Genomic DNA, 144,179 nt, shown 5'->3' with positions numbered 1-144,179 from the left:
TCAACCCCCCCATGGGAAACACTGTGATTTATTACAGACAGAATATCATCTCCATGTTTGAGTTCAAATGTCCCACTTTGAGCTCCGTCTGTGGGAGAGGAATGTGTCGGCTGGTGTGAACATGGTCGGCCATTTTGGATCTACAGGCCCCACACAGTGCCAGCTGTTTCTTCAAGCCCAACTAAGCTCCTGGTATTGGAGCTAATTTGACCCATGGAGGGCCGATGGGAGCGAGCTGAGAGCCGGGCTCAGATCAGTGGGGCGGACCACGGGCCGATGAGAGAGGGGGCCAGAGGAAATTATCTCTCTAAGCCCTCAATCGCTTTTCTCTCTTTCTCTCTTTGCCTTTCATTCTTCTGCCTCCTCCTGTCCTTCATGCCTTCCCACCTTCCTTCCTTCATTTCTTTATTTCTCTCTTACGTCCTTTGTTCTTTTGTTTATATTTACTCCTTTCTTTGGATTTGTTTTTCTTGACATTTTTGGTGTTTAAGGTTTCTTATCAGCTCTCTGACTTTATTTGTGTGTCCTAAAACTTGTAGCTCTTTGCTGATTGGATCCCCACAGTCTGATGCTCATCCAGCACTCAGCTTATTGTATTTCAGATCGAACATTCCCTCTCCTGCCTCTCGTCATCAGTACATTTGGACAGTCTTGAAGCAGCAGATGTGTTTTTGGCTGGAGGCTGATGGAGGCTGATGGAGGCTCAGAGGCTGATGGAGGCTGATGGAGACTCAGAGGCTGATGGAGGCTGATGGAGGCTCAGAGGCTGATGGAGGCTGATGGAGGCTGATGGAGGTTCGGGGCCGGTTGCCCTGGTTGCTGGTGTCGGGGAGATGCAGGGTCATGCATACTGATGCTGTTTGAACTCCTCCTAAAGTGATTATCTATGCACAGCCAGAGCTGCTCGGTTGAGCCAGGATTAACTTCATGAAAATGCAAAAGGGCATGTAGGCAGCACGCACACACACACATGCACACACACACAGTGGCGTGCTCTCATGGCCCAGTGCCCGGCCCTCCCCTCCGTCCTCAGTGGTTTGAGGACAGAGCTCTAAACCCCTGCGGAGTCTTCACACTAACATCTCCATGGAGATGCTAAAGAGATTAGCACACTATGTGGCTGTGTGCACATGTGAGTGTGTGTTTGTGTGTTCATGTGAGTGTGTGTTTGTGTGTTTATGTATGTTTGTGTGTTGGCAACACTGCATGTTAGCTTAAACTTTAACCTGATTCTGAAGAGACAGAAATAATGATTCTGTCTTTAAACTGCTCCAACAGTGTGCCTGTTAATAACTAGAGCTCAGCATCAACACAACAGTCTGATTCCCACAGTGAGCCATTCTCTAAAAGCATATTAACACTTGGTATAGTTTAACAAAGCAAAGAACCAGGGCTGTCCCCTCAGAGTCAAACACTTAGTCATTAGTGTTGGTTCGGTTCGGTCAGTGTGATAGATGTAGTGTTTCCAGGTGTGTCACCGCACACAGAGCTGCAGGAGTAACATCATGAGTGAGGTTCAGAGCTGCCTTTGACCAGCCCCCCTCTGTCATTTATCCTAGCTGCTCTCAACACATGCCCATGCATGAGTCATAGATATCGATGTTGGCATTGTTTTAATTCAGAGAAGTTTCATGTTACGTTAGATGTAACCTGGTTAACTCCACCTCTACCTGTTTCAAAGCAATCTGTCATGTTGCTTCAGTTTCTGTTCATTAATAAAAGATGAAACTGGATGAACACTGCTGATCGTTTTAGCACATCTCTGTTTTTACAGCTCTGATACAAGAGCCTGCAGGGGGACACGCTACACCATCCTGCTGACCTCCTGACCTCCTCCTGACCTCCTGTCCTCCTGTCCTCCTGTCCTCCTCCTGCCCTCCTGCTGTCCTCCTGTCCTCCTCCTGACCTCCTCATGTCCTCCTCCTGCCCTCCTGCTGTCCTCCTCCTGTCCTCCTGACCTCTTCCTGTCCTCCTCCTGACCTCCTCCTGCCCTCCTGCTGTCCTCCTCCTGACCTCCTCCTGTCCTCCTGTCCTCCTGACCTCCTCCTGTCCTCCTCCTGTCCTCCTCCTGTCCTCCTCCGGTCCTCCTATTTTCCTCCTCCTGTCCTCCTCCTGTCATCCTGACCTCCTCCTGTCCTCCTCCTGACCTCTTCCTGTCCTCCTCCCGTCCTCCTGCTGTCCTCCTGACCTCCTCCCTTCCTCCTCCTGTCCTCCTGACCTCCTCCTGTCCTCCTCCTGTCCTCCTGTTCTCCTCCTGTCCTCCTCCTGTCCTCCTCCTGTCCTCCTGACCTCCTCTTGACCTCCTCCTGTCCTCATGTCCTCCTCCTGACCTCTTCCTGACCTCCTCCTGTCCTCCTCCTGCCCTCCTGACCTCCTCCTGACCTCCTCCTGTCCTCCTGCTGTCCTCCTGCTGTCCTCCTCCTGTCCTCCTGTCCTCCTCCTTTTCTCCTCCTGTCCTCCTCCTGTCCTCCTCCTGTCCCCCTGCTGTCCTCCTCCTGTCCTCCTGACCTCCTCCTGTCCCCCTGCTGTCCTCCTCCTGTCCTCCTGACCTCCTCCTGTCCTCCTCCTGTCCTCCTCCTGACCTCCTCCTGTCCTCCTGTCCTCCTCCTGTCCTACTCCTGTCCTCCTCCTGTCCTCCTGACCTCCTCCTGACCTCCTCCTGTCCTCCTCCTGTCCTCCTCCTGTCCTCCTGACCTCCTCCTGTCCTCCTCCTGTCCTCCTGCTGTCCTCCTGTCCTCCTCCTGTCCTCTCTCCTTGTCTCTCTCTCTGTTGGGTGTAAGGGCAACAATCCTGACCTGTTTGAATTATCACACTTTGTTTGGGGATGAAGAAGGAGCTGGCCTGCACGCACGTACACACACACACACACACACACGTGCGCTCAGCCTCTGGGTAAAACAGGCAGCAGAGCTCAGGAGTTAGAGGTGAGTAAAGTTGTTATGGTAACCCCAGAGAGGCTTCCTCCCCGTCCTCCCCCCTCCCACCCAGCTCAGGGGGCTTTGAAATGAGAGGGGGGGGGGGTGAGTGTAGATAAACAAGGGGGGGGGGGGGGTGAACAGCATGCGGCGTCCCATACTGATGAGGTCGCACTTCCCCTCAGAGAATGAAAACACAGAGATAAGGAGGAAGACGTCCTCTTCCTGTGAGCTGCAGAGAGAAGAGAAGATGATGACAGGATGCAAGGAAGCAAGAAATACAGAAGAGGCAGGAGAAAAGAGAAAGCAGAAGGAGACAACAGGAAGATCAGGGGTTGAGGGAAATTAAAAACACAGTAAAGAGAAGAAAGAGGAGGAAACGTGTTTAAAGGGTTTGAACTTTTATAAATCATCTTATACACATAAAGATGTGTTCAATTCAACACAACCTTCGAATGTCCGTCCTTCACGCTGCCGTCCCTTCTCGTGTTGATACCAGGCCATATACTCACAGGAGCGCTGACGGAGTTCCAGTAAAATCTCAGCTAGGTCACTTCTGCTATCAACCTGTTGCTGCTGTGTTTGTGTCAAGGGTCAACTGTGTTAGAAAAGGAAGTTGAAGTTTTAAGTGATACCACCAGCTGAACATGGCCGTGTGTCTTTGTGTCAAGCCTCCAGTGAGTAATATAAAGCACTTAGATCCATACATTTGCCTCTGTTGCTCTCAGGAGAGACAACTTAACGTTTAGTCCTCATTTTTAAAAGACGTTCATGAGCCGGGGTCTGAGACAGGGCACTGATTGTTGGAGAAGGGAGCAGTTACAGCGTGCTTCAAGTGGAACAATTTCAATACCTGACTTCTGCATGAGGATGTGAGCGACTTTGACGAGGGCCAAACTGTGATGGCTCGACGACTGGGTCAGAGCATCTCCAGACCTGCAGCTCTTGTGGGGTGTTCATGGTCTGCAGCGGTCAGGACCTACCAAAAGTGGTCCAAGGAAGGTAAACCGGTGACTTGGGGACAGGGTCATGGGCAGCCAAGGCTCATTGATTCACCTGGAGAGCTACTGTAGCTCAAACTGCCAAAGAGGTAATGCTGGTTCTGATAGAAAGGTGTCAGAACACACACAGCATCACAGGTTGTTGTGTACGGGGCTGTGTAGCTGCAGACCGGTCAGGGTGCCCATGCTGACCCCTGTCCACCACTGAAAGCTCCTACAATGGGCATGTGAGCATCAGAACTGGACCATGGAGCGATGGAAGAAGGAGGCCTGGTCTGATGAATCACGTTTTCTTTTACATCATGTGGATGGCCGGGCGCACCCCTTCATGGAAACAGTAATCCCTAATGGCAGTGGCCTCTCTCAGCAGGATGATGCGCCCTGCCACACTGCAGACATGGTTCAGGAATGGTTTGAGGAACGATGAGTTCAGGGTGTTGACTTGGCCTCCAGATCTCAATCCAATGGAGCGTCCGTGGGATGTGCTGGACAAACAAGTCCGATCCATGGAGGCCCCACCTCGCAGCTTACAGGACTTAGAGGATCTGCTGCTCACGTCTTGGTGCCAGATACCTCAGCACACCTTCAGAGGTCTGGTGGAGTCCATGCCTCGATGGGTCAGGGCTGTTTTGGCGGCAGAAGGGGACCGACACAATGTTATGGCTGATCGGTGTCTCTTTCACTGCCCAGATTGATTAATTTCCCCTCTGTGTTCATGAGTTCATATAAACAATAACTCATGAGAGATCAGGGTCCACAGTTTTTTTTACAACTAACATTAATGACATTAACTTTGAAGTTGAAATCGATCTACTTCACAACATGGAAGGACATGACACCAACTGGTTCATATGGTGAGTTTTTATATTATTTTTTATACATTATCTCATCACATGTTAAACTCTGCAAAGATGATGGAGTTAGCAAGTTACTTGCAGACATAGACGAGCATTTAGCAGGCCTCACATGTTTCTCAGCAGATGGTGGAGACAAAAACAGAGCTATAAGGAGAGAACAAAGGACTTACCCTCATCAGGGGGCCACAAAAAATGATGTCAAATGAATGTCTGCTTGTTGTGTAGTTAACACACTCTTTACTACGTTTGCCTCACCATAGCTCTAGTGTGAGAATAAGTCCATGTTGTGTTTACAGATGAAACAAAAGTCAGTGACTGCAGGTTTAATCTGATGAAGCTGCTTCCCTCCAGGCTCTCTGTGACCGCTTCCTTTATGTTTTTGATATTCAAAGGAGTTTAAATGAATTCCTGTTTTGTTTTCGTGGATAACTCCGGCCGGCCTCGGGGCAGCCGTGGATGCAGCTAGAAAACAGGTCAGAAGTTTATCAGAGCTTTAGTGGTTTGATCTGCTTCTGTCAAGATGTTGAAGAGCCCTTAAGCAAGAGACTGAACCCATAGCTGAACTCTGAATGGACTCTTCTATTGGAACACTTTAATGTGCATTACTGTTAACACGATCACAGTTACTCACAATACCACAAACAGATTGATGCAGCTGCAGCTCCTGTGTCCTGTGAGCTAAAATCACTGTTTTTATGAATGGAGTCTGGTGTGTTTGCAGAGAGCGATGCAACATCTGTTTGTGTTTATAAAAATCATCTTCCTCTGTAACAGAAAGGTCTATCTCTGTAGGGATCCTTTCTGTAATGTTGTCACACACTTAGAATACAACAAGAACTTTTAGTGGACGACCTTTGATCCATCAAGGATTATGTTGCAGCCATTACAGCCTGTTTCACTGCTGCAGGATGAACACATCTACATCTACCTGTGACTCATTTAGACACAGAAATATGTAGAAACAGGATCCATGTTTTAAAATACTTCTTCACCGTGTATCAAACACAGACGTCCCGCTGGGAGCCTGTCACAACATCCTGCTGCTTCACTTCTCACAGGGCTTTCCTTTCAGTCAGTGTGTGACTGTTTCAGACTTCCTCCTTCAGAGAGTCTGTGCGATGAAGCGGAGACGTCCCTGAGTCAGTGAGCGAGCAGAGCGGACAACAGGGAGGAGGCAGCTTGGTGATGTCTTCTGTGCGCTCATAAATAAGTCGTTCCTGCTCACGCTTTATGGAACCCAGAGCCTGTTTATCCCTTCCATGTGTTCCCTCTGAGCCAGGGCCCTGACCTCTGACCCCGGGTCTGCACTTGGTTATCTCAGGCCCAAGAGAGAGTCTGTGTGTGTGCATGTGTGTGTGTGTGTGTGTGTGTGTGTGTGTGTTGGCGGGTGGAGTTGATCAGGGGTTGATTATCTCATGACCTCTTTCTCCCCTCCCTGCATCACCTTACCCCCGTCTTCATTTCACAGGCTATAAAACACACACATACCCAGACACACACTCACACACACACGCACACACACACACACACACACACACGCACACACACGTGTCTTCATAGTTCTGTCTTTAACATGTCCACCAACAGTTCATCCAGGCTCAGACTGGCAATGAGGCAAAAGCCAGGCCACCAGAAATATGAGGGGGGAGGGGGGGGATTACGGGGTTCTGGAAGGGATGGGATCGCACCGGAACGCTCTCTTCAAAAGTAGCCCAACTCTGCTACCATCCCGTGGACCTGGTAACCCTGGCCTTCACATGGCATGATATGAAACTTGTCCAGGCTGTTCAGACCTGGTATCAACATGTGGTTTTGGTGATCACACCTGGACAGCCTTAACTACAGGTGTGAACACACCCAGGGCAGACTGAAGACGCATTCAGATCCGATCACTCAGGCCACAGGTGGTCTGGGACGCATTTATCCACATACGCCTGGCAGTGTGAACGCACATGTGTCCTGGGCCACATTAAGCCCCGCCCACTCTCCCCACTCGCCGAGATCACTCGCCTCTCTTTCCTGTCTGATTTTCATTCTCTGCTGTGTCTCCTAAAAATCTTATTTTCATTAATGTCTCATGCCACTCCTGCTGTGTAAACGTAGTTCATGCATGAGAGCGGAGTGTGCACGGTTACACAGACAGATCGTGTCTGTGTTTATTCACTGAGAGAGAGAATTCATTTTTTAATACAGGACGATCCCGATGTGACGGCTCCAAGACTGAACCAACAAAGCAGGAGCATCAGCGTCGCTACACACACACAGCTACAGCATACCTGTGTGTGTGTGTGTGTGTGTGTGTGTGTGTGTGTGTGTGTGTGTGCGTGTGTGTGTGTGTGACTGTGTACACAGTCTGTGTTAAACCAGCAGGGAGGCCGAGGCTGCTCTGTGTCAACAGGACAGAATCACTCCACACACACACACACACACGCACACACACACAGGCGTCTGGCTCTTTGGTGCCTCCTCCCAGGTTGCTGTGATCAGAGGGGAAAGGGGCTAAAGCTCAAAGCTCAAAGGTCATCATTACAGGGGCCGCCCCCCCCACTTTCCCCCACAGCTCCTAATTAGACTTAATCGAGCTAATTAAGCTCCAGTAACAGCCGGGGGGGGGGGGGGGGTCTAAACTGGGCCGGCAGAGGGAATAAAGATGTGTTTTTGTGAGCAGATCAATCAGTTACATAACAGAGAGAGAGAGAGAGAGAAAGAGAGAGAGAGGGAGAGAGGGACAGACAGAGAGAGAGAGAGACGTGCAGAGAGAGAGACGTGCAGACAGAGAGAGGGACAGAAAGAGAGAGGGACGTGCAGACAGAGAGAGAGAGAGAAAGAGAGAGGGACGTGCAGACAGAGAGAGGGACAGAAAGAGAGAGGGAGAGAAAGACCGATGGACGTACAGAGAGAGAGACAGAGAGAGAGGGACAGAGAGAGGGGGGGGGGTGCTCTCATACATGTTTAACCCTGAAGCCTGTTTTCAACATGATCCTGTTTAAATGACAATAAAATCACCTGTGTCACAGGCAGAGACATCCCTCGTCCGGCAGCTGAGAGCTCAGCCTTCTGTCTTTGTCACAATCATTTCTTTGTGTGACTTGTTGTAAAAACAGACACGACAAAGCAGACAAAAGTTTCATCTACGATCCAAACCACAGGAGTTAGAGCCGACCTTAGAAAGCTTCCATCAGCTCTGGGTTGGACAGAAGTTCAGGATATGAAACATCACATCACAGAACAAACAGCACACACACATGTTGATCACTGTTTACATCTGCATTCAGCATATACATGAACTCAGGTCACTTTTCCATCACTCACAAAGTTTCTTATCTTTATATGTCGATACTAAACTGAAGCACGACAGCAACATGTGTGTGTGTGTGTGTGTGTGTGTGTGTGTGTGTGTGTGCGCACTGTCCGTCTGTGTGTGTCCCTCTGTACTCTGACGTCCTCTCTGGGTCGGGGTCTCTGCAGACCTGCTGTCCACAGAAAGATGTCTTTGTGTGGCTTTTGGACGGAGCGGACTCTTCTGACCTCCACATCCCACAACCAGACCGGGTCCTGCTTCTCTGCATCGTCCCAGACAAAGAGCCTCTCACTGGGCCGACTCTCCTCCCTATCCCCGCCCTCATCCATCTCTGGATTACAACAGACCGTGATATGGACATCAATACGTCCCATTGATCCAGTTCTCCCTCTAATGTCTGATTTCCTCTTCAGTTAGGTGATTCAGCCTGGATTCTGGACTACCTCACCAACTGTCCGCAGTACGTGAGGGCTCGGAAGTGTCAGTCGGACACTATTGTCTGCAGCACGGGGCCCCCCAGGGAACGGTTCTGGCTCTGTTCCTGTTCACCCTCTACACTGCAGACTTCACCCTCAATACAGCAAACTGCCACCTGTAAAAGTTCTCTGACGACTCTGCCATTGTCGGCCTCATCACCCAAGGGGACGACAGGGAGCACAGAGAACTGACCCAGGATTTGGCAGTCTGGGGCCAGAGAAACCTCCAGTTCAACACAGGGAAGACCAAGGAGCTGGTGGTGAATTTCCTAAAATGCAAACCCCCCCACACCAGTGAACATCCAGGGAACGGACATTAAGATTGTGAAAGCACCTGGGTGTCCACCCGAACAATAAACTGGACTGGTCAGACAATTGCAACGCTCTCTACAAGAATGGACAAAGTAGACTCTATCGGCTCAGGAGACTCAGGTCTTTCAGAGTGGAGGGGGCACTTCTGAAGTCCTTTGACTCTGTGGTGGCATCGGCCATATTTTTTGGAGAAATCTGCTGGAGCAGCAGCATCTCCACTGCTGACAGGCAGAGGCTAAACAAACTGGTGAAGAAGGCCAGCTCTGTCCTGGGCTGCATTCTCGACCCTGTGGAGGTGGTGGCTGACAGGTGAACGATGGCCAAGCTATCGTCTCTGATGGACCACCTGTCCCACCCCTTGCAGGAGACACTAACACCACTGGGAAGCTCGTTCAGTGACGGGCTCCTTCACCCGTGGTGTCTCAAGGAGAGATACCGCTGGTCTGTTTTTCAGTACAGTCATGCAGTTTAATCGAGCCTTCCAGCACTCATTTTCTGATTCTTTAAGATTCATTGCAGAATTTATTTTGATTGAATGTAGCTTAATGCAAAGCACCACCTTTGTTTCTAACAAGCTCACATATCTGTGCTGAACTGAACACACTGATTGCAGCGCTGCAGGAACACGTTAACTCGTCGCAGGGTGGATTTCCCCTGAGTTCATGTCGAACCCCCCTCCTCCGTCAGCCTGCTGGTGAAGATTTAACCATCGTAAACGTGACCACAAATTGTTGCTCTACAATTATCCAAATTCCACCAGTGATTAATGCGTCACTGATACCTGAAGCTCACAGCTCAGGTGAGGCTTCAGCAGGTTCCTTTAACATCATCTCTCACTTCATCAGGTTTCAGCTCCCCCTGCGGTTTGTAGCCTTCAATTTACTGCACACACACACACACACACACACACACACACGCACACACACACACACACACACACACAGAGAAGGCCTCATGATAACCTGAGCTCCCTGCTGTAGTTCCTTTAAGCAGGAGGGTGAACCTCTTCAGCTCCAGGTGCATGCTGGGAAGTCCTTCAGCGCCTGCTTCCTGTCAGAGGAGCTGCACAGTGACTGACAGAAACATTAAATCTGCTCACAGCTGGCAGGACACCGAGCTTCCTACCGCTGATCCTTAGGAATGTGAAGGAATTCAAGACGACACACACACACACACACACACCTAGACACACAGTGCAGCAAACACCAGAAGAGTTTTCCAGAAGCTCTTTGTGCCCTATCGTCCACAGAAACCGACACACACTCACACAGACTAGGAGGTAAATGAATTACCATACTCAAACATAACTACCTGTGGCACCGACAATCGTGCCCACAGATATTAAAACACTGTCTTGGGTCAATCACCCAGTTAGCAGGAGAGCTAACGTTAACTACAGCTGGATTAAGGTTAACTACAGCTAGCTAACATTAATCACTGCAGGCTAACGTTAACTACAGCTGGATTAAGGTTAACTACTATCTTACATTAATCACTGCAAGCTAACATTAACTACAGCTGGATTAAGGTTAACTACTATCTTACATTAATCACTGCAAGCTAACATTAACTACAGCTGGATTAAGGTTAACAACAGCTATCTTACATTAATCACTGCAAGCTAACATTAACTACAGCTGGATTAAGGTTAACTACAGCTTGCTTACATTAATCACTGCAAGCTAACATTAACTACAGCTGGATTAAGGTTAACAACAGCTATCTTACATTAATCACTGCAAGCTAACATTAACTACAGCTGGATTAAGGTTAACTACAGCTAGCTTACATTAATCACTGCAAGCTAACATTAACTACAGCTGGATTAAGGTTAACAACAGCTATCTTACATTAATCACTGCAAGCTAACATTAACTACAGCTGGAATAAGGTTAACTACAGCTTGCTTACATTAATCACTGCAAGCTAACATTAACTACAGCTGGATTAAGGTTAACAACAGCTATCTTACATTAATCACTGCAAGCTAACATTAACTACAGCTGGATTAAGGTTAACTACAGCTAGCTTACATTAATCACTGCAAGCTAACATTAACTACAGCTGGATTAAGGTTAACAACAGCTATCTTACATTAATCACTGCAAGCTAACATTAACTACAGCTGGATTAAGGTTAACAACAGCTATTTTACACGAATCACTGCAATCTAACATTAACTTCAGCTGGATTAAGGTTAACTACAGCTAGCTAACAGCAGTGAAGATGAAAGGCACTAAAACAACGTCTAAATGCTCTGAAACGTTTCCCTGACAGGAATTTTAAATACAAGTAAATTACATCATTCACAACACAAACGACACAAGTTCATTTTTCTTTGACGCAACACTGATTACTGGGCTCACCCCTAGTCTAATACTACTGTTCAGGATGTTACTCTGACTGGAGTGTTATACTGTCAACATGATGAAAGTGTTCATAAAGTCAGTGTGTCATCGCATGCTCAGTTATAGTTCACTAAAGTGTGTTTACCTGTTACTGTAGAAACGGAGGTTACATAACGAGACAAACAGACACGCTGATACTTAAACAAACAAAGGTACAGGTGATGACAGAGAGGATAGCTGAGTGACAGGACCATGGTGGAGGAAAGGAAGCAGATACTGAGAGGAATCGACATCCATTCTTAAAAAATGTCTTTTACAATCTGTAACAAAAGTCATGAATTAATGAACTTTTGGGAACATTTCCTCACTCTGAGCATGGAGCAAAATAGTGGGTGTGAAGACAGAGGGTGTCATAAACTGTACACACTGTAAATCCATCTGAGGTGAAGAGTGATGTTGGTGTGTACAAATAATATCTGACTTGACCTTCATCTTGGTCTGACAGAAAATATGACCCCCTTTAACCCCTGAGCATGACGAGGCCTTCCTCTATGCATGCAACACAGTTCATTGTGTGTGTGTGTGTGTGTGTGTGTGTGTGTGTGTGTGTGGGTGGAGGGGGTTTTCCCCTAACTGTATGGCAGCCGCCCAAATCGACCTGTACATCTGGTTTGATTGTGAACCTTTGTTAAAGTGAGCACCATCACACACAGCAGAGTCGTCTGTTATATCATGTGTAGACGCATTGGAGCTTCAAAACAGACACTCTCTTTCTCTCTCTCTCTCACACACACGGACACACACACACACTCCCTGCAGGCCTCGTGCACAGCGAGCATGAAGGCTCGGACAATCCGCCCTCACAATCATGATTCCACACCTTCAGTGTTGTTGTCAGGCCGTCAAACACGGAGGGTCAGGGGCCGCTGACGCTCCATTGTACGGAGGATGGGGCTGTAAGCTGCACCCGCACATCCATTCTCCATCCACCAAACAGGTCCTCTCATCCGTTACGCCCCCCCCTCAACAGGCCGCCTCTCCGTGAAAAAACAGCCTTTCAGCCCTTAGAGGGGGAGGTGGGGGAGATGAGGGGATGACAGAGGGGGGAGACCCATGCAGAGAGATTTAAGTTACACAAACCCAAAGAGACGACAGACAGGCCGAGCAGCGACAGAGCGGGGCCTTCACTGAGGAACCCTGGGCTAAAAATAGACCATGTGGTCGTCAATTATGACTTAATAACCACAGTTAGATTTTCACTCACGCACAGGCAGAAACTCAGAGACATGCAGGTCCATGTTTTCACCACAGTGTGTGTGTTTGGACTCTAATGTCTCTGCTGGAATCCAGATTGTTCTGAGATATACAACCATACGTTCATGCTCATAATGCACGCTATAAAAACATACTGTATGCACAACACGCCAGCTCCCCCCGCTCACGTACTCACACAGAGTGCAGGGCCCAGTTGGTTTCACTTATGAACCCAAATGAAGTGAGATTATATTACCAGGCTTGGAAGAACAGCAGGTTTAGTTTAGAGCTCGGCACACACTGACAGCACGGAGAGGTGTAAACAGACCCTGAGTCAGTCAGTGAGAGGAGCAGAGGGCAGAACAACTCATCCCCTCACCATCCACGACTACACAACAACAGACAGATAGAGTAAGAAGAGCTGAGCATGTTTTTATGAAGAGGAGGTTTACCTGTCTGACTTGTATTCCTGACAGTGATTGTAGTTTTACCTGTTGGCTGCAGGTGTTGACAGAGTCTGGACTGATTACCAATGTAATCGTGATTTACACTTCAATTCAGTTACAGAGTGGCACCGCAGGAAGGAGCTCTCACACAGGAATGAGCTGTCAGGAAATATTTACAGCAGGTGTTTTCGATATGAAGCTAACATTAGCTTGCTAGCACAGGACCTGTTTACATTGAAGGACACAAAACATGATGAAATGGTTGACACATTGTGACTTTTGAACAGGATGCTTTTGAACACAATAAAAAAAACACATTACACCTTAAACTGACAAACATTATCACAGTCCTCACGTCTCACTGGGTCCCAAACTGGTTGCACCTGGGCTGATATGTGGGGCCCTCTGGGATACTAAACAGGGGCCCTGCCAATTTAGTTTCCATGGAGGCCCCACATGAGTGAGCCTAGATGGGTTAATGATGGTCTCTTGAAGGGGCTTCATACAGGCCCATAATATATAAATATAACACATTTGGGAACATTTAGTTCCCATGTTAGCTGTCTGAATGGTACGTCTGATTGTAGCCCATGTACATTCTCTGGGTTGTCCATTTGGCTCCAACAACAGCCCACTTAAAAAGCCACTCTGACCCATGACCAGTGGAGGCCGTACACAGTATAAATAATGATGTAGCCACTGTGACGACATCCACTGGTTTTCCCACTACCATCTTGAAGCCTTGAGTTCCGCATTTCTGCCTTAGGGAGGGGTTAGCAGACGCTAACTTATCAAAGCTAAACAGTCTCTGCCCGTGGCTAATTCATTAGCTGGTTAAAGAGCTAGTTAACACAGTGCTTATGTTACACCTAGCAGACAGCTAGCAGCTCCCACCTGTCATTCAAAGAGGCCACGACCCTAACTTATAAAACTTAAACATAAATTTAAACAGGTGAGTTATTTAAAAATATCCAAACAGTTTTTTGTACCAGGCTGAAAACATGTTTATTTCTGCTGTGAAGTTTAACATGGGGCTCTATGGGGACTGACTCACTGCTGGAGACAGCCTCGAGTGGACACCAGAGGAACTGCAGGTATTGGCACTTATGTGTTACTGTACCAGAGGTCACTGCTCGGTTAAAGCCCAGCTACACTTGGACATGTTAGCTTGGATGAAAGTTGTTCTGTTTGTTGTTTTTATGTACAAAAGTTTGTCTCTGCAGCAGTAGTTGTACATTTTGGGATCAATGTTTATGTGATATGATTTAGTGTGTGTCAGTGGGATGATAAGGGAGATGCAGGACAGAGACAGGCAACGAGGCAAAGAGCAACAACAACAGATGTTAACACCAAAAACTTCTGCACATCACCTGTTGTTGTTCAGATGTTTTTATGTTGTCACCAGATTTGATGAAGGACTGATGTCACATGGAGTCCTGAGAAACTGTGCCACCTGATCCAGGTGTTTCTCCAACTGTCGGCTCTCTTCATGGTGGAAGTGAGACTCACTAACACGACCATGTGAAGCTCTTTAACAGCTTTTCAATGACACGAATCAGTCAATACTGGTGGTGGTAGTGTGTGTGTGTGTGTGTGTGTGTGTGTGTGTGTGTGTTTGCGTGTGTGTGTGTGTGTGTGTGTGGGTGTGTTAGAGGTGGGTGTGGCGGCCCCCTCTCCTCGGGGTCACCTGCTCTATGGGGCAACGTTCCCTCATATTCCCTCGTTTGGAGGCCATTAGAGAGGAAATGGGGCCGCCAGCTATCTGACCTTCCTCCCCCTCTTCTCCCCCATCACCCCCACCTTAAACTCCCCCTCGGCTCTCTGGACCCCGTCATCACCCCGTATTCACCCGAGCCCCCCCTCTCTGTGTGTTTTCACAGTGTTAACAATCAGGTTGTGGCCCTGAGTGTTCCGGGGCCTAATTGGGCCGAGAGCTGGCGTTGATTGTGATGGATGGAGGAGGAGTGGGGTGGTGGTGGTTGGGGGGGCTGTGGACATGTCTTTCATCTGCTCCGGCCAGCTGCACAGTGAGGAGAGGGGGAGATGGAGTCCTGAGTCGTGGGCTGCAGACTGTGTATGTCTCTCTCTTCTTCTGGCAGCAGTGTTCAGCTTTGTGTCTTAGCGTGTAACTCTGTTGTGATCATTGTCTTCTGTCTCTGAGTCCCTGTGAATGCAGCATAAGAGCTGTACAGATTTGAAGCGTCATCATAGATCTATAAATGTTCGGTGTAATCTGTAACACTGTCTTCCTGTGACAGATGTGTTTCATCATCAGGGCAGGGAGGTGTTAACATGCCCACATCGCTCATCTGTTGACACATTACCTCCGGTGTGTAGTTCCTTGAGTGGCCACTGGAGGCTCCAGAAAACAAGAAATAACATTACAGCAGGTGGGAAGATTTTTTTTACAGCAGAAATAAACATGTTTACAGCCTGGTACAAAAAACAGTTTTGTTATAAATAGCTAATTTATTGTACAGGATAACTGTACGGGGGTTGAATTTTTTTTATAACACACCCGTTTTAATTCTATTAAGCCTTAAATTATAGGGGCCGGCTCACTTAATTGACAGGTGGATGCTGCTGGCTGTCTGCTAGACGTCAACACAGACACACAGACACTGAGCTTAACTTCACCTGTTTGTGTTGTTGGAGACTTTAAAGACAAATAATCTCTCTGTGGGATTTATGGAACTTTATGGCCATGCAAGAAGTCTGAGCTCCAGCTTTTCGGTGAGTTAAGTGCTACTGTATTGAAATATTTTTAGCACTAAGTAGCAGGTATACTGTGCTCCCTTTAGCTGCTTGTTAGCCTGTGCAGTGTTTATCAAACATTTATTTAATCATCGGCCAGTTAACAGGAGTCAGGAGACATTACAGCGGACTGCAGTGATGAGCAGAGCGGTTATTTTAAGTTTCCTGTTATGTGTCGGCTACGTCCGCTACTTCTTTAGTCTGATAACTTAACACCTGCAGTCAGTCACCGACAGAATCTCCTCCTGGCAAAGTCAAACTAGCTCATTCATTATTTATACAGTCTATGGCTAATGACCGCTAGCTACGCTGAGGAGCATACAGCCTAGCTTCATAGCCGTAGCTGGCTGATGATATGGTGACCCCCAGCAGCGGCGCAATTCGGGCTTCAAAACGCTGCGTCAGAAACCAATGGGTGACGTCACTGAGACTATGTCCATTATTTATACAGTCTATGGTGCTGTCAGTGAGTCAGAGTCTGCTACATGCAGCTCTGGTCCTCTGCATGCACGTCTGGTGCGTGCGCGTGTGACATTAGAGTCTCATTTGTTAGTCAAAGTGGTGTGTGAACTTTCTGTGATGTTTGCAGGATGTGGATGCTGTGCAGTTTTTACACATGTAAACAAAGAGGTCAGAGGTCAGAGGTCTCTGAACACACTCATCTGATGATCTTTAGACACACACACGCTGTAACACCTGCAGCTCCTCAACCTGAGAGCTTGGGGGGAGGGGAGGACTGTTTGTCACATGATGTATGATTGGATGTTAATGTTCAGACAGCAGAGTAACGGCCTCGGGCTGTAAATGAAGTGATGTCAGGTTCGTATGAGCAGCTCTGTTCTCTTTATAGAAGCTGCATGTTGAATGTGAAGTCTCCGTCACTGTGGGGATTCTCAGCTGTGTTGTTACTAAAGGTCAGAGGTTATAAATCCTACACAGGCACCAGCAGCAGATAGAAACAACAGTGATAATGCTTTATAGATCCCTCAGTGGTTAGGTTGTACAGATAATCTACATGACGACTGAGAGTCTCACAGTGAGGGATCATGACGTCCTGATGAATATTCAATGTTCAGCATGTTAAAGGTCCATTCATCAACATTTGAAGTGATAACTGCAACAAATTAAAGATAAACTGTCTGTGACACTCAAATCAAATGGCACATGGCTACAACACAGGCTCCTGGATGCTTCATACCTGCAGACTGCTACAATGATGGAGAAGCTGAAGGTGCGTTCGGACCCAAAGTAAAGTCAATTGTTTTCACATGATTTGATTTTCTTAAAACAAAGTGCACAGACATAAACTACATAAACAGGTCACATGACTGTGACTCAAATGTCCTCAGATCTTCTTGTGTGTACAAGTGCTGAGAGTGGAACCACAGAGGTTGTAGTCTTTGATTCAGGGGGTCCATGATGTCCATCCAACATGTTCACATGGGGCAAAGAACAAGCACACATCCTAAGCAGCTGATCCAAGGTGCTGAGGGAGGGGCGCTATCACTGGGACATGACAAAGTCCTCAAGGTCCACTGCTGAGGAGAGATGGGTCCATCCAAGACATTCATCTTCATCAAGGGGAAGAGCAGCTTTAGAACATTCTCAGATCTTCATCAGCTTGCTTTCAACAGCATGAGACTGGGCGATAAAAATGGACCTTCAGAGGCAGCTGATATTTTCACCTCATATCAGCAAGTCCTCACTGAGGTGGCAGAGAAGGCGTCTTAATGGCTCTGTATGAAAAGGGATGAGGAGTGGGGTCAGTAGATACTTACTGTTTCAGACTAAGGATCAAACAGATAATGAGAACATACTGATTAAACCTCAAATTAAGCAGAGCTGCTCTCCTCTCCCACGTTCTGTGTCAGTCGATTAAACTCTCATCTCTCAGGTCGTATATGAAAATAAGCATCCAGCAGGGAAGCAGCAGCGCTGACGTCAAGGAAGGAGACGCTCAGATCAAAAACACAGCGACTCGATCGGAGGACGACCGTGACGTGATGAGAGGGGATTTTATTAGAGGAAGCTCACAGATCAGATCTGGAGAGTCACACAGAGAGATTAGATGTGTAGAGCGGTGAGGTTCCATAGAGCAAGACACTAACGCCTGCAGCACTACCTGCTGCACTGTGGTGTGTGTGTGTTTGTGTGTGTGTGTGTGTGTGTGTGTGTTTAAATGTAAATACTGCTGACGTCAGGGAGGAGACCAGGATCTGATCAGAAATAGACAGAGCAGCTCAGGAGGACAAAAATCTGGAGCAAGGTCTCAGATCAGGATGTGATATCTCGGCCCTGTGGTGTGTGTGCGTGTGTGTGTTTCTGTGTGTATTTCCGTGTGTGTGTGTGTGTGTGTGTGTGTGTGTGTGTGTGTGTGCGTGCACGTGTGTATTTCCGTGTGTGTGTGTGTGTGTGTGTGTGTGTGTGTGTGCGTGCACGTGTGTATTTCCGTGTGTGTGTGTGTGTGTGTGTGTGTGTGCACGTGTGTATTTCCGTGTGTGTGTGTGTGTGTGTGTGCGTGCGTGTGCGTGTGTGCGAGGGTATCCTACATGCATGACGTTACATGTGCAAAGTGAACAGGGTTCTCTATGTGTGACATGTTATATTATGATGTATATCGGGTGTGTCAGGTGTTCACATATGAGACTATAATGGACTTCTGCCAGCCAGTCAGACCATGGGATCATATAATAATGATCAATAAGAACAAGTCATGTAACCTATGTGTCCCTGTGTCCCATGTTTCAAGTTCAATCTGACATTAGGTGTTTGAGCCAACGTAGCAAATATAATGCTTACGGTATGAACAATGTAAAAATGCAGAATTTGCAATATTTACATGTGCTCAAAAACCTGAGCTTTAATATGATGTAGCACATAAAAATATGTTTCCAAAATATGCAAACCTTAAGGAGAAGTTTGACATTTAAATGATTGTAATGTAAATATGAATCTAAAGAGAGACAGTTAGCTTAGCTTAGCAAAAAGACATAAGTGGTCTGCAAAACTAGGAAAAACTGCAACATGTGACTTCAGAAGTTCAGACCCAAAGTGAAGCAAATATTCATCCTTCTATAAACACCCCAAAAAAAATGATCATCAGTCAAAAGATCATCAGAATGCACACGACTTCCAGCTACCTGAGGCTGACCAGATCAGTTTGATGACCTGTTCTGATCAGGCTCTGTTGGCAAGTAGCAAGTCACACACGTGGTGATTTAATGACATTAACCAGGCTGAAAGGATGCTGAAATAACTACATCATGATGCAGGTTTGTAAAGAGTCTGAATTCATGCTTTGTCAGGTCTGTCTGCAAGACGACAAGAACGCCACTTTAAAACGACAGTTTTTTGAATGGGGTTTGGTCTGAACAGCCTGACTTTGCTTCTTCTTGCTTCTGTGCACTAACTTTGTATGTAATCATGAAAAAGAGTTGTCTTTGGTCTGAACACACCTTTAGTTTTTAAACAGAATAAGAAGAATAAAACATGGCTGGCTTATGCTAAGCTAAGCTAACTAGTTCCTAGTTGAAGCCTTTACTTAAGCACACAGACATGTGACATGGGTCCCATTCACCTCTCACATTCCAACATTTTAAGTGATGACTTTAATATGTGCAACAAAGCCTGGTTGTGTTTGTGCATATATCATATATTCTGCTATTATAATCGCAGACCCACTGCACCCCCCTGTGGTCTGAATGTGAACTTTTAACTCCAGGCCGCAGGTACTGACACCCAGGGTGCGGACTAAAAGAGGCATCACATGCTTTGTCCCACACAGCACTCAGCTCCTGAACAAGCTCTGATAACACACTTCCACTTGGCACTTGCATATCCCTTACAGATCACCGCGCGCTGCTAAATGATTTAAGGTTCTTCAATTGTCATCCATGTTTATGTCTTTTGTGCTCTTGGTGCAAGACAAATTCCCCCAGGGGCAATAAAGGTTTTCATTCATTTCATATCAGGAACAGGTAGTTATGTGTGTATATTACAGTAATATTACAGTGTGTGTGCGTGTGCGTGTGCGTGTGCGTGTGCATGCGTGTGCGTGTGCATGCGTGTGCACATGTGTTTGCGTGCGTGTATGGAGTTCTATCCATGTCAATATTAGCAGACACATGTGTGTGCACGCGTGATTAACATAGTAAATTTTGGTGCACGTGCGTTGTTACGTGCGCACACTACACCACGTGTAACAAGAACATGCATGCTGCACTTACAGCAGGTGCACGCACGTCTGTCACTGATGGAGAAATTTTGTTAAGCGTCCACACACACTCGCGTTCGCATTTTTGATACTACGCAGCCGGAAGTTGATCTGCATCGCGCACACCAGTCCGCGTACATGAACGCCTCACGTAGTTTCCTCTATTTCATTCTATCTCTATGTTCCATTTTCATCCAGTAGATGGTGCCGAGCCAATAATACACTCTATACAGACATATATAATTATATATATGTATTTTTAAGTATTATTATTAGATGTAATTAGAAAAACACAGACACAAAGTTAGTACGCGTGATGTAGTCTGCGCACGTCATAGTTCGCGTGCGTGTGAGCGCGTGACAAAAATATTCTATTATCCTCATGCGTGCGTTCGCAATAAACGCATAAACGTTACGCGTAGTCACTCCGCGTCGTGTGATTACGCGCGTGCAACAATCATCACGCGTAAACGTGCACGTGAACGTTTGACCGTTATAAGTCAATGGGGAAACTACATGACACGTCAGGCGTGCTTTGCTGCACAGGAGTCAAAGCACGCGCGTGTGACACGTTCAGTTGATAGCTGTGCACGTTTATTGTAACGTATGGAACTGTGCGTGCGTGTGTGAGTGAGTGAGTGTGTGTATTCTGGCTCATAACCCAACATGTGTTCCGGCTCTGTAACGCTCAGTTGAACCGTGGGAGCGTCCGAGTCTCTGCTTCACCTGTCCCCAAGGATCAGCTCCGGAGCTGGGGGGGGGGGCAGTCTGGGGGTAACGTGGTGTGAGAAAAGGGGTTTGAGGGGTTATGCCCCCCCAGAGACCGGTACTCTACATGTCGGGGCGTCATGTGGATCAAAGAGGCCCTGACACCCACGGTTCCCCTGGCCGTGTAGACCAAATGCCCCCGCCTCGCCACCATTGCCCCCACGCTCCCAGGCATCAAAGCAGCTATTGCTGGTGACGGAGAAACAGGTGGGGAGCTGTGTGTGTGTGTGTGTGTGTGTGTGTGTGTGTGTGTTTGTCTGTCTGTCTGTCTGTCTGTCAGCACTGCAGCTGGGCAGATAACTCCTGCTATTGCCACACTAAGAACAAGGAGGCTAAAGACACAGGACGCTAACAGACTCAGGAAGCTCATCAAGGCTGGCTCTGTCCTGGGAGTGGAACTAGAGTCTCTGGTGGAAGTGTCTGAGTGGAGGATGCTGAGGAAACTCAGTATCACACTGCATGTGTGAACGCAAGCGGCCGATGTTTTGACCCCGACATTACCCAGACATTCTCCTGCCAGCGACCTAGTATCATGTCAGGAGGAAGTCTGGGTCGGCCAATGTGTGAACGCAGCCACACACGTGTTAGTGTGTGTTCACTAAACTACTGTCATCTGCTCACCTCGCTTCTCTTCAGTTATTTCTCCCCACACGCCTTCACTTGCTGTACCTGCACACGCCTTCACCTGCTGTACCTGCACACGCCTTCACCTGCTGTACCTGCACACGCCTTCACCTGCTGTACCTGCACACAGCGGCTCTTTCTGTATCTCTCTCCCTATCTGTCTGCTCTGTTTACATCCATCATGAGCTGCACGTTTTTCAAACTCGCCCAAAAAATACAACTCGTGTTTTGTATTTTTTGGTGAGCTGCACGTGAAGGAGGCTCGTTGTTACCTGTCGAAACGATCAAACCGACTAACGAAACCAACACTACATAGCTGCAATTGCAATCTTTTAAAACAGAATAAGAAGCTCAGTATTTAATAGAAAACGTTGCACCTCAATCAGTGCATTTACAGGAGGGACCAGCGTCTGCGTGTGTGTTTTCTGATGAGCATGTGTGAGACACTGCTGCAGGTGTGGGAGAGACAGAACGCGAGGGGAGAGTGTCCAGCAAGTTAATCGATCTTTCTGACACATAAAAAAAACACACGACAGAATTAATCGACAAATGAACTTGCCCTCGTCCCCCCTCCACGTCCGACAGGGATAAATCTCCCACTGTGAGGGACATGTGTGAAAGTGCAACTCTGGGTAATGTCGGGGTCAGACGTCCTGAAATTGTTGGCTATGGACAACAACCTGCACGCCACACTGGAGTCCTGCCAGAGCACCTTCAGCAGCAGACTGAGACCACCGAGGAGCAGCACAGAGCGCCTCCAGTAGAGGCACAGATCTTACAACAGCCAGCCAATCACAGCCCTCCGTGCTGCTTGTTGCTGTGCAGGTGGTCATGTCATGTCATGTTTCTCGCTGCTGCTGTGTTGTCATGTGCTGTTTGTAGCTGCTGCAAGCGTTTGAGCTGAATCGATTAATCTGCTGTAATTATCATCACTGCGGTTATTCAGCCGCTGTGTACTTAAACAAACACTAGTTTTCATCAAGCACTCTCGCTGTTGCATTGGCGACATATCTGCTAAACCCTTAACTTTATACTCGCTTAGCCGTTTGCTTAGCAGCTAGCTTAATCCATTGAAATGGCTTCTCCTTCTCCCTCCTGCTCTCCTGATCTGCCCTGTTCGGTGTGTCAGATGTTTAGCTCTACCTCGACCTCCTTTACAGATAAGGGTACTTGTATTAAATGTAGTATTTTTGGAGCTATGGAGGCGAGGATCACGGAATTAGAGACGCGGCTCCGCACCTTGGAAAACCAAGCATCGCTAGCTGCTGTAGTCAGCAGCAAGCCCCCAGGCCCAGTAACCGGTGCCGGTCAACCTAGCGTAGCTTCTCCCCCAGCAGCTCCTGAGCAGCCGGGATACAGTGGCTGGGTTACTGTCAAAAGGAGGCATAGCCGCATGACGAAGCACACAGTTCACCACCAACCACTTCACGTTTCAAACAGGTTTTCCCCACTCAGCGACACACCCGCTGAGAAACCAACTCTGGTTATTGGCAGCTCCATAGTCAGAAACGTGAAGTTAGCAAAGCCAGTGGCCATAGTGAAATGTATTCCTGGGGCCAGAGCGGGCGACATCGAGTCCAATTTAAAACTGCTGACAAAGGATAATCGTAAATTTGATAAGATTGTAATTCATGTCGGCGTTAATGACTCCCGGTTACGCCAATCGGAAGTCACTAAAATGAATGTTGAGTCGGTGTGTGCATTTGCAAAGACGATGTCGGACTCCGTAGTTTTCTCTGGACCCCTGCCCAATCTGACGAGTGATGACATGTATAGCCGCATGTCATCATTCAACCGCTGGCTGTCGAGGTGGTGCCCAGCAAACGATGTGGGCTTCATAGATAACTGGCAGACATTCTGGGGAAAGCCTGGTGTGATCGGGGGAGACGGCATTCATCCCACTTTGGATGGTGAATGTGCTCACAACCACGCTGCCTGCCAGGGGTTCGTTGTGACAGGGAAAGCCTTTCCTCTAATTTAACCAGGCATGTTCTTATTAATGTGTGTGTGTGTGTGTGTGTGTGTGTGTGTGTGTGTGTGCACTCACATACCTATCCAACAGTGGATGACTGCGGTGACGTTACACACTCACCAAGAGGCGTCCCCACTGCATGATCTACTTTTTCTACAGGCTTCTCTTGGCAGCAGTATAGTGTAACCATAATGGCAATGGAGAAACTGCTCGAACCAGTGATCATCTTTTGTGTTGTCGGTTCGCTACCCAAGGTTCCGCAAAGGTGCTGGGTAGTCCGCCCCATCAAGGAAAAGCCATCATACGGTTAGCTGTCTGCTTGTCACAAAATATTACTTGTGTGAGCCAGTTCAGTTCACATATATAGCAGCACTTCACAGGATCTTAACAGGCTTTCCTTCCCCCAGAATATTTTCTCTCATGGAGTCTCTGACAGAGGGCTACGCCAGGTCACCACAAGCACTACGGGAGATCAGTTCTAGCTTGTCCTCCACAGCACCTGCCCCTCACGTCATGTGAAACGATCACCAAGGGCGTCAAGGATGTCTCTATGTGTTGGCCCTGTGTTTGGGTGTACAAACACCCCGCCCTTCGCCCAATGACAGCTGGGATAGGCTCCAGCCCCCCACAACCCTGAACAGGATAAGCGGTATAGGTTGGTGTACTGCTGGCTAAGCCAATAGTGAATATGTGTTTGATATATAGCTGTTATAAGCTAACACTGATTGTGATTTATTGATTTATTGATTGTCCCCCAAATTGGGACTCTCAGACCATGAGAAACAAAATTCTCTGGTCTGATGAGACAAAGATTGAACTCTTTGGCGTGAATGCCAGTTGTCATGTTTGGAGGAAACCAGGCACCGCTCATCACCAGGCCAATACAGCATCATGCTGTGGGGATGTTTTTCAGCAGCAGGAACTGGGATACTAGTCAGGATAGAGGGAAAGATGGATGCAGCAATGTACAGAGACATGGATGCAAACCTGTTCCAGAGTGCTCTTGACCTCAGACTGGGGCGACGGTTCATCTTTCAGCAGGACAACGACCCTAAGCACACAGCCAAGATATCAAAGGAGTGGCTTCAGGACAACTCTGTGAATGTCCTTCAGTGGACCAGCCAGAGCCCAGACTTCAAACCAATTGAACATCTCTGGAGAGACCTGAAAATGGCTGTGCACCGATGCTTCCCATCCAACCTGATGGAGCTTGAGAGGTGCTGCAAAGAGGAATGGGCGAAACTGCCCAAAGAGAGGTGTGCCAAGCTTGTGGCATCATATTCAAAAAGACTTGGGGCTGTAATTGCTGCCAAAGGTGCATCAACAAAGTATTGAGCAAAGCTTGTGAATTTCAAAACAACTTTTCTCGCGTTGTCATAATGGGGTGTTTTGTGTAGAATTGTGAGGAAAAAAAAGAATTTAATAAATTTTGGAATAAGGCTGTAACATAACAAAATGTGGAGAAAGTGAAGCGCTGTGAATACTTTCCGGATGCATTGTATAATTCCTCCTTCATCTGGAAACTGTCTTCTGATGGCAGACACAATCTGAATTTAGTCAGCTGATTGAGGTGTGCCCTTCGAACTTTAAATCACTTACCCCCTCTAGGGTCAGTGGTCGTGGAGGCGGTCTGGCTGCAGTCTTCAAAGATACATTTAAAAGCAGCCCTAGTGCCCTGAGCGATTTGTCTAGTTTTGAGGCTCTAATGTTATATGTAATAAATTGTGCCTACTCATCTATCGTCCACCAAAAATGAATCATGTGTTTTTAACAGAATTTTCAGAACTTCTATCTTCCATTATTCTGGATTATGATCAAGTCATTATTGTTGGCCACTTTAATCTCCATATTGATGACACTTCAAATCACATCTCTAAAGCATTTTTAAATATCACTGAATCTTACAACCTAAGATAAGTACAGTCCATTTACCATTTACTCTGATCATCTGCTCCGATCACAACACGCTGAAGGTGAAATAAAGTTTGTGTTTGTGGCGGATCTTCCATCTCTTTAAAAGAGCGCGTCTGCCTGGGACAAACCCAACAATAAAGTGAGATTATTGTTCTGTAACGTGACCTTTGACCTTGGAGAGCTTAATGTATCCCATAAAGCAGCAGATCAGCCTCTCAGACTCTAACTGCACAGAGTCCACCTCCCACCATCCTCAGGCTGACCTCTACTGCATCAGCTCGCATTGTCTCTGCAGCACGGCTGCATTAAGAGTACTCAGTGCAGCAGTGGTGCATGCTGGGAGATGATCCAGCTCTCATAGATGTACAGGTCTGCTCTGTGCTCGGCCTTTGATCTAAGTCTGTAATAAACTCTGATTCAAACTCAATTTCCTGTTTAAGTGCAGGAGCTTTGTGATTGGAGGATGAGCTCAGAGTTAAATGATGTACAGCTCACACACACACACACACACACACACACTGTAATACAAAGTGATTACTGGCCTGCAGGGTGGAGGTACATAAAGCTGTGACACGCCGGCTTCATACACAGACTGAACACTGACCTCAGGTCAGATTATAACAAGAGGAGCTTCACTAATCTCAGCAGGTTGAGTCCGTCCTGCTGTCAGAGCCGACAGGGGAATAAACAACATCAAACTTCTTTCATTGAGTCCACACAGGTTAACCTGTTTGACTGATCCAACATGAAAGCAAATGAAACACAGGACAACCACGTGGCTCTGATGTTTCAGAAAACTGTTGCTCTCAGCATCGAACTCACCAACAGACAGAAAAAGTCCACCTATCAGCGCTCTCAGGATCCACACACACACACACACACACACACACACACACACGTCAGGTAACCTTCAGGTAAGTTTCAACAGATTCATCCTCATCAATATTAACATTCAAGTGATAAATATGATCATATGACTTTAATGTAGCTCCAACATCCTGACACCAAAAAACATGACCAACAGAAGCGCAGAGTCGGAGGACACGTGTAGGAAGACGCCACAAAGATCCAGTCCGTCATCATACATGTGTCATCACATCTTCACGACCACCACATGGAGAAACCACAGATCATGTTTGCCTAGAGGTGTGATGACTTTCAGTTCACAGGTAGGAAACAAAAGTCAAATGAGGAACAGAGGTCCAGGTGTGCATGTCTTTGTGAAAGTGTAGGTAAGCATGTGTGCAGGTAAATAAACCTACCACTCTGCCACTGAGCCACGGCCGCCTGGAGGATGCAGGAGGATGTTTGTCTTTAAATTGTTTAATTGTCGGGGGCTCAGGAGACAAGCATGTCAAACCTGTAAGAGTTCAATCCTCAGCTTCCAGGAGCTGCCTCGGGGCATCATGGTTAATTTTTCAGCCACTCACAGTCTTGTCCTTTTTTACCCCTGATCAACTGGAGAGATGAGGTCCTGTGGCACGTGAGGCCAGTGTCCCACTCAGTTTCCTCTCTTTACAAGAAGGGAAAGGAGCCGTATTAAAGAGCCGGAACAATCCAGGAACGGTTCTATATGCATGTCATGAGACACGTGGACCGCAGGACGGTCCCTGGACCTGACATGCCTCCATGCTTTTCTTTAGACAGGTACGGATCAATGCAATCCTGTTTGAACTGTCAGTGTGGAACCGTTTAGTCTGGCTGTGAATATATATCAGTACTGATGTTCCATCTGTTCACAAAGTCCTCCAGCTTTACATGTACTTTCTTTTTGAACATCCCGTACCCTCTCACAGCTGAGGAAAGGTGACTTGTTTTCGTGGAGTTACCGAGCACGAAGGTGACGTGGTCAGTTGTGAGCCTGAGGAAGCTTACAGTCCCATAACCTGACTCCCTCACGCCACAGATATGAAACAGCTTTGAACTGTGAGTCCAAAGCTTTCAGCCTTTATGAATCTGTTGATGTTAAATCTGTTCAGCTGATTTCGCTCTGCGATCCATCTTTGCCAAGGCTTTGACAGTTCCTCCAGGAAAATTTCATCCCACACACAGCTTGTCGATGGGCCTGAGCAGAACGTTAGTCCTAGTTTTAAGTAGAACAGGCAGGGTCTTAACCACCTGTCACTGACATTCATATTTCATCTTGTATTGGCCTGATGAATTTGCTGCATGAGTGAAAGATCTTCTTTTGTCCATGTTCACCTGAACAGGTTTGCAAGGTCTTGCACCCGTTTCCTTCTCCTCCTGGTGTAGAGGTGGTCCTTACACAGAGTCCAGGTGGCAGGAGGGGTGAAGTCTCCAGCTCGCTCTGGCAGCAGTGCATCCTGAATCTTTCTTACTATGATCTGCTCTGATGGTCAGTACTGGTCGCCTCCTCACCTCCGTATGGGGTCGATATAGAAGTCTGTATCTACAGTTATGGCCACTTTCAAGCAAACTGCTCGATTCACCTTCGCCTAATTCGCCTAACAACAGCACAAGCAAGTACGCGGCTAAAGCTGATTAACATCAAGATGCCTCCCTCCACGTACGACAACCACAAACTTCTAGAAAAAAAATTGCAGTGCTGGAGACCAAAATTTGCCGCCTGAAAGTGAATGTGGAACGGCCCGTGTGGGAATGACACCACTTTACCAAAACAGTGGACAAGAGCAAGCTAACACACGGCTAAGGAAAAACAGACAAAACTACCAAGAAACAGGGGGGCTCTGTACTGTGGAATAAATCTTTAAGTGGTAAAACTTCTTGAAACTATCAAGTCCCTGGGAAATGGGAGGACGAATAACAGGCAGAGCACAGCGCGCTGAGATATGTGATGAGACCGGTTGGCCTTCACTACCTCCCAGGCAGAGCGCCTCCTCAACCCTGATAGTTGGTAAGACACAGCGGTGGACAGCTGCGAAAGGGAGGGTTAGCAATTATTATGTCTCTAACGTTTTTGCAGCAATTTAAGTTTGACACCATTTGTAACAGAGATTCTGTTCTAAATTTAACCCTTAACCACCCGAGAACCAAAGCTTTTAGCATTTGGAGATTTCTTTAAGAATTGCATTGATTAGCAATGTGATGGATAGCACTTCCTTATTGAGACATACTCAGGAAAACACCTTCTGAATGCGCTGGCTGTCTAGTTTGTGATTGGAAAGATTCATGATTATCTACAGAAATATTGTCGAAACAGTCTCATGACGATAAAATGGCTACAGTCGGGCTGAGGGCATCACACATGAATACAAGTCTCAGCTCAGCCTCCTAAACTAACCTAACCTTGACGCAGCGTCAGCCGGTTTGTGTCCGCAAAGGCTGAAAAACAACCACCAGGAGTGAACAAACTGCCCATCCCTCCACTGCCAACGAGGCTTACACTACAAAGAGCGTTAAACTGAAGAAGAGAAATGAGGAGAAGCAAGCTGAAGAGAAAGAGATGAACCGAGACAGAAATGAAACAAGAGTAAACATCAGAGCAGCGCTTCTGAGGTGGAGAGAGCTACGGGAGCTGAGAGGATTAAAAAGTGATGCTGAGTTAGACAGTTCTGCTCCACAGGTAATTATCCCCCAGCTTCATTTCTGCTGTCTTTGTTTCACATTGCTAAGATGTCTGCGGTTACTGTGACGCGGTGTTGCAGTCGGGCTAACATTAGCTTGTTCTCAATGGTGCTGCTGTTCCGCGTTGTTTCATGGCGGTGTGGCTGAACATATCTCTGTTAAGTGCCCAGGCAGTGTGACCGTGTTCTTAACATCAGTGAGTTACTGCTTAGCTGGCTCTGTTTTTTTCCACAGTCTCTGTTAGCAAACTAAGTGCTGCTGGTTTTGTCAACTCTCTTCTCTGTCTTACCTACTGCAGCTTTAAGGTCTTTTTTCATGCTGCAGTAACAGCTAGCTAACTTTAGCAAGTTCACAGCCACTGCTGAAGGCTAGCTAACCTTGCTACTTGCTGCTCAGCAGACCACATTAAATAAAATCATAGCCATAGTGCCTGCTAACTGTTGCACAATTTTCTGAAGTGACATTAAACAAAGGTGTAACTTACCTTCTTTGTCCAGGTCCTGTGGTATTTTTTTCCTCCATTCCTCCGGGCTGCTTCGTGCTCTCTGTGTAGCTTTACTTCGTTGGCAGCCCAGCTTGTAAATTTAATTAACCCTAATTAATCACAGTGCAGTGTGTATAATGGACAGCACTATTGTCCAGTTACATTTTAGATTGTGTCCAAATGTGTCCACATGATCCAAAGACTTCACAGTTCACTTCTGTCAGTCTTTTCCTCTTAGAGGCTGTTTTACACAACAGGAAGAACAAAGGCTAAATGTTATTGAAGTGCAAGTCGTCAGCAAAACACTGTTGGCCTGTTGATGCTCAGATATCACATTACAAACATTGTTATATTTGCTTCTGTCCTATTATGGAACCCAGTTTTCACCATGCAAACTGTAACCCAGTGACAACAAAGGGTTAAATATGAAACGTACAGTACACTGATGTATTAATTATTATTTTCTCATCTGAACAAGCAGAGAGACAATAAGCCAATCAGAATACTTCATTTGGTTTAAGTCCCACCTCTAGCTGGACACGATCGGCACATCAGGAGGTGTCGCCTGCGTGATCGCCCGGTGTGTGTCCAAGAGAGAGAGGAGATATGCACGTAGAGGAACAAAGGAAGTTGAGAAACAGAATTGCAAACATTCAAACTGCTAACCAGCTAACACATCACAGAGAAGGTGACGAAGGTTGAAGCCACGGGGTAACTGGAAAGTTCCTTTCCATTGTCTCGCTCAGGTCCCATGGTCCTACAGTCCGCCAGTCGCCAGGACTGCTACACACATTCAAACAGGGACAGACAGTGAGACAAATACTGAAAGTGATCACAGAACACACTGACTTATACGACTGACGAAAACAGAACACTCATTTTATTTAAAGGGCCCAGTTTGTTATTTTCTATTTTTCATTCATTTGGTATACAAATGGTTGTTACGTTACTAACCACTGTATGTTGCAACTGACCTTGTTGTCTCAGACCTCGATGAGATCTCTTCTGCCAATGATTTGGTGCATCTTTGTGTGCTGGAGAAACGAATGAGGAACAGGAAGCCATGAAGAGCTAAATCAGTGTCACACACACACACACACACACACACACACACACAGAGGCAGCACAGTGAACAGACAGCCTGTAGTGTGTCCTCAGTCAGACGACGCTGCAGTGAAGTAATCAGAGCATTTAAACTGTGTGAATAACGATGTTCTGACTCTCATCAGGTCAGAGCGTTCACGGCATCTGGATGTTTTTTATCCTCAGAAGGCTCCAGAGACTCAGGCTGACCTTTGACCTGGGAGCTGCTGTGCTGTGGCAAAGAGTTGTTGGTGATAAAGTGAGGAGTGAGAGGACAGAGAGCGGCGTGCTATCGTGTTGGTGCAGCAGTTTCCTCGTCTGCAGTGACGGCAGGTTGACGCTGCTCACAGATCAGAGGAAGTCTGCCTCTCTCACACGACTCTCTTTACATTTTTTAATATTTATTTTTGTAGTTTTATTAATAATCATATTTTACTCGTCATGTTTAGCGCTGAGATTTTTTAGAACGCAGCGATCAGACTCAGAATAATATCCACTCTGTATCCAACACTGTTGATCTTCCATATACACAGCACAATGATGTGATCACAGTGTAGCAGACATTTTTACACTGCACATGTACTACAAATGCCCAAACAGATAACACTGCTTCAGCCTGTCCCCTCCTGCACAGGTGGGCAGCAGTTACATTATGAAACACAGGATGTGATGAGGTCAGTAGTCGGTCGTTATTATTGATGAGAGTGATGTCGCTCACTTTCGGTCAAGCTATAAGAAAAGACGCCTACAGAGACTCATCACGATGCTCGAAGAAGAACACTTGAATCACCTGGAAGGTGATGTGGAGGTAAAGTGTTTGTTGCTGCATGAGCGAAGACGTCACCCTCTCCAACAGAGACCTGATGTTTCCATGAACCTGCTGCCTGACGTTCACTCAGAGCACATGTTGGCCAGGTGGAAACGGCCTGTGTCATTGTGTCTCTGTTGCTGCTGTGATCCTGACTGTGTACACACTCTGTGGATTACACTGTGTGTGTGTGTGGGGGGGGGGGGGGGGGGGGGGTTATAAGAGAAAAACCAGAAGAGGACTACTGTCAGTGCAAAACAATGTGTGTGTGTGTGTCCTTGAAGGCCCCTGAGGTAGGTCCATTCATCACTGATGATGGTGTGTGTGCACAGGGCTTACTGTAGATCCTCTCTCACACACACACACACACACACACACACACACACACACAGTGCACAGGATGGGGCCACCCAAACTCTTTTTACTCTCACATTCTTGTTCTTCTTTCTTCTTCGCTGGTTTTACAGACGATCTCTCTTCAACGGATCGAATGACTGAGAGAGTGGAAAATTTAAATGCTCCTGCACGCACACGCACATACACACGCACACGCACACGCACACACACACTATGAAGCTCCATACATTTCAATAAACGTGCGCAGCTATCAACTGAATGTGTCACAAGCGCAAACGTGCGCGTGCACGCATGACCGTTTTAAATCAATGGGGAAACTACATGACACGTCAGGCGTTGCTTTGCTGCACAGGAGTCAAAGCACACGCGTGTGACATGTTCAGTTGATAGCTGCGCACGTTTATTGAAACGTATGGAACTTCATACACACACAGACACACAGACACACAGACACACACACACACAAACAGACACACACGCACACACACAGACACACATGCACACACACACACGCACACACACACACAGACACACGCGCACACACACGCTGCAGCTGGAGCGAGGCCTCCATCGTTACATGTCACACACTGACAGACCTCCATTACTTTAATATGAAAATTACAACCACATGAAGTTTCTCCCATGGTTCAAACACAGCCTGTGCATCCTGTGTGTGTGTGTGTGTGTGTGTGTGCACCTCCTCGCCTGCCAACCATAACACAGTTGGCAGTGTGTCCTCCCTCCATCACTGCAGCACGCTAACGCAGCCTCCCGTCTTCCCTCTCTCGCTCCTCGTCCTCTGTTTGTTTTGTTTTGTCTTCTCGGTTCCGAATGGAAACTTTGAGGTCGATTGGTGCTGCTGTTCCGGGCCGACGGCTCCAGGCACAGAGGGCAGGGTGAGGGAGGGAGGGGTGAGGAGGGGGTGAGGAGAGACAGGGAGAAGTAGGGGGGAAAGTTTGATTTCAGGGAACAGCTCCCATGTGTTCTTTATTTCAGTTTTGGTTGAAGGCAAATGGAGCGAGGAGAGAGCTGGCCTACCTCTGCTCACACACACACACACACAAACACACACACACACACACACACATAATACACACTGTACCCACATCCCCTGCCTACAAACCGCTGCAGAGATGCAGAGAGGACTGTACTTTCCCAGCCTGGGCTGCCAGATCGACTGATTCAACAGGACTGTGAGGACTCACAGTCAGCGAGGACGGAGGACACGTCCTGCTCCACTCTGCTTCTCTGTCAGCAGACTCAGGCTGCAGAGCGGCCAGAGGACTGTCGGCCTCCTGGCTCCAGGTGAACCAGGTCACTGAGAATGTGAACAGACCTTTACTCGTTCAGTTCTTCCTCCTGCTGGTCCACAGGTTGAAACGGTCCTGACCCACATGAGGACAAACTTCGGTGAACAACTCCAGCGTGATGTCAGGTGACCTGCTGTCAGAATCCCACCTGGTGTTTGAACAGCCTACATTATTAGAGGAGACAGAGTCCACTGGTCACAATGACAAGAGACAGGCTGCAGCTCCTGAGGACAGCAGACAGGTGAGGAAAGCGGACAGGTGAGGACAGCAGACAGGTGAGGAAAGCGGACAGGTGAGGACAGCAGACAGGTGATGACAGCGGACAGGTGAGGACAGCAGACAGGTGAGGACAGCGGACAGGTGAGGACAGCAGACAGGTGATGGCAGCAGACAGGTGAGGACAGCAGACAGCAGACAGGTGATGGCAGCAGACAGGTGAGGACAGCAGACAGGTGAGGACAGCAGACAGGTGATGACAGCAGACAGGTGAGGACAGCAGACAGATGAGGACAGCAGACAGGTGATGACAGCAGACAGGTGTGTGAGCCTCATGCAGCTCTGAGCTCTGACGGCGTCTCAGACATTCAGGCGTTTAAACTTCTGCTCATCATGTTTGTACATATCGCCATGGAAACGTTGGACATAACAGTGATTATCAGAACGGCATGATCGGGGACTTTCCACTGAGGAGAGGATGTGTGTGTGTGTGTGTGTGTGTGTGTGTGTGTGTGTGTGATGATCTCTGTCCTCCATCGTCCTACTTCCTGTCTCTGAGTTTATCTGAGAGGAAATATCTGTGTTGGTGTCCACCAGGTTCCCGTGTCGGTGCTTTCATGTCTTTCTCCTGGAGGTTCAGTTGTTCCTGAAATGAAAAGGCTCTTCCTGTCCGTCAGCAGCTTTCTGGACCACATTTATTAAAGTCCAAACTCTGACCTGTTCCTGAGCCTGAACAGGAACAGCGGACAGGTGATGACAGCAGAACGGAAGTGTGAACGGAAGTGCTCCGGCTTGCGTGTGATTTTTTTTCCCTCAGCTGGTGTGTCCCCGGCGCGAGGAGTCGACTGTTCATTTTTTGAGTTGGTGCATTTTGTTTGTTTCTGTGTTTGGCTCCCAAAAATTAGCATCCCATTACAGATTCAAGCGGCTAACCAAGCTAGCGCTAGCACTAACGCATAACTTAGCATTTGCTAACCACTCGCTCCTCTCCAGCTCCACCCTCTTGTCCAAATATGGTCACTTCTGGCTCAAGAAAAAAGGAGGACAATGGAGCCTTCATGAGATGACAGCCGCACATGTTGGGACCAGCTTCCACTGACACTCAGCTGATCAACATCATGTGGAATCAATGACTCGGGCGTTCGCTCTCTGGGGTCAGGTTAGATGAATGTGTTTCAGCTAACTGATGCTTAGCTAATGACGATAAATACAGGCTGGGTCCATTTATCACTGAGGTCACCTCGTTATGTAAGAGTTCTGATCCGGTTCACCTCACAGTTTACTGAACTTGATTTGTCTAAAGGTCTAAAGGGTCTGATTGGGTTACATAAGGTCCTCAGAGGGGGGGGATATTGGAAGAGTAGAGAGGGGAGGATCAGAGAGAGACAGAAAGAGAGAGAGAGGATAATGAGGCGGTGCTCATGTTCACCAACATCATATAAATACAGAAACCACAGCTGTGTTCTTCCTGATACTGTACATTTTTAAAAAGCTGTGTTGCAGTAATAAGAATGCTGATCAGGGTTTGATTAGTGCTGCCTGTTTACAAAGGTAACACACTGTCCACCTGCCAGCTGGATGTTTGTCTTTATTCTGTCAGAGTTGTAACTGTTTGCTGTCAGGATGTGAAGAGGGCTTCATTTAACAAGAAGTGTGTGTAAGTGAAAGCATCACGTCCTGCTCTGTGATCGTCTCTCTGTGAGTTAGTCAGGGCATTTTATTTATAGAGTACATTTAAGAACAACAGGAAGTGTGTCATAGTTAATGCAGACAGAGTATGTGTCAGCAAAGGTACACGATGGTATTTACGTGACATACTGTATGTGGAATTTTTGTGTCACTTTGTACAACACAAGACTTTTTACTGTAAAGTAAGAAAAATGATAATTTTCGGTGTCTACTCCAACATAGCTCCAGCCTCCTCTGTCAGGACACCAAGCTTCATAAGATCAGTTCAGTGGATCTAAATGCTGCCTTCCTTTTCCTCACACATTGTAATGAGGAACACATATCAGGCTAAAGGAGCATGTGAACCAATGATGTTGAACTCCATCAACACTGAGTCCTTCAAAATAAAACTCAGACTCTTAAGTGTCAGAACAGCACGTGCAGGAATGTCCTGATACTGAGAGCAGGATAATAACACACAGTCTGCTTCGATGGAAGTTATCTGTTTGAGTTTCACCTAAATCACATGAAATATCTCAAACAAGCTTTTCATGGCAAACACTGACAGGAAGAGAAGTCTTAGTGAAGGCCTTCCCATGACTCAGGTCACAGAGTGTTTCTGCAGATATCTGGCTCCTGTGCAGGCGACTCGTCCAAAACCAACCTGAGCTGAGAGACGAACCCAAGAGGGTGTGATGATTCATTCAGAGAGAAGTTCGACACAACAACTGCTCAGTAGACCCTGACGGCACCATCGTCACACAGAATCACAGACACACAGAGACAGGTGTGTGTGTGTGTGGGGGGGGGGGTCCAGTGAGGACAGTGGTGAGAGATCGCTAACACCACAGGCTTAACGTAAAGTTTTCTCCCACACGTCTCATCTGTTGAATCCCTCTCTCTCACAGTGATTGGTGAAGACCTGTTGGAGGTCATTCAGGCCAGTTAAGGACTGGGCTGCTCCCGCTGAGCTGCAGGAGGGCGATCATAACCCTGCTGCCTAAAAAGGGGGACTTACAGGAGTTGAAGAACTGGAGGCCTGTGTCTCTGCTCTGTGGGGACTATAAGATACTGTCCAAGGCTTTGGCGTCCAGGCTGAGAGAGGTGATGAGTGAGGTGGTCCACACAGACCAGACCTACTGTATGCCCGGCAGGCTTATCAGTGACAACGTCACTCTGATTCGGCATGTTGTGGAGGTCTCTGGCTCATTGGCTGAGGATACTGGTCTGATTTCTATAGACCAGAAAAAGGCTTATGACCAGGTTGAACACCAGTACCTGTGGCCCACGCTCGGTGCGTTTGGGTTCAGCCCAGGGTTCATAGCCAGGATACAGGTCCTGTACCGTGACATTGCGAGTATACTGAAAATCAATGGTGGTCTGGCTGCACCTTTAAATGTCCAGAGGGGGGTTAGGCAGGGCTGCTCGCTGTCGGGCATGCTGTATGCTCCCGCCATCGAGCCTCGGCTTCACAAGCTCAGGAGAGAGCTCTCAGGTGTGTCCTTCCCAGGCTGTCCCTCCACTTTTAAAGTCATGGCTTATGCAGATGACATCATGGTTTTAACCAACAAACAGGTTGATATCGATATTTTAAAACAGAATGTGGACTTTTTTAACAAGATGTCATCTGCAAAAGTCAACTGGAGTAAAAGTGAAGCCCCGATGGTGGGTAATAAACTGTCAGACCACTTAACTCTGCCGGGGGGGCTCACCTGGAAAACGGGAGGATTGAAGTACCTGGGGGTGTTTTTAGGTGACGAGTCGTTTTTAAAGAAAAACTGGGAGAACATTGTAGAGAAGGTGGAGGGGAGACTGAAAAAGTGGAGGTGGCTCCTGCCGGGCTTGTCCTACAGAGGGAGGATGCTGGTCATTAACAACCTGGTGTCCTCCTCTCTATGGCACAGGCTGGCCTGCGTAGACCCCCCCTTACTGGAGCGGATAAAAGCAAAATTTGAGTGGAATTGTGCAAATTATGATACAAGCATGAAATTTGGTGTATTTGTTCTCCAAAGGCTTCTGATCAAATCTGTCCGATTTGACATTTGAAAATCCAAGATGGCGGCCATTTTTTCAAGATGGCTGCCAAATTAGCCTCCAAAATCGCCTTTTTCATATTAATGTGTGTAGTTTTTCGATTTGTTTGATCTTGGTGTCCATTCCTATGTTTTCAAGTCTGTTGAGTTGGATTTTGTGACTATAAATAAGGTAGAGCCCAACAAATTAATTTTGTTAAACATTTAATGCGAGGATTTTTTGCTCAATCAATAAATTCATTCAACTCAAGATGTCCATCCAATGTTTAAATAAAATCTTAAATTAGGCTATATAGAAACAAGTTTAGCAAACAATTATTCAAATTTGTTATTTTTTGACGCATTTCATAAAGCAATTCTTGATAGTTGACAGTAGTTGATACTTGACTCGATAGTAGCTTATATAAAGAACACTGGCTATAGAACTTTCCAGCAGTTGAAACTATTGAAGAGACAACTCATTGATATGCTCCATGGGAATGGACTCAGCATATCATATGACATAGTCCTTGAAATATCAGCTCAGCTGGGAGAAGAGGTTGTAGCCCAGTACTTGAAAGATGGAGTCGTCTGTCCACCAGTCTTGAGAAGTGTTCACTACTGCCGCTGTGGACAACATTGACCATAATCCGTCTGCGACTACAGCTCAAACTTCCTTCCATGGTACAAGTTTGTCCATATTTCAACATCCAAGCCCTGAAAATGCTGGTGAAGAACGTGAAGTACTCAAACTGAATTCAGACATGTAGATGAAGACAGTTCCAGAGCTTCCAGAAGCATACACCAATGTCCGCCCAGCTTACATTACAAAGAATCCCAACCCTCCTCCGGTAGTATGACATTCCTTTCCAGCACCTCACTCAATTCAGTCACACTTGAAGGATGAATATTGCTGGTTGGAAGAGGTGTTCCTCACTGAGGTTGTGGCAGATGCAGTCTGCATCACATGGTCAGCCCACCATGCAACATAGAAGAGGAGCAAGCCATTTGAAGTGAGCATTTCTGCACTAATGCCCCCGATGCAAGACCAGGCTCACTCTGTTGCAACCATCAAGCATGTCCTGAAGAAGATTTGTGATACAGTGGCTTTCCTGAACCCAGGGCAGATCCCTGTTGTTGCTGCTGACCAACCTTTGTATGCTCTAGCAAAGCATATCCAGTGGATGTGGCCTGAATATGGAGAGGACAAGTGTTTGATCATGTTTGGTGGCCTTCATATAGAAATGGCTGCACTCAGATCACTAGGAACACTACTGCAGGACAGTGGTTGGACCAGTTCCATTGTGGAGGCAGGAGTGGCCTCAACTGGAACAGCAGAGTCTTTCCTGTCTGCATCAAGTGTCACCAGGACAATACAAGCCCATCAGATCACAGCATGCAGCCTGTACAAACTGATGAAGGAAGCATACCATGACTACTACTCTGCTGCATCTGGCCAGTCAGATCTTACCTTTGAAGACTGATGTCAACAACGGAAGCTAGAGAGTACACAGTTTCAGTTCTGGAGTCTGGTGCTGGACATGGAACTCACCATTTTCACCCTGATGCGCTCATTCAGAGAAGCACTCTCAGAACTGGCCCCTTCCTTCTTTGCGAACAACAATGTCAATTATGCACAATGAATCCCAGTTCACCTCAGAGACATGATGTGCCTTGAGCAACAACATCCAGAATTGGCAAGGGAGTTTCACAAGGGAAACTTTGTTGTTCACAAGTCGAGAAGAGAATTCTCAGGCCTGGCAATTGACCAAGCCCATGAGCAAAATAATTCAGTCATCAAAGGGGATGGAGGAGCCATTGGATTTACAGAAGACCCGGTAGCACTTCGTAGGTGGATGGTAGCTGGACCCGAAATGAGTCGTCTAGTAGCTGGATATGAGGCTATGTCAGGTATGAAATATGCAAACAATGACAGGAGACATCATGAGCAGACACTGAGTGCCCAGAGATCTTTCTTTGAGAAGGTGAAAGCACTCTCTGAAGTGTTGCAGGAGATGGGCAACCCATTGCAAGAAGAGTCAGCTGACTTATTAGTGCTAGACACCAAGAATGTTGCAGACCCAGCTCTTGGTGAAATGGTTGGTACACATCACCAGTGGGGCAAAGATCAGTTCCAGTCATTCATAAAGGGGCTAGAGAATAAAGATGAATGTTCATTCTATTCTCCAATCAAGAAGAATACAGTTTCTTTCTTTAAACAAGTCTTGCAACCTGCAAGCAACCTGGCGGCAGGGTTAGGGTTAGGTTCTCACGACTCTTCATCTCATGCCAGAACAGGCAGTGTGACTTGCAGGAATTCTTCAAGCATGAGAACCAGTCATCTCCTGCATCTCTCAGTGACAGTGGCAAGCTTCATACATGCAAATTCTTCAAGCACAAGTGAACATCCCAGCCAGTGAACCAAGGGGAGACACAGTCATCATAGATGGCTCAGCACTAATCAATGCCCTACCTCCACGAACCTCTAAGACATTTGATGACTACGTTAGAGAAGACATAATCCAGAAAGTGGAATCTTATTGTGCCAAGTACAAAAGGGTGGACATAGTGTTTGATGTGTACAACACGTCAAGTCTGAAATCTGAAACCAGGTCAAAAAAAGGGCAAGGAATGAGAAGAAGAGTGACCGGAAAAAGTAAGACCCCAAATAACTGGAGAAGCTTTCTTCGAGATGAAAGCAACAAGACTGAGCTGTTTCACTTCCTTGCAGACAAGATCTGTGAAGCACAGACAACAAGCACACTCATTGTCACAAAAGGAGAAGATGCCATTAGCAACACAAGGAAGCCCCTCAATGCTGTGTCTCCATGCTGTCATGAAGAAGCTGACACACGAATATTTGTACATTGCAGGGATGCAACAACAGATGGTAGCAAGTCCCTCATCATCAAGGCTAATGACACAGACATTCTCATCATAGCAGTGTCTGTACTGCCATCCTTACAGGAACTTGGTCTTGAGAACATGTGGATTGCCTTTGGCCAAGGAGTCAATATTCGATGGATTCCAGTTCATGAAGTAGTTTCTGCAATCGGGCCTGAGAAAGCTAGTGGAATACCATACTTTCATGCTTTCACTGGATGTGATGTTGTTTCTGCCTTCTGCGGTAAAGGGAAGAAGACAGCATGGCAGACTTGAAACATCTGTGATGAGGTTTCTGAAACCTTCACCAATCTCAGCCAACATCCAACATCAGTAAGTGATCTAGATCTGCAACATCTGGAGAGATTTGTTGTCCTAATGTATGATAGATCAAGTGCAGCCACTGGTGTGGATGAAGCAAGACTGGATCTCTTTGCCCACAAGCAGAGGCCATACAACTGAATTCCACCAACAAAGGCAGCACTCAGAGAGCATGCCAAGCGTGCTGCTTATCAGGCCGGGATCATCTGGGGCCAGGCTACCATCTCCAGGCCAGACACCAGCAGTCCTGCTGACTGGGGGTGGACACAGAGAGGAGAGACATGGCAGATTTGTTGGTCAACATTACCCCCCATTGCAGCCAGCTGTCAGCAACTGACAAAGTGTTCCTGTAAAAAAGGTTACAACCGGAGAAGCAAGTGCTTCAGATCAGGGCTCCCTTGAACAGCACTCTGCAGCTGCATATGTGACCAGTAGCAGCTAGAGAAAGTTTTGTGTTTGTGTGAAGTTACACGGTTATATTGGTGTTCTTTTTCATTACTTTTCCAATAAAGTTATATATTAATCTTTTTTCTCCTTTTCCATTTATAATGTCATGTATGTGTCTTTATACAAATACAACACAATGTATCTTATAGAAAAATGTACACTAATGTCATTCAAATTAGTCAACTACACACATTTCTATGAAAAGCAGGAACTTCGGGAGGCTAATTTGGCAGCCATCTTGAAAAATGGCCGCCATCTTTGATTTTCGAATCCAATCGGACAGATTTCATCAATAGGCCCTAGAGAACAACCAAACAAAATTTCATGATTGTGTCATAGTTACCATGATTTTTCTGTTATCTGCTCCACTACCTCTAACTTACTCTGTCGTGTCCAAGCTGTTCTCGTGGACTTTTTCTGGGACAAGCTGCACTGGCTTCCTCAGGCGGTCGTCTTTCTGCCTAAAGAGGAAGGAGGACAAGGACTTATTCATCTGGCCAGCAGAGCAGCTGCTTTCCGGCTGCAGTTTGTCCAGAGACTATTGTTCAGACACAGAGACTTGGTGTGGAGGCCGCTGGCTCACCTGGTCCTGCAGCAGTGCGGGGGTTTTAAACTGGATACGCCTCTCTTTTTAATGGATTTTAAAACTTTGAACTTTCGGGGTCTGCCACTGTTTTATCGTGGAGTTTTCACTGTGTGGAAAATGCTGATCAAGGAGCGACCGGTCCAAAGTGCCTCTCTTCACTGGTTGCTGCAGGAGCCGGTGGTGCACGGCGGATGCCTGGATGCCCCCTGCTGGGCAGGTTCAGCAGTGTCTCAGGTGTTCATCCTAGCTGACCTGCTCACCCTGGGATCTGTGATAAATCTTGCTGGGCCTGGTCTGGAGGATGCGGCTGCTCTGGCGGCTGGTCTGGGGGTCAGATCGGTGAGGACCATTGGCCGGCTCCTGGAGGCACCGCCTCACCGGACACGAGAGCCTCCTGCTGGAGGATCACAGTTGGGGTCTGGTGACTCATCACAGTGACGACCCCTTCCCAGAGATCGGTCTGTGTGTGGACTCAGAGCAGCACCCGGGGTTAAACCTGGAGGAAGCGAGGGGCAAACCTCTCTACAAACTGATGGTCTGGTGTCTCCACAAAGACAAACTGAACCAGTGTGTGGACACGCCGTGGAGACGCCACCTGAACCTGAGAGGTGATGAAAAACCTGCGTGGAGGAGTCTGTACAAAGCTCCTCTGACTAAGAAGGTGGCAGACCTTCAGTGGAGAGTGCTACACGGGATCTTAGCAGTGAACTCTTTCCTGTGTGTGATCAACCAGGCAGAGAGGGACACGTGTCCTTTCTGTCCAGGAACAGAGACGGTGTTTCACTGTTACAATGACTGTTCTCGACTGTCGCCTCTTTTCTCTTTGCTGGACTCACTGGTTTTAAAGTTTGGAGAGGTTTTTCACAAACAGGTTTTTATTCTGGGTTTTAAGTACAAAAAAACTACAAAGCACAAGGGCCAGCTTTTAAACTTTCTCATTGGACAGGCAAAGATGGCCACTTAAGTGAGCAGGAAGAAAAAAATTGACAAGTTAACAGATATTGATCTGTGTCTGCTTTTCTCCAGAATGGTTAAAGCCCGAATCTCCATCGATTTTAGATATGACAGAGAGATGCAGGATCTGGATCAGTTCATCCAGATCTGGGCTCATGGAAACATCTTGTGCTCTGTAGAACAGAACCACTTATTTTCTCACCAGAGTTGATGTGAATGACCAAGTGTGTTTTTACTGATCTATTGATGGGTTCATCAGGTTTTTAAAATGGTTGTATTTTTGTAAATGTTACAAAAGATTAATTAGAATAAATGTTACCTTTAAAAATAAAAAAAACATCTCTCTCTGTCTTTCCCTCACTCTCTCTCTCTTCCTCCCTCTCTCTGTGCAGCGTGGAGACCCGTCCAGATGCCGGGCGATTACCGCGGGGATCCTGCGGCCGGATTCTTGAGGGTTCGCTGTGACATTTCACGATTAGTCATGATAGCTGAGAGCATGAGCGCCTGTTAATTTCATTATCAATGCACGGCTCTGTCTGCTCCACTCGCCCACTCATATTTAAGGAATTCTCTCTTCCTCTAAACCCGATCTGTGTTTCAGTCAGACACAGCTAAAAATGTACCAAGTCACAGCGAATGTTATCAACCAGTTCCAACCTAACATTGCAGTTATTGAGAAGTTTTCCTATCATATCATGTGACACTATCAGACTGTAATATAAGCCTGGGAGAGGTGGAGAGGTTCATCATGAGGCTGTCATCAGGGAGACTGGGAGTTAAATTAATCATCATTTTTCTTAAATTAGATCAACTTGATGAAATTCAGTTTCCTCCATCTTCAGGAGTTAGTTTGCTCGTATTTAAAAACACATCATAACTCTGCTTTAAACTGATTCAGTGTCTGACGCAGTGTTTCTGTAGATGCAGCAGTGAATTCAGATCCACTCTGAATCTCTGTTACCCCTTTTCCACCAAGGCAGTTTCACATATACATATAGCTACACAAAACAAGGAATGTTATGGATGTAAATGCGAAGCAGTGGTCGGCCGAGGAGACAAGCTGCCTCCTTGCAGTTTGGCGCTCGGTGACAGACCGGCGCACCGACTCCCCGGGGCATTAAACTCGGTGACGGCCGTGGAGTCGATGGTGGTGGACTCGTTACACTTAAAGAGCTCTACTGATAAAGGTAAGTTATGTTTTTGTTTGCCTTGTTAACAGACATGCATTACTAGGCTGTGTTTGGCATGCTACTCATTTTCAAATCGATGTTACGTTAAACCCTGTTATATTTGGGTAATGTTAGCTCACCGACAGCTAGCTAGCTTGCTAGTGTTAGCATGCTACTAACGTGCTACATTTTGCCACTAGCTGTACCTAACGTCACTTAACGTTTGACTCCTAGGCAAGCATTGTGTGCAATTGAAAAGTTTTGTTATTTGTTCTCATTGTGTTTTTACCGAATTGTCTGCAGTCGATGACGCCAAGGCCGACGGGACGCTGCAGCCACCGCTGATGTAAGCTCGCCTGCACCATCGAGCAGCTCTGCCACAGTTAAAATCCATGTTGTATAAAGCTTGTACACATGTATAAACGTTATTTAAAAAATAAAAATGAAACAAGAGACCCGTCTGTGACTCAGTGCTTTTTTTTAATCAGTAGAGAAACAAATAATGACAATATTGATCGCTTTAACACAAAGAGAACAGGTTTGTTAGACTGTGTAGTTTTGAGTAAGAAAAATGACACTCGTCCCTTCTTATGTGAAGTTACTGCCATGTTCGCCACATATGTAGAAGTACACAGCAGGTTTCAGTCTTCCAGTATCTGAAAAAGGTTTCATGAGCCGATATTGCATTGGGTACGCCGGCAGGCCACCAATCAGGTAATGTCCAACATCAAAGCCGGAGATGGTCACTTTGTTTTGCCCCGGCAACTCCCCTTCACTGAGGGCATCTAGATGAGAGCGTTAAGAACTCTGGCGTCATGTACACTCCCTGGAAAACATAGTAAATAGATTACTGATTTGTTTAATAGATACCAGTTTAATCGATGCTAAATAACAAGCTTAATCGAGCTAGCGGGCTAGCAGAGAGGCTAACAACATCTTACGTTCAGTCTTATTAAGAATAAAAACGGGTCGATCATTACCTTTCTTCTCATAAGAAGTCACCGTCCATGGAAAGCATGACGAGTAGCACAAATGTGTTGGGTAAGTTGTCTTTGGGATCTAATGTGATTTCGGAAAGAGGAGCAACAACGGCAAACATACCATGTAGTCCGTCATTGTTATTGTGAGGGAAAGTTTCTGCTGGGAAAAGCGATCACGTATAGAGTAACATCATGATGTGGCTCCTCCACGAGCACTAGTAGGTATGAAAAACAAACTGGTTCCGAGTTGGTTCGCAAGTTGAACCAGCTCCGAACGAGCACCGGCCCTGAAATAGAACCAGGTTCGCGTTGGTGGAAAATGGGTATGTGATGGAGCAGGGAGGTGAAGGACAGACAGGACTATGTGGACCCTCTGACCCCCTCTGAGCACGCTGTTGGGTAAGAAGGTCTGCAGCGTGATTCCACTGTGGGGTAATGGCGAGACAACTTATTGAGTGTGAGGAAGAATTTTCAATCCATAAACAAGCCTCATCTCCTCAACATCTGCAGACACTCACAGTTTCCAGCTACATGAGACACAACACATGTTGGTGTGAGCATACACACAACGATCAGTTGGTGTGTGTGTGTGTGTGTGTGTGTGTGTGTGTGTGTGTGTGTGTGTGTGTGTGTGTGTGCTGCAGGCAGAGGGGGGAATGTTCTTGGCTGAGACACGATCAGGAATCAGACGTCTCTCTCTGCCAAGGACAAGTTAAACTCCATTCTGCTTATTTTTGGCAGCAGTGACTCGAGTGAATCACTGCCCAGCTCTGATCCGTTACTATGTCAACAAGACTTCATACTGCTCGAAGGTCAGAGGTCACAAGTATATACAACTCCAGACCAGTGGAGGGGCAGAAAAAGGAGAGAGCCAGTTAGTCAAACGTCTGGGAACAGGAGAAACAAAGAGCCAGCTGCTGTTTGTCTCAGTCACAGACTGAAGAGGAATGAAGAGGAACACTAGCCTGTTCAGGAAGATCCTCACTGATAGTTTGCAAATCTAACAAAACAGCAACAGTTTGTTTCTCACTGTCGACTCTGTTCTTATTCACTGTTCATACCCAACAACACCCTGTGGGCTCAACAGCCATATGATTGGTATGGCGGCCAGGTGTAATGGAGCCGGGCAGCAGCCAAACACGGGGGGCTTTGCATGCTGAGCTGAGTAACAAGTGTACCTGGTACCAGAGCACTGTAGACCAAAGATCAATGATTGACTTTGTTTTCATATAATATAACAAAGTCAAGCTTGTAATGAGCTTAAAAGTACATTTAAAGTCTAAAACTGAGGCTAAAGGGTACCTCATGACGGGCACTGCGAGGAACCCTAAAACAGGTGTTAAAGGGTACCTCATGACGGGCACTGTGGGGAACCTTATAACAGGTGTTAGAGGGTACCTCATGACAGGCACTTTGGGGAACCTTATAACAGGTGTTAGAGGGTACCTCATGACAGGCACTTTGGGGAACCTTAAAACAGGCGTTAAAGCGTACCTCATGACGGGCACTGTGAGGAACCTTAAAACAGGTGTTAAAGGGAACCTCATGACCGGCACAGTGGGGAACCTTAAAACAGGTGTTAAAGCGTACCTCATAACGGGCACTGTGAGGAACCTTAAAACAGGTGTTAAAAGGTACCTCATGATGGGCACCGTGAGGAACCTTAAAACAGGTGTTAAAGGGTACCTCATGACGGGCACTGTGAGGAACCTTATAAAAGGTGTTAAAGGGTACCTCGTGACGGGCACTGTGTGGAACCTTAAAACAGGTGTTAAAGCGTACCTCATTATTGGCACTGTGAGGAACCTTAAAACAGGTGTTAAAGGGTACCTCATGACGGGCACTGTGAGGAACCTTATAAAAGGTGTTAAAGGGTACCTCGTGACGGGCACTGTGGGGAACCTTAAAACAGGTGTTAAAGCGTACCTCATTATTGGCACTGTGAGGAACCTTAAAACAGGTGTTAAAAGGTACCTCATGATGGGCACCGTGAGGAACCTTAAAACAGGTGTCAAAGGGTACCTCATTATTGGCACTGTGAGGAACCTTAAAACAGGTGTCAAAGGGTACCTCATGACGGGCACTGTGGGGAACCTTAAAACTTTTCCCAAATGCTAAAGGCTACCTTAAAACAGATATGTGAGACGTTGATGGACTTTATAGTTAAACAAGCCTGTGATTGGCCAATCACATTTCAGGGGAGGGGCTTAGTTAATGGTTTATTCTAAGTCTAACAGAAGAAGTTTCAGAGTTGATAACTTTGTATTGATTGAGTGTTGCTTTGTTCTGTGCAGCAGCTCGTCACCAAACTGTGAACCCTGAATAAAGACTATTATAGGCCTTTGAATCAGATCCTGATGTCCTCAAACACAACAGTAACATCACACACACACACACACACACACACACACACACACACAGTGTGAAGAACCACTGATTGAGAGGAAGGATGAGTAACTGCTCTGTCTTTGACGTCACAGTGTCAGCCTTGAAAAGGCTCAAATAGGCCTCTATTCCTCACAATCATTAATCATAGACTCGTTGCTTAGTAACAACAACGAAAACACAACTGATGAGGAGGAACAAATGATTTGATGTTATTCAGAGAAAGTTTTCAGAGGACACGAAGAGTCAGGAGTGTCGTCACGCTGCTGTGAAGAGCTGCGACTCAATATGCATATAAGCAGGCTTGGGGAGCAACAGAACACAAGTAACAGTGTTACTTAATTAGATACAAAAAAGGCAACTGTGTTCTGTTAACTTACAGAAAAAAGAGGTAATTAGATGCCAGATACATTTATTAAAAATGCTGATTACTAGCAGGATTACAATTTTAAAATACATTTTAAAATGACGACGATATAACACCAGAGATGCTCTATCACATCTGGCGTCGCATGTCTAAACCAACCGTCTGACCGTCTCTGATAATACCATGCACCTTTTTGCACCTGTCAATTGTCATAATAAAAAATGAAAAATTGGAAAATTGAATTCAATTTTTCCAAAACTGCATTTTTCGTTCGTCAGATGTGTCATTAACATTTGTCCTCTTTCTAATTTTCTATTTGTGGCATGTTGGATACAAAAATGGGAAATTGAAAAATAGAACATCGGAAAGGTTTTACTTCTGTAGGTGTCTCGGGCTGCCTGAGGGGGCGGTGCTAAGCGCCCAACTCAACTCACGTCTGATTGGCTGGCTGGATTGTTTCGACTTTCATCACGCCTGCTGTGACGACCCCACCTTGCTTGTTGGCTCTATGCTGTTTGTGTTTCAGATGCCAGTGGGTATGGTCACGTCATCCCAATTGGTAACACCTGGGCCCGGTGTTCCCAATCCTATTTAAGCGTCCCTCACTCTGTCTTGGATGGGAGATGGAGAACTGTCTGCTCCCCACGAGGCCACGCTCTTTAATCTTGTGTTTTTTAATTTTTCCACACAACACCCCACACCACATAACCTCACTCATGCACACACACTAGCAACACTGACTTACTGACTCACCTCATAATGTCGGTTCATTTAATCATTTTTGTGTTTAGTTACAATAAATTAATTATTGTTTTGAAGTAACTCCTGGTTTCCTCCCGTTCTTTGTCATCGGTCCTGAGCCGGCCATGACGTCTGCATTCAAGGATTCAAGTATAAGCGCTACACGGACCCACATGCGCGCACACGTTACGACACTTCACGACACACAAGTCTCACAACACCGCTCCTCAAAGATGCCATCAACAGTCCGTGGTGAAAAAACTGCTCTCACTGGGTGGACATGGGAGCAACATTGCAGTACAGTGCAAGTTGTGCCTTCCAGCTGTGAAATGCTGTCATTATCCAAGGACTCGACATCTCACTTAAAGAAACATTTACAGGTAAGACCAACCGCTAACGTCAGCTGCACAGAACTCCAGTTAAAATGTTAGCTAACCTGTCGTCTTCTACTGCTTCTACTTAAAGTGTGCATAATTACCGCTATGAATTTACACGGGCATTCACACATTACACAAGTATTGAAATGTCATCTCTCTTGTCTTTATTTGCAGATTTATTATTGAAGATCCAAAAGGAACTGAAAGTCATCAGTTACTTTAAAGCTGTGATACTTGGATTATTGATTACAGTTTTTAACAGGTAGTTAGTAACTGTATCGGAATACATTTTTAAAGTAACTCTCCCAACATAGGTCACTGCTCTGTCCCTGCTCTGGATCCAACACCGCCATTAATCATCTCCATCCTTCACTTCCTCCACACAGCATCACAGCGGTGTTCAAACTGGGGCTCATGGATCCCTGAGGAGTCACACATGAGTTGAAACATGGATCTGCTCATTCAGGTTTACCCATGATGTTAATGTTTGGTGCTTTCAGACTCTAACATTCATCAGATTAAATATATAATAAGAATATTATAGTAATATATAATAAGACACAGATTATCAGTTCAGTGGGTTGTGCTCTTATTAAAATAAACCAACTTTGCTGTAAAATAAATCTGATTGTCTAGAAGTCTCGTCCCTCTGGTCCGGGTAAGGTCACGTCTGGCTCCAAAAAACAAGATGGTGGCAGCCAACATGCTGCTCTCACGGGTTCAAAACCGCAGTTCACAAAGCAGTGGGTGATGTCACAGTGGCTATGTCCACTTCTTATATACACCCTATGAGACCAAATATCAGCTACTTCACTTCAATAATGCGTGCACATGTCATCCCATAGAAGTCTTTGTGAGTATAAACTGATCCAACACACCGACACAGCTGTGACTGATGGACTGCAGTTTGTGTTGGTGGTGATGCTCTGACTATCATAGTAACAGAACCTCCTCAGTAAACATCTGCGCTATGTGAGGTCCCACAAGGCATCATCCTCGGCCCCATGCTCCATCTCTCTAACACCTTAAAATCACAACACTCAGCCGTTACCGCCCATTAAACCAATCAGTCAGATCGAGACTCTCTGAGAGGTTCAAAGACATCCAAAGCTGGATGACACAAAAGGCTCCAGAAGAGCTAATGCTCAGCTGGGGGTCATAACATGAGAAGAGCTCACAGTGTGACGATCCTGCATCACCCTGGAGCAGCCAGTGGTCAGAAGACACACAAGCATTAAAGGAGACGACCTTTAACCTAAAACAGTTCTTGCATAAGCCTAACATTAGCTAAAAGAACTTTGTGTTCTTTGTGTGATGATGTCATTACATCGTGTCACACACAGAGTAAATGTGGTGATGATACACAGGAGGCTGTAAACTGACCACAGGAGATAGCTGTCAGCATGATCCTAAGAACAGAACACACAAAACTAACATGACCTTTAATCTGAGCAGATGACATCACAATGAACAAAAATATCTGTGCTGTTTGTACAGGATGTGTTCACGGCACACGTTAGATGTTAGCGGTCTTAACGGAGCGGACATGCGGAGTGTTTACTTTAGCAGCTTTAGCTTTTAAAAAGGTTTGTAATTATGTAACAGATGGGGTCATTTACATGATAGTTTCCAGTATTTACAGTAAAAACAGTGTGAATAGATTTGTGCCAGATGACGGATGATATTTACATGATTTAAATGTGTGTCCATACCATGAGATGAACAGGTGACAGGTTTTTCCACACTGATTGTTCTGACCCCCGAGACTGTTCAGTGTTCATCACAGTGATGGCCTGGGGAACAAACTGTGTCTGGTTGTTTTGGCGTACGGCACTCTGTAAAGCCAGCCTGAGGGGAGGAGTTCAAACAGTTTGTGTCCGGGGTGTGAGGGGTCTGCAGTGATGTTACCTGCCCGCTTCCTGACCCTGGACCGGTATAAGTCCTGGATGGAGGGCAGGTCGGCCCCAATGATCTTTTCTGCAGCCCTGATTGTCTGCTGCAGTCTGTTCTTGTCCTGTTTGGTGGCAGATCCAAACCCAACCGTGATGGACGTGCTGAGAACAGACTGGATGATGGCGGTGTAAAACATCAGCAGCAGCTCCTGAGGCTGGCTGAACTTCCTGAGCTGTCTCAGGAAGTAGGGCACCAGTGCTGATTGTCCGGGTCCTGAATGTGATGTTTCCCAGCCTCACCTGCTGCCTCCTGTCAGTCAGGAAGTTGGTGATCCACTGACAGGTGGGGGCTGGCACAGAGAGCTGGGTGAGTTTGTGGTGGAGGATTTCAGGGATGATGTTGTTAAACGCCGAGCTGAAGTCCACAAATAGGATCCTCGCATAGGTCCCTGGGGAGTCGAGGTGATGCAGGATGCAGTGCAGTTCCATGTTGACCACATCATCCACCGACCTGTTTGCCCGGTAGGCAAACTGCAGGGGGTCCAGCAGGGGGCCTGTGATGTCCTTCAGGTGCCTCAACACCAGTCTTTAAAAGGATTTCATGACCACAGACGTCAGGTCGACGGGCCTGTAGTCATTCAGTCCTGTGATGGAGGGTTTGTTGGGGACCGGGATGATGGTGGAGCCTTTGAAGCAGAAGGGGACTTCACACAGCTCCAGAGATCTGTTGAAGATATGGGTGACGATGGGGGCCAGCTGGTCAGCACAGACTCTCAGGCCCTGGTCAGACCTGGTATTATCTACATCATCAAATGTGTCCTGGGTGATCCGATCACCAGTGGTCAGCTCTAAGCCTGCAGTTCACACCGAGCATTAATAAGAATGAGTCTTCAGTGACCTCTTGTGATCGGATCTCACTTTCCCGCTCTGTATGCAAATGAACTCGGAGCCTCATTTACCTTAATAAGACTGTAAAAACATCATACACTGAACAAAAATATAAACGCAACACTTTTGTTTTTGCTCCAATTTTTCATGAGCTGAGCTCAAAGATGGCCACAATAAAAGGCCACTCTAAAATGTGCAGTTTTACTGTATTGGGGGGGGGTCAGGGGGGTCCGGGGGATCAGAAAACCAGTCAGTATCTGGTGTGACCACCCTTTGCCTCACGCAGTGCGACACATCTCCTTCACATAGAGTTGATCAGGTTGTTGATTCTTTGGTTATGCAAACCGATTGTTGCAGCAGCTGTCTGGGTGGCTGGTCTCAGACGATCTTGGAGGTGAAGATGCTGGATGTGGAGGTCCTGGGCTGGTGTGGTTACACGTGGTCTGCGAATGTGAGGCCGGTTGGATGTACTGCCAAATTCTCTGAAACGTCTTTGGAGACGTCTTATGGTAGAGACATGAACATTCAATTCCCACTGGGTGCAGTCCCGATATATGAGTAACAGATTTGATTTGAAAGCTGTGCAAGTTAAGATAGATGTGCTTGTCAAAATAGAATAATAGGTCCAGGTCTGGATACAACGGCATCTAAATATATAGACATAGAATATTGGATATTATGCCTTTTAAATAAAGCTTTTTGTCTAGATAAGTTCATAAAACCTTACATGAAAGGACAATTGATTTAAAAAAAGGCAAATACAAATGTGCAAAAATAGACTGTAAAAACTGTACAACAAGGCAGAACAGGCTTTTTACAGTTATTATAACACTACAAATGCCTGTAAGCACTGAGCTCATCCGGCTTTCTTGGGGAGCTTGTGTAAGCTGGTGAAAGGAGTTCGCTTCATAGTCATACACGCCATGTGGAGTCGGTGGTGGTCTGTGGTGCAGGGGCCTGGGAGCCTGGAGAGCAGAAGCTCGAAGAGTGACCTCTGGTTCTCCCGATCTTTCCTACTCACCCTCTCCTGAGTCCATGCTGACCTTCTCCCAGAGGTTCCTCTTATGATCTATGTACTTCTGCAGGCGTGCGTCGTCGCGTTCCCCTGCAGCTCTGTCCATCTCCCTCAGCAGCTCCGCCATGGTGCTTGATATTGCTGCTGAAGCACGCTCCATCCTCGTCTTCCTCTGTCTCCTGGCCGGAACACTGTAGCCTAATTATAATCAAATCAAATAAATACATATATATATAATATTATTGAAATTATTATATCATATAATATATAATATAAATACATTATTAGGACGGCCGCTGTGTCACCAATTCATGTCTGCATGGACTGAGTGTGTGCATGCTTTTGTTTAAACCTCCCTTCACTGCTGCAGCTCACTCTCTTCTTTTAGACAAGAAGGTAAAATGTTTTGTAAAAATGAGTCATTCTAGTTTAGTTATGATGTTTTGTATTTTGGTGTTTAGATTATTATTTCCTGTTTTCCTTTGTCACTTTGTCTCTTCTTGTCTTGAGTTCTTGTTGTTTAGTTTTGTATTTAGTATATAGTGTTCCTGTGTTGGTTTAGTTTGGTTAAGTTGTTCATTTCTTGGAGAGAATTTCCTGTTTTACTTTGTAGCCCTGTTCGTCCTGCGTTTTGTTTCCTGTTTTATTTTGTAGTTCTTGCCCCTTGTATGTCATGTCTTGTTTTACTTCCCTCCTTTGTTATGTTTCCCTCCTTTTAGATTGTGTGCCCTGCCCTCATTGTGTTCACCTGTGTTAATTAGTCTCACCTGTCCCTGATTACCCTGTGTGTATGTAGTCTCTGTGTTCCTAGCCTTCTGTGCCAGTTCATTGTCGTCCTTTCTGTGGGGTTGAGTTTATGTCTTTGACCTTCCTTCTGTGATTTTGTTCCTCGTGTCTATTTTGGATTATCTTCGTGCCTCCCCTGATTTCCTCGTGGCTCCTTGTGTTCCCTTGGATTACCTGTTTCCTGGTTTTGTTTGTAAGTTTTTTGCTGTGTCTTTTGATTTTCCTTTTTTGTCTTTTGTTGGAGATTTTGTTTGTGCATTTTTTTGCCTTTTATTTAATCAAACCTTATATCTTAAGTCTGCTTCTGGGTCCTCAACTTTTGGTTAAATCTGAAACCGTGACAGCCACTTCTATACTACAACTAAAATGAGCTAACTAGCTCTGTCTTGCTACACACTAACTCATGGTTAACATAACAGGCAATTATACCGTCCTCGATAAAATGAGCTACACAAAGAACGAGCATGTTTGGCGCCCTTTTAAACAAAGAAAGCAGAAAAATAGTTTCACATACCACTTGTTTGTAAAGGCTGTGTCCTGGTGGTCTCCGGCCCACCTTCCTCAGTTGGTCCAGCTTCGGTCAGGCCCGCCTCACTTTCCTCTGCTTCCAGGCCTGGTGTAGACTCGGCCCTTGCTTCAGCACAGTGTTGGCGAGTGCGGTGCAATGGCCAATCCACACGGCCCATTCCACTTTTGTTCCTTTGGTTGTTGATGGCAAGATACTTTTTCTTTAGTCTTATCACTTGCTGCGGGATGCGGTCGATGCCTCTTTCCCTCAGCATATGCGATATCTTTTTATATAACGCAGTGTATCTAACTGTCAGGAACCTGTCATCGTATTTCATCTTACCCTCTGATCTCACCTCGCTGTCTTGCCAATACATTTGACACATTTGAAAACGTTGACGCTCTGTGCTGCCCTCAGGTCTTCAGGCTGTTCCACAGGCGGGGGCTATAATGATAAAAAGACCACTACCCAAAGACCTGAGGGTTCTCACAGGTTAAAAGCAGATGTGATAAATAGGTGGGAGCCAAACCGTGAAGAGCTTTCAAAACCAATAAAAGAATCTTAAAATGGATTCTAAGACACACGGGGAGCCACTGCAGACACTTTAAAATAGGCGTGTGCTCTCTTTCTGGTCTTTGCCAGCAGTCGAGCAGCTGTAGTTGTGAAATTTTCTTTTTAGGGAGACCAGACAGTAGAGCATGACAGTAATCGACCCCTCAGGTAATGTAAGGGTAAGGCTAACCCTTAACTCTCAGATGTCGCTTTGGACAAAAGCATCTGCTAAATGAGCTCTCTGAGCTCCACCACCAACGACAAAGGCCTGAGTTTTGTCTTGGTTGAGCTGTAAAAAGTTCTCTGCCATCCATGACTTAATATGTAAAATACAATTTCAAAGGGTATCAGTTGGCCCTGCGTCATCAGGAGACACAGCAATGTAGAGCTGTGTGTCATCAGTGTAGCTATGGAGACTGATGCCATGCCTCCTGATGACATTTCCAGGAGGTAGCATATAAATGTTAAAAAATGTAGGACCTAAAATAGAACCCTGGGGAACACCACAATTCATGGCCAAAGACTTTGTTTGTTTTTCTGTAAAATTTGGTCTCCACCACCTCAGAGGGAAGTACCTGGAGCAGGTGAATGCTCCTGTTCCTCCTTTAGCTCATCTCTCTCTCTCAGTGACGGTCAGGTGATCTTTGGTTCCTCTACTCAAACCTCTCACCTTGTTCATCAGATGGTTGTAAATATGTTCAGAGTCAGAGTAAGTGAAACACGTTTGGTTAGAATCACATGAACGTTACATTTAAAGACACAGGCGCCTGTGTGTCCTGTGTGGTGTCGAATGTTTCTACTGTTCTTCCTGGTTTGTGTGGTCTGTTTGATGATCTCTGCTCAGGTGTGTCTCTCCTGTATCTTCATGTCTGTGAGCTTTACTCTGAAAAACATTGTTCGGAGTTTCATGCCCTTCAAACCATGTCATGTCCACCTGTCAGTCAGTTAAAGGGACAGTTCAGGTATTTAAAGTGGGGTTCTTATCAGTTGTCAGTGTATAGCCTACAGTGAATGGAGGTCAGCACGGCTCCTGTTTGAAGAAACTGACCAGAGTACCAACACAGAAGCTAAGCCACGTAGCTCTGTAGACGGAGTGTGGAGAAAAGTCTGCTTACAGACACTAAAACATGAAGTAATAAAATGTGTTACAGATCAATGTTTGCACTATATCTGAATATCTGTTCTGCTTCACCTGGTGGTCCAACGGCCCTTTTCTTTGTTTTATTAACTGAACAACATCAGGATCATTAAATATGTCTCCTCCTGTAGGCTGCACCTAAACTCTGACCACGTTGCACCTCTGACAGACATAAACTGACTGTCACATCACGGATCATCCCGCTCTGTGAGAAGAGCTTCATGTCAGCTCCTGATCAACACACTCTCTGATGTTTCTGTACATGCAGAACTGATTCATCATCAAACTACACAAAGTCTGTTTCTGTCTTTACACGCTCTGCTGCTCCTCTCAGGGTGATCGCTGTGTTTGGATGTTCCCTGGTGGTGGTGGTGGGGGGGCATGATACATTACAGATGTGTGGGCCTGTGTGTGTGTGTGTGTGTGTGTCTGTCCCTGAATTTATGTAGAGCTCCTGAGTCGTTGCAGCAGGTTTCACCTCGACACACACACTCTGCAGGCTGAGGTGTGTGCGTGTGTGTGCGAGCATGTGATGTGTGTGCAGACCTGCATCCCCCTGCTTTCACTGGCAAACACGACCCAGCACGCCTGTGTTTATGAACCAAACCGATCCTTTGGAAATCCTGCATAATCCTCCATGAGTCCCTCAGAGCTCCTTTATAAACTCTCCAAAAGCTGAGCTCATGCTCTGCCTCATCAGCGATCTGTGAGTCCATCAGCAGACGGAAGACGAAGAATGTCCATGGCTCAGGAGCACACAGGCTGATGGAGGGCAGAGCCAGAGAGGAGGAGGAGGCAGCTCATGTGAGGGGAACGTTCTGTCTTCATCTATGTGATAGTGTGCTTACATGCTGAGAGGGAACAGCTAAAACACTGGAATAATACACTTTACTGTGTTAGCAGATATACAGACTGACAGTGCTAAACATAAATCTTGAAAATACCCCTAAAGGAAGAAGAAATCACAGACCCTGTAATCACACCAGGTCACCAGATGGTCAATCTCCCACCTGTAGGCAGACTTGTCCCCACCAGAGATGAGTCCAATCAGGGTGGTGTCGTCCGCAAGCTTCAGGAGCTTGACGGACTGATGGCTGCAGGTGCAGCTGTTGGTGTACAGGGAGAAGAGCAGAGGGGAAAGAATGCAGCCTTGACAGGAGCCGATGCTGATGGTCCTGGAGTCAGAGACGTGTTTCCCCAGCTCCACGTGCTGCCTCCTGTCGGACAGGAAGTCTGTGATCCACCTGTAGGTGGAGTCGGGCACGTTCAGCAGGGAGAGCTTGTCCTGAAGCAGAGCCGGGACGATCGTGTTGAAGGCAGAGCTGAAATCCACAAACAGGATCCTGGCATAGGTTCCTGCTGAGTCCAGATGCTGGAGGATGAAGTGTAGGGCCATGTTGACTGCGTCGTCTACGGACCTGTTGGCTCTGTAGGTGAACTGCAGGGGGTCCAGGAGGGGGTCTGTGATGTCCTTGAGGTGTGAGAGCACCAGGTGCTCAAAGGACGTCATTACCACAGAGGTCAGGGTGACGGGTCTATAGTCATTAAGTCCTGTGGTCCTTGGCTTTTTGGGGAAAGGAATGATGGTGGAGGCCTTGAAGCAGGCTGGCACGTGGCAGGTCTCTAGTGAGGTGTTGAAGATGTCTGTGAACAGCGGAGAAAGCTGATCGGCACACTGCTTCAGGGTTGAGGGGGAGACAGAGTCCGGTCCGGCTGCTTTGCAGGGGTTCTGTCTCTTAAAAATCCTGTTAACATCTCTCTCCATGATAGAGATGGTTGTTGCTGTGGTGTGAGGGAATGGGGCCGTTGAGGTGCTGGGGGAGGTGGAGGTGAAAAGCTGTGGTTGTTGTTGTTGAGTGGAGTCACGGGGAGTCAGGACTGTCCCATTTTCTTTCAAAGCGACAGTAAAACTTGTTCAGGTCGTTGGCAAGGCGCAGGTCATTAACAGAGTGGGGGGTTTTCGGCTTGTAGCTGGTGAGCTGTCTGTGACCCTTTCAGACTGAGCAAGCATCTCCCCCTGAAAACTGCTGCTGTAGTTTATGAGAGTACAGACGCTGAGCTTCTCTCACTGTCCGGCTGAAGGTGTATTTACCCTGTTTGTAGCCGTCTCTGTCCCCACTCCTAAAAGCCTCCTCCTTTAACTGCCTCAGCCGTCTGAGTTTGGCTGTGAACCAGGGCTTGTCATTGTTGTAACTCCCCATGGTGCGTGATGTTACACAGCTGTCCTCACAGAAGCTGATATACGACATCACAGCCTCTGTGTACTCATCCAGACTGTTGGTAGCAGTCCTGAAAGCGTCCCATTCGTACAGTCTGAGCACGCCTGAAGATCCTCCACAGCTTCACTGGTCCACTTTTTTGGTGTCCTTACTTCAGGTTTACAGAGCTTTAATTTCTGCCTGTATGCAGGAATCAGATGGATCATGATGTGGTCAGAGTGACCCAGTGCAGCCCGAGGGACGGCGTGATAAGCACTGCTCACGGTGGTGTTACAGTGATCCAAAACATTCTCCTCTCTGGTCGGGCATGTATTTTGGGAGTTCATGGCTGAGGTTACCTTTGTTAAAGTCCCCGAGGACAATAACTAAGGAGTCCGGGTTTGTCCCCTCCACACACAGGATCTGGTCGGCGAGTGCGCGCTGTGCCTCCTGCACGTTGGCCTGCGGTGGAAAGTAAACACCGACCAGAATGAATGAAGCGAACTCACGGGGGGGGTAGAAGGGTTTACAGTTGATATAAAAACAGATTCCTCCACCTTTTGTTTTGCCGGAGAGTTGTGTGTCGCGGTCCGCTCTGTGAAGTTGGAATCCTGCCATCTGCAGCGCAGAGTCCGGTATCGTCGGTAGGCGGAGCTTAAGCATAATTTCAGAGTTCTGTCAGCTCCGTTTGGATGTTTACAGGTACTCTTTCCACGTCAACTACAAACGGATTACTGAGCAGTTCAAATTTAAATTTCTAAACTCCAAAGTTGGCAAATCTCTGTGTGAACTCCGCCAGGTCAGTTTATCAGCAAAACGTGCCGTTGGGAACACAGCGCTGTAGACCTGGTTTGTCAGTGTTTAGCAACACTCGGTCCTGTCCCAGAAGCTCGAGGTTTAGCGCAGTGAGAAGCGTCGTTACTTCGCACAGAAATGTCAACTCACACAGGTGGTGCTTACAGGTCCTGGCGCGCCCGCTGTTGCATTCTGGGATGTGTGTATCAGTGGTGTACGTCCTTTATACCAGCGGGGCCAGTTTTGATAGACGTAGGATGTTATCTCGCGGGCCGGGTATAATTGTATCGTGGGCTGGATGTGGCCCGCGGGCCTTGATTTTAAGACCCTGTGTGTATGTTTGAATGATGAGGCTCACTCTGGTGAAACACATTTAATGTTTGTTGGAAATCTGTTGAAACATGAAGATACAGTTTAGTTCAGAAGTGCTCTCTGTCTGCATTCATGCTTGTCTCTCTCCTCACGTACTGGTGACTTCTTCTACTCTACTGGCGTGAGCTACTCTACCATATTCTTTTACATCGTAACCACATACGACTAATAATAATAACCATTTAAATGTAATTGACAACTCATTCAAGTTAACATAAACGCATCACTAGCAATACAACTAAACTGTCCTCACAGATTTTCTCTCCTGGATATACAAGGTCAGCACTCAATTACATTTCTTTAACAGGGATCACAGGTAAGTAACACATAAGTAATAGGCAAGTAATAGTTTAGCTTTATAATCACTCTTCTTTCAGGTTGAGACAGGTAAGCTAAGATATTTCACATGAAAACACCAGGTGAGTATTTCACATTGTTCTAGTATAATATAAGTAATGTTCTTGTATAAAGACCACCTTTAAACCTATATGAATTGAGCTTTGTTTTTTTACAGTAGTGTGACTTACACCATGGTCTCTGTTTTTATTTAAGGGTCATAAAGAAGTCCTTGTCCACTGGCTTCCATACCCTGCATGGGATGTAAAGGAAACATGAAAAAGATCTGAAGTCTTATAACATAAAAGAACATAAAATAAATCAAATCAAAGTATACAAAGGCTGAATAGTTAACATATACACTAAATTATTACAAAGGTGCATTGTATTACATTGTATATTGTTTTGCAGGTTTGTTTTAAGTCATTTTGATTTTTAAAATAACTACAAGTGCTACTTTTTCCCCTAAACTTCTAATTCAATGTACAGATGTAAAAAGAATGTGTTAGTTGACATAAATACTTTTGAATTTGTAGAGCCTTTTAACAACCACAGAATATACTGTTTGTAGTTACAGGTATATAAGATTATCTTCAGTTTTAAGACGCTTTTTGCCTTTAAACATGTCTTGTATTTCAGCTGAAATGTATGAATACAAACCTTTTCTTGTTTCTTCCAGCAAAAAGGTTTGGCCTCCGTCCTGGGAACCTCAACAGTACATCTCTTTGGGGTTAACTAATGAATCAATGTTTTGCTCCAAGGATAGGTTCTAGAAAATTGTTGTTTTCTTTTTTTTGGATTACATGAATTTTGGAAACTTGTGCTTTAATGTTTCTTCAAAATACTTGCTTGTCTTTATGCCGTTTGCCTCTTGTTTTGTAATGAATTGTTGTTCAAAATCAAATGTGTGTTGTCTGTTCATTGATAAATAAATGTTTGTTTTCTATGTCATCCAAGATATTCACTTGTTTCTACCACAGTAGAGATGTGCTGATGTTAATGAGAGTAGGTTTGGTTTGCACTGAACTGGTGGATTACTTCCCAATATGTGTTGACTCTCTAAGCAGAAAAATAGTAGGAAACTATGGCGCAGGGAAAAGGACTAAATGAAGACTATTGAGAGGCTGAAGGAGGCTATATCCTTGCCGAAGTCAGCTACTGATCTGGCCAATGATAAGCCAGCACAGGTAACTGAGAGGCCAGCGGTGGTAAATGACAAGTTGCCTATTCATTTGACCAGGGCGGCAAGTCATGCGTCTAACATAGCAACCCATTGGATTGGCAACTGGCTAGGCTGGTCATTAGCTTCCCATAAGGAAACATAAAGCTGTGTAAATTTGCTCTAAGGTAAAAATAGAACTTCCAAGTGTGCACCCTTAGTTGTGCTACAGAAACGGAGAGGATAATGGCGAGTTTTACAGGCAGATTAGAGACACTGATGGAGAGGGAAAAGTTTGGTCTGTGTGTGCGCTGCCCACAGTCAGTGACGGAGCAAGAACAAAAGTATTGTCAGGTTATGCATTATGTATTGCAAGATAATGCAATATGTATTGTGAGAGAACGCAAAAGTATCCTCAAAAGAATTCTCGCGGTGACCCCTCGTGGGCTCCGTAGATATCAGAACCATGACAAATTTCTGGGGGTTTCCAACCCTATCTAATATCTTGTCTCAATACTATCTTCTACGTTTCAGTACTGATTATAATAATACATCAGTAGACATGACTAGATCATGCTAAGTAGGTAAGCACACATAACACCACTCAATATATTTTATTGCCAAAATAAACAAACAAAAAGAGATTGAAAATTGACATATTTATGCGTCCAGGGGGTTTAAGTTGAAGTACCATTCATTTTCTCAGTCACTTTGCCTGACACTGTTCAACTCCAGAATGGGTATAAACCTGTCTTGTTTAATCAACAATACTAAAGATCAACAACTTATTTAGAAATGAACTGAATCTTAAATGGAAAAGGTCTGTGGGCAAAAAACTGAATGAGAGCAGTTAACAAGACCTGATATAAAAGGTTGCTGCATACAGCACCGACATCAAGCAAAAAATACAAAATATGAAATATAAAAGCGGTTAAAATTGGTGGGCACTTTCAGATTGTGGATCATTATGGATAATTTGGCAGTCATGATTCAGAATTTGGTTTTTGACATGTCTCTTATTGCTGCTTGTAAACCAACATTGAGTATAATTTCCCTCTCTCAGAGAAACACAATTTTAACATTCTAACATCAGTATGCAAATCAAGGCAATGTAGTTCAACAAGCAAAAGCATAACATGTGTTACATAAACAATGGAAGATATTAAAGCTACATTAAGTTGTACAGTTGAGAACTTCAATACTTCACTCCAAACAAACAAATCAAGGGAAATCGATAAACAAGCCAAGCGCTACTCTTCTAACAGAGGTGGGGGAGAGAGCTTAAGTTGGAAATTCTCAGTGTGTGGTTGGCCTAGGATCATGAGCCCTGTCTTCTCATTGCTGTGGCAGGTGGAGAGTTCTGAAAGGATGGACAACTGGGAAAAGAGAGGAACAAAAAACAGAACAATTAAAAAAAATGATACATTCTCTTTACTCGTCTCCCTCCCAAGTGTAAACACACAGTCACACAAATACACACTCACTCAAACGTCTTGTCATGAACAGCTTGAACAAACATCCCAAAACATAGTCTGTACAAATTTTACAAGCCAAATAGTTAACTAAAATAGATTCAAATGTAGTCATGTTCTTCACTGAAGGTCATAAGCTGATAAAGATTTTATAATTAGATTTTCTTTAACCAAAGACATAAAAAATAATTGTCAATGTCATAATAATTTCAATTGTCATAACAATTATTGTGATTGCTTTTACTTTGCTTTTACTGCAAAGAGAGCTGCTTAACTGTTTCTTGTTGTTTTACTGACAATGACAATGAAGTTTCTAATCTAATTCTAATCTAATGGAGGCTCTCGTGTTTAGCAGGATCCATAGCAGCTTCACCCTGACCTGAAGTGCTTCACACAGTTGTGTTTAACACTAGCCTGCCTCTGGTTAAACCTGACACCCTTGATAATTCTCGATCTTCTGCATAAGGCCTTAATGGTAATCTGAAAAATACAGAATAAGAAGAACAGTTCATACCCTGGATGGTCCTCGGTACAAACTGCGTAACCGATCCCAGGACTGTTCCTGCTGAAGGTTCAACGTGGCCTCAACAAACACCTGAGCCACAACACAACCAAAGCAAAAAGAATGTCAGAAGCATAAATATTGGACAGGAGACATTGGATTTTTTGTTTGGAAGTTTTGAGAGTGAAAGTCGGACAAAAACATATTTCAGTATAATAATCTCTAACAAAGCCAGAGAAGGCGTCACACCCGTGGTGTCATTTGGAGATGATATACTGTATGTACAGACACTCACTGGCCACTTCATTAGGTACACCTGAAAAATCTAATGCAGTTCAATACAACAGCACTGCCATGATTCTGCTTTTATGAAGTTTAGTTTTGGTTGACTTTTGTTTTGTTGAAAGTCAGAAGTGTGTAAATTCAATTATGTTTATTAATGAGGCCACAGCTAAAGGTGTTGTATTGAACTTAATTATATTGAGATGTGTCTATTTTTTTTGTCCTCCCTATTTAAATACATAAGGGGCCAGAGTATTAGAAACACCTCTGAATATAATGCAGTTCAGTACAGCCCCACCACCAATTACATAAATATATATATATATATAATTATATATGCGTGTATACATATATATATATATCTATATATATGCAGCTTTCGATGGATCCGATAAAACTTTACCTTTTTCCCGTGAGCCTCTGCTCCTGTATCACGATGTACTGATGAAACACAAGTCTGAGTCAGAGAGAGGAAGATAAAGAATGTTAGGTTCTGTAAGAAATTCTGTCAGCTAATAAGAGCAGTATAATATAATCAAAATCAAATCAAAATCCCTCTGGCATAGAAATTGGAATTTTATATCACACGTTATAACAGGCCTTTCACAATTGCTGGCTGATGTCCATTTACTTTACAACACTCCATGCCACCTTATGGGAAAGATGAGGGAACAAACGTAAACTCTGAGACTAAGGGCTCATCTTTACTGGCACAATGACAAGAAAAAAGAACTTAGTGTTGTGGTCTACAGCTGCTGCTTTTTTGGTTCTTGTAGATATACATGTTGTAATATGCCCAAAAAAGCTTGCAAAGGGTTTGATGAAGCATTATCCCCCCATCCTGCTACATCACTTTTATGATTTGTTTTATTGAAATCATGCAAACATTTGCATATTGCAGTTTTTATTTATTTTTATAGCTGCACATTCTGACAATCGGTATTTTTTTTTTGTAAAAAAAATATTTCTGAACCATCTACCTTGTGAATATAGCCAATCTGGTTACATAGCTGATATATATTAACCATCCTTTGCACTCTTTATCACTGCACTACTGTCTTTTTGCCTTAATGTGTATTTTTGTCAGTATAGAGATCCTTGTAAAGTGGAGTCAAAATCCTTGTATGTCTTCACTTCCTTGGCCAATAAAGCTGATTGAAGATTTTGATTCTGATAAAGCACAAACTCGCTCACCTGTGCAAGGGATGTGCTACGAAGTCTTTTTGGTTCGATGGAAGGCCCACTCCTTCCTCCTTGGCTGGAGGAACATTTGTAGCAGCTCCACTGCTGTTGCAGTTCTGAAGCAATGCCCCAACCACAGTCCTTCTGCAGCAGGCACTGGAAGTGGTACAGGTGGCCACAGCTAACAAAACACACATATGCGGGTTAGCGCCAGTATTCATTTATTGATTCAACCTTTATTTGATCTTGAGAAATCATTGAGGGCATGCCCTCAATTTCAATGACATCAAGAGTACAATTAAAAGAGAATAAACGAAAACACAAAAAATAAACAAAGAAGTAAATAATTATACGGAACAGGAAAGTAATCAAGTAGAGAAAGCAGAGTACAGTTAAAAACAGTGATGTGCATAGGCGGAGTAGTTTGTAATCATGTTTCTAAAAAGAACTACCTTTAATGAGTTTTAATGTGTATTGCAAAGTGTTCCAGGTGTGTGCAGCACGGAAGGTAAAGGATGTTTTCCCAATTCTTGTGTTTGCTCATGGAACCTCAACATTAGCCAATCACTCGAGCGAGTTTGAAAAAGGCAATTAACCAAGTTTAAAAAAGAGGTGGTGTGCCATGGTAAATTTTAAAACAGAGCTTTATAAATGAATAGTAGCCAATGCCTGTCACATCTAACTGTTAATGATGGCCAACCGACTTTATAATATAAGATGCCATGAGTGGAATAGTTGTCACCATTGATGAATCTCAGGACGTCCTCATTTCCCATCATGCCTGCCGCCTAGTACTGACTGAGTAGTTTAAGTTAAGTTTGCTATTTTATGTTCCAAAATGCAAAAAAATATTGTGTTGGTGTTTTTAATGTGTCTGTTCCGAACACATGTTCTGTATATGTTGGTTATTGTCATTTTTGTGCTGGTTTATAGTTGTAACCATGAGTGAGGAGGCTGTTACATTTCTTGACTTCAGCTGTATATTAAGAAAAAGACTGAAGGCTTGGCTCTTTTGCAGTCAAAGGTAAAACTGCACCCCCTATTTATAGGGGGCTCATTTATATTGGAGCATATACACCGATATCGATGTATCTGCAAGGTGACAATATTGGCTGATAAAATTGGTTGACTGAAAAATGGGTCGGGCTCTACTCAACACACGCGAACACATCTACTCTGGGTTCTGATTTAGCTCTGTTTCCTAATCAGTTCTAAACATTGAGATATTATCTTTCATTTCTTAGTTTTTCCATAATTATTTGTATGTGGGTGTGTGTGTGTGTGTGTGTGTGTGTGTGTGATTTTGTGCATTGGATTGTGTGTGTGTCTGCTTGTATATACATTTTTTCCATCTGTGTGTGTATGTGTACATGTATGCATTAGCAGTTATATATTAATGTGTCGACATGTATATATATATATATATATATGTTACTTTTTCTTATATATAGAAATGGTTGAATAACTTGCAGTAATTACATAATTACATTGATTGTATCAATCTGGGTTAACCCATTTAATCCCATTGGATATTATTTCTAAGTTTCCGTACAGAGCCTTGAATCTACTTCTGAAACAGGCTTTCTAAATAAAACTGCCATGCCGTCTCTTGCATCATCATAGTCAACTTTTTGGCAGAACAGTTTTACTGGTTTATTTTACAGGTGTTCCTAACGTAGTGGCCACATATGTGCATCCAAAGACAATTATATTTTGGCCAAAGCTTTAATTAACCAAAAAAATAAAATAAATTAAGATGTTTGTCCCATTTAAAGTCCTCCTGTTAATGTTACCTGAACACAATGATCTCATCAACTGAGTCCTGCCTCCTCTTGTACTGCTGGAGGCAAATGTAACAGTAGTCCTGTCGTGGATGGAGTCCTTTAGTGACTGCAGCATGCAGATGAGCCAGGGACCAATGGAGGTCGTGGTTCAACAGACTGGTGGTTGTTTCAAGTAAAGTCTAAAACAGAAAAAAAAACATTACTAAAGGCCAATCTGCATTTGTTAACTGTCAATTACCAATAAATTCACAGATGAAACATTTAATAATCCTGACCATCTGGTCATCTATAACCAACAACAACCATTTTTTTTTACAAAACAGGGATCCATTTTTCATTTATGAATACATGTTATAAATTATCACTATTCATTTTATATAACTATTTATTCATAATATGTATTGCCATTGAGCCTGACAACTTGAGGATATTTTTCTAAGGATTTTTTCATACTAGTAATTACAAAATTCAGCTTTACTCATAGCGACACCTGCTGCCGACAGGAAATGTCACGTTTTTCACTATTAGAAATTTCTCCAAAGCAGTACAACATAAGGACCATCAGTTTTCATCAGAGGTCGTGTCTGCTGCAGTGCGACAAATATAACGTTCACCATGAAGCCTCGCCATAAACATTTATGCTGTTATAACTCAGCTGTACTTCATATTTGCACCAAATTTCATGTGCAGCCTGAGTCTTGGTTTGAACATATCTATAATTATATTTTTTATAATAGTCACAGAGCCAGTTACTGCTTCTATATTATCACTTGCAATTCCTAGAAAGTGGCTATATCGCCCTCAAACTTGGTCAGCAACTTACAAAGACCTTTGCCATGCTTCATTATGAAACTCATAAGTCTACGTCTCACGCTTTTGCAATGACGTCATGTAAAGGAAATAGTGTTTGAGGGGCTTAAAATACTCAGTGCCCCCTAAAAATGTTCAAACGTTTTTAGCCCTTGTAGCACATTACACCTAGAATTATGACATTTGGTAGGCAATTGTATAAAGCCTCACCTTACGAAAAAGCCTCTGGACCCATACCTTAAAACCAACAGGAAGTCCGCCTTTATGAATTCACAGTCAAAATATAGTGTATTTTGTATCGTTTTAAGGGGTCATACTTTTACGACCTATCCACCTCAAATTGAGTGTGGGGTTAGAAGAGCGTTACCAAGTTACCAAACTTATATAAATAACTTAATGGGCGTGGCCGAGGCGGCTCGTAGAAATTCCATGTCTCACCATTTTCAATTAAATTCAAATAGTTTATTTCAAACCAATCAGACGAAACAAATACCAACCAACAACATAACAAAGACATTACAACAACAAACAAACAAAAACAAACAAATAAAAATAACACCAAACAATACAACCACCATGGTTTGAAATGGGGATGGAAGAAGCAGAGCATGAAACAGGAGGTTGCTGTAACTCATACTACTGTAACATACTAGATCCTAACTGCCTGGAATTTAACATGTTTGCTTAAAGTCCCCATCTGAAAAAATGCCAAAGGCAATATTCAGTATTTCTCATAGCGACACCTCCTGGTGGCAGACAATAAGCCTTGCGTGAGGATAACAGCTCCTGCGACCCAAGAATCCTTTTCACTATCATTAATTCCATTATAAACCCTCCCCTCAGATCTAACTTAGAACCCTCAACAATCAGCTGTGAAGACATCAAAAAATTATTCCTAGACAAATTTGATATTATCAGACAGAACATCACTCCCTCTGATCGGCTGTTGGTAAATCCACCCAGAAGTCCACCGACATACTTTTCTGCCCATCTCACTCCCACAGCTTGACAAAATCATTTCTGGCTCAAAGCCCACCACCTGCTGCCTTGATATTATTCCCACTAAGCTGCTGGAGGAGGTTCTTGGGGAAATTGGTCCGAGCATAGTAAATATTATTAACAGCTCTCTACTAACTGGAAATGTCCCACAATAGCTAAAACATGCCATAGTTCAACCCCTATTAAAAAAAACATGTCTGGATCAGATAATACTAAACAATTTCAGACCTATTTCAAAATGTCCTTTTCTGAGTAAAGTCCTGGAGAAAGTAGTCCTCCAACAGATAATACCTTTCCTCAACAGCAATAACATCTTCGAAAAATTTCAGTCAGGTTTAATGAGCTGCTGTGCCACCACAGCACGGAATCTGCCTTGTTGAGGGTCAATAATGACCTCCTAGTAGCAGCTGATGGTGGCCTTTTTGCAGTCTTGGTCCTGTAAGATCTCAGCACAGCCTTCGATATGGTAGACCACACAATACTAATTGACCGTCTGCGTCACTGGGTTGGGGTCTCTGGAACAGCCCATGCCTGGCGTCAATACTACTTAATAGACAGGACTTTCTCGGTTGCAGTTAACAACTCCTTCTCCACCCCTGATAGCATGTGGAGTCCCAAAGGCTCGGTCCTTGGGCCCCTCCTGTTTTCAATCTATATGCTCCCATTAGGTAAAATTGTTCAGAAACATAATATCACATTTCATTGTTATGCAGATGACACCCAGCTTTACCTCCCCATTCAACCCAGTGACAAAAATGGACCAACTGCTCTTGCCAAATGTCTGGAGGATATTAATTTAAGGGGTGGATGGCTAATAACTTTTTACAAGTCAATGAAAACAAAACAGAGGTCATAATGTTCAACCCACCAAACTTCATAAGCACCCCTGCCTAATACCTCAATCATCTATCCAATCACATGAAACACTTTGGAATAAGATTCAACAATAATCTGAAATGTGATAAACAAATTAGCACAGTCATCAAATCTAGCTTCTTTCAGCTCCGAATCATATCCAAGATCAGGACATTATTATCACAAAGATTCAGAAAAAGTCATCCATGCCTTCATTTCCTCCAGACTCGACTACTGCGACTCTCTATTATATTAATCTCTATATTTTGGTATCAACCAGGCCTCTATTCACCGTTTACAACTTGTTAAGAATGCTGCAGCCAGACTCATACTAGCATCTCTGCACTGGCTCCCCATTCAGTACAGAATCCTGTACAAGATTCTCCTATTTGTATTTAAAGCCCTTCATGGCCTCGCCTCAAGATACATTACAAAACTCCTATCCCCATACAGTACAGCTAGGCCCCTCAGATCATCTGATCAAGGGTTATTAACCATCCCACGATCACAAAGAAAACTTTTTGGGGACAGGGCCTTCTCTGCAGCAGCACCAAGACTCTGGAATAGCCTCCCATCACTTATAAGAACAGCAGAATCTCTCGGCAGCTTTAAAACATGCCTCAAGACTTACTTTTACTCCCTTGCCTTCCCTTACTGTTAACGATGACATGCGTTGCATTTTACCTTGTTTAACAAAAGCTTCAAGTTGTCTGTGTGTTTGGTGTAGTTGTGTGCATGTCTGTTGTACTTGTGTGCATGTCTGTTGTACTTGTCTGCATGTCTGTGGCATGCACATGTTTGGGTGTGCTCTCTATGTATTTGTTTATGTATTTCAAATATTCATGTCATGCGATAATCTTTTTATTGCTCTTTTCATCTGTTCTTAATTTTATTGTAAAGTTTATTTTTATGCTTGCTGTAACTTTGGTACAAACCCTGTTTGTTTTAAAGCGCTCTATAAATAAATCTCACCTTGACCTTGAAGCAATCCCACTTCTTCAAAAGGTCAGCATTAGGGCCTTTACATGAGCATTCAGCGCCTCCTTCTGGACTAATAAAATAGCCTTTTCAATATGTTCATGCTCTGCCTGCATGCAACGTTAATTACCAATTAAGTCTCAGCCAGTCAGGGAAGGGCACCTGTGGCTGCTGTGTCCAGTTTCCAGCTTTGTGCTCAATAGAAACATCTGTTGCTGATAGTTCATCACACTACGGTTGCCTGTTGGCTGGATACGTTATTCAATGATCAATCTGGGCATCCCTAATTCAAATTATGTGATTCAAATTCAGAATCTTGATTTAATTATTCAAGTTGCGAAATTCAAATATAAATACACACACGCACACACACACACACACACACACACACACACACACACACACACACACACACACACACTAACACTCTCACACAAGTTCTTTACCTGTTCGTAGTTAAAAGTGTCCAGCATACCCAGAATGAGGCTTTGGATCTCTGCCAGCTTCCCTGTCCCATAGACAGGGTCCTAACAGACACAAAAATGCAGACAGTATGTTATGCACATGTAATGCTTAAAGGAATTTGCCCAACAACTCCAGAGGTATAATTTTATTCTGTTGCCAATCTGTTTGTGTGATATGTTTCAAATGGAAATCTTTTTGCCATAGTATTTAAACTTCAAGGTTTTATCCCTCATTTTAAAAACATCAATGGATGGATGAATTTCAAATAAATATGTTTTGGATGTGAATGACACACACAATCCTTAAAGAAGGGAGCGTTAAGAAAGGCAGCACAAAAGCACAAATACTCACCTGAAGTATCCGTTGGATGATGGCCGGAAGAGAAATAAAGCTGCTCATACAATTAAGAACCTTCATTGTCAGCTCCCTCAGCACTGAAATATTAAGTGCACGATGAAACATTAAATAAAGGTACTCAGTGGCTACACAATCATGAAATATACACAGATTATCACATTATTTATGATTATTCTTAAAAGATTCATGGCCACTAGGGGCATAGAAAATACAATAAAAATGATCACTCCTCCACTAAGAAGTTAAAGTCTCAATAGTTTTCATGTCATATTTTACAGGTGGTATTTATTAAACCTTCAGTTCATACTTTTCAACAGTTAATCAAATGTGGAAGATTTAAACTGCCATAAAATAATAAGACCAAGAAATAATGTGCAAAATAATGTGAAAAAAATAGTTTTACACAAATCTGATTTCATGCTTGCATTTTCAGGGTCATTCTTAAAATGAAAAATATACAATTATTAAGATTGTTTGGTCTTTAATAACTGAGAATATTGCTTTTCATTGTCAGATAAAATCATTCCACATTAAAATTAAATCAAAACACAAAAATGAAATGTAAAGTTTCAGAGAGCTGCTTGATCACACTTGTAGTGATACAAACATGTTGCTTGTGTCTCTACCTTCAAATGTCTGCATGGAACCAAGCCCCTTCACTTCTTTTTGAGAAGCCATCATTGTCTCCAGAAGTGGAAACCACAGGGACTGCCACGAAAAAATAATGAATAAGCAGACAATAACACAACCACTTTCACCCACACAGATGTACACTGACAATACCTCTCTTTGTTGCTGATCGAGGTTCTCAGAGCTGCGATGACACAAGTCAATGATGCTATTCAGTGAATCCTTTACTCTTGTCACTGTGGATACACTGTCTCCCTCCTCTTCATCCAGACTTTCATCTCTTTCAACTCCACTGTCCGGCTCAGAAGTGAGGAGACTCAGTTTTTCTTTCAATGTCTTCAGAGAGATTATAAAAACAGATCATTGACATTAAGAGCTACAAAAACAGCAATGGTGGTGATGGTGAAAGTTTGTGGTAACGGTAATCTATAGAGCATTTCCATTTATACTTCTACTTCACAACTACACTTCACAAACTGCTTGATACCTCCAATAAGATAGCAAAAGCTCCTTGAAAATCTCCCCTTTTTTCCATCAGATAGGCTAAAGCCTCATTGTGGTGGTACTTCTCTGTGATCTAGGAAAAGACAAGGAAAGAAAGAGAGAAGAACATGCTTTCAGACCAAAGGGTGCAGGTAAGCTGGTCAAATCTGGTACTGTATCTCACTGGGTGAGCATATTGCGTCATTTCCTGTTTTCTTGCTGCTACTGTGTTGTCCTGTGTTGTTTTAGCTGTTGCTAGAGGTCGAGCTAAATCGATTAATCTGCTGTAATTGTCATCACTGCGGTTATTCAGCCGCTATGTACGTAAACAAACACTAGTTTTCATCAAGCACTCTCGCTGTTGCATTAGCGACATATCTGCTAAACCCTTAACTTAATACTCGCTTAGCCGTTAGCATAGCAGCTAGCTTAGCGGAGAGGATTTGTGTGGATCTTTAGGTGTTGTGTGAGTCACAGCAAAACAACAAACGGTGAGCTTTGGTTTTGGGATTATGTCTTCAGTTTTTGGACTCAGCACTGCGCTATGAAACAAAGTTTATGTATTACTAGTGTGGGGCTGTGCAAGGCTCAACCCAGGCACACAGGCACAGACACGGGCAGAGCTGTTACGCATGAAGGGGATTATTATATGCATGCGCTGCTATTGCGCGCTCGTTTAAAAAAGTGAAGTTGCGTTGCAGACAGTTAAACTAGTAAACACGTCAAGTCTGGACTTTATAATAAACTGTTCAAAGGGCTGCCCCCTCCTCTCCCTGCTCATCATCGATCTGTGCATGGAGTTGAGGTCCGTCAGTGTGCGCTCAACTAATGCCTTTGTGAATCGGACCTTGAGAAGGAGCAGATAGCGGGTGCAAATTATGCACAATTTATGGTGCTCTCAGTGGCCGCAATTCATTCTTAGTGAATTCACCCCTTAGTGGGCACTTATGGCCAACACAATTTTGAGATACCTTAGCAAGTGCCTGGAAGCAAAAGAGGTCATTAAGTATTTTTGTAGGTACAAATCCTTGTGCCAGGGACAATGTGTTGGCATAAACTTAGCTTTAATGTCCACAAAGGATGCACCTCAGGAACACTGTATCGCTGTATCCCTAGTGTATTAGCAGTAGGAGCATAATACAAAACACATGCATTTAAAGAATTTAAAAAATAGATTAACACCTTGAAACTACACTTCAGGTTGCAGTTAAAGGATAACTTCGGGATTTTTCAACCTAGACCCCATTTTCCCATGTGTTTGTGTGTAAGTGACTAGTGGAGACAAGTAGCAAAAACAAGCGCTTTTAGTGGCTGTATATTGTTGTATGCACGGTGCCCCGTTTAGTTACATTGTATCTCATTTCGCAGCTGCCGGCCGGTGCTCCCTCCCTGAATGCTGGATTGATTTCAATAATTGTTGTCTCCACTAGTCTGTATCACCTGTACAGGCAAGCTGTAGTGATGGCAGCCTGTAGTATATCTTTATCCTTATCATTCCACTTCACCTCTTAAGTATATGAACACAAATGTAAAAGTTAATGTTCATTATATCAAATATACTTTAGTGTTGTTTTCACTGGATCATTCATGGAAAACTACTGATGTTCCTGCAAAGTGGACTCTGAACGCAGTTCATGACACAACTGAGTACAGGAATTTGCCCCTGAAACACAAACATATTCAAAGTATAGTAGATAGTACTTGTATGGCTATCTCCAGTCTGTAGTGCTGGGAGGTCTGGAGGAAGCTTATGGTCTGCTGAGGGGAAAAGCGGCAGAATAAGTCGAGCAGACGCTCATGAAGATCATGTTCCATTGGCAGGACGGTCCCTGAATGATGACCTTCCCTGAGTAACAGAGCAGATGAGAGGTGAGAAAAAAGAAAAGGAAGAGATAAAAAAAAAAGTAGGTGAGGAAAATTTAGAATATATGCAGAAGAGAGTAAGCAGAGCTATTATTAGACACACCATACCTTGGCTCCAGGAGACAGCTAAGGAACTTCATAAGTAACTGATCATCCTAAAGAGACAGAGAGACAAAGAGACAATAATAATAGAGAGAATAAGTGAGCTATTTACTGAGAGTGTAGAAAGATATTCTGGCAGTAACATCAACTGGTCCCACCAGAGGATGGACTTTTTGCAGCTTAAAATAACAGGTGCGCAATTTGTGGTAACTTTCATCCATCCAATGATTTTCAACATGATCAGCACCACTCTGGGCATCGAAGCATCTGAACTGGGAGCCGTGCGGGCTTGCAAGAACAAGGTTCAACAGCAGTTGCAAATGCGGGTCAAATTGAGCTCAATGAGCGGACCAAATCTATCCCCATTGTGGCCAAATTATGCGATTTAAATTCAAAATTTTAATTCAATTATTCAAGTTGAGAAATTCAAATATAAATAATTCCAATTCAGTTTCTACTGAGAAATATTTCTGCCCATAGCACTACTTTATCATGTTATTGTTGCATACATTATTGCACGAGTTGCAACCTGTTGTTCCTACTTGCTCCTAAATAACAAACTGTATGTGTAAGCTGTCTGCTGTCAGCAGCATATGCATTAAGTTTTGCAAATACATATTGTTGCTAGTTGCAAAGCATTCCCTGTGGTTTTGTTGATGACGTCATCAGCAACTAGTCTGTGTCGACTCTACTTTAATCTCATGACTGTCGACTTTAAAATAATCTGAAGTCGTTTAACCCCTACTGCATATTTAGCTAAACATGGCAGGTGACATAAGTTTATATTTTAGTGAGCAATCATGTTATAATGTTATCAGTGCACACTGCAGACTTTTGTTGACTTTGCCATTACATTTTTCTTCTCTTTCCTTCTAAAGGTAACAAGTCACTTGGTTCACACATATACTCTGCTCTGACTGTAAATTTGTTCTCTGGTGTTGCTATTGTACCAGTGAACAACTAAGTGGTTATCGTTTTTCACAAATAATTTGTCTTATTTGAGTCTCATTGAGCAATCAACCTACTCTACTCTTGATCCATGATTGCTACAGTCACTTGTCAAAGTGTCCTTGAGCAAGACACTGAACAGCAAATTGCTCCCCCACGGGCATAGATCCTGATTAAAGATTGGCAATTAGGCCTTTGCCATCAGTGTGTGAATGTGAGTGTGAAAGTAGTGTAAAAAGCGCTTTAAGTGCTCGGAAGACTAGAAAAGCTCTATATACAGTAAGTATAGTCCATTTACTAAATTAAAAGGAGAGATGCTATAATGTCATCATTATTTTTATTTTGACCTTACCTGAAGCTCAGAGATGATTTGCTGCACCTCATCAGTAAAGTGCAACAAGACTAGGTCAGCTGAATTGCTGGCATCAAGGGTAACCAACTCCTGCAAAAAATGTCAGAGCGTTATGTTAATGAAGCTACAATTGAAGAAACAAATGAGTCAAGAAATGCCTTCTTTTACCTGTACCCCTGAATTTGTAAAACGTATGAACAATAAGCAACTACAAGACAAAAAAATCATGCACTGACAAAGTAAGTTTACTTTATAAATCAGGACTGAAAAATTAGATTGTTCGTTTAGCTTGTGACCACCCAGCCCTACATCTCTTTTCTTCAGTCAGCTCAAAACTACACAGACATGTGAAAAAAATGCTCATTATTAATAGTCATTAAATGCACACAGACAAAGACTAGAGCCAGATTTAAAACAAAGCAACAGCTCTTAAGTACCTTTAATTAATACAACAGGCGTAGGTATGTAAATCCCGCCATCTAGACCAGGGGTTCCCAACCTTTCTGACTACACTGAGCAGACAGTAGCAATAATATTTTTGACGGACGGGGAGGGGTTCGACACGTATGCACATAAATCACGGTCACACGCACAGAAATACAGACAGATTGTATCTGTATTCATCAATGACTGTATATATAGATGGACAACGCGTCTCCATCTGCTTCCATTGTAGCAGCTGCATAAGCTGTATAGTTCATATATTTCACTGATAAACACAGAGCTTTAGAGGCACATCAGGCTTCATGATCAAAGTTTCAAGGGATGCAAAGCCAGGGTTGCCGGGTCTGCGGTTTTTCCAGCTGAATTGGGTGACTTTTGAAGTGTCTTTAGAGGCAGGAGGCCCTGTGTGGTTGCACACTTCACACAACCCATTTGACGGTTCTGACTCCGTGAATGTTTGGAATGTCACAGACACCTATTGGGTTTCGCGGGCCCCATTCTGAACAACCTACGGCCGGACCACGGACCGGGGGTTGGAAACCCCTGATCTAGACAAGCCACACTCATGTCTCCCTGTATGCATGCATAAATACTTGTTTAAAAGCATGGGTTCACACAAATGATTCATAGAAAACACATCTTATATAGAAGTATCTAGGATCAGGCTTCTGTTATGGATGCCTCCTAAATTTTTATTCATTTCATTATAAACATTTGTTGTTGACCCCTCCAACAGTGTTCATGACATGAAAATAGTGGAAGCGTACATGAATTTGTCACTTACATACTCTACTAAATATTCCATCAAGCCCTGAAATTCTTAAGGATCCCCCAGCAATGTTGGAGGATATAACTGGGGAGCAGGAATACATTCCTAATATTCTTCCCACCTTTACTGGTCCAAAAATTAAGGGATCATTTTGTGGGTATGTCTGTCTGTGTAAGTACTGACCTGTATGTGTTGCAATACTTTTTCCATGACAGTTTGTTTCTCTTTATGGCTGTAGCCGGGCATGGACAGCAGATTGTGGATGTAGCTGAAGATCTCCCCCTGAGATTCACACAACCCACCAATAATTACAAGTGTCAACATTTATAACCTTTGCAATGTACAAAACTGGGGCCTGAGAAAAAAAGAGTTCATCTATCAATACAAAGATGAAAAGAGACACATGACACATGCAAAATCAAAACATAAAAAATGCACCCCCACTGCCACACCCTTGGGCCAAAAACAATTAAGGTCCTCCTACAGACTGATCGAGTTTGAAGGAATGAAGGCAAATTAAAATCCAAAACTGGGTGACATGGGTAGCTTTTGTGCAGAATTGGACATGCTATATGTACCTACCAAATCATCTACATGTAGGTGACAAGAACAGCTTGCTGTACTTGAGAGAAAATCTGTAGGGAGTGTATGGAGCCATTTCGCAAGAAAATAATAATATGCCTTAACCCTATCAAATGTAAATTTTCACCACTTCTGATGCTTGTGCATAGTTTCATGAGTTTTTGAGAACTTCTAGCCCAGGGGTTCTCAATTAAACTTGAAAGAGGTGCAGTTAGAGAATTTTTTCTCAAGCAAAGGTCCAGAACATCGTAATGTCTGACCTGCGTTATGATTCAGTACCATACATTTATACATTTTGAACGTCTGTCAAATGAAATCAAGAAAATACAATTAGGCTAAATATTTTTTTCAACAACGCTTATTATAACTTTTACACAGAACTCTAATAATTTAACAATAATAATAATGAATACTTCAATATTGGTAAGGAAATATAGTGTGTCTGTATGTTGGGGGGTCAAAACCTTTATTTCCTGGGTTTTGGTTTATTTTATGCCCAGTTTGTGATGGAAATGTCTTTATTTGTAAATGAAAACAAATTAATTCAAATAATAAATGTCTGGTACTTCACATTCTAGCAGGATTGCTTTACAAATAGGTTTTTCATGTGTCTCTGCCATATTACAACCCTAACCCTTTCAATGTACTTCTGTAACAAAGAGATCTGTGTTGAGGAGATTAAGTATTAGGTATTTTTAAAATGTTTTTATAACCTCGTGTGAATCTTTATGATTAACTAAGCTGAATCATGGCAACTTAGTTAATGCCATGATTGTCTGTCTGTGTAAGTACTGACAAAAAAAAAATTAAATTGTAACATTGTAACATGATTCACCTCAAAGAACCACTGATCACCATGCTCATTTATGTCCATCAACATTCATGCGGCGCACTGGATCCTACAAACTGTTACTAAATAATCATTTTATCAATTTAACGGATCAAAAAATTAAAAAACACAAAATCACACACAACATGTACAATTTGATAAAAATGGAAATGTATATTACCTTTCTGAGGGGGTCTCTTAGGTAGCAGTCAATAATCCTGTCATACAAATTGTTCTTCTCGTATAGAAATTCACAGATTTGATAGCTGAAGGGCAAGGGAGATAAAAGGACCATGAAATGTGATTATAATAATAAAGGCAACTTATGTAAGTTACTATGACTTTATTCTATTGCTCATTTAGTGTTTTTCCAGATAGTTAAACTAAGTTTAAAACATTCTTAAAGATATGAGAGATCAGGGTAAATAACACTGGATACTTTAGGTAAGACTGTCTAGGGCCCCGTGTCCATATAGCGCCTTTTACTGGCAGCATGCGCTGGCAGGGCGCTGGAGACAGCTGGGATGAAGCGCTTGTGCGGTGAGAGAAAAAACACTGCACGCAGGTTTTGTTTCTATGACAACAATACGTTTAACTTACTACACAGCTAACAGCAAGCTTACAACGCATATGGCGATAAATGCACAACACTGACTAGCAACATTTAGTGTCCGGCCAATCTGCTCCCACAAATGTGCTTTTCGGTCTCTATTGTAATAGCCTACTGTTTGTTTGTCATATGTACAGCTCCGGGTAGACAGAAACGGCCAAAACACCAGCACCTTTCTGAAAAGTTCTGAGATTTTCAACTCGAAGCGCTCAGAGCGGCCGCACAAAAAAGGCGGAGTGCGCTGAAAAAAGACGCTGGATGGCTGCATGCAGCCGCATAAGCTCTGTCCTAAAATCTAAATTTAGTTTAATTCAAGACAGCACTTTTATCAAATCTGTTTCCAACGGCAACAGGCAGCTGTTTTCAGCAAGAAACTCTGATGAACCTTCTGGCCCTCATATCCATTTATTTCTCAAAAAAAAGCACCTACAATAGTAAATCCATTACAGTTCTCTATAAAGTCAACGTTTTTACCAATACCTAATTCTCCCTGCACGAGGCAAAAACTTTCAATCCTTGCTGTCTAGTAACACCTGACACCTCACTGAGAGCTCCTTTCTATATCCTATATTGACAACAGGACAAAAATGAAAATGTCTGTATGTCTGTATGAATGTCTGTGTACAAGAACTAAATGAACAATAACAATTGAGCTCTGTTAAGGACAAGGGCCCTAAAACGTATATGAGCTACATTTTACTAACTAACAAAAGTACCCTAAAAAGTTACAAAATATTGAACTGAAAAAGGCATGTTAAATGATGCTGCAACTACTCTATATAATTATCAGTGCGTATGTTTTGGTTCTATTTCGTCAGCTACTCACAATTTGGCCTTTTCCGCTAAAGCCAGCAGTCTTCCCTCATTATACTGGATGACACCCCCAACCTGAAGCAACTCCAGCAGAACCTAAAAGGCCAGTGACATGACATGATAAAACCATCTAGCAAATCACAGACTGCAGGCATGAAAGTATACAGTATATATCATGTATCTATCCAACCTGCTGCCTCTCAGTATGGCGGGAGTCATCATCTGGGCAACAAAGGAAGTCCAGAACCTACAAAGACAGAAAGAGCAAAAATGTTAATGAGTGGTGCTGGTGTTTTTTGTCTCACAAATAGTGCACAGTGGAATGTGCTGATGCAACAAAACAATGGATGAAACAGAGGTAAAGGAGATCACACATTTTGTCTGCAGGAAACCTAACAGATGGTAACATTACTTTATAGCCAATTTAAGAGATAAGGTAAAGTACCATTTCATAATTATGTCCAAATTACACTTATTGCACACAACCAGCAGAGGAGTCATTTATATAAGACATCTGTCACTGCCTGTCACGGTAAACAAGGCCCCAGTCTTCAGTTAAGTACATACACTTCAGTAGTGTATGCAGTTTGTTTAAATATTATTAATAAAAATATTGATTAATATTGCTGCCTTAATGTCTTTGGTTACAGCGTGACATTTGAAATGGAAACACCTGAACATGAAAGCGCGTGGTATCAAAAGTTACACTGCAAAAAAGGAATTTTAATCAATTAAAAAAACCTTGTTTCTTGGAAATAAGTCTTATTTTTTGTCTTAAGAGACAAATTATCTTGTCAAGCATGTTTAGCATTAGAATATATATCCTACTTTGTCTTAATAAAATATTCCAGCTCACATTGAGCTAGATTTAACAAGCCCCAACAATTGTTTGCATAATATCCCATCAGAGGAACAAGATTGCTTTTCTTGTTTTAAAAATAAGACCACTTGCACAACTTCTCAATTGTAGAATCTTAGGAAATGACACCATCTATTTTGTACATTTTGTAAAGGATCTGATCATCTCCAAATTTGGTCGATGTATTGTCAAGACATTGAAGATTAAAAGTTATTAAAAGCTTGAGTTTACTTAAAAGTGGCCGGGGCAAGTTTGATGTTTTTTGGCATTTTGCCAAAAACATGAAAATTCACCCTATTGTCATATGCAGTGTTCAATCAGTTCAAACCCTCCTTGATATCATCAGACTCCCGGCCTGAACAAATCTACATGCCAATATTCAGCTACACTCATAGCGCCACCTGCTGGCCACAGAAAATGCCATGTTTTATGCTAGAAGCCACTGCTCTACGGTGGTAAAACATATCGATCTCAAATGTGGGCCGTAAAGCCTTAAGGCCTTGATTAACGTTGGTAGAAAAATCTGTGAATTTTCGTCATAGGTGGCTTGGCAAACTTCAGTGCCTGGCCATGAAACAGGAAGTTCTTGTAACTACTTTACACAAGTTAAATCTTCTCCAAATTCCATATGCTTGTGAGAGCCTGTATCAACCCACTTTTGGATTTACCACTCATACAGGGGTATAGCACAATATATATTTTGGTATATATTTTCACAGGGTCACATGCTATAAAAAAATGCGTTTTCTTTAACAATACTTAAATAAAAACACTTAAACAATCCAGTGTGAAGAACTGCATCAATTTTGTCCACTGTAGTTGAAGTATGAGTTCAGAATTGAAAAAAAAACATACATTTTCTATCAAAAATATTCAAGTAAAACAGATGCACTTTAAAACTCAATATGAATAGGTGGATCCTACTTGTCCAGTGCTGTTACATATTTAGAAATGATTTGGAGCCACCATCCCACTATCCCCAAGCATCATCCTACTGCCAACACTGGTGGATTTGTGATTGCAGAGTACTCTGTTTATGTCTCCATCAACAAGCCACAACAATGTCTCTTCCTGCTTGTGTTTACCATAAGACATAAGTCTAAAGAAGAGAAAACCCAAAGAGACACTTTTGTTACATTTTTAAATACACTTTCATGTGTATAATCATTTATTGGCTATTGTGCAGCAAATGTACACTTTGCCTTACGCTATCGGGATACTATGACCTCTAATGTAATACTTTGGGTATTAAAGTGATCTGATTTGTTACCTGATCAAAGAGTTTCCTGTTCACAAAAAGTGTGTTGTCTGGTTTGGCCAACTGGCGAGCCAAGAAGGTGAAGAGCCCTCCGACCTGGGAAAGACTAAAGTCTGAGTTGTCCACCATCACCTGCGTAAACAGAAAGGCATATTACTAATCAAAGAAAAAAATAGATACAGAAATATGAAAACTTTAATAGTAGTATGATAATATTGCACCTCTTTGCAGTCTAGCAGAGACAGAATGACACTGTATTGTTCTGACATGCTGCTCTTCAGGTGACCTAAATGTTGCCTCAGGTGACAAGGGGCTGCTGCTGCCAGCCCTTTCTCTTTATAGAGTTTGTCTCTGATTAGTAATCAAATTTTTCAACTTCTTATAATATAAATCGTATTTGTTTTTTATTTAGACCAAAATCTGAAATGAATACGGGCAGTTATGAGTCATTTTCTTTTTCGGTGACATATGCTACAGGTATAGATGTTGAAACTAAAGTGAAAATAGCAATATTGTTGGAATGATATCAATATGAATATCCACACACTCAAGGTAAAAATAGGAGAACCTCCTATTCTCTACATTTTGTCAAGCCTGAGCAGTGGCTATGTGGCTGCTCTAACCTGTCAACATGCACACGGGAATGAAAAGCTAGATATTCCGTGACCAGCATCTGTGTATTGTTGTCCTTAAAAAACAGTGAAATTAAAAAATTATCCTTCATGCTCAAACATCAAAGATAATTTTTTCACTGTAAATGGTGTCAATGCTAGTTACTTATCGGCTGTGGCTCGTCTTTCAATCGGAAGGTCGGAGGTTCGATCCCCAGCTCCCTCAGGCTACATGTGGAAGTGTCCTTGGGCAAAACACTGAACCCCAAATTGCTCCCAGTGGCATAGCCAACGGGTATGAATGTGATAACTGATTGACAGTTGGGCACTTTAGGTAGCAGCCTCTGCCATCACATCATGTGAATGCGTGTGTGAATGGGTGAATGGTCGCAAAGACTAGAAAAGCGCTATATCAGTACAGTCCATTTACCATTTATCCCATTTGCTGACAAAACCTAGAAAAGATTTATGCTGCAAGATCTTTTCAGAGAGACAGTTTAGTGAGCCCCTCTTTATGCTCCACGCTGTCTGCACAGCAACTAATTATGTGAAAAAACACAACAGCACATGGATTTTCATGATTTTACCTGAAGCAAGATGTCCACTATCCTCTGCTGGTATTCTAGGGCCTGCTTGTCATTCTTAAAGTCTTCAAATGTCTAGAATAAAGTCAAAACAAATTAATAAACGACAAAAAACAACTGAAAACAAATCTCTGCATTCAAATGTGACATCATATTTTTATTTAAGGAAAAAAAAAAAAAAACCCTGAAAGATTTATACTGCATCCCCAACTGTGTGCAATCCATTTTCATTTTGAACAATGCAAGATGTATAAAAACTTCAGATGAGCCATGGAAGAACCCAAACTTGTGGAGCTCATGCTTCTCGATCACCGAGCTCCTAACACTCATAGCAGAAATAAATTAACATTTATAACATGACATTTGTTATTTTCTTAATTGTTAATTATAATTTTAACTCTTGTTTTAATTATCAGTATATCCCCCTGGTGATCAATAAAGGATTATCTTATTATTTTATCTTATCTTATATACTGCCTTTTAGCACAGCCTTATGAGTACACCTACACTTCACTGTACATATTGTTTAAACTTGTGACAAATAAAATCTGTAAAAGTCAGTCACAATCAGGTAGATTTAATGTCCTGCTGAATGCTGAGAAATGGTGACTTATTATTAACTTGTGTACTAATGACAAACTTTGAAACCTGCAAAAACTGTCATTTAAAGGCAGTGGAAGCAATTTGTTAAAAAAAAGATCGACATCTTTACTTTTTAAGCAGTTCCATTTGTTCGCAAACAGTTGGCAATTTTCTCATCCAGCAGTTATGGAACAACAATAACAGTTATGTCAGTGCAATATTTCATCTTTACTTGGTCTGACAGACTGTAAGTACTCCACGTTGTTCACCAGCAGGTGGGTAACTGTGGGTTTTTGTAATTGGTGCAGTGTGGCTAGAGTGGTAAGAGTAAACTAATACTGTATCTTAGTGGGCTGGAGAGCGAGGTACAGATTCAGCAGATATCACTAACACCTCCATGCGTTAATAAGGTGGCCAAATAAAATAACAAACCCCTGTAATGGGCTAATTAAACTAGAAATATAGCATTAAATCTTGATTATCTGATAGAGAGGAAGAATAATATATTCCTCCATTGGCTCTTCCTCAGCAGTAGTGCTTCCAGCTCAGCTGGGCATTTTCTGAACAAAGTTGCAGTCTTTGCACAAGCAACTTCCACTGTTGGGTTGAAACAGCATGATGTGGAGGTGAGAGACCGTGTGGACCTCCACCTATGAATATGTATAGGTAAATGACTGGTATCTTACTATGGTAATGATTACTCAGGCCAACACAACCAGTTTCAAGTTTTGCTGTACACATTTTTTTTATGTAATCATCAACAGTTTGCATAAAAAAGTTAATTGCATGTAAACTGACCCGAGTAATAAAAGTGAAAGGAGTGTTAAAAAGGAGCTGATTAAGATTAATGGACCAAGATACAAACATCCCATCTTCCAGCATTCAAAACGCATATTCACTATCGCATTAAGAGTTACAGTGACATTAAGAAACCTCACCATGGCGAGGACATTGAGGAACTCTCGGGTATCAAAGTGGAGGAGTGAACGGATAAAAGGGAAAACCTCCTCCTCCTCTGACGAGTCAGCTGAATGGAGACGTATAAGGAACTCAAACACCTGTCACAAAAACACAAAAAGAAAACAATAAAATGAATCTCATTAATTAGTACTGGCTGCCTGTAGTAGTCATTGTACATGAGCTTCAATGCTTAATAACACAAATAAAAGATTCCACAATTATAATGCTTAACCTTTTTACAGAAGGTATATGAATAACTTGAATGAATTGCTGTTTCAATGGGTTAAAGATTATCCAGTCTGTGACCACATTCTGATAAATGAGGACATGTATCTATAGCTTAAAGCATACTAATAATTAGAGTAAATTAGGATAAACATGGATAACATATGATGCAGACAAAAAACTACATAAAAAAGCAAATGTACATACAAGTGAATCAATAAAAGATCGGAGGACAAACTTTAACATAGTTGGCAGTTGCTCATAAAGTAGGTGATAACGTTAACGTTAAATATGACAATTTATTATACTGGACATAAGCTAACAGCTAACAAGGACAGCGTTGTTGCCATGCGTTTCCTGGCCTGGCTGCCAGATAGTTAACTTTCTTAGCTATAACTAATGGCCACACACTAGAGCTTAGCTGCATTTGATAGAAATATGGGCTGACCAAAAAATTGTAACATTGTAACAATTTGGTGTTTGATTCGGACCAAAAATGCTAAAAATATTTTAAATAATCATCAGAACTTTTTCTCAGTTTAACACTAAAGATTGTCTTTAGTTTGTCAGTAGTACAGTAGAGAATATCTACATACCTGATTCTTGACTTGAACCACAAGGTCTTCAGGAATGTCTCCTAGTGGATATGCCCGTCCCGCAAGACAGCAACTATAAACACAAACATGCACGCACACACACACACACACACAAACACAAAAATGGGTCAGCATGGGCACCCTCACTGGTCTGAGGCTACGCAGCCCCCTACCCAACACACTGAGACACCAGCATCAGAACCAGGATGAACTTTTTCAGCAATTTGAGCTACAGTAGCTGTTTTGTTGGATCGGACTGCCCGGGCCAGCCTTTGCTCCCCATGCGCATCAATGAGCCTGTCGGTGGTTTTCCTTCCTTGGACCACTTTGTGGTACGCCGGGACTCCGTGAGTAAGCCAATAGCTTTGCATCCACTACGCTACTATCAAGTATTTCATGCAACTTGGTGTCCATAAATCTGAATTATCCCTGTAATGAATGTGGCAAATAACCTCTTGATAAAGATAGATTGATCACATCTAGTGAAGAGGTCCTAACTAAAGGTTTATTTGAAATATTAACTCGATTTAGTTCAGGAAGGTCTAGCTTTAAATCTGGTTTCCGAGCTATTCCCAACGGTACATTCGTACTAGTTAAGGGCAGAAGGTTACAAATTGTGTCTCTAATATTTAGAAATTTATCATGAAGGAAGCTTAGGAAGCAATTACTACTAAGGGCTGTGGGGATACATGGCTCAATGGAGCTATGACTCTGTCAGCCTGGCCACAATGCTAAAAAGATAACTAGAGCTGTTTTTATTGTTTTCCATTAAACTTTGTCTCCACATGCTGTGAATGAGATGAGCTGAATGTTTATCAGAGTTTTTAATCATGCAGCGTGGGGAGAGAAGACGTTGAGAGGATCAGATAGTATAACACAGACCTGTGTGTTTCTCATGCTCTGCTTCTGACTTAACAAGAGTCACGATCTGTCCCGTATTTCCGTGTGCAGCAACTATAAAGTATAAACTACGTCTCCACATGCTGTGAATGTGCAGCAGCGGTGGATGTTAACCGTGAGTGAGCAGATCATCATAGTTTATAATAATGCAGTGCGGGGGGGGGGACAGGCGTTTAATTACAAGGATCTCACTCACTCAGATCTTTCTCTCTCTGTTGCGTACTTCATACATTTCACTGATAAACCACAGAACTGTGGACGAGCATCAGGCTTCATGATCAAACAAAAAGCTATCACGTCATCACTTCAGTCTGGTGTCGCTAAATTTACATTACTAAATATCGAGCAGGCAATGATCAGAGTTGGTTTCTAGCAGGTGTTGCGCTGGAAGTAGGCCGAGTGCTGAGATCGTAGATCCTAAAAGTTGCCTGTCATCTGTTGAATCACGCACTACAGATGTCCGAAAGGCCTCTTTTTTATTTATTTTATTTAACCTTTATCTAACCAGGAAGTCCCTTGAGATAAAATCTCTTTTCTGAGGGAGACCTGGCCAAGACAGCATACCAGTTCCAGTTCCAATAAAGATGAAACAATAACAAACAAGAAATACAATCATCAAATACACAAGAAAAGGACTAAGACCGGCTCAAATGAAGCACTTACATTTTTCAGAAACATGGACTTTTAACATGGCATGAAAGTAAGTTCAACAAAAGAACTCTGGGTCAGTAGCTTCATAAAATGGACTTCCTTTGCTATACTATATTACACAATGATTGATTGAATGATGAATAGCTTTCAAGATATTTCTCAAGATCACACCAGCTAGCGAAAGAAAGCCTGATCCACCTCAAGTCTTTTACTGTCAAATTCTTAACCCTTACCAACAGTCACTACTCTGCTCTCCCAATAGTTTTGTAATAAACACCACAGATGGCATCCTGTACTGGGAGGACATTCCTGTCCCTTTGTGACATCTCTAATCATAATTCTAGATGTTGGACCCCTCATTGACAGTGAACATGTAGTAGCACTTATTGGTAGATACCAAACTTTTGACCTTGATGGAAGCTGTTACAGTTAGGACGAATGGCCTAAAGGTATAAACAGATCTTCTTGACTTACCTTATGTACACCAGAAGTTTGTTCCCCATCACCACTTCCTCATCTGTCCAAGAAGAAAAAGAGCAGCATTACAGACGATTAGTTATGCGTATCATACTCTCTCTACAATCACTACCTTTAGAATAGTTGGTGTCTGTGGTTTCCACCCTTACCTGTTAAGCTCCTCCCATACCTCAGTGGTGGGCCAATAACTGCAAGGAGTTTCTGAAACATAGCATGGAGTATATAGACAACATATAGTGGAATGTTATCAATTATTTCTCATTTAAAACGAAAAAATGGGTCAATTGGCTGCATTTTACACATAATTCTTTCTTACATTTCTGCTCGAGGTTTCTGCCTGTTAAAAGGAAGTTTTTCTGCCAATGTGCCGAATATTGTTAAGTGCTACTCATGGTGATTCATGTTGGGCCTCTCTTTAAATAACATAACAAAGAGTCGGTCTAGACCTGCTCTTTCTGTAAAGTGTCTTGAGATAACTCTGGTTATGATTTGGCGCTATACAAATTTGATTGATTGATTGATTGATTGAGTTTGGTAAACTTGATGATCCCACTCCTGAAACTTTGATAAACAATGATAGCTGATTAATGGCAGTATGCAGGTCAAATGTTCAGCTAAGCTTTTCATTTAGTCTAAAATAAGTGAGGCTTTCTAACGTAGAAAGATTAAATTTGAACCTTTTCACAAGTAATCTCCATTTGGGATCATTTTGCATTAAAATGCAGAATCTTTATTGTTCTGTATGATTTTGGTGTCAGAAGTGTTCTGGTTGCCTAATGTTGTGCGTTTGTAGTCGGACTATGTCTCTAATATTTAGAATTTTATCATGAAGGAAGCTTAGGAAGCAATTACTACTGAACTACTACTTACTATTTTAACTATGTTATATTTTTTTCAATTTTCTTTCCATACAGCAGTCGGTAATAAATCACATGCTGGGAAAACAGAAAATGGCAAATAATGCCTGTATCTACGGCTGTTGCAGTTTACTTCGTACATTAATGTAATTTTTGGGAAGATGCTTTGGCCTTTTTATGTTTGATACTAGATCTAGGTATTCTTGCTTATTTTCACAAAAGTTGCCAGCCCACCACTATCCAGGCATTATGTATTTAACTATTTGGCCTTGACCTTTGCTTTTTGAAGGAAATAATAAACTTAAAACTAAGTGATTGCCCCAACCTGCTGGTTAAGGCCTAAAAGGCAAATGGTTTGGACTGTATTCACGTATTGACACTTAAGTCCTCCTAAAATTACATTTATAGCATATTAACACACACAATTCGGAGTTAGTCTTGAAATGTATGAAATAACCTTTTAGATCAGGACTTACCTCCATAGGTGTAATGTAGTCATTCATACCGCTGTTGAAAACATAGATCATCGCATCATGCAGTTGGTTTTCCCAACAAACGTGAACCACCTTCAAACAAACACACAGATGCACACAGACTGTAGACCTTCAGTGACAATGATACCAATGGAAATTTAGATTCTGATTATGCTAATGTTGGCTGACTATACAGTCCTTATTGTACACAGACACACACCTGTTGTATATCCAGGTTGGTGACATCCAGATGGACAATGCATCTCTCCAAGCTGTCCATTTTACCAGTGCTTTGGTAATGGGCCAGGAGGTCCCGCATGATGGGCGTGGTGAGGTGACCAAGGCGGTCAGCAACAATATATGACTCCAGTGACTCCAGAAAGACCCCCTTGGCAACCATGTTCTCCGCCAGCTGAGCATACAGGTGATTGAACAGCAGGTCCCTGTTCCCAGACACACAGGCACGCACACAAACACACACACACACACACACACACACACAGAGTTATAACTTACTTTCCCTTTCCTCATCTATATCGGAAATATTCTGCCACCAATGCGGAAAACCAAAATGTTACCTTGTTACCAAATGTTTAAAAGATTGCCTCCTTGACAACTCATTGTGAACAAATAGATTTAACAGTTTTGTTTTATTATAGTTTAAAACTAATGTCCCAGAAACTGGTGTTTGGTGTGCAATAAATGAATTGCAACAAAGCCCACTTTGAAATAGATTGAGCACCTCCAGTAGAACTGCCCACCTAATGGCTGCACTCTAGGCACAGCTCCGTCCACCCTCAGCTATAATTCAACGACATCCTCCATATATATTGATCTAAGAATGCTCAACATACCGAGATATACAGCAGAATGAGTAACCAAAATAAAAACCTAAGAGCTAAATTGAAATCCCAATGCAAGAGGCTAAAAGCAGCCAGGCGAAATCCTGCTACTTTACGCAGCATGAGGCTGGTAACGAAAGTACAAGCTCGACAGCAGCTGAACAACAAGAAGGAGATCTAAGTTCAGCTATTCTGTCTGAGCTGAGAAATTTCAGAAAGGAAAACATCGAGGAACTGAATATGGTATCTAACGCTATCACCGCAGTGGAGCAGGTGGTAGTGGGCCTATCATGTTTTACACCACCATAATCCAGTCTGTTCTGTGCACTTCCATCACTGTTTGGTTTGGATCTGCCACCAAAGGGGACAAAAACCAACTGGAAATTGTGAGCAAATCAAGCAGACAAGTTCTTGTGGAGCTTGTGCGGAATCACAAACACCTACACAACAAGAGCAAACACTGAATAAACGTCGACCTCTGACGGTGAGATAATGACTCCTTACAGAACTCAAGAGTAGGCTTCCCAAACCTGGTCCTAATCAGGGGCAATTAGACACACACACCTCACCCTGCACTCAGATGATTCCCTCACCAAACTTGATGAGTGGCAAGTTTGAGTCCCCCTCACGTGTATACTTACGCCCTCTGTAGCAGCAGGCAGTATTCCACCAGGACTGGAACCACATCCTAACAAAGATGTAGAGAGGTAGAGATGGAAATTGACATCTAATGTTCTTCAGTGAATAAAAGAAAGCATCTTAATTCTCAACAGTCACACAGACTCTGTCAATGTCATGTTAATAAAGCAATGGTTCTCATCTTTGTCTGTGACAGTGCTGAAGCATACGTATTGAAATGAAATGTCAATAAGTCTACAAGAAGATATTGAATTAAGCACAACTTTGTCTAAATGACTAGTACACTTTTTAATAAACAGTTGAATGTTGAACTATACGATTAACAGTACAACGGTTCAATGTATGTAATTTGCCTACACTGAGTCTTCCAACTGTATTTATTAAGTTGTTAGTATTCTGTCACTATACTGACTCAGTGGCAGACTGTAAGGTGTGTTCTTAAGGCTTACTTGAAAATGTTGCTCAACCGCTTGGATCTTGCCTTGTTCCGGACACTTCTTTAAAGCATGCTCTGCAAACTGGAAAAAAACCTCTACCATCTACAGACACAGAAAGTGGTACATGTAAAAAAAAAAATAGTACAAGAATGTCTGAGAACACTGTCAGTTTGATTTAACAAAGACTGCAGAAGTTTTCTGTTCTTACCTTATCAGCTACCAATCCTTTCCTTTTTACTGGATCTCCAAACAGGCCTTGAATAAAACACACAGAACACATTCTATTTTTATTTTTCATATATCATATGTCAAAATGGCTCTCACTGGTAGATGTGAATAATGAAAATATATATATATTTTTTTAAACCTTTGACTTTAACCATATTAGTGCCAAAATTCTGTTTCATTCTTTGCTGTTTTGCTTTCATGGCATGGTAATTACAAGATAATTGGAAGATTGGTTATGAAGCACATCATATGCATTCTGCTGTGTGGAGTCTGCTTCCTTGGACCAGTGCTATTAAGCAAAGGTTATTTAATCCTCAGTCCTAAAAAAATAATGTTACCAATGAATTACAAATACATGTGGGGCTGTGATAAACAGATTGAGGCTGCTAGAGCTGTGACATGTATTATACCCACCAACCACAGCCTTAGCAGTTCCCTCATGGAAGGACCAGGCCAGAGAGAGAGCATCAACAAAATGCTCCTGCTTTAGCAGACAGTCTATACGCTGGACAAAGACAGAGACATGGGGGGGACATGGATAAGATGCAAAGCCAGCAGTGGTTTGTCTACTGATGTAGACAAATCATTCTCAGTACAACGGATCCCAAGAAGACGTTCATCTTCTATTAAAATCTTCTATTCATTTTACATATATTTTTTACTGCCTGAAAACTAATTTGCAGTGATATGTGTTGAGTATGACAAGATAAAATACAGGTGGATCGAGGATTTACATGAAAACTTCACATTTTTAGCTATGAACTTAATTAGCAGAAAAGAGTAACTTAGTATATTTGTTGAACAAAAAATATATTTCAAGAGAAAAATTCTTGGCAAGCAAGATGAACAGTTGCCATATGATACTGTGTAATGTATTCTTTATCATGCACATGGCTTCAGGCAATCCTGTGAGATCATAAGTTATTCACTTATTTTAAAACATTCTTCACAATAAGTAATATTATCTGTTCTCATATTTAATACAAACAATATCATACATACCTCTCTCCAGTTCCTTAGAGCCATAATGTGAACCGACTGGGAGATATGAGAACATAATGTTGTTAGACAAACAAAATCCATGTCAAACTTTTTCAGCTTTTACACAGAATATTAGCGCATAACGTCCAGAAACTGGTTACAAAAAAACAAATATGACATCCCTGACACTGACAAAAATACCTAAATTAGTAGAATGACAACATATATTATGGGTTAAGAGTTACATTATGTCCCAAGCAGCCTCAATGTTAAAAGAGCAACTTGTGTGAAATGCTTGGTTTAGGATTTCTAAACCTTCCAGAAAGTGCAACACCTGTCTTAATAGTTAGAGTCAGACTGCGGAATCCCCTGTCTCTGATGGTACTGCATTTAATCGAATCAAGTCACATTGGCATTAGAATATACAAGATATTGACCCAGTTTGTGACAAATGAAAGCAAGCACTGACCATATTGTTGCATATGTTTTGACTTTGTTCTTTTTATTTTATTTTTTTCTATCACTCTACCTTTATACTATAGATCATTGGTTCTCAACTGGTCTTGCCTCAGGACCCACCACCACCTCCTTAATGACAAATCGCGCCCTACATTTCTCTGAAATTTCTCAACTACTCAAATTTATTTAATAAAAAAAGGTGCAGGTTGGACCTCAGATGGCTCCCTGACCAGCATTCAAATCATTCAATTAAAAACAGAAATTAACCCAAAAAAGTGCAAAATAAATGCACCTGCATCAATTAACTACCTTCATGTTCATCTGTTTAAGGGGGATGACAAGGTTGATGCATTTCTTTTTGCATAGGGACAATGCATCTCTCTCCTCTAACAGTGCTACCAGGAACTCTACAATACCTCCATCCTTTTATTTGACTTAAGCTTGAAATTAATTCTCTAGAGGAGAAGTTCCTAAATTTCTGTTTTTGTTTTCCAATCACAATCAAGTCTCTATGGAGGGACGCTCTGGTTCATTGCTCCTCTTTAGTTTTGTTTTTATTAGGCGGAACACAGACTGGAAACATTGTGTACTTGTTGCACTGAGATATAACTTTAACTATAAACTTTTAAAACAGATATGGCAGCTCACAGCTGTTGAGCACACAGACAACTAATGGAACAAATACACACATCGAACAAAGTACCTTGGTGCCCAAATAGACAATCTGCCCAGCGTAGCTTGAGACTGACTGGTAGCAGGCCTTTTCTCCAACTAAAGCCTGGAACAAAGATGTGAGGCACACACACACACACTGTTAACAATGAAATGTATTTTAAGCTCATTATTGCTGGCTAACTCAGACTAACAAAACCTCATATTAGCTTTAGCTAAAAAACAACTTCAACTAATTTACACATGGAAATAGGATATCACATAAATAATAGGTAAAAATTCCAAACATTTACATTTTGTAATCTTATCTGATAATTTAACACTTCAGAGCACAGGAAAATAATTTTGAAATTAACCTGTGGAGAGACATATTGTGATCTAATCAAACTTGCTAGGGACAAGATAATATGCAGAGAGTAAAAAGTGAAAAAAAAAAAAAAAAAAAGGATCCAAATTTCCGTATCTAACGAAGAGAGAAAGTCTTGCCGATTAACCCAGCAGCAATTTCATTAAGCAGGCGCTTTTGTCCAAAGTGACGAACATCAGATAAAACACAAGCAAGGATCAAGACAGGAGGGAACAAAGTCAGTCAGTGCCAACGAACAGCTTCAAGTGCAAACGGACACAGCTGCCGACAGGCAGTGCACAGGGCGTTTATTTTTCTTTCTTTTTTATCATCATCAACTACATCAACAAGGTCAATATAATCATCATCATCATCATCATGAATATCCTAATCAGCATCAACATCCTCAATGTTATCATCATCAATAGCATCAATATCATAAAGTGAAGATGTGTTCATAAAGAGCTGGGTCTTTAGCTTCTTCTTAAAGGTAGAAAGTGACTCTACGGACCAAATGGAGTTTGGTAACTCATTCCACTACAGAGTATAAAAGTCTACTTAGAGACTTAGGGCCCTGTTGTGATGGGAGTACCAGGCGCCTTTCATTGGCAGAGCGCAGTGTGTGGGACGGAGTGTAGACCTGGATGAGGGCCTTCAGGTAGGCAGAATCTGTTTTTGTTGCTGTTTTGTAAGCATGCAACAGGGTTTGAATTTGATGTGAGCAGCAACTGGGAGCCAGTGGAGGGATATGAAGAGTGGAGAGACGTGCTGTTTTGGGTTGATTAAAGACACGTCACGCTTCTGCGTTTTGGATCATATGCTTTTGAATGTGCATGTAGGTAGGCCTGCAGTAGTCTATGCGTGAAATTACGAGAGCCTGTACCAGCAGTTGTGTTGCATGCTCTGATACGTAGGGTCTGATCTTCCCGATGTGGTACAGGGCAAATCGACATGACTGAGCAATCAAATGTGTAAATGGGGGAGCCAGCAGACAGACATGGCATGTCTGGAGAAAGTACACTAAGATTGACTGAGAGTGTGTAGTTTGTATAGTCAATATAACTTTTCTCTGTGATAGACACAGAGCACCAAAGTAAGCCTCTACCATGCTGACATCACTTCCAGCGTTTTGTCATTGTGTCATACTTTGGTTATATGTTTACACCCATTGTTTCCCCTCCAGTGGCTGTGGTTTTCAAAGTATTATGGGTTGCTGTCCGTCTCTTCAAGCTACCATACAGATGGGCTCCACTACATACAAGTGAATTTCCAATCCCCCCTCAGTGCATCAAGCCTGAGAGGGCTTAAGAACAAGTGCCCCAAATATTGTGTCCTGCATGAAGTTGAAGATTCATGGAGACCAAGCTTTAAATAAATTAGGGAGCAGTGTCCCCCAGGGGACTGTTTTATCTCGTCTCAAAAAGTATTTCTTTTCAAAGGCCTTATATTGATGCATCAAAATAACTCTTTTTATGGCAGCTGAGGTTTAGAGGTAGAAGGTGTCGTTCCCTTATGGGAAGATCTACAGATCGATCAATGACTCCTGCTGTTCACATGTCAAAGTGTCCTTGGCGCAGAACCCCAAATTGCTCCTAAAAGGCACAGCCTAAAAATGTGATCAGATCCTAATGAGCAAGATGGCACTTTGCAAAGCGTACTCTGCAATTAGTGTATGTATGTGTGAACAGGTGAATGTTGCAGTTGTGTGAAGCCATTTCACTGGTGGGATGTCTAGAAAAGTACGATATAAGTACAGTCCATTTACCAATACCATTTCACCTTATGTAAATACGACATTTCAAGCAGCACCATAGTGTTTTAATCCATCAATTTAAATTGCTCAATGCTCAAGGTTCTTGAGACGCAAACCTTCCAAAGCTATTGCTTCAAAGTAAAGACCATTGAAGATCATTCATCTTCAACTTTACCTTTGCCCCTGACCCATTTAAGATTAAGTTTGAACTTGTCCCCATCAGCTAATCACTCACCAGAGCCTGGGAGACGTTCCCTCCAGTGGCTAGCGATTTGAAATGTCGGCTGTTATAGACCAGTTGCACCTGCTCTAAATCCAGAGTCTCCAAAACCTCCTGACTGGGCCGGTCCACAACCTGCAGCTTTTCATGGCTGTCTACCAAGACCACTGTGCGACTGTTGATCCACTGCAGAGACACAGAGACAGGAGAACAACAAGTGAAGCACTTTGCACAACAGCAAACACATATTTATCTGCATTCACACATAAGACATGTAGAAGTTTAATCATACTTGTGTCCCTCCTTTGTACTCATCATGGCAAATTATTAAATCCACAGGCTCATAACATATAATAACTCATAGCATATAAGCACATATACACAACCACATGAAAGCAGCAACTCAGTCTCAGTGACAACCAGTGGACGGCAGGTGGTACACTTGTAAACTCTGATCATGTCTCCAACTGGGTTTTGATGATGGAGAAGAGAGCGGGCGTTGCCTCAAAATTTGAAAGATTACAACCTCCTGCTCCCTAGTTTACTAAACTGCGGAAAAAAACAAGTCAACTAAGCAGTAACACACTAACGTTGAGAACATTTAGCCGTGAGAGCACAGGCACACAGAACTATCAGGAGAAAGTCCGAAATGGTAACACTGCCTGGGCACTACACAAAGATATGTTCAGCCACTCCGCCGTGAAATTGCATTAAACAGCAGCCGCATTGGGAACAAGCCAACGTTAGCCTGACTGCAACACCAACATAACACAAGATCACAGTAGCCGCAGAAATCTGTCATCAATGTAGAAACATTTTTGAAAACAAATACAGCAGAAATTAAGCTGGGGTAATTACCTGTCCAGCAGAACTGTTTAAGGGCCCGATCAGACAGAGCGTGTTTTAGCAGCTGGGTGCAGCATTTGGAATTGTTTTCGATGAGAGGGATGCTTTTTGCGCGCTGCTTTTGCATTGCAGAGCGCCTCGAGTTTTTGAGGAAACGCTCCGAGCACCTCTAGTTGAAAAAAAAACGTCAACTCAAAGCAGAAAAGCTCCCAACATCATTGCCGTTTTTTTATCATTGTCCAATCAGATGAATGTAGAGGCGGGCCTTCTGTCAGGTAACAATATAATGGTTAGGTTAATATTAATAATTCGGTTAGGCTAATAATTCGGAACTTTCTTCTTCTTCTTTTATTTAACCCTCCTGACCGCCAGCACTGAATAACACCATATTGCGCATGCAATGCAGGATGGGGCCAAAGTTGGTCTGGGCCGCATGCCAGCAATTGAACCAACCATTGCGGTGCTTATTGTGCCTCTGGACAAGGCCCTTAAGCTGGATGCAGAAGAACCCTCTGCAGTGCTTCTGTGGAGCCAGGGAGCTGTTTGGGTCGGCTGCTCTAGAAGCTCTAGAATGGACCATCCATCCATCCAGGTAGAACAGGCAGCAGCTCTCTGGTCTCAGCAGGGGCATGCAGCCCCCCAGTAGGCCTGGGGGTGCCTCAACTGCACCTAAACGCTGCCTTCAGCCACTAACTTACACCAATGACCAGAGGACCGGGTGCCCAGCACAGCGCCCTGCTCAGCGGTCAGCCCATGTCCTTCAGGCCCCTGATCGCCCGCCCTCCCAACAGCCTAGTCCTGCACCTGCAGGTGCTTGAAGGTCATGCGCTTCCATATGCTCAGCAGAAGTTCTGCTAGCTGTAGATGAAGGCAGAGACACAGAATGGTCTACATCAGCCGACCTAATGGACGCATAGTTTCTCACCACAGACAATTCCTCTATTTTGCCTTACTTCCTTTCCCTCTTCTGAGAAGGCGGGTAGCTGCCTTATTTCCAATATCTATGCCTGACAGTAGCCGTCATTCACTGAGGTTTGCTGTCGCTGCACCCCCTCCAAAGGTGGCTCAACAGCTTCCACTTGGACGCAAGGTGGAACAGGCACAGGAGACTCAAGGTGTCTCAGCTGTGCTTCCTTGTTCTGTCTCCTTGTCACCTGTTCTAACCCGTCGTGACACTGTAACGACCAATGCCTCCTTCTCAGGTTTGGGCACAGTCTGGCAAAACCATACAGCTCAAGGGCAGTGGTCTATTCAGGTCTGCACAGACCATGTCAATGGACTGGAGCATATGGGCGATGCACTCAGACACTTCTTGTTATACCAAGAAGGGAGGCATGTCCTTGTACAGTCAGACAACATCGCGGGTTACACGTGACTTTTTTGGTACAGCTACTTGACCTGTGCATGCGCAATATGGTGTTATTCAGTGCTTAAAACACCACCTCTGGCGGTTATCCAAGATTACTAGAACTGTAGTTACATACGTAACTCTCATTCTCTGCTACACATGCTTTGATGTTTAAATTATATTTTTCTGTTTTCTTTTTTTTGTTTGACTTAAAAAAAATTACACTTTATAATAGTGTACATGTTAATGGCCCTTTACAGTGCAGTGGCCCTTGGAGTACATTATGCTAATAAATATAATAGAACAAACATTTCTTCTGGTGGGATCTCTCTCTCTCTGGATGGTCTTATGGCAGACTGTGTTCTGCACTTTTTGCTTTTCACATGGACTGTTTTTTCTGCATGCAACCAGAGCCTGCTGATACCTGACTAGAGAGCACTACAAACAGAAACCAGTATACAAAAATCTAGCTCCGCACATACAAATTCTACAGTTTTTATGCAGAATTTTTAAAAAGAGATTAACTTATTTAAGATTGACTTTGGACCGATGTTGTTTTCAACAAAGTGCTATTAGACATTGTCCCTACCATTATACCCAAAACACTGCATTGTGGGTTATTTCCTTAAGCAAAGTTGCAGACTTATGGAAGGTGTGTACTAAGGGCTCAAAAAGTCAACCAGAGAGCCCTCAAACACTTAACGCTGATTATACCCTTTAAAGAGTCCTGTGCCCTCATGGACTTGAGGGGAACAGGGGAGCAATTAAAAATCTGTAATTGTCGTTGTCACCATCAGGTACTTACACTTAAGCTTATGATGTCACAGGTGAGGTGGAGTTGTCTTTGTTTGATGACATGGATGTTCCCCGTCTCCTCTTTCTTAACCTAAATTAAAAAGGCAGAAGTAAAGAGAACTGCTGAGCTCACTGAGATAACTCACAGAACACACTGATGAAGCAGTTTTGCATACAGACGTGAGGAACATATTTAATCAAAAGTAGTTATGTAGGTACGTATTCAGAAAACTTCAATTCACAATTCAGCTGGCTTGTTATGTTGTGTTCAATAGAGAGGTGTGCATATACCAGAAGGAAGTGGACTGTGTCTCCTTTGCAAAAAGCCAGTATAGGGTTGACCGTCTTCTGAACAGGAACAAACTGCCAGGCCAGCTGAGGAACACTGGATGGATCCGACTGGTGAGAGAGAATTTATCACATCATATCAGTTGCAAGCCTCTAAAAGGGATCTTTCAAATGCCCAGAGTTGTTTTAATATAAAGCTGAAAATCCTGCTGCCATGTGGCCCGGACCTAAGCTAAACTTTCTCCTGACAAAGTCTAGTAAATGAAAATTTTGTTTGAGAAAGGGAATTGCTTCCATGATTTAAGTACAGTGAGCCAGTGTGGTCAAGTGATGTGGTTGTGGTTGAAATGAAGTGTAGATATAGAGCTCAATGACATGAACACAGCAGTCAAAGTGGAGACCATGATGATGTATGATGTTGCCAATGGGGAGCATAAAGTCGATGAATAGGAGAGAATGCTGTAGATAATGTCAATGTAGGTTTAGAAAATTAAAAGATAGAGTTACACTTGTAAACTGGATTTGGAGATGTCGTCACCTAGTATGAGAAGTTTATTTTTCAAGGAAAGGGGGGCTGGAGACAGAATGCATAAGATGTGAATAGTAGGTGGTCCACACTGTGATCAAAGCTATTTGTAATGTTGGAGGCAGTCTATAGGCTTGAAACTGAAGCTGGTATTCACAAGATTTAATTTGATAAAGTACGACAGTATACGAGAGAGCTGCGTGTGTCAATGAATGTTTGAAGGAGCAAGATGATCATGGCAGGACATTAGTGTGTACATTATACTAGCTGAGGCTAAAGAAATGATCAAGAACCATGTAAGGGGAGGCAGACATTCAACCAACAGAGGGTGAAAGAGCTAAATGGGAGATAAATATTCATTTTCTGAAGGATATTTGGGTTTCGACTTACAGGATGGGAATATGGATGTGAAGGTCCAAAATGACTCAAAATGACAAAAAAAAGTGGCCAGAAGATATGGAGGTTGAGGCTGGAGAATTGAGTTATTGTATGATTAGGGAAGCAGACCAAATCCAGGTTGTGACACAAGAAAATTGTATGGTATATACCCTACTGTCCGAATCTGGACCCAGCTGCTGTTGTATCCCGACCTGGACCTATTTACTTTTTGACAGCCGCATCTATTTTAAGCTGCACAGCTTTTTTTGCGATAGTGATTTGGGGGATCCAGGAAACTCACAGACCAATGCATTCGTTGTAAATCATCACACGCGACGCTGCTCAGGCAATCAAATCTGTTACTTGCGACTGGACCCAATGGGTGTGTTAGAACACAGATACGCACGGTGGAGCCAGTCGAGAGGAGCGTTACAGAGATGCTAAGGGAGAAAATAAGTCAGGGAAACGTAGACATAGCATGCTCTAACATGAGCACAGAACGAACACAGAGCTTTTAATCAAGAATGGACGTACTCGTATATGTTCCGCGACTGTGGCGATTATTCAACGGGGACTCTGTCACTCTGTCTGCCAATGTTAACAGAGACTCCAGGCTACAGTGTGTTCCAATTTTTTAATACCCCTGTTGTATTCGTTAAAACACTGTAGCAGTTCCATTATTTCTATGGCAAATTCACAGTCATTCAGATTCTCTTAAAGAGGAGAACACAGTGGAGATGAATCAGGGTTCAATTGTTGAGTGAATGGTTATTGAGCAAAGCCAGTTTCAGGTGATGTTGCTTTATGGTGCGTTGAAAGGACTGAGAAAGGGGACGAAGATTGGACCTTGTTGTATTGTGGTGATGTAATTAGGAACATGGGCTATGACAGGACCGTAGGGATGGAATGGAATTTGAGGATGAGAAGCTGTAAGAAAAAATAGAGCCTCTGTATAGAGGATCGTCTGCAAAGAATTCCAACTGTTTTGATACTTTTCCCTACTTTTCCCAAGTAATGCTCTCCACTCTAATTAACAGAGAATTAGTATCCAATTGCCGACACGTGATGACACTGCTAGCCATAGATTTTGATACGGTGTGATAAATCATTAAAAACTTAAAAATTAAAAAGGCAGTCAGAATCATGGGCAAAATAAATAATCATTGTATAAAAATATCTGGGCCAGATAAACAAGAAAGAAAAACTTACCTTGCTGTATGGAAAAGTCATCCAGACTTTCAGTGAAGGCTTAAGTCCAATAACCAAAATCTGATAAAGAAAACCAAAAGGCAAAGTATCAAAATATTTACAGCTTGGTGGATAAGCAGGGGATGCATGTACTATCAAAAGAGCTGTGTTTGTCAAGACAGTCTGGCTGCAGACCAGCAGTCTCAGGCCGACTCCTTTGCAGGCTCACTAACAAGTTACCTCCACTGTCAGGACAGGAAATGCAAACAAAAAATTACAAAATAATATCGGGTAGACACTTTCAGTTTAAGCTTTTATATGTTTATATATATATCTACTTCTTTCCACTTCTGAAATATTGCTTTTTTCGCACCATACATAATAAAACTAACTTATTTAATGTGGTACCCAGAATGCCTATCAGTGGATCTGGCTTCAAAGTGGCAGCATAAGCCTCTGACAATTATTGTATTACTTTTATCCAAAATGGCTAGATTTTTGTGCATGACCATAGAGAGTGGAACAAAGTGCCCTCAAATGCATTACATCTATTACAGGTAGGGTATACATCAGGGTGTATCTTGTGTAACTTGGATTTTGTATAATGAAGTCTATGGACGACCTTAAATTGGATTAATATAAGTGCAACATTTATTTTTTCAGAGAGTTCCCTTCCCCCAAATTCCCTGATATTATCTGTGCTTACATTGTCTGTTTTGCCGTTGTTGTGTAATAATAATAGGAGACCGCTCCTTGATCTATTGGGTTGCGTTGGTTAATATTATCCGTGGTTGAATTCTTAGTAATGGTTTCAGGATCATGGTGTCTATTAGCAAAATCCCGGAGGAAATCCGGGATTATTATTACCTTGAGGTATGATTTAATCTTTTCAGATTTTAAGCTTGTTGTGAATTACAATATTTCTATTGTATAAGGTTGTCTCTATTTTGGACATTGGACATGGATATTATTTTTGGATTGCATAACTACCTTTATAATAACAAGTCCTTCACACAGGAGTAACATTCAGTTATTTGTTTGACTAAAATCTACACTTATTTAAAGCAGTAGACTGTGAAAAAAATACAAGTTTCAGTGCATTCAAACTTTTTTCCCCCACTGCTTTGGAAAATGAAAAATAATCACCTACTGTTGTCTCCAAGCATAGTGGTAAAAACTATTTACGTCCCTTGGGAAGCGTACAAAGGTCTGTGACTTCCTGTCCTGAGAGAGGAGGTGGCCTCAGAGAGGAGCCTGCAGCCACACAGGCCTCAGGGTGCAGGTCTGCAGCCAGACCCCTATGGTTTGTGTACCTTAGTGAGAGAAGCCATAGCCAACAGAGAGTAGAGTGTGATTGGATGGTCTCTGAAGTCTGGAGGAGCACGCAACGGTTCAATACAGCAGACCTCCCCTTTGGAACCACTGAAAAGACAGCGAGAGTCACAGGAACGCATCCCCATCACCCTCCTGAAAACAAAAGGAAAGAGATATCTTTAACAGAGACACATATAAAGGAATAGCAGAGAATGTAGGTAACAAAATAAGATGAAAAAGAACAAAGTGAGTGTAAGGAAATAAAGGCGTAGCATACGAGATGAAAAGAGCTGCACACCATGATCCCTCTTATTGTCAGACTTTTACTAAGGCAGCTACAGTATCTTACTTATAACAGGGTTGCTGCACACTTTTAAAAATCAAATGTAAGACTTTTAAGACATTTTAAGACCAAAACAAAGAACAATGAATACATTTTTTGCACAATAGAACAAACGGAAATTAACACGGGTGTGGCATATTTGATATTTTTTTTTATATTCTAAAAAATGATTGAAAGCCAAAACAGATCTCAGTACCAGGGCTGAATTTACTGATTTAATATATTTTTTTATGAAATGCCAAAGGAATAGACTTATATGGGAATGACAATGTTTTCTAACAGCCCCAAAACCCAACAGAGTTCAATACACTATAGACTAACACATATAGAAAAACTCCATACTAGAGAAACTGCAAGTTTGCCATTTTGCCAGCATTATTTTCATAATCCTTTTCCCCCTCCTGTTCATTCATTCTTGCTGGTTGATTGCATACTTCGTATTGAAGAGGCAATCTTGCATTACATCCCTCGTAGCTCAGTCTTTTTCGCAATTTCCCTACCAATTTATCATTACATGTTAGCCTTCACTTTGGGATTGTGTGTTCAGTTTTTGGACCCACCACTGCGCAATGAAACAGAGTTTGTGTATTACCGATGAATTAACATACATACAACATCCGTTAGGCTACTAATGTTAAGCGACCGATTGTTAACACAAGCATCCACCAGCTGGTCATTTCAAAATAAAAGCCTTCATGGTTAGAGTGAAAGTAGAGTATGTGTTTGATGCTCCTTTGCAGGCTCACTAACAGGTTACCTCCACTGTCAGGACAGGAAATGCAAACAAAAATTTACAAAATAAAATTGCGTAGACACTTTCAGTTTAAGCTTTTAAATGTTTATATATATCTACTTCTTTCCACTTCTGAAATATTGCTTTTTTCGCACCTTTTATACATAATAAAACTGCCTGTGATTGACATTTTTCTGCCTTATTTAATGTGGTACCCAGAATGCCCATCAATGGATCTGGCTTCAAAGTGGCAGCATAAGCCTCTGACAATTATTGTATTACTTTTATCCAAAATGGCTGGATTTTTGGACATGACCATAGAGAGTGGAACAAAGTGCCCTCAAATGCATTACATTTATTACAGGTAGGGTATACATCAGGGTGTATCTTGTGTAACTTGGATTTTGTATAATGAAGTCTATGGACGACCTTAAATTGGATTAATATAAGTGCAACATTTATTTTTTCAGAGAGTTCCCTTTCCCAAAATTCCCTGATATTATCTGCTGAGTATGTGTTTGATACAAAGCAGCTAGCGTGCAGTGAAATACGCACACCATGCGTAGAAATACTAAAACAAGTCGGGCGTGTTTTACAGTTATGAAGCAGATCTCTGTGGGCTGATACGCTCCTAGAAGCCCCTCTCCTCACTGTTCTTACGCTGGGAGAAGCACCGCGGGGAAGCTGCAGCAGCTGCTAAGCTAACATCCCCCCACAAACTTTATGTTCTGTCACAGCGTTGATGCTTTATTGTCAGCATCTGCATTACGCTTCAAGAAGTCCACACCACTATCATTTTACTTCAGAGTAAAACACATCACGTTGTGTTGTCTTTGTATAGGGATTTAACAGAAGTAAAATTGTATTTTCACACAGTGAGTTTAAACTTTGTGTCTGTACAGATCATGGATTAACTGCGACCCGCTACACCATTAGGTACAGAGTTGTTGATGTTGTAGCAGCAGACATGAAAGACTCCATTGGCTAAACTGGGCTTTTCAGATTTCATGTGGGACTCAACAGCTTTTATTCCCATTGTCCCAAGGTTAAAAGCTTTTTCACATATCTTGCAAGTCTCCATATAAGCGTTGTTTGCCTCTGCCAACCATTCACAGTATGTTTCATCTTGAAGCCAAATTTCCTTGAACTTGTATTTCCCCACATTTCCCTCTTCCGTTCCATTAACCGTCACGTGAACAAGCAAATGCACAAAACAAAATAATAAAAAGTCGTATAACGCTAACTAGACAGTGTAGATTTGATCAAGTACTCAGACATGTGTCAGTCAAAGTGTCATTAAGTTTAAGAACTCTCAGAAGTAAAAAGAAATACAAATTAAAAAAAGAGACTTTTTATGACCTTAAATGTTAAAAATGTAATTTAAGACTTTTAAAGGATCTGTGCAAATTCTGTATAGAGCTTTCAAATACATGTGACATGATGTCAAAAGGGCTGCATGATTTATATTAATGTTTGAAGTGTATGAACTACACCGCTGTCTCGAGTCTCTGTTAACAATGACAGACAGCTGGATACATGGTATATATAGCCTACTTTGGAATTTGCTTTATATCAAGAGAATAAAAACAGTGATAGCATGGAAGTGCCAGGGCCCGTTTCATGCTATTTCTGCTGGGGTGTGTCAAAACCATGGGGCGTCTCGCAGCCACAGGGTGTCTGCCTCTTATCACTAGGTGGCGCAATCCGTATGACACAATGTGCACATGTAGATCTGTCTATGTAGGGACTCTTATCGTACATGTGGAATCTTGAGCAGATTGAACAGAGTATGTGAGTTATTATTGCCTCTTTCCAGTTTGTGTTGATATGAATATGATTGAGTATAGGCATTTAAATTTGTTAAGGTTGTAATGTAGAATCTGTAGATAAAGATTATCATTGATATGAAATTTGGAGCAGATTGAACATTGCATTCAAGAGTTACATCAACTTTCATGGCGAATCATTGAAATTTGGGGTGCTGTCCTGCCATGCTCTTTGACTAATACTGAAGATTTGAACATCTGTTAATCTTTAATGTGTCTTTAATACACCCAACAAGTTTGAGGTGGATTGGAGGAAGCACTTAGGGGGAGTTTGCTAAAGTGTGAGGCCTGTAAATGTGCAAAAATACAGTAATGTTTCAAAATAAATTCAAAATGCCTGACTTCCTGTTGAGTTTAGGTCACGGTGCTAAGAGATGTTTTGTAGGTCTTAAGTACGGTGCAGGGAAAAGGACAAAATTAAGACTATTGAGAGGCTGAAGGAGGCTATATCCTTGCCGAAGCCAACTACTGATCTGGCCAATGATAAACCAATGAAGGTAACTGAGAGGCCGGCGGTGGTAAATGAGAAGCTGCCTATCTATTCGACCAGGGCGGCAAGTCATGCGTCTAATATAGCAACCCATTGGATCGGCTACTGGCTAGGCTGGTCATTAGCTTCCCAGGCTGGCAACTAGCACGCCGAAGTGAGCAACCCACTGGATCAGTTACTGGATCCTGCTGTACTCGGTCTTTCTCACTCAGAATTAATTGGACTATACATTCATAGTCATAACTCACAGAAAAGAAAAGGCAACTTGACTGGGCTTGACTGGGTACACAAACTGGTGTAGATTTAAATGTAACGGTTAATGGTCTTTATTAACTATTACCCACATTAAACCGAGTCATCCATGATTCTGTGAGTGCCGGAGCTTTTGTTTTTCTAGATTTGATTTTTCTAGATTTGATTTTCTACCGTGCACCCGGAAACTGAATTTCAATAAACTTGAAACTGAATGTAATAATCTGAAATTGAATTCAGGTTATCTGAAAATTCTAATTCCACATTCAGTTTTTACAATTCAAATTCAGTTCTTGAAATTCAATTTAAATTTTCTGAGACACATATCCGGTTGATGAGCAGAAGGGATGAACGAGAGCAAAGTATCCTCCATCAACTTGAAGGATAACCTCAAAAATTTGATACATTATTGGACTCAACCATGTGTGTTGTAAAATAAGTCCATAGCGCCCCCTACAAAGTGTCAAAAAGGGGTCCACATAGAGGTTACTTTCACCTCCGTTTATGAAATTCGGCATGCATATTTAACATCAAGACTTGTACCTAAATTCAACAGGAAGTCAGCCATTCTGATTTGATTTTCAGATTAAGGTGGGGTTTTTTTGCCAATTGAAAGGGTCCATATTTGAACAAACTCCTCCTAGGGCGTTCATCTGATCATCTCCAAATTTGGTCAATGTATTGATAAGACACTGAAAACTCGCCATGAAACAGGAAGTTGTGTAATTCCCTAAAGCAATAATCTGGAAGATTTTCCTGTAAATAAATGTCTGTTATGTCACTATCTATCGCCGAATGAGGTAACACAATGGTGATTGAGCCTTTGGTCCACTGATGAAAGCCTTTGCATTTGCAGAATTTAGTAGAATTACAGGCTGAGTGTCTGTGGCGACATTTGCGGAAAAAATCACAAGCGGCGGCCAGTTAGTGACGCGGTTTCCATCACCCAGCAGTGGTTGGTGTGCCAGAGAGGGTAGGCGGAGCTAAGCGGATGCATTAACGGTTTTTGTTAATGTAACGGTAATTTATTATGGCTGAACAAACAACAGATACAACTTCAAAAATAAGTGAAAATCCAAAGAAAAAGAAACAATTCAACACTCAGGTGAAGGCAAACAGTCTGAAAAGCAAAGCGACCGTCAGCCAGGAAAATCCAGAGTTACAACCGTGAAAAAGGGAGCCAGCTGTAGACGTGGGTGGCTATAGCACCACCCACTGTTGAGAGCCTGTATCAACTCTCGTGAACATTGTTTAATCATCGAATTTAACAGGTTTAATGACAGTGCTGCCCTGAACTGATCAACATGTAACTATGTTTTTATAGTCCTAGCGCCACCTACTCATAAGAGCCACTAGTAACAGCCACTAGTAATACAATGTTCAGTCTGCTTCAAATTTCACATGTATGTTAATAGACCCAGCCTGAACAGATCTACAAATACATTTGGGGCATGCTGATAACACCACCTACTAGTGCACTGCTCTTGGCAACAGCACATCCTGTGGCTCATGTACACCCTGTGGCTGCAGCACGCCCCACGGCGGCAACACGCCCCAATATGCACAGAGGCCATTTCATGGCGGCTTGCGGTCTTAATTGTTTGTGAAATGTGCTTTACTGTGTTCTTTCTGTTAAGAGGCCACTGAGTCCTGTAAAACCAGTGCATTGTGTTTTAAGGTGATGGACTGCTGAGTCCTGTAAAACAGCTGCTTGCGTATTATCTCTCAACCACACCGTGCTAAAAACTAGTAAGCTGCCTTTGCCAGTTAAAGCAGGGGTTCCCAACAACCCGGCCCGGAAACCCAATAGGTGTCTGTGACATTCCAAACATACACAGAGTCAGAATCATTCAGTCGTTTTTGAGACAGGTAGGCAACAGAGCATCAAAACACAGGAGAGGAGCAGATATGACGCAGATCTGTCTAACGTCTGTCTCCAAACCGCGCTCATGATAACTCTAATAAACTATCACCTCCTGCTCATCTCATTCACAGCATGTGGTGGAGACGTATTTTATTCTTTATAAAGGCTGTTCACAGAAATACGGGAGCGATCACGACCCTGTTAAGTCAGGGGCAAGCATAAGAACCACACACAGATTGGTGTCCTGCATAATTATAAACTGCTCACTGCTGGATTACATTGTTATAAATTCCGCTAAACTGCTTGTAGATCACACTCTGGATCATCTTTCTCTGACCTGCACCGTCTCTCCCTCTAGTCGGATCGTCCCGTATTCGTTTTATGGTAGTTGTTTGTTTTACTTCAATATCATTAATTGTGATTGATAATGATTTGGTTAAATACATTGTATTAAAATTATAAGAGTAGTTGTCTGTGATTATTGGTGCCTGTGCATTGTAGTAACAGCTGGTGCAGTGCTCGGATTAAACCCTTTTTTATTACTTATAAATGTAAAACAGTGTTTAACTATAATCATTTGATATGTGAATGACTGATATATTTGTTCTCCTTTTTGGTTGTCCCAAGGGTGGTATCCCGTAATGTTTAATTTTGATAAATAGTTTTTTAAATTAAAATATGAATATCATCTTTTATCAATATTTATATTTTACTTATAACCTATCTGCTAGGATATATATAAGGATATGATATTCATGATACAACCATACAGGTCTTGTGACAACCACTGTTAAAACCAACCACAAATGACAAATGAAAGCTAAATAGTTTCTTTATATTTGTTATATTTTACTAAAGTAGGTTTACTTTTCAGATATGTTTATATTTAGTTATATGTTAGTTTAAATTTTAGATTAATATAGATGAGGTTGTTTTTGTTATTTATTATTGCTGTTGGAATTCCTGGATGTATATATTCCTTCTTCTAGTGTTAGGGTTATTTTTACTGTGTATTTATTTTCTTCTGTGCTGGAGTCACTTTGATAACCTGCTGCTGTAATGCCACAATTTCCCAGTTTGGGATCAATAAAGTACATCGATCCATCCATCCATACATCTATCTATGTTTGAAAATTAGGAGTACAATGGGGTATGTTTATGACTGTTTGCTTGTGGTTGTGTTAAAGACACTTCAAACAATGTCAACATTAAAACTGACATTACACAATGTTATTCAAGTCAATAGTCATAAATATTTATATTATTATTTCATATACATGTGTCATACACCACTCATGGCAGTCATGTCAGCCTTATGCAAATTCCTTCAAACGAAGTGTTACCAAACATTTTACTAAACTATATACTGTAAGGTTTACATTACAAATAACAAAAACAAACTAAGAGAAGGACCTTAAAATCTAAACTTAAATCAGTGTCATTTTACCTGAAAACCAGCTCAAAAACTGATCCTCCACTGTCATTGCACAGGGCGAGAGTTGGGTCATCTGTGAACTAAAGACACAAGGACAAAGAAAACAAATAACAAAATCATCAGTGATCCATCTCATGTAACCCTAAACCCAATTTCTGAGTGTGCCTCACATTAAGTAAATATTTTTTATTGTCTTAAAGCTATTTCTTTTTTACGTGGTTGAGTAACAGTGAAAGGCCAATGAGCATAGGCTGTAGCCACTACAGAATACAGCAATGCCCCCAACAAGAGGGAGCTAAGAAAATGATGATGTATATATGTTTGTCTGTGTGTGTGTGTGTGTGTGTGTGTGTGTGTGTGTGTGTGCGATTACCTTCACGTGTAGTATAGCTGTTCCTGGAGGGTGGGCATCATTAATAGTTCTCAGCAGCTTCCCATTGGCTAGATCCCACATCGTAATCTAATCAAGCAGACAGACAGACAAATCAAGAGAAATGTTCAGGATTTTAAGAAATAATGGTGAAACATAATTTTCTGTAAAATATTATGCCATTAATTGCAATTATTAGAAGACTGCTGCTTCTAAGTTTGACCCATATCCTGAAATTATTAGTTGTTGAAAATGTATTGATTCAGTTTAACATCATGGTGTAAAATACAGTTTTACTGCCTAAGACAGTGTTGTGGTATATTGTGTTGTGGTATATATATGTAGTGTATAGACCAGAAGTGCATGCATACATGAATGATACTATATGCTGCGGCAGAACTTATGAAAAGTTTGTGGGAAAAGAAGAAAAACTGTTCAAGGGGTGCCAGCTGCAAGACTGTGTTGTATATTCGACAGACATTCTGGATAGATCATGTCCTCCACAACACTGCCACCCAATGGGGAAACGTGGAATTCAGAACACATCCACTCCTGCCTGTTGAATGTATCTAACCTTACAGGCCCTGGAAACTCAGCTTCAAATAGCAAACATGCATTTATGATATCAGAGTTGAGTGTGTCATGAATCACAAAAAATTTAGTAAAAATTAACGTTCAGAACATCTAGAAAACCTTGTTGAAAAACGGCTCATTTGGCTGTTCAGACCATTTCTCAGGACTGTAGGCGTGGCAGATCCCGTGCTGATTGACACCTGCCGAGGTCCGCCTGTCCACGTTTTCATGGCAACTGTCAACACAACAATGCCGCATGGGAATGCAGTGTTTCCTCTAGGATTTTTTCAGCAGCAGGGTAGAGGGTTTTGTTGTACCACCCAGGTATGTGCGCATGTGAACATCACATCAAAACTAGGGCTGTCAATCGATTAAAATATTTAATCGCGATTAATCGCATGGTTGTCCATAGTTAACTCATGATTAATCGCAAATTAATCGCACAGTTTTTAATCCTCTTATCAACATGGGAATGGACAAATATGCTTCCTATATGCAAAATGTATGTTTATTATTACTGCAACATTCCAAAACAATACTGTCCAAAATATTCTACAGAATAACCTCAAAGTTACTGCATGCTCAAAAAATATGATGAAAGCACAATATGGCAATCATCGCATATATCAATGATTTCTGTGAGAAGCACATCACATGTAGACTTACTCAGTCTGGATTACCCTCTTTCTAGATGCTTATTTATCATGACGTATTTCAGAGTGAAACAGGATGTGCAGGCGGGACATATCATTAGAGGGATTTGATTTGATCGTTGAGAAGTGGGCGTAGACAGACGTTCTCCACAGCGCAGTAGCTAGCTAACTGACCGAGCGTTCTTGGTGCTCTGCGGCTAAATGTTGCAGATTGATAGGTTGAAATTGTTTGGTGCTAACTTATGTAAGCATGCGGGAAATTTAGTTTTACCGGAAGAAAAAATGATCTCTGCATAGCTTCTGGCCCCGCCCCCGCTTCTATCTGTCTCTCTGTCTGCTCTGTTGACTGTCTTCATCAGCAGTCTGTTTAATTAAGTCACAAAAGTTACTTATTTTCTCTCACAATTCAGTTCTCACAGCATGTGAGCCGCATGTGCACAAGGGACGTTATTAATGACGATCAAAACAATCGATCATTACCAAATGACATCACCTTTTATAAGCTTTATAAACGGCGACAATCAATGTATTTACAGCAGGAATATACTGCGTTAGATGGACAATATCTCCTCATTTCAGTATAATATTGTGCAGCTTGCTGGAGGGAGATCACCAGGGAGCTGAAAGTTTGATATTGAGCGCACAGCTGATATGGGCACGTGGATTGTTTACACTGCGTATTAGAACTGCACATGTATGCCGATGTCAGCGATGCGGAGCGGACCCTCTTTTGGCGTTAGAAGTAAACTGGTCCCGCTGTTGTTTATTTGGTTGCCAAGACTTCGCAAGTTCACTGTTTCAGTGCTCTTCCTCAATGAGGAGAGGATGGACGATCGTTGATTTGAAGCTGAAACCTCCAAAGAGTCGTTTAATTACAACTTCTGAAGCAGCGGCTGCAACAATTCACTAAATGTATGAATCAGAAACACTGCTGCTTCTCCAAGTCCGCCGCATTTACAAAAGAAAAGAATGACACGTTGTCATCTCAGATGGTGGATGTGCACCGGGGACAGCACACACAGGCATGATGGGGAAAAAGGCGATGTTAGGTAGCTAATTACAACAGGTATGTGCAGAGACGTTCAGGGTGTGTGGACAAGAGTTAGCTCAAACTCAGAGAGGAGGATTGATCACGAGCCGAGAAGTGTTAATGCACCTGTGAGGGCGGGACAACTGCGGTTGATTGGTTCAAGGAAATTCATGACGTGATAAATATCATACATAACCACGCCCAGTTTAACCCCAGCGTCAGGGAAGTTAACAAAGAAAGAATGGCAATAACTCGAGTTTGGATTAAAACTAATTTCTAAAACTTTTAAGATGCTTACTAGTGTGTACAGAAGACCCTAAATTATATAGTTAGAAGGATTTTGTGGATTTGGGTTTCCAGGGGCTTTAAGACATCATTGAAAATGTTTTTTTGTACACTCCGTGAGTCTCATGGTTTTGAAAAAGAGCACTGAATTTGAGCCAATAGACATAGAATAAAGAAATATATATATAAATTAGCAATTTGCACTGATATGAAATTAATATTGAATAATTAAACATTCATTGGAAGTTTTGTGTTAAGCTGTGGTAATTGAAACTGCAGTTACAAGTTCAAAGCATTCTGAATATTTCCATACAAAATAGATCCAGCAAAAAACAAGTTTGTTTGGGACTTGTCACAGCGTCACAGCATTACAGGTTGTTAATAAAATGTGAATTCCAAAAAGGGTCCAACCCTTGTTGACATCCTGTTTCTGATCTATTAGGTATTGAGTGTCGAACCAGTATCGTTTTAGTTTCAAGTATCATTTCAGTATTGAGTATAGTGATACTAAACTTGGTATTGGTATCAAAGCCAAAATGTTGTTACTGTGACAACGCTAGCCAGGACCGAACTATGGTGATAGTAATGTAAAAAAAAATGTGCAATGTTTGATAAATGTGCCTGTTTTTATTCTTTCCTTCTCTTTTCTAAAAATGTTGTTTCTCTTTGTCTCATTGTTTAATGAAAAATGGAAAACAATTAAATAAAATATGTCGTAATAAAACCCATCACCTAATGAAGACATTTAAACTTGTGATTCTCTCTCTCTGTGTCAGAGCATGTGTGGACCCTTTCTGCACAGGCAGGCAAGGGGGGATTGGCCTTTTAAAAATGGATTACTGATGGCATGGTTCTCTTGGACAAATATATATAAATGTATACCTGGGCACTAGTATATAATTAAAAGTGATGCGTCACATGAGGTCAGACTTTCTTTACAGCTCCCAAACACATTTAACTTTAAAATTTGATTTCAATTTGTTCTTATTTTCCAGTTTTTACCACTAATAGTATACATGAGTATGTGTGTGCATCTGAGTACGTACCTGTCCTTTGGCAAACCCACAGAGAAGTCTTGAGCAATCATGGTTGATGCTGAGTGCAGAGACAGCTCCAAACTCTGCTCCAGTTGCCTTGGTACCCAGACAGAGCCGCAGAGCCTGATTGGTATCTGTAGAGAAAAAGGAAGAAGACTTACAGACTTAAGTACAGCCTTAGGAAAGATGATGATGATGAAAAGACAAACTGAGCTTAACAAAAATAAATAAATAAATAAATCTGCACATTGATACTAAAACACAATACATTCGCAACAAATGAAGAGTCAGAAATCCAGTAAAAACTGCTGATTGCAACCAAACTAAACATGCATCAAAGTAAATGAGCCAAAAAAAAAAGTGGTGACGCCTAAGAGCCAGTCAGGTTAAACACAAAATAGACATCAATAAGCATCAGCCACCCATCTAACAGGGATGTTCATACCTTTTCCTGCAAAGGCATCATTATGTCAGCAATGTAAAAGAAATATGGGTCAGGCCTGGTCAAAAGCCTCAGCCCACATCGAGTTCCCAGAACAACAACAGTAGGAACTTGATACTCATTCATTGTATACATGGAAAGATCAAAGATTTCCCACTTGAAATTTCCAATAATACTGTAAAACATTTAACATGCCTATAAACATATTACTTACATCTCCCTTTGGAAATGACTATTGAAACCAGATAAAGAGAAACAAAATGTACTTATGTGTGCTTAAAGTATATTGAAGTATGTCGTTAACATACTAATGGATTTATGTACTTATTCAAAATGTGTTAAAAATTATATTTATTACATGCTTTCAAATAACATAAATACATTTGAATGAAATGCACTTTTAGTTGCTATAATTAGCACATTGTTGAAAATGAACTTTGAAAATACCTGAGAAGTAAACTTAAACATCATTAAATCACTGATGTTAAAATTGATTTTACTACTTGTGTATAACAGGTGTATAATAACAATTCCAATTTAAACTGCATTCTTTTGAACTACATAATATTGCTTAAATAACTATTTATATCAAAGTAGTAATTCACTGGGCTGCACGGTGGTGCAGTGGTCAGCGCTCAAGGTCGCCTCAAGGTTTCTAGATACAAGGTTCGAATCCCGGTTCGGATGAAGTGAGCCTGTGTGAAGTTTGCATGTTCTCCCTGTGCATGCATGGGTTCCCTCTGTGTACTCCAGCTTCCTCTCACAGTTCAAAGACATGCTTGTTAGGTCAATTGGTGACTCTAAATTGCCCGTAGTTGTGAGTGTAAGCGTCAGGTAAGGTTGTCTGTCTCTATGTGTCAGCCCAGTGACTGACTGGTGATCATTCCAGGGTGTACCCCCGCCCAGTGTTTCCTCTAGGATCTTTGTTGTACCACCCAGGTATGTGCGCATGCGCACATCATATCAAAACTGTTGCTGTCAGGTGATTAAAAAAATTAATCGAATTAATTACAGGCTTTGTAATTAATTGAGCGCAATTAATCACATATATCAATGTTTTCTGAGAGAAGCACATCGCATGTAGACTTACTCAGTCTGAATTCCCCTCTTTCTAGATGGTCATCTCTTACTTCCACACTTTAACTGCACTCTCTTCTTCACCTTAAGTTTTAATTCACAAATCTACTTTAATCTGATCACTTTGCTTTGCTTCACTCCCCCAACACACCTGTACCTCTGCTCACGGCACAGCTGCTTGCCCCGCCCCCTCTTTCTGTCTGTCTCTCTGTCTGCTGTGTTGACTGTCTTCATCAGCCGTCCGTTGAATTAAATCACAAAAGTTAAATATTTTCTCTCGCAATGCCACGTGTGCATGAGGGACATTATTAATGACATAGCCTCTCAAAATTATCGATCTTTACGAAATGAAATCTGCACCTTTTATAAGCTTTATAAACAGCAACAATCAATGAATTTACAGTAGGAACATATGGAGTTAGACCACAACGGTCACGCCCACTGCTGCCTCCTAGCAGGTCTCTCTCCCTCCCTGTTTCTGTGCGTCTGTCTGTGCTTAATTACAGGAGTGGGTTCAGGTGTGTGGGAGCCAGGGGGCAGCTGCTAATCATCTCATCAACTCAGCTACAAATACCCGGCTTCTACACCACCACACTGCCAGATCGTAGACACACTTCTGTACAGAATAAGGTGCTAGTACTTGTTAATGTAATAGATACATTGTGTGAATGAATAGCATTGAGATTAATTAGATCCAAGCAGTCTGATATTTGCAATACAATGTGATTCACAACGCCTTACAATTCTTTCATGCTTGTTTTTTGTTTATTTCTTTTCTAAAAAGATGACAGTACTGAAGATGCAGGTTTAATTTGATCATGCCATGTGTCTCTTCAACTAAAGAAAATGGTAATTCATTGTATACTGTAAACAAATTGCAGAACTGTTTAATGAGAGTAATGTTACAAACAGACCTTTAAGAAACAACAGCAGATTGACCGTTACTTGCTAGAACTTTTGCTGCTACTCTAAAAATAATCATATTGAAGGTTCAAAAGCAGTCTATGGAGGTCACATGCTTTCAAGTCTTGAATTAAAATTCAGTTTCTCTCTACTCTGGTTTTACATAGGTTATTAATGAACACTGACACTGGTAGTTGGTTAAGGTTTTAACTGGTACAATATAACTCAAATCAGATGTAAAGTAGGCCTATGTATTCTTAAACTGTTTAAACTGCCGCTGACAATGAAAACAAGAGTTACCAAGTCAATCATTTGCCCAACAAAGTTACAGAGGGATTGATGGTGAAAGCATATGTGCATCCTTCCAATAATATGTGTTTAGTCTGCATATGGGGATGAAAAATGTGTTAATTATGAGTGAACATCTATTAATTCCACAAAATCCTCTTTTATCGGATCACTACTTAGTAGCTGTAGTGGCAAAGCTCTTACAAGTCTTAAAAATGCCACTTATATAGTAGGAGCTTATCTGTTGCTTTTTTTGACGCGTGACCACTGTCATCCATACAAACAAATCATGATACTCACAGATCTGTTGAGTTCATTCTCCGTTTATTTTGGCATCCGAAAAGTCCACAATTTCCGTGTTGATATCAAAACATATAATCCACAAAAACAAGCTCAAATCACGGTCAAAAAGCATTCAGCGTGACGCTCCTACTCTCTCCACATACCTCCTCCCCACCTGTGCATCCTGCCCCATATAATTACTTAACTCAGTACAGTGCAAAAGCTTTAGGACAGGTGTGGAAAAAATGCTGTGAACTAAGAATGCTTTCAAAAATGTTAATAGTTTATTTTTATCAATTAACAAAATGCAGTGAATGAACAGAACAGAAATCTAAATCAAATCAATATTTGGTGTGACCACCCTTTGCCTTCAGAACAGCATCAATTCTTCTAGGTACACTTGCACACAGTTTTTGAAGGAACTCGGCTGGAAGGTTGTTCCAAACATCTTGGAGAACTAACCACAGATCTTCTGTGGATGTAGGCTCCCTCAAATCCTTCTGTCTCTTCATGTCATCCCAGACAGAATCCATGATGTTGAGATCAGGGCTCTGTGGGGGCCATACCATCACTTCCAGGACGTCTTGTTCTTCTTTACGCTGAAGATAGTTCTTAATGACATTGGCTGTATGTTTGGGGTCGTTGTCCTGCTGCAGAATACATTTGGGGCCAAACATACGCCTCCCTGATGGTATTGCATGATAGATAAGTATCTGCCTGTATCTCTCAGCATTGAGGACACCATAAATCCTGACCAAGTCTCCAACTCCATTTGCAGAAATGTAGCCCCAAACCTGCAAGGAACCTCCACATTTCTTCACTGTTGCCTGCAGACACTCGTTATTGTAGCGCTCTCCAGCCCTTCTGCAAACAAACTGCCTTCTGCTACAGCCAAATATTTCACATTTTGACTCATCAGTCCAGAGCACCTGCTGCCATTTTTTCTGCACCCCAAATCCTTTGTTTTGGTGCATAATTAAGTTGCTTGGCCTTGTTTCCATGACGGAGGCTTTTTGGCTGCAACTCTTCCATGAAGACATCTTCTGGCCAGACTTCTCCGGACAGTAGATGGGTGTACCTGGGTCCCACTGGTTTCTGCCAGTTCTGAGCTGATGGCTCTGCTGGACATCTTCCGATTTCGAAGGGAAATAATCTTGATGTGTTTTTCATCTGCTGCACTAAGTTTCCTTGGCCGACCACTGCGTCTACGATCCTCAACGTTGCCCGTTTCTTTGTGCTTCTTCAAAAGAGCTTGAACAGCACATCTTGTCTGGGAGAGACCTTGCTGATGCAGTATAACTACCTTGTGTGTTGTTGCTGTGCTCAGTCTCGCCATGGTGTATGACCTGTGACATGAAACTGTCTTCCACAGCCTCACCTTGGTAGCAGAGTTTGGCTGTTCCTCACCCAGTTTTAAGCCTCCTACACAGCTGTTTCTGTTTCACTTAATGTTTCAACCTACATGTGAAATTGATGATCATTAGCACCTGTTTGGTATAATTGGTCGATCATACACCTGACTATAATCCTACAAAATCCCTGACTTTGTGCAAGTGTACCTATAAGAAGTGATGCTGGTTTGAAAGCAAAGGGTAGTAACACCAAATATTGATTTGATTTAGATTTTTCTTTTGTTCGCTCACTCATCATTTTGTAAATTCATAAATATAAACAATTATTATTTATATTTTTGAAAGCATTTTTAGTTTACAGCATTTTTTCACACCTGCCTAAAACTTTTGCACAGTACAAAAAAATATTATATATATATATAATATAAAAAAATTAAGGGAACACTTAATCGTCAAATTATAACACCAAGTCAGTTAAACCTCAGGGATATCAATCTGTCCATTTAGGAAGCACAAGTGATTGTGAATCAATTTCACCTGCTATGGTGCAAATTAAAGAGACAACAGGTGCAATGGAGAGGCAAAAGCAAGACAACCCCCAAAAAGGGAATGGTTTTGCATGTGGTGGCCACAGACAGTTGCTCTCTCCTGATACTTCCTGACTGATTCTTCTTTAGTTTTGTGTTCTGCTAGTGTCCTTGTCACTACTGGTAGCATGAGGCGGTACCTGCAGCCCAATCAGGTTGCACAGGTAGTCCAGCTCCTCCAGGATGGCACATCCATACGTGCGGTCGCAAGAAGGTTTGCCGTTTCTCCCAGCACAGTCTCAAGAGCATGGAGGAGGTACCAGGAGACCGGTTGTTACATGAGGAGAGCTGGACAGGGCCGTACAAGGGCATCAACCCAGCAGCAGGACCGATATTTGCTACTTTGTGCAAGGAGAAACAGGAGGAGGTCTGCCAGAGCCCTACAGAATGACCTCCAGCAGGCTACTGGCTTGCATGTTTCTGACCAAACTGTCAGAAACAGACTCCATGAGGGTGGCATGAGGGCCTGACGTCCTTTAATGGGACCTGTACTCACAGCCCAGCACCGTGCAGCTCCATTAGCATTTGCCAGAGAACACCAGAATTGGCAGGTTCGCCATTGGCGCCCATTCTCTTCACAGATGAGAGCAGGTTCACACTGAGAACATGTGACAGACGTGAAAGAGTCTGGAGATGACGTGGTGAACGTTATGCTGCCTGTAACATCATCCAACATGACCGGTTTGGCGGTGGGTCAGTGATGGTCTGGGGAGGCATTTCCTTGGAGGGCCGCACAGACCTCCATGTCATAGCCAGTGGTACCCTGACTGCTGTTAGGTACCAGGATGACATCTTCCAAGCAATTGTTAGACCTCATGGTGGTGCAGTGGGTCCTGGGTTCCTCCTGGTGCAGGACAATGCCCGGCCTCATGTGGCCAGAGTGTGTAGTTCCTGGATGACGAAGGGATTGATGCCATTGACTGGCCCTCTCGTTCCCCTGACCTAAATCCAACTGAGCACCTATGGGACATTATGTAGCGGTGCATCAGACACCGCCAAGTACCACCACAGACTGTCCAGGAGCTCACTGATGCCCTGATCCAGGTCTGGGAGGAGATCCCCCAGGACACCATCCGCTGACTCATCAGGAGCATGCCCAGACGTTGTCAGGAGTGCATGCGAGCTCGCGGGGGCCATACACACTACTGAGTCACATCATTCACGCAAGTTGGATCAGCCTGTGATTTCAATGTTTTACTCTGATTTTGGGTGTGCTTTTGAATCCAACCCTCAATGGGCTGATGATTTTGGTTTCCATTGACCGTTGTTACATCATAACAAATTATACAATGTACATCAGTAAAGATTTTCAACTTGAATTATACGTTCATCAAGGTCTGATGTTTTATTTAAGTGTTCCCTTAATTTTTTTGAGCAGTGTACTGAACAAAAATATAAACGCAACACTTTTGTTTTTGCTCCCATTTTTCATGAGCTGAACTCAAAGATCTAAGACTTTGTCTATGAACACAAAAGGCCTATTTCTCTCAAATATTGTTCACAAATTTGTCTAAATCTGTGTTGGTGAGCTCTTCTCCTTTGCCGAGATAATCCATCCACCTCACAGGTGTGGCATATCAAGATGCTGATTAGACAGCATGTTTATTGCACAGGTGTCCATCACGCCTTTGGAGACGGCTTATGGTAGAGAAATTAACATTTAATTCACAGGCAACAGCTCTGGTGGACATTCCTGCAGTCAGCATGCCAATTGCACGCTCCCTCAAAACTTGCGACATCTGTGGCATTGTGATGTGTGATAAAACTGCACATTTTAGAGTGGCCTTTTATTGTGGCCAGCCTGAGGCACACCTGTGCAATAATCATGCCGTCTATTCAGCATCTTGATATATGCCACACCTGTGAGGTGGATGGATTATTTGGCAAAGGAGAAGTGCTCACTAACACAGATTAGACACATTTGTGTGTTTATATTTTTGTTCAGTGTATATATATAATACAGAAATGTTTATTAATATGCATTGTCCCTGTAAAATAAAAATATACTTTATCCATAAACCTTTTCTCTTCCACTGAAATGTCCATTTTTTGAATACAGCGACGTTCCAGAAAATCCACATTGTACTGTTGCACAAGCATCCTTTCTATATGGTGTCGATCGATATGTGATTCACAGTGATGGTTTGCTGCTCACCATCCTCCAGTCCTCTGATAGGCCCATTCATAGTCCATCCAAGAATTGTTTTGACAGCATGCGGCCCATTGTATTTGCTGTGAATTACTCCCCAGGGCTCAAAAACTTCAGGGACATCATTTCCAATAAGAAGCCCTACATCAGCCTAACTGTGTGGCAGCTTCACTTCTTTAAGATATGGCCATTTATAAATATCTTTCTGGAGGGGGATATTTTCGCTCTTTTGAGTGAAAACCTTTGAAAGCGTGACATATTTATCCTCATTTATCCCACTGACTTCCAGGTTTCTTACAAGACAGCCTTTTACTTGTTTGGTTGCGTTCATGGTGCTTAAAACAATCTGTTCCCTTGCCATGGAGGTTAAGCTGCTTTGCCAGTGCATCAGTACAAAAGGTTCCTGAGCTCCCAGGATCCATAAATGCATATGTTTCCACAATTTTTGTCCCTTTTTTCGATTTGACATGAACTGCAAGAATAGACAGAATGCAGTTGTCTCCGGCCCCAGTAGGGGGGAGTTTCTCCAACATGTAGGCTCACAAGTGCACTTGAAATTGCCTGTTGACATTCAGTGTTTTCTGTTTGATAACCAGTGTTTGTTTGGTTTGAAACATTTCATTTTTATAGCTGTGCAACAAGCATGGGTGCCTCTGGGAACACACTTGAAAGGGTAATATTCATAACATATGCCATGCTTCCTCAAAATGTCCATTTTCTCCTTGTGGGGTTTCTCTGTGATTTGGTAACACTATGCCATGGTGTGGTTCTTTCTGCAATAGAGACATGGCCTGAGGAGGGCAGTGTTCTTGCTCAAGGTGGTGGCTTTATTTTTTACATTATCATTTTCAACCTCCTCACACAAAGATACATCAGTTGCAAAGCTACTTCCTCGTGGGTGAACTTTGATTTTTACCGTAAAAAGGCATTTTCCTTTTTCTTTCACTTGCAGCTCCCTGCAGGTCTCCAAAGAGGGGGTCATTCGCTATTTTTGCCTCTTGATCCACATAAGTTTCAAGATCCACAAACCTTACTCGAGTTTGTTTTCTTTCTTTAATGGCAAAGGCCAAAGTTCTCAACTTTTCTCTCATTTTATATGTTAGTTTTGAGATCACAACCCTCATGTTAGCTGGATTGTCCAACTCATCCATACAATCCACATCGTCCAAAGCATTACAGCAGTTTACAAAAAAAAGGCTTTTAGCATCCTCTGATTTAATTTGTGGCCACTTAAATAGCTTATCAATTAAAGCTGTTGCAATTTTAAAAGGGTTTCCATGGTAGTCCTCCAATAGGCGCTCTGCTTCTCTATAGCCACGGACAGAGGACATGTGCTGGCAGACTTTTACCAGATCATGTGGCTCCCCTCTTGTGAATTGCTCCAAACAGAAAAGTTTGTCTGCATTATTGTCATTTTTGGAGTCCACAACATGTTCAAAGGCCGTCATTAAGGATCTAAAACCAAGTGGGTCACCACAAAACTCCAAAATTCCTGATATGTTTGACAAGCATCTCTGTGATATCGGTTTGATCTTTCATGACATCATAGAGTTCATTCTTAGCAGGTTGTTGGGGAACAGTATTATGAGTTGTGGAGGACTCATGTGGTCTTTGTACCTTGGGCCTGGCTAATAATGGGACAGATGGCTGAGTGTGATTCACATTAATAGGAATGGACACTTTTTGCATGTTAACATCATGTGTGTCACGGCTGCTGCATCATAATATTCATTCATTGCATCATCACATCAGAAAGGTCATGTTCTTCATACACCTTAATTTTTTGCATATGACATTGCTAAAGCTGTTTGAATGTTTAGCTCCTCCTTCTCAGCCATCAGCTGTGCCTCCTTTAACACCAAAGCCTGTTTTTGTTTCAATGCAGCTGCCTTTGCTTCCAAGGCTGCTCTCCTCGTTTCTGTGGCGGTGCTGGGTGGGGCCAACAGAGTCTACAATAAAAGATAAAATGATCCCTTTCTTGGATGATATGGCAATGACGCGAGAGGTGGAACAAATATGTGGCTCAACATTATAGTCGGACCCCTTAGAGCGGTACACTGCTAGCCTGTACTGGCTGAAACAGCAAGGCAAACGTCACCAACCACCTGTCAGCTCTGATCAGAAGCAAGAATCTAAACGCTGCATGACTAATACGAAGAATTTAATTTTATTTGTGTAACTGTTACAAGGAAAGATTTCTGGTAGCTAGCTTAATAGCAGTCAGCTTAACAAAAGGACCATTTCATTAAATGTTGTTGTCAGCTTTGTGTTAAGAAGAAATTATCTTTCTTAATGAATGGTTAGGCTGAGTTGATGGCATGCGAGAGAACTGAGGAGAAACAGCAGGAAGTGGAGAGTGCCACAGAGAGAGAGCCAGAGGACATGTTAGCGAGAGAGACTGGTTTTCAAAGTGAGGGCACAGAGAGAAGGAGAGACAGATGAAGATCCTGAAGCAGAGCAGAGTGTGAGACACAGAGAGAGGATACACATGCATCCACAAGCACTGGACCATGAAGTTTGTGATGTGGAAAAAAATATTTGCCTGCTTGTAAAGTAGTGTAATTAAAGTTCATATGTGTTCATGTAGAGGTGTGTAGTTTTATGACTGAGGTTGATCAAATTCTCCTTCTTGTCATTGATCTATCGATATGGATATCCCATTAGTATTTCTTGATTGCTATAGTACAGGGGTGCCCAATCCTTCTCCTGGAGAGCTACCTTCCTGCTCTTTTTAGGTTTCCCTCTGTACTCTAACACACCTGATTCAAATGTTCTGCTCATTATCAATCCTCTGAGAAGCTTCAATTGATCGATAATGAGCAGATGATTCAATTCAGGTGTGTTAGGGTACGGAGAAACCATTGATATGTGAGATTAATTGAAATCAAATGATTACAGAGCCTGTAATTAATTAGATTCATTTTTTTAGTCACCTGACAGCAATAGTTTTGACATGATGTGCACATGCGCACATACCTGGGTGACCAACAAACCCTCTACCCTGCTGCTGAAAATCCTAGAGGAAACACTGCTTTCCCATGCGCCATTGTTGTGTTGACAGTTGCCATGAGAACGCGGACAGGCGGACCCCGGCAGGTGTCAATCAGCACGGGATCTGCCACGCCTACACAGTCCTGAGAAATGGTCTGAATAGCCAAATGAGTCGTTTTCCAACAAGGTTTTCTTGTGGTTCTGAACGTTTATTTTCACTCAGATTTTTGTGGATACTTTGTGACACTATCAACTCTGATATCATAAATGCATGTTTGCTATTTGAAGCCGAGTTTCCAGGGCCTTTAATAAAATCTTTAAATGAAATTGACCATAATTAAAATGGCTACTACAGTAACATTTGATTTCATACTGACAACATTCAAGTTATAAAAAATATATTCACTAGAAGTTTTTCTGATAGGTGAAGCTAATGGAAAAGCAATTCCAGCTGCTTTTAATTAAATACAACACCTCTTTAATACAGAGAGCTCTAATGCTAGTCCTTCTGAGCTTGATCAGTTTGTTGATAGCACTTGCAGATTCACTGAGAGTTACTCTTGATTTGATTGCCCCCCTAAAAAAGATAATTAAACAACAGAGGCCAATTCCATGATATGACTCAGAAACTGAAACAAATGTTGTGTAAAATTTAATGTGGCGCTCCACCACAACTTCTTGAGTCTTGTTTACTCTGGAAAAATAGTTTTAATAAATACAGAAAGGCCCTATGGCATGCTTGAGGTGTCTACTACTCATACTTAATAGAAGAAAATAAAAACAATCCCAGGTACCTTTTCAGCACTGTAGCCAGGTGGACAGAGAGCCATAACTCCCACAAGCCCTTAGCAGTAATCATTTCATGAGCTTCTTTAATGACTAAATCTAAATAAAACATAATACTCATAAGTATTTGTAACTTGTAAAACACAATGCACAAAACATGCAGTGTGATTTGTATCTGTAATTCTGTATCTGTGTAATGTGATTCGTGTCTCTAACTCTTTATTTGTATCTCTGAAATGAAATTTGTGTCTCGTGAAACAGAATTTGTATCTGTGCCTCAAACTTACAACTCGTCAACTTAGTATTTTTCAATGGAACTATATTTAGGAATCTCTACCTATTTGTGCTGAGTCTACAGTTGCAAGTGTCACGTGACGAGTGTCTTGAAAAACAGAATTTGTATCTGTAAATCTGGATCTGTGTCTCTACTGTACCACTTGTATATCACCATTTGTAAGTCAACTTAGCATTTTCAGCATTTTTAAATGGAATTTAACTTGTAAATCTTAACCTCTTCATGTGAATCCTTTTGAGACTGTTGTACTGCACCTTGTCTCGCAAAACAATCCACACACATACAGAGAAGTCCCAGCGCTTTCCAGTAGATGGCGGTGTCGTGCCAATTTTTTTATCCTCCTCCTGTTACTCTCTAAACCCAGAGATATACAGAATATATACAGTATACATTGATATGTTGATGCCTCATCCATGTAGTTAAACGGTAAGCGTTTAAAGATATTTTGTTTGGATAACAGTTTACTGTTTAAATTCTGCAAATCACTTTCAGCTAAAAATCTAACACTGATTTAATATCATTAATATAGTTAGTTAAATTTCAAATTGTTTTTTAAATGTATAATTTAATTTGACAATATTTTCCGGTACAGAATCTTTGCTCACTGTATCACTGTGATATTGTATAGAGCATCAGTATGGCAACAACGCTGCGACTGGCTTTTTGAGGGACAGCTGGCTAAAAATAATTAATTTTCAAATTAGCACATTCATCACAATGTCCCGTTCCTTTCACAGGAACCAAGAACCAGTCTGGGGTTCTCATGAATATTGTGTTCATATTTCGTAAAATACAGGAAATTTGCGTGCATGTCACCGGAAATTACATTATGGCCGTACACACACACGTATATTTTTTAAGTGTACCTAATGAAGTGGCCAGTGAGTGTATATAATTAAACGTGTGTGTGTGTGTGTGTGTTTGCCATGACATTGTAGAGCTGGGTGACAAATCAGTGTTTTGTCAATTAAATTTGAACTTTTTCATTTTTACATGGGTAATTACATTTCGGAGCTGCCACAAATTCCCTGAGCTCATAGAAAGTAACATCAGAGTTCTCTTAAGAAACAGGTAAACTGTCAACATGGCAGCGTACACTAGCACTGAAAACATCTGCACTGCAAACACTGCAAACTGAACCTTTTCTAGACAACCATCTGCTGTAAATCTCATCTTAAGTCTTTGGCAACAGAAGCAGAATCAGCACCACTGATTAATTCTAACATCAAAAACACAGGCAAGCATTTATGTGAAAAAAGGGTGTGCTACTGTGGGTGGCACTAGGCATCAGTAGCCCCCAAAAAACTGCTAAAAAAGCATGCATAAAATTACATTTTGATATGGTTTTAAAAAATCCACTCAGCCCTTTATGTAGCCAATAAAAAAATACCTATTTCTATAGATTCCAATAATTTGGAATTGCCCCAGTTTACCGTGGCAGCTGCAGATAGGGCTGTAGCCTAATCCTTGGGGTCAAATGCACCTGGTCAAAGTATGTCCATTGCAGTTGTATTTGCATTGTAAAAAGTTAAACATGTGACAATAACCTTTACACCATGTGTTCATAAAAGGATGGTAATTTAGTTTAGACTTACCAAAGACCAGAGCCAGACCATGAGACGTTCCCACTGCAATCACACCAGACACTGTCTAAACACCAACACATTAAATATATAGTTTAAAATTGATTAGAGGAAGCAAGGAAAAAAACACCACAAAACAACATCACACACACTGCCTTCCCCTGCACATACGTATGTACTTTATAATATGTTTAACTTGGGTGTAGAAGCCCCTCTAAAAAACTGGCCTCCGAATACAACTTTATAACTTTTACAAACAACCTTCACAACTTTATTCTCCTATTTGGGTGAAACAGGATCATATTTCAGAGAGAAACAGAAATAATAAAACAGATAGCTTTACAAAAGTAACTGTTGCTTCAAAGTGTAACTGCAAAGTGAGGCTCTGACAAGTAGGAGTGTCGGATATGGTGGGAATGGGAGAGGAGTGAGAGGGATGTTGGACAACAGGTAGTTCCCATCTCGTATGGCCTCGTATGGTTTCAGTGAGATCAGCCCTTGTGTGCCAGCAGCTGAACTGAACATGATGTCGGACAGGTTTCCCCCTGCAGGCCTGTAAACTTTGTCCTCTCAGCGGCATAAATCTGCCTTTGCCAATTATTTTCCCCATAAAATATGTTCCAATTACCGCTCCCCTACAGGCCTGGAGCACCTTTAATGTGATCACTGGAATTGTAAAATTTTTCTGTTTAATTTGGTTTTTTGGGTTTCTGTGTTTTTGACTTTTTTATTTATATATTAGCAGCATGTTTGCAGCCGTTTCATTTTTTGGGGCTTTTTGCGGCATGTTTTTTGTTACGTCAATTTCTCCTATTAAAAATATCTTGTGAAATAGTGCGTTTGCCCGTGATTGGCATCGACTTATGTTCCCTATCGACTCCGCCTGGGGTCTCATGTCATACCCAACTCTCTCCCTTTGTTTCCTTTCTGCCTATTTACTATCACCTGAGCACAGTTGTTCAAGCGGTTTAAACTAGATAAGAATTATCCAGATTTGGAAATCCACTTTTTTTCTATTCAGGATCAGGTAATCCGGCTTACTTTTATCCTGGTTGTTCAAAGTAAACTGGATAGGATCAACCTTATCCAGATCCTGGCATCCAGGGATTACCAAATCGAGATTGACAGTGCTTTTAAATGGGACTTCATACCAGTGTTGCAGTCGAGTCACCAAACCTTGAGTCCGAGTCCAGTCTCAAGTTCCCAGTGTTCAAGTCAAAGTCGAGTCCGAGTTACCAAATAAGAATACAAGCCGAGTCCCCATTACCTGATTTCGAGGTCAAGGTCTAATTATGACAGAGGAAACTCCGGAGAGAACTGAACAAACTTTTAGCATCTAACATAAAACTTTGAAGACAGCTCTGAGGGAGCTATTCTTTTTGTGCACTCAAAAATATCCAGGTAGCTTTCTAACTGTACTTTGCTGTAAAATCTTTGAAAGCAAAAAGCATGATATGTGGCGCCTCTTTCGACATCCTGACAGGAACAATATGGCGAGTGAACGCGCATGCAGGTGAATACGTGTCAGCTCACGCTTGTAACTGAGTAAATTATTATTAAAAACAATAAAACATTTGTTATCAATAAAAAAGGTCCGGATGCTGTTAACTCATGAGTCAGAGTCCAAGTCCGAGTCATCAGTGCTCAAGTCCAAGTCAAGCCACGAGTCCTGAAAATCACTCGAGTCCTGGACTCGAGTACAACACTGCTTCATACTACTACATACAAAAGTTCCTGACAGCTATATGAAACATAAAATATTCAAATAAAAGCAACTATTTGGCAAAATCCTTTTCTTTCCCCCATAGCCCTTAGCAGGGTTTTTCCTGGCTTAGAATGGGCCTTTGGGGGGTTACGATGCACGACAGTATAATCGATCTGCGTACAATAAATCTATGCATTCTCCTGTTACTTCTGATCATTTGGTTAAAATGTCTATTATGCTTGAATAAATGAAATTTACAAGAGTAAATGAAAACCCAATTTACAAAACTATATAAAAAAAATAAATTACATACAATAGGAGATGGGGAGGGAAGTTAGTTAAACGGAGAGAGTTTGAAGGGAGGCAGTCAGTGACGGAAAATTACATTAACTCATGAACTACGCTTTTTTTTTTTTAATACATTTCATGCAACTTCCTACTCAGCAACACTTAAGAGGGAAATGTATTACTTTTACAACACTGATAAAATGAGTTACTAGTAACTTTACAAATCAAGATTTTTCCACAGAAAATGCAGAAGTGAAGCTGAAACAATTAGTCAATTGATTGGCTGACATTTTTACGCAGCAGCAGTTTGACAATAAAATCTTCACAACAGGTTTCCACTCAAAGAAAGAAACTGTTAAATCAAAAGAAAAACAAGGGGAAGAAGCGCTCCTCAGCGCTCTGTGCTGCAGGCTCTCTTCTATAGAAAAACCTAGCCGGTCTTCCACAAAGCTTCGCTAGTATACAATGTCCGGAGAATCTGGTCGGGACAATTTCCAGAGCTTCCCTTTCATAACTATAGCACACAACAAGAGATTGTCATGTCAGACGCGTTCTTGCGTTATGGACATGTTTGGACTGTTGCTTTAGGCGAGGGGTGCAGGAGGCAGCACGTGATGAAAAAACTATGTAGCCGTTGTAACGCAGCGCTTTTAACATTTCCATCAGAAATAAAATGGCTTTTATTTTATGAGAAATCACAGGAAGTCCCCTCTCCCTTAGCACTAGCTTAACAGCGGAGCGTTCAGCTTCAGTGAAAACAATGCAGTGCCAGCTGCATGTGTAAAATATAGCGGCTCTGGATGAGAGGAGAGCTGACTGCTGGAAGGCAAAGACGTGTTATTTTAGTTTACGTTCTGCTTGTTAAACAGTTGTTTGATCAATTGTAGAAACAAATCCAGAGACGAATTGTTTTTCATTTTCATTTTTATCCTCAATTCTTATGATTTTGGCACTAGTGATCTTCCTTTGGCGCTGGCTTAAACCTTTTTGGGGGAGCGCCAAAAATTCCTCTATGCAGGAAGCACCCTGCTTAAGTCTTATTAATCTACTATGTCACAGTAGCAAATCAGCAAGTGAAGAGCAAAATATTTTTTAAATGTATCAACATTAAAGTTCTATTACAGTTTTAAACAGCAAAAACTGTTATAAAAAAAGATATTATTTTATCCAGATAAAAGCCAAGATTGGATTACCTGATCTAATCCGATTACATAATCCTTTTGAACAACCTGTTTTTCAAGATTTGATCCTATCTGATAGCTTTAATCCGATGAGGTAACCTTTGAACAACTGGGCACGGTTGATAAAAGGCAAGATTCAAAAGGCAGCACCTTTAACTTCCATTCATTTTCCATGTCTCCGATAAAAAGTAACTTTAAAACTCTGAAATAGCTGTAAAGCATTATGATGGCATTCATTGTCCGCCCACAGAAGTTGTGAAAGAGTGATTAAGAGCATTTCTATTTATTGGTTGAAAGAACAAGTACTCACTATAGCAGTTGGCAGTCCAGCATCAACCTTGTCCTGAGAGAAAGACAAAAATGTTTGTATTATGCTTCAATGTGATCTTAAATGCATTTGTTTACTGAAATAAATGGACAATTGTAAAGAATGTAATAAGGTAGAGACTTCTGTAACAATACAGCAAGGTCAAAGGGGAAGTGGAGAACAGGCACATGCATGTAGGCATGTGTGATTATTTGTATGACGGGTCAAAAGTGACACGGAGAACATGACACACGTACTTGGGATCATTTCATGACAGTCCCACATGACCGGCCACTTCATTAGGTACACCTGAAAAATCTAATGTTCAATACAACAGCACTGCCATGATTCTGCTTTTATGAAGTTTAGTTTTTGTTGACTTTTGTTTTGTTGAGAGTCAGAAGTGATCTTTCATTTGGAAGTTTTTTTGGTGAGATAGCATAGTCGCACAGACTGGGTGGAAGAGTCCGGGTGTCTCGCCTGGGACTCGTGACAGAGCATCAGGAGCAGCATTATATTTCCCTTTCCTGTATTCTATAGCAAAGGTGAACTCCTGCAGCCGCAGGGCCCAATGGATCAATCTTGTGTTGGGTTTTTGGGTTTTGAATTCTTCCTTCAAGGTAATATCTCCACTTTCCCAAGGCCCACACAACAGCCAGGCACTCCAGTTCGGTGGTGGAATAGTTTTTTTCTGCTTTATTTAAGCTCCTGATTGCGAAAGCCAAAACTTCCTCTGAGCCCAACCCTGTCTGTTGGACCAGCACTGCTCCTAGGCCAACTTCGCTGGCATCCGTATATACCACAAAAGGTAGTTGGAAATTAGAATGATCAAGCACCGGAGTTGTCACCAGAGAGTGTTTTAGGGGCTCATGGTCCACTTGAACTTTGCGTGTTTCCTTTTCAGGGCATTGAGTGGCTCTGCTATTTGTGAGAACTTTGGGACAAACCGGTGGTACCAGCCCGCCATTCCTAAGAATATCTGCAGAGATTTCAGGTTGTTGTTGTTATTGTTGTTGTTCAGGAACAGGATACTCTTCCACAGCCTTGGTCTTCTCATCATCCACCTGCACTCCAGCAGCAGACACAATTTTGACCAAGTATCCAGAGTTGAGTTGAGTGCGGCGAAAATCTTTGCTCCACAAAGGCAGTCCAAGATTTCTTGTGTTGTTGGAAGTGGATATGCATCGTCCAGTGTGACAGAGTTCAACTTCCGGAAATCAAGGCAGAACTTATGATCCGGGCCTGTCTACTTTGGAATAAGTAAACAACTGGTGCTGCCCAGGCAGATGAAGATGGTTCGATGATGTCATCGGACAACATTTTGTCAATGCACCTCTTCATAGCCTGGAGTTTTTGAGGAGATACCCAGTATGTTTTTTGTTGTATTAGAACATCTTGTGTAGCAAAGATCTTATGCTGGAGTAGATCAGTGGGACCCAACTGAGTGATGTAAACACCAGTATTGTTCAGCAGTTGTGTTTTCCCACTCTGGTCAAGGTGAACATCATGTACTGCCAGTCTGAAGATTTCAGAGAGAGGTTCATCTAGAGTAGGAGAAAAGCCTGAGGGCGCCACAGCTGAGAAAACGCACAGTGAGGGGTAGGGCAGGGTTCATGGTAGATTTCAGTCAGAAAATTGAATCGTTGCTGGTTACTGGTTTTGAACCAGTATGCATTGTTGGAAATATCGATTTGCATGCCGCTCAGGAAGACGAAATCTAGACCCAGCACACACGGACGCACAAGGGTTTCTGAGTGAAGCACAGCAGTAGACAGCCTCCATGTTTTACCATGAAGAGTGTAATTTACTTCGCTCTGGCCCAACTGTTGTTTTGGTTCCCCGTCTGCCAAGTAGATGGGACCCTTAGTCCAAGGTGCCATTGAGTGTTTCCAGGTGTCCTTTATGGCTGTCCACAGGTCCTGATTCAGAAGGGTTAAGGAGGAGCCAGTGTCCACAATAGCCCTTCCTTTCCAAGGTCCAAGTGTCAAGGGCACCATTAACTGAAGTGGTGAACACTTTTGGGGAGACTGGAATGAAGGTGAGGCAGTGTTATGCTGCTGATGTTCCCCTTTACAACGCCAGCAAAACAGGTGAGGAGGTCTTGGGGAAGCTGGAATACCCACAGGAGGTGTGGTTTTTAAAGACGTATCCTGCAGTGCTTGAGGTTTAAATGAAGTTGGTAATCTTTGCTCATAAACACGTTGATTATCTCTGTCCTTCTCAAGCTGTTGACTAAGACGGACCAGACTATCCACTGTGTTTACTCCACTACTGGGTAGCTGGCTTGTGAGTTGAGGATGGGTATTCTTTAGGATGTATTTAATGACTTCCTCCTCTCTGATATCAGGCTTCCAGCGTGGACATAGAGATCTGTACACGTAAGCAAAATCTCTGAAGTTTTCACCTTTGCCTTGTACGAGAGTTTGAACCCTCTCTGCTAACTCGTCTTCATAATCCTCAGAGATGACATTTTTCCAGAAATAGCAACGGGTCTGGGTTATCAGCCTGTCCAAATGTGGGAAATTGGCGGTTAAGGGTTTTTTTTTCTACAAGAAATCTGGCTTGCATGCTGTCAGCAGGGAGTTCCCGGTTAGTCCGTAATGTAGACTGGAGCTTGTGATGTGAAAGCAGACCAGAGGCTACATGGACAGGAGAACTGGTAAGTGGGACAGTTTGAGCAGCTGTGTTGACAAGTGAAGCAGTGTGTAAGGTCTGCTGTTTCATTGAAAGTATACCAGTGTTCATGGTGTCCAGGTTATGTAAACAGGTTGTCAATTTAGACTGAATGTTTTCCACAGTCTGCACCATAGGGGTCATCAAAGTATTACAATCTCTCATGAGTTCAGCATGTTGGTGTTTCAGTTTCCAGTTCATAGTGGAGGTGTGTCAGTGACGTGCGGGGGGGGTGGGGGGAGCAAGCGAATATTATTACAATGCAGAAGTGATTTGATATCGCTACAGTGTAGACATGTAAGCTTGTTGTTTAGAGCCTAACTGCTGTGAAACTAGCAGACGATAAAGCTTAAAGCTCCTGCACCTTTGCTACTATCAAACCTAAAACTAACTGAGAGCCAGATTGTACACACGTGATCTCGTCTGCGCAGTTCAGATGCACAGAGGGGAGAAACAGCGGTGCTCTGAAAGCAAGGCAGTTAGTAATTGTCATTTTTGTGCTGATGGGACGTGGGACTTTTAGTCAATAATCCATAAATAATTCCAACATAGTATGAACGTGCATCATGTCTGCTGTGGCCCCTTTTTCAACCCCTATAAACCCTGATTGTGGTTGAGTATTTGTGTATGTGTTTATGTTTGAATTTGCTCGTGTGTGCTTGACTTACCGCAGCGGAGACAATCTGTGCAGAGATGCCCTTCAGCAGACTTTGTCGAACAACAGACCCATGGGCTGTTGCATTTATATCCAATGTCCTCCTTTTTCTTCACACATGTACATACCCACACACAAACACAAGTACACAAGTACACAGACCAGACAAACACACAAAAGAGACATTTCAATGTTATTACCTTGTACAAACAAAGACAAAAATGATTTATAAAGTAGGGCTGCACAATTAATCAAATATAAATCCCGATGATGATTTTGGGCTTCTCACAATAAAATAATTGACGGTGATATTTGCGTTTAAAATGCGTGCTCCTCCCGTAGAAAACTCCACTGCATATCAAATCAAGTGCTCATTAAACTAACAGCCAAACCTCCAGGGGGCGATGGAGGTTTTAGCTTCACTTTTGGGGTAGCTGGTATGTCATGTCATGAGCGTCTGTTTCCATACGACTAACTGAATTATGTTCTGTTTCCATGTAACTTACTAAAAGTTTTTTAGTTTATTATTGCCTGCAAAATATGATGCTATACTGAGTAATGGATGAGAAAGTGATAAGGAAAGGTTATTTATACAGTACATTTTAATAGATAAACCTTTGCATACATCAGGCTGATTGATGATGACGATAAAGGGCTGCATTGCTTTTACAGGACACCGAACTTAGATTAAGGGACTAAGAGGAGGTCTAAATATGACCCTTGAAAATTTCAAAAAATACCAAAGAATTTCAAGAAAAATCCAAAATGACTGACTTGTTATTGGCATGAGGATTTTTTGTAGGTCTTGACATAACACACATTCGGGCTGTGCAAAAATATTGATAAAGCAAAGTAATAGCAAAGAGGCTGTGGCTCAGTGGTAGAGTCGGTCGTCAAACGGGCATGAATGTGATATCTGATTGACAGTTGGGCACTTTACGTAGCAGCCTCTGCCATCAGTGTATGAATGTGTGTGTGAATGGGTGAATGTGACATGTAGTGTAAAAGCAGCTTTGAGTGGTCGCAAAGACTAGAAAAGCGGCAAAAGGATGGCCTTTTCAACCGGCGTTCCAAAAATCCCCCACAGGAGTCTCCGAGGAAGCAAAGTAGGAGACAGTGACTTCTTGGGGAGGTTGTGTGCCACAAAGAAGTGGGAAAAGATCGTGTTTTAAAGCCGTTTTTCTGCGAACAAAACGGCTCTTTTAAGAGCCACTCGTGAACGTATTTTAACAAGCAGTTTAATGAAACTCAGTTTGTTCCCCAGTCTGCTGACCCGGTAACGCTAACTTTATGGATATATGAGCACTTATTAGCAGGTATCGTGTCTGCACTAACCATATGTGTGTGTGTGTGTGTGTGTGTGTGTGTGTGTGTGTGTGTGTGTGTGTGTGTGTGTGTGTGTGTGTGTGTGTGTGTGTGCATGCATGCGTGTGAGAGAGAGAGAGAGAGCTCATGCCGTTTGAGGTGTGCTGGGTCTCCACTGTCCGAGCTGGCGAGAGAGGACGTGTCACAGGAATAGGCATCAATGTTGTCCGTGTTTAGTACACAGGTGTCTTCCAATACAAATGGTGCTTCCTCATCCTCTATCTACAGACACACAGGGCAACGAAACAAACAAAGCAGTTATAAGGCTGTCAGATTAAAAGGTTTGTTAACAAAATTGCTCTAATATGGAACTACTGTCTGTATCTGCAAACACTTTTAATTCTGTTCAGGAAGTTACCTTAATATCCCTGACTATTGTATATTTTCATCCCAAAGCTGATGTTAAATTTAGTGCTGGTATCATCTACCTAAAAACCTTAAGCTAGTCTCACCCAGTGGCCAAATCTTTTTTCTTATAATTATTATTAGCCTGGCTGGGGTTCACCACTTTAGTGCAGAAAGAATGCAAACCCGTTTTATGGTACCGTACATTGCTTGTTCCACTAACAATAAAAGGAAACTTTAACTAAAATTGAGAGGGACAAACTGTAATATAAGAAACGTAACAAGGTCCAATTTTGGTTATTAGCATTGAAATGACAAGAAGTCAATGACCGGCACAGTGTGAAATGCAGATCAGCTTATACTTGACCTCATTAAGGATGCTTTCTAGTGTGGGAGGTGTGTCCACTTGGGGAATGTCAAACTCCTTATCGTCGATCTGAGAATAGAAAGAGAAGAAATAAAACATTTAGGTAGAGGTATCTATTTATTGGTGCCTTATTTGCTGTGTTAATTTCTCAGTCACCATCTGTAGTACCTGCAGCATGTCCTGAGTAGAATGTTATTTCAAATCAATACCAGAAAGCGCTCATCAATTCTGTGCTAATCAAAAGGCTAGCCATCCAATCTACAGAGACTTAAAACTGTGAAAAGGTGACTTTAAAATTTAAGACATTGAAAAGATTGTCAAATTTGTGAAAGTGACCTCCCAAAATATGTGTAAAAGAAATCCAATGACTGCAATGTAGGGGCCTTATTGAGGCCAAGATCAGTGCCAGTATAAGTCATGAAAAAGCCCTTCTCAATGCTTCTAGACAACACCAACATTTGCAGTGAAAGACTGCTTTGCTTTCCTCTACATATCCCTTGCCTGTAATTGTTGCTTATTCTCACTACATCACAAACAGTACTGTGCAAAAGTTTTAGGCAAGTGGGAAAAAATGCTGTAAACTAAGAATTATATCAAAAACATAAATAATTGTTTTGCAAATTTTGATTTGATTTAGATTTGTCTTCGGTTCATTCACTGCATTTTGTTAATTGATGAAAATGAACTATTAAAACATCATTTTTTAAAGCATTCTTAGTTTACAGCATTTTTTCCCTACCTGCCTAAAACTTATCGGAACACTGGGTCAAATATTTGCTAGTGTAAATTAGGGCTGCATTTTCATTGTTATTCCAAAATGAAATGAGTGCAATAATCACATCCCAAAAGACTGCCTGAATAGCAATAATAGGGGAAAAAAACATTAAATGTACAAGTTTCATGCATTAACACTCAGCATGTATACACTTAATCCCTAAATAAATGACTCATGCATTCACACCATTTGGCCAATCAGATGAAGCCCCATTCAGTTGTTTATTACTTTATACTAAGTTAGGTTCAATTGGGTAATGGTGGGTAGCAAGCATGAGGAAGGACTTAAGAGCAAGGACAACAGGTTGACAAAGACCAGCACACTTGATATTTGAACTTTTTTTATTTCAAAGGAGAATTTATTACAAACACAGATGCTGTGTAAAACATACAATACAGTGATAGATGAATAGATGGATACTTTACTGATCCCGAGGGAAATTTAGGCATCCAGTGGCTTACAAGATATGAAATCACACATCTGTCAACACAACCGCCCCCCTTAAGGCCGTAAGAAAACCATATAATTACTAAATATTTTTTTGTAATTGCAAAGCTGATATTCTAAAAACAAAACATATGAGGGGTCTTTTGCACTATTACCAGCCAGAGAAGTAATTATCGCACAGTTTGAAAACTTGTAAAATTGTAAATGATGATGGGGATTCGCTTTGTCTGTAAACCTCAATTTGATTCAGTGGGATCAGACCTTGCTGGGCTGAAGGAGCAAGTCAGCAGTTATGCATTAAGTGCAATAAATCTGTCCCTGGTTAAGTGGAAGTAATGTACCTAAATCTCTGGTTGACTATCACTCAAGAAGGAGAAGATTAATAAATAGTGCAAGTCAAGTTTTTAAGCCAATGTTTAGATTAAGGGACAAAAACTCATTTATTCTGTATATTCAGCCAATTTATCTCGAGGTAAAACTTTAAGGCCTTTACTTTTATTGGGCCCTTTTCCAATTACACAGACTTATTTGCATTAACTTATATGCTGCCTGTGTTGATGTTGTTCATACTGCTATAAAAGGTCTGAAGAGGAGATGTTCCCTAACTGGCAGTTGAATTGTTATTATACATTTTATCTAGTTTAAATATATCCTACAAGCCTGTTTAGTAGGGATGTAAAGATACCTCGCAATGCAGTTAAAAATCGATACATATAAGTGACGTGTCAAATCGATGAGATGAAGAGATGAATCACAATACTATTTTTTAAACAGCAGAGGGGGCCATCTGCTTTTGGCTTCTCTTGTTCGACGTTACCACATCTTTTGTGTCTGTAGCTGAATAGAGGAGTAAGTATGCAGCCCTATAATATAATAATGTGCAGCCCTTCATCAGTGCATCAGAGTCTGTAGCTGTGTCCCAATCCTGGGGCAGCATCCTGCTGCTGCTGCTGCTGCCACGCGCAATGTCGGCTAGGTTACGCTTTCAGGGCTTTTCAGTGATGCGAGGCAGCTTTTCAGTGAATGTATTTCTGTTATCAGCGACACCTAGCCCTGGTGTTGGTTAACGCTTTGGTCACATAAACAGACCGTCCATGGAGTGGACGTGCAGTAGGAGACTTGAGCCTTCGTTTCCAAAAGTTACCGTCACCAGGCTCCTCACGCTGATAAAACATACATTTGAATGCTGTTAGAAACAGTAGAAGAAATGCCGTACAAGTAACACGACTGCAGCCCACAGGTCTGTTTGTATTTATAAAGAAACGTGTCGCTCCATCTGAACTCTCTACTTGTATGCGGTTGTCTCAGTCGGTGGCCCGATAGTGGTAAAAGTAGGGAGGGAGATTCATTTTGTTTGAAGACGATTAGTAAATACTACCTAGTGTGACGACAATTGGAAATTGGAATTCTACCAACCAGGGTTTCTGTTCTGTGCCGGTCCAATATATGATACGCGAAATGTTGCACTTTCAACCTGCAGAGGAGTCGTGCATGAAACAGCGATCACTCTATCACTGTAAACAAGGACTCCCGTCTACAGTTCACAGGGGCGAGTGCACCAGCTGGGTGTAAAAAAATAGGTCTTATCTTTTTTGTCGGACTTAGGCTGCTTCCCAACTCTCTTACTTGATAGCTCCTCGCTCCTCGCCCGAACCGGAAGTAGTTCCGGAGCCACCATATTGAGGACCGTCTCAAAGCTCTTATCGCGAGGAGAGAGGAGGGAGTTCCGAGGAGCGATTAGCGAGGATACACGAGAACAGCCTCCACAGAAGTCTTTTACTGGCCGACACGCCCCCTTATTAGAGATCAGTTAGTGATTGGACGCTGCAGCAGATCGGACTTATGTGAAACTTCACAACATCACCGGAGTTTCATATCGCAGAGAGGAAGAAGCGGACCTTAAAACAGACTTTACAGGGCGCCTTGAAACCGATTATAAACAACGTTGGTATAATTAGTTGGTATCTGACAAGCTGAGATCGTTTAGAACGAAATATTGATCATAACTTGTCGTAAAATATATAAAATGCAGTGAATAAATTTGATTTGTTTTCTGAGTCAACATCTGAAAAAAAATAAATTGTCTAAAAATCATTTCTATTAAATTTAATCTAACAAAATACCTCTTGTCATGATCAGTTATTTCTCTGCTAACTTTTATTACGGATGAATGAATGAATTCAGAGGGAGCAGGAGAGTCTCTCTGACAGCAGGTAACACTTTTTACGTGTGAGAGTGATCATCAGTGAGGTCGGGTTTGATCAGCGTGACGTGACATAGTGCTGGTAAGAAATGTCCGTCTGGCTCTGCAGCAGGAACACAGACTGCAGCCTGGCCTTCATGTGCAGGTGTTTGTTACACAGGTAACAGGATACAGAGAGAAAACACTGTTACTGTGTGTTTTATTAGAATTAATACAGTGCACATGTGTACAGACACAAACAGCTGTTAAAGCAGACTGACAGCTGATCCAGCGGTGATCAGATGCCGCGATCATCACAAACGGACGTCGCAGCACGTGACGCTTCATCGGAAAAGACGTCTCATGTCTCTTAAAAAACATTCCCTCGTTTCCTCTCTTGGTTTCCTCGCGCCTCTCCAGGCATCTCTGGTGGGAGGGACTAAGACGCAAGTGAAAGACGCAAGTGAAGGAAACATGGCTGCTTTAAGAGACTTGGGAAGCAGCCTTATTCATATCGAGTGCAGCTAAAGGCCAGTTCAGATCAATGATTCACAAAGAGACTGGATGCAACTACCAAAAGAATCTCTTGACATATGATCCTAAACGTTCTAAAACTGGGCCATTCACATCAAAGCAACGCAGCTGGTCGTCTCCACAGCAACGCTGCACTGACATACCCCATTACTTCTGCGTTAATACTACAACGTTAATTAATACCATAATGTTAGTATAGTAGGTTACATTAACTAGCTGGATGTGTTATCATAATAAAAAGAAATGGGTGAAACAGTGACATGCTCACAATGTTAGCTGTAACATTGATTAATAAACGCTGAAGACAGAGAGTTTGGAAAGAGAGGATCTGGAGCCGTCTTTGGCTACTGCAGCGCCAGAGCAAGGACGCCAACTTATGCCGTTTCCTGATTGGCTGAAGTGAAATTGCGACATCATTCAGTTCTAAAACTGCTTTGGAGATTTGACAAATCAAATCTTTTGCAACTCCATGCAACGGCTTCAGATGCTCTGCAACTGAAACCTTTTGATCAACTTACTGTCCGATCACGTTTTAATGCCCTTTTTTTTTTAAGTGTAATCTAAGTATAACTGGTGCACAGGGCGTAATTTAAAGTCTGTAGTAACCTTCAGCTCTACGTCGGACGTAACGTTACACCCAGGCGTACGCCCAGCTGGTGTACTCTGCTTTAATAACTTCACTAAACTGACATTTTCTGCACTGCATCAGCGCTGTCATGCATGCACGCTCTCTCTTCGCAGGCCATGGATAAATTCCAGCCTCCATAGCCGGGGAGCGCTGCCATCACAGCGCTGGCATCTCGTGCACTTGTGGCATCGATGAGAGGGGCTGTGGCTGATGCTGCTGAGGAGTCCTCGCCGGTAATTTCTTTGCCAAAATTACCAATAATGGTTCTCATGGCTGGTTTAGCATATTCTGAAGCACTGAAGGACGGAGTTATAATGAATCAGTGATAGCTTTCTTTACTGTGATTTTAAAGTCGAGGTGAAATTAAAAATGTGATTTTAATCCTTTTAGATCACGCCCCCTGTAATATTGTGCATCTATTTGACAATAAAGGCCAAAATAAAAACAGAAAATCCATTTCTTCGTATTCTTATATCAAAATCAGATCATTTTTTCTTCGGGTAAAACTAAATTTCACGTGTGCTTACGTAAGTTAGCACCAAACAATTTCATCAAATCAATCTGCAACATTTAGCCGCAGAGCACCAAGAACGCTCGGTCAGTTAGCTAGCTACTGCGCTGTGGAGAACGTCTGTCTACACCCACTTCTCAACGATCAAATCAAATCCCTCTAATGATATGATACGGAAATACGTCACGATACGGAAGCTGGATACTCTCGAAATGCCGTTTCAGCTCGACTTTAACATGAGTTTGTTGTTCACAATGCTTCGTTCTGTCTGGGAAAGATAATGCTTTGGCATAGGCTTTAGCTCGGTCACGCTCCCCCTCTTTGCCCGTCTCTGGGTTAGCCAGCTCTGGCATTTCCAATATGGCAACCCCCAGCGGCAGCGCAATTCGGGCTTCAAAACGCTTCTTCAGAAACCAATGGGTGATGTCACTGAGACTACGTCCGTTATTTATACAGTCTATGGATATGACAAACGTCTTGAATCTCCAGCAAAGTAACGTCACTAACTAGACAGGCTATGCCAAAAAGTTAGCTTGCCCAAAACCAAGATCTATAATCTTCTATAGAAGGAGAGGCCCTTAATTCCTAGCTAACATGACCTTTAGCAAAAAATTCACACCTTTCACCATGCATCATATTACACTGTCACATGCTGCTTTATAAATTAAAACAAACACAAATATAGGCCTACATAATCAATCAAATTTTATTTGTATAGCGTCAAATCATAACCAAAGTTATCTCAAGACACTTTACAAAAAGAGCAGGTCTAGACCTGATCTTTTTTATATTATTTAGAGAGAGACCCAACATGAATCACCATGAGTAGCACTTAGCAACATTCGGCTCATTGGCAAGGATCTGTGGTAAACTGTAAACACACAGCGCAGGATAATGTTTGGGTTGTTTGGCAACAAAACTCCAGTCTAAGTTTAGTTGTAGAACTAGTTCAGTGTGTAGAGCGAAAATAATCTGTATCATCTGAAGCAAAATCTGTGTTTGGGTGGCACGAGGCCACAGTACAACATCATTCCCTCTCGTGCGATATGGTTTAATTGGCACGGCAGTACAACATTAAAACATCATCTGAGTTTAAATCTATGGACGTTATGCCGGGGGAAATGACCGCCATGTAAACACAATCCAGGTTTTTTCACAAGGCTGTGGGTGAGGTGCATGGGAAATAATCACGTGATTACGTTCAGCTACAATGATAGATCAGTCTGAATAAGAGCGTTTATACGGCACAAAACAACCTTGAAATAGTAACAAGTGGTTTCAAATTCAAGCCCACGTCTGTAACGCTTACTAAAATTAAATAATGATAGCATATAGATTGTATTTCTTTTTAAAAAACCTACAAGCAGTTATCCTTAAAAAGGCCATCTTCGGGAGAATCAGACATGCGCAGGTGGGGCTAATTTGATCCTGTCACAAGTATACGCTGGGTTCATTACTAACAAAAACCGTGTTGTTTTCCTATGGCTACAGAGAAAAGTATCACATAAGACTAGAGTGTAGAGCAGCCGCTTTTCTGCACCACTCTTCTTAGTGTAGCCACGCCGAAAAATATATCTGCTAAGTTGAGAGCACAGAGTTTATTTTCCATCTAGTCTTTAGCCGTCATGAGATTACAGCATCTACAAAATCTCTCACCGCGTCCACCTCCATCAGGTTGAGCTGAGAGGAAGCAGAGAGCAGGCTTCCTGCGTCCGGAGACTCCGACATCTCTGGCTTGCTTGGTCATAAGAACTGGACTGTGTCAGTGTTGTTGTTCTTCTTCTTCTTCATCTTCTTCTTCTTCGTAATATATAGTAGCGGTTGGCAAACCAGCTTAAAGGTGCAATATCGCCACCAACTGGACTGGCGTGGGGAGCAAGCGATAAGGCTGTACATATGAGTGGATGACGTGACATGGCCTTTAAGTGGTTCCAGGCGTCATAAATAAATAAAAATACAACTTGTTACAAAATGTTTTTAAATTGTTCAGAACATGGTGCAGTATTTGAACATACTTGACATTTGTAGGCTAAAATCAATTTTTCACTTTTTCACGATTTCAACCAAACATGGAAAAGCTGGTGTGAATGTGTCAAAAACGATTCACAAATTTTAAACTTAAAATAAACTAAGAACAACTAAAGAGATTCTACTCATGAAAGATGAGAATAATACAGATGTCTATTTGTCATTCTCAGAGTTTAAAAGTCTGTGTGTAATATTTGTGTTAGCTCTGATCAGAAAAGAAAATCATATGGTGTGACAAGATACTGTGATATTTTGATGGGCAATTGTTCTGTGTTTTTTTTGTGACCCGTTTGTTTTTTACTTTATTTATCATTATTAATCACGAAGATTTTCATGTAAATAAATGTCTGTTAAGTCACTATCTGTTGCCGAATGAGGTAACACATTGGTGATTGAACTTATGGCCCACTGATGAAAGCTTTTGCATTTGCAGTACTTAATAGAATTACGGACTGGATGTCATTCGCGGAAAAAATCACAGGCACCCAATGATGCGTTCCATCATCCAGCAGTCTGCTAGAGAGGGTAGGCGGCGCTGGATAATCTACTATGGCTGAACAAACAAAGAGAAGATCGATGGCTACAGATACACAACTTCAATCCAAAGAAAAAGGGACAAATCCGACACTCGGATGAAGGCAAACAGTCTAAAAAGGAAAGCGACCGTCAGCGAGGAAAATCAAGAGTTACAACCGTGACAAAGGGAGCCAGGTGTAGGCTGTTTAAATGAAGAAGTGTCCTCTTAAATTTATAGTTTATTGCCATTTGTGCTGCCCAAGAGAACAAAGTTGAAATCTTCCGATTATCAGTTTAACAAATCACACTGACATATTACCTCAAGCACAAACAAATAAATTACATTCAACATTGGATACCGGTTTATTATTGAATGTAGGCTTGTACATATTAGTTCAGTTTTTAATATTAAATGTGTACATAGAGAGCAAAAGTTAAACCAGAGTCAAATTCCTTACATACCTGGCCGATAAAGCTGATTCCTATTCTGATTCTGATTCTTAATACATGAGAACTGATAACAATAAAATAACATAACATAAATAATAATTTAATTAAATAAGGGATGTCCACAAAATAATAGCCTACATATCATGACTATAGATCAAATATATATTATAAATAAATTGAAAATAAGCAACAACAATAATGATACTAAAACAAAACCAAATAAATATCTATAAAATAAATAAATATAATAAAATACAAAAAATTAACAACACAATTCTGACCTTTGTTTTTCCTGTTGTCAAAACAACAAATTATTTCTTTAAGGGAAAAAAAGAATGTGACACGCTAAGAGTAACGTTCATTTAATTTAGACTAAAACTCATAGTTATATTACATTGAAAAAACAAGTGATTTAATGTTTCATCAGCAAGTCCACAAAAAGAACAAGAGCAATCCACATCCACATTTTTGGAGATCATAGGATTAACAGGATACACTTTATTAAGAATTTTTAAATTAACTTCTTTGACTTTTTAGGGAATACAAAATGTATGAGGCAAAAGCCATGTTTTTTCCAATGTATTTATTCCAAATGCAAGTTCCAATAAAATTTCCCTGCAGGTGAGATTTTGTTTTAACTTTGAATTTGAAAATGTTTTCAAATTTTTTCTCCTGAAAATGATGTACTGCATCTCCATAGTCCAATATATTTAAAATAAGTATTATATTATTGCTAATATGTCTGCCTTTAAGAAAACCTGACTGTGTTTCAGCAACAATATGATTTAGTCTTTAGTTTCTCTGCATACACTGTTGCCAAAATGTTATAATCAATGGTTGAAAGAGTAATAGGCTGCCAATTATCTATTAATAAGGTGTCTTTATCCGGTTTTGGGATAAGGGATGTGATACCTTGTTTCATAGTTGCAAAAATTTCTTTCTGACACACTCACTGTACATACAAAATAATGGATTCTGAATAATGTCTCAGAAATGATTATAACATTCAGCTGAAAGCCCATCTCTACCTGGTGATTTCCCCTTTTTCACAGAGAAAAAAACAGTTTTTACTTTCATCTATAGGCCAGAGTCACAGAGTACTTTAAGATCTTCATCAATAGCAGAAATATGTTTCCTTATCTTGCTGATAAAAAATTCACAAGAAGAATCATTGAATTCCAAAGTATACAAATTACCATAAAAGGATATAGAAAAAATAGAAATTAATGTTTCATCTGTACACTTAGATCTATTAATATTAAGTTAGTGACCTTCTTTTACTATTTATTTTCGCCAGAACAAAACAAATTACTGGAATTTCTTTCCCCATCCTCTAGTCATTTGGCTCTAGATCTTATAAATCTGCCCTTTGCCAAATCCAAATAGATCCATTTTCAGTTATATCTCCTTCAGCTCTTTCTATTTCATGAGGAAATTTATTCTGCTCACTCAGTCAGAGTTATATGTTTGAGGACTTCTAATTCTTTACTTCTCTGTTTTGCAACACATCTAAACATGAACTTAAAGTTCTCCCATTTTTGCTTATATACATAGTTTACATTATAAAAAAAAAAATAATTTACTAACTTTAACTTTGGAGTATCCTGAAAGCCATCTAACTTAAGAATAATATGGTTATGATCTGACAAGGGAGCAAAATAATAAAAGACATCCTTAACTAAATGAAGAGCAGATGGTGAGTTTAAAAAAATATCTATCCTGAATCTAGAGAATACATTTCTATTAGACCAAGTGAAATCCCGTTTATCAGGATATAAAAAGTGCCTTTTATCAGTCTGAGACAGATCCGAACTACGATTATTTCTTTGAAATCCTTGACAAAGCTTTTGGGGACACCTGTCAATTGCATCATCAGCACACTCATTAAAGTATTAATCTCAATTTTTTTTTTTTTTTTTTAATTTAAATAAGTTATAAGTTATAAGTTATATATATATAAGTTATCATTTTGCTATGATGGTTGTTGTTAACAGTAGTTTATTCTTTATTGATTCTTCAGTCGGTAGTCCGGAAGCGCTTTATATTAAGGTCCTTGTAATAAGCGTTAATTAACAGTTAATAAGACCTTATAAGTCCTTATAAGATGCTTATTAACATTAAATATATGTTAATAAGTATTAAGTAAGTATTAATAATAGTATTATTATCATGTTTATCATTACATTATAAGACATTTATAAGCACTCATAAGATACTTGTAAACAATTTATAGGCAGCTTATAAGCATATGTAAAAGCCTTATAACTTCCTTATAATTGTTTATAATAGCATTACAAACTCATTAATTGGAGTCATGGTTGACACATGACAAGCATGACAAGTCAGCACTTTTAAGTTTGTTTCCACAGAGTATATGAAATACACTGAACAAAAATATTAACGTAACACTTTTGTTTTTGCTCCCATTTTTCATGAGCTGAATTCAAAGCGGAACCCTTCATTTGGGATGCTCTGGATCAGCATACGACAGCGTGTTCCAGTTCCTGCCAATACCCAGCAACTTCGCACAGCCATCGAAGAGGAGTGGACCAACATTCCACAGGCTGCCTTATAGTGTATATGACCTCTGAATGTTAAGTCAAAAACTTTTTCTTACTACTGAATTTTATGTCCTGAACTTTTCCCTGCATTTGAGTCCCAGTTTTGGTTCTGAATTGTTACAAAAGTGGATTATATGATAACCCATCTTACCAGTTGTACAGAGGCGTGGGCAACCCCTGAGTGGGCTAGAAATTCCCCTGTGTGTTTTTCTTTGGACCTTTTCGCAAGTACCCTCAGCAAGATTTTTTATCACACCACTCCCGGTTCTGAGGCATTCAACCTCCATCAAGGAAAATATCTGGTCTCTGATGATGCCACTGAATTCCACACCATAGTGGCAGACAGCGGTTGGAATACCCCCTTGCAGCTAGATGCCTTTTACAATGGACGTTCTGATGGATCCACTGTTCCTGAGGGGGCAGTCCATCTGTTCTCGTCCTGGTCCTCACAGATCTCCTCCAGTGGTAGAGTCCGAAGTCTTTCAAGCGGAAGGTCGGAGGTTCGATCCCCAGCTCCCTCAGGCTACATGTCGAAGTGTCCTTGGGCAAGACACTGAACCCCAAATTGCTCCCGGTGGCATAGCCAATGGGTATGAATGTGATATCTGATTGACAGTTGGGCACTTTACATAGCAGCATCTGCCATCAGTGTATGAATGGGTGAACGTGACATGTAGTGTAAAAGCAGCTTTGAGACTAGAAAAGCGCTTTATAAGTACAGTCCATTTACATTTAGTAATGACTCGACTTGACTTGCTTGATCTCACCACAGTGACTAAGGACTTGCTTGTGACTTGAAGTGTAAGACTTGAGATTTGCACATGTGTGAGTTACTCCCACCTCTGCCACCCACACATGAACTGGTCTCGAAGAGAAGTAAAAGGCTGGGGGGAGGCATGCAAATGAACTTGTTTCCCTTCAGATGGCATCCAGGGACCTTGAGGTCCTGGCTGATGATGGTCCCTAGGAAGCGGAAAGACTCCACAATGGAAACAGTGGAGTCGCTGATGGTGATGGGGGTGGGTGTGGCTGCTTTCTTTCTAAAATCCACAACCATCTCCACTGTCTTCAGAGCATTAAGCTCCAGGTTGTTATTGCCACACTAGGTCACCAGATGGTCAATCTCCCACCTGTATGCAGACT

The 144,179-nt window shown here is 42.3% G+C and overlaps 1 protein-coding gene across 1 annotated transcript; it reads right to left on the bottom strand.

Annotated features, from left to right (window-relative positions):
• Positions 1 to 60,083: 60,083 nt before the first annotated feature.
• Positions 60,084 to 139,260, bottom strand: vps8 (VPS8 subunit of CORVET complex). The gene is made up of 45 exons (XM_069658328.1): positions 139,138 to 139,260; positions 132,405 to 132,473; positions 131,784 to 131,914; positions 130,341 to 130,437; positions 127,003 to 127,035; positions 123,531 to 123,585; positions 110,793 to 110,917; positions 107,209 to 107,295; positions 106,848 to 106,915; positions 99,892 to 100,045; positions 98,600 to 98,659; positions 96,490 to 96,597; positions 96,209 to 96,289; positions 93,225 to 93,395; positions 90,922 to 90,996; positions 89,781 to 89,816; positions 89,193 to 89,283; positions 88,759 to 88,805; positions 88,563 to 88,652; positions 88,116 to 88,162; positions 86,853 to 87,075; positions 86,636 to 86,725; positions 85,452 to 85,503; positions 85,300 to 85,342; positions 83,275 to 83,347; positions 82,432 to 82,551; positions 80,915 to 80,986; positions 79,729 to 79,848; positions 77,790 to 77,846; positions 77,613 to 77,695; positions 76,358 to 76,442; positions 74,949 to 75,047; positions 73,553 to 73,642; positions 72,259 to 72,305; positions 71,989 to 72,133; positions 70,292 to 70,381; positions 69,958 to 70,140; positions 69,801 to 69,882; positions 69,169 to 69,251; positions 68,799 to 68,879; positions 64,720 to 64,889; positions 62,939 to 63,107; positions 62,148 to 62,201; positions 61,475 to 61,555; positions 60,084 to 60,864 (listed from the first exon to the last, which is right to left on the bottom strand). Exons 1-45 carry the CDS (start codon positions 139,207 to 139,209, stop codon positions 60,739 to 60,741), a joined length of 4,215 nt encoding a protein of 1,404 aa, XP_069514429.1. The 5' UTR covers positions 139,210 to 139,260; the 3' UTR covers positions 60,084 to 60,738.
• Positions 139,261 to 144,179: the final 4,919 nt, after the last annotated feature.

Source organism: Semicossyphus pulcher, unplaced genomic scaffold (assembly GCF_022749685.1).
Source record: "Semicossyphus pulcher isolate SPU_LCO1_2020_fin unplaced genomic scaffold, fSemPul1.0.p SCAF_12, whole genome shotgun sequence".
NCBI classification, from domain to species: domain Eukaryota; kingdom Metazoa; phylum Chordata; class Actinopteri; order Labriformes; family Labridae; genus Semicossyphus; species Semicossyphus pulcher.
This window is presented reverse-complemented; position numbering and strand designations above follow the sequence as displayed.

Excerpts from the sequence above, each read along its gene's own strand:
- vps8 (XM_069658328.1), bottom strand. The coding sequence starts at position 139,209 with ATGTCGGAGTCTCCGGACGCAGGAAGCCTGCTCTCTGCTTCCTCTCAG. Across the intron at positions 106,916-107,208 it reads CAGCTATACTACACGTGAAG|TTCACAGATGACCCAACTCT; the intron begins GTAATCGCACAC and ends TTGTGTCTTTAG. Across the intron at positions 73,643-74,948 it reads AAGTATTGCAACACATACAG|GAGTTGGTTACCCTTGATGC; the intron begins GTCAGTACTTAC and ends CATTTTTTGCAG.